Source organism: Silene latifolia, chromosome 6 (assembly GCF_048544455.1).
Source record: "Silene latifolia isolate original U9 population chromosome 6, ASM4854445v1, whole genome shotgun sequence".
In the NCBI taxonomy this organism is placed as follows: domain Eukaryota; kingdom Viridiplantae; phylum Streptophyta; class Magnoliopsida; order Caryophyllales; family Caryophyllaceae; genus Silene; species Silene latifolia.
Genome location: NC_133531.1, coordinates 9,370,884 through 9,513,379, shown reverse-complemented (window position 1 = coordinate 9,513,379; position 142,496 = coordinate 9,370,884). Strand labels below are relative to the sequence as shown.

At 39.9% G+C, this 142,496-nt stretch overlaps 13 protein-coding genes across 16 annotated transcripts in view; 5 read left to right on the top strand and 8 right to left on the bottom strand.

Moving 5' to 3' along the window:
• LOC141586263 (uncharacterized) overlaps positions 1-1,296 on the top strand; it is a 6,731-nt gene extending 5,435 nt beyond the window's left edge. For both annotated transcript variants that reach the window (XM_074407438.1, XM_074407437.1), the window contains exons 2-4: positions 372-477; positions 600-748; positions 853-1,296. In XM_074407438.1, the coding sequence (XP_074263539.1) occupies positions 372-477; positions 600-748; positions 853-948 (351 nt within the window). In that variant the 3' untranslated portion in view covers positions 949-1,296. The remainder of the gene's footprint in view (positions 1-371; positions 478-599; positions 749-852) is intronic.
• A 1,883-nt stretch (positions 1,297-3,179) lies between these two features.
• Positions 3,180-9,526, top strand: LOC141586262 (putative magnesium transporter NIPA4). Its single transcript, XM_074407436.1, has 9 exons — positions 3,180-3,875; positions 5,569-5,625; positions 6,532-6,622; positions 6,712-6,872; positions 7,005-7,132; positions 7,214-7,351; positions 7,888-7,980; positions 8,287-8,392; positions 8,989-9,526. Exons 1-9 carry the CDS (start codon positions 3,716-3,718, stop codon positions 9,081-9,083), a joined length of 1,029 nt encoding a protein of 342 aa, XP_074263537.1. The 5' UTR covers positions 3,180-3,715; the 3' UTR covers positions 9,084-9,526.
• Positions 9,527-32,851: 23,325 nt separating this feature from the next.
• LOC141586261 (histidinol-phosphate aminotransferase, chloroplastic-like) lies at positions 32,852-38,286 on the top strand. Its single transcript, XM_074407435.1, has 10 exons — positions 32,852-33,136; positions 33,299-33,538; positions 34,503-34,586; positions 34,705-34,859; positions 34,989-35,086; positions 35,257-35,365; positions 35,948-36,105; positions 36,472-36,614; positions 36,691-36,831; positions 38,035-38,286. The coding sequence occupies exons 2-10, from the start codon at positions 33,308-33,310 to the stop codon at positions 38,164-38,166; spliced, it is 1,251 nt and encodes a 416-aa protein (XP_074263536.1). The 5' UTR covers positions 32,852-33,136; positions 33,299-33,307; the 3' UTR covers positions 38,167-38,286.
• Positions 38,287-40,860: 2,574 nt separating this feature from the next.
• LOC141586260 (uncharacterized) lies at positions 40,861-47,423 on the bottom strand. The gene is made up of 7 exons (XM_074407434.1): positions 46,898-47,423; positions 44,725-45,462; positions 43,690-44,045; positions 43,191-43,402; positions 42,161-42,417; positions 41,862-42,040; positions 40,861-41,371 (listed from the first exon to the last, which is right to left on the bottom strand). Exons 1-7 carry the CDS (start codon positions 47,157-47,159, stop codon positions 41,288-41,290), a joined length of 2,088 nt encoding a protein of 695 aa, XP_074263535.1. The 5' UTR covers positions 47,160-47,423; the 3' UTR covers positions 40,861-41,287.
• Positions 47,424-52,322: 4,899 nt separating this feature from the next.
• Positions 52,323-53,329, top strand: LOC141586259 (cypmaclein-like). The gene is made up of 3 exons (XM_074407432.1): positions 52,323-52,443; positions 52,673-52,736; positions 52,838-53,329. The coding sequence occupies exons 1-3, from the start codon at positions 52,384-52,386 to the stop codon at positions 53,017-53,019; spliced, it is 306 nt and encodes a 101-aa protein (XP_074263533.1). The 5' UTR covers positions 52,323-52,383; the 3' UTR covers positions 53,020-53,329.
• Positions 53,290-54,726, bottom strand: LOC141586258 (gibberellin-regulated protein 9-like). Its single transcript, XM_074407431.1, has 4 exons — positions 54,618-54,726; positions 54,446-54,496; positions 54,185-54,245; positions 53,290-53,729 (listed from the first exon to the last, which is right to left on the bottom strand). The coding sequence occupies exons 1-4, from the start codon at positions 54,663-54,665 to the stop codon at positions 53,548-53,550; spliced, it is 342 nt and encodes a 113-aa protein (XP_074263532.1). The 5' UTR covers positions 54,666-54,726; the 3' UTR covers positions 53,290-53,547.
• A 21,783-nt stretch (positions 54,727-76,509) lies between these two features.
• Positions 76,510-80,781, top strand: LOC141586256 (NAC domain-containing protein 30-like). 2 transcript variants are annotated; one of them, XM_074407429.1, is made up of 4 exons: positions 76,510-76,871; positions 79,241-79,424; positions 79,877-80,148; positions 80,315-80,781. In XM_074407429.1, exons 2-4 carry the CDS (start codon positions 79,259-79,261, stop codon positions 80,738-80,740), a joined length of 864 nt encoding a protein of 287 aa, XP_074263530.1. In that variant the 5' UTR covers positions 76,510-76,871; positions 79,241-79,258; the 3' UTR covers positions 80,741-80,781. The 2 variants fall into 2 exon arrangements, with proteins under 2 accessions (XP_074263530.1, XP_074263531.1); XM_074407430.1 differs by lacking the exon at positions 76,510-76,871 and having other exon boundaries at positions 79,197-79,424.
• A 674-nt stretch (positions 80,782-81,455) lies between these two features.
• LOC141586255 (calcium-dependent protein kinase 11-like) lies at positions 81,456-86,046 on the bottom strand. The gene is made up of 7 exons (XM_074407428.1): positions 85,167-86,046; positions 83,792-83,935; positions 83,537-83,689; positions 83,307-83,422; positions 82,783-82,950; positions 82,479-82,703; positions 81,456-81,951 (listed from the first exon to the last, which is right to left on the bottom strand). Exons 1-7 carry the CDS (start codon positions 85,750-85,752, stop codon positions 81,808-81,810), a joined length of 1,536 nt encoding a protein of 511 aa, XP_074263529.1. The 5' UTR covers positions 85,753-86,046; the 3' UTR covers positions 81,456-81,807.
• Positions 86,047-87,280: 1,234 nt separating this feature from the next.
• On the bottom strand, positions 87,281-92,686 carry LOC141586254 (KRR1 small subunit processome component). The gene is made up of 12 exons (XM_074407427.1): positions 92,415-92,686; positions 92,051-92,127; positions 90,864-90,974; positions 90,667-90,735; positions 89,824-89,880; positions 89,684-89,722; positions 89,483-89,587; positions 89,162-89,244; positions 88,971-89,052; positions 88,392-88,535; positions 88,217-88,291; positions 87,281-87,995 (listed from the first exon to the last, which is right to left on the bottom strand). The coding sequence occupies exons 1-12, from the start codon at positions 92,614-92,616 to the stop codon at positions 87,879-87,881; spliced, it is 1,161 nt and encodes a 386-aa protein (XP_074263528.1). The 5' UTR covers positions 92,617-92,686; the 3' UTR covers positions 87,281-87,878.
• Positions 92,687-106,857: 14,171 nt separating this feature from the next.
• On the bottom strand, positions 106,858-108,111 carry LOC141587497 (putative F-box protein At3g23260). The gene has a single exon (XM_074408978.1). It carries the CDS (start codon positions 108,109-108,111, stop codon positions 106,858-106,860), a length of 1,254 nt encoding a protein of 417 aa, XP_074265079.1.
• Positions 108,112-109,436: 1,325 nt separating this feature from the next.
• LOC141658562 (putative F-box/kelch-repeat protein At3g17280) lies at positions 109,437-111,492 on the bottom strand. Its single transcript, XM_074465492.1, has 2 exons — positions 111,397-111,492; positions 109,437-110,749 (listed from the first exon to the last, which is right to left on the bottom strand). The coding sequence occupies exon 2, from the start codon at positions 110,738-110,740 to the stop codon at positions 109,478-109,480; it is 1,263 nt and encodes a 420-aa protein (XP_074321593.1). The 5' UTR covers positions 110,741-110,749; positions 111,397-111,492; the 3' UTR covers positions 109,437-109,477.
• Positions 111,493-112,985: 1,493 nt separating this feature from the next.
• On the bottom strand, positions 112,986-114,239 carry LOC141587496 (F-box/LRR-repeat/kelch-repeat protein At2g27520-like). The gene is made up of 2 exons (XM_074408977.1): positions 113,909-114,239; positions 112,986-113,848 (listed from the first exon to the last, which is right to left on the bottom strand). Exons 1-2 carry the CDS (start codon positions 114,237-114,239, stop codon positions 112,986-112,988), a joined length of 1,194 nt encoding a protein of 397 aa, XP_074265078.1.
• A 21,180-nt stretch (positions 114,240-135,419) lies between these two features.
• Positions 135,420-137,751, bottom strand: LOC141658561 (putative F-box protein At1g53370). 2 transcript variants are annotated; one of them, XM_074465491.1, is made up of 2 exons: positions 137,106-137,751; positions 135,420-136,798 (listed from the first exon to the last, which is right to left on the bottom strand). In XM_074465491.1, the coding sequence occupies exon 2, from the start codon at positions 136,775-136,777 to the stop codon at positions 135,458-135,460; it is 1,320 nt and encodes a 439-aa protein (XP_074321592.1). In that variant the 5' UTR covers positions 136,778-136,798; positions 137,106-137,751; the 3' UTR covers positions 135,420-135,457. The 2 variants fall into 2 exon arrangements, with proteins under 2 accessions (XP_074321592.1, XP_074321591.1); XM_074465490.1 differs by having other exon boundaries at positions 135,420-136,787; positions 137,106-137,747.
• Positions 137,752-142,496: the final 4,745 nt, after the last annotated feature.

Here is a 142,496-nt window from a genome sequence, read left to right as displayed (position 1 = left end):
ACCATCCCTCACTCCTGTTTTCCGCATCGTGTCCCTTATTTCTAACATCTCAACATACAACTCATTCCTACCAAAAGAACACTAGGTTACAGCTCTTGTATTTCTGTGACCACTTGCAGTTCTCACTTGTTTGACAATATTTTCCTATTAAATTCCTATTGTTTTTTTGTCCGCATATCGTTTGACCGAGGTTGCAGATTTGTTATCCCCTTTCTCTAGGAAGGAGACCTGTTTAGTGCTTATGGGAATTTATGGCATTCTTTCATGTCTTTCTGTGGTTAAACATATATCTCCTGCGATTTCTTCTAAAACTCCTTCAATGCCTCAGTCCTATTAGTTGCTGCTAAAGTTTCCGATCTTCTCATCTGCAGGAGCCTTGGTTAATTGGCCTGTTGGGATTCCATGTTCTCTTTTTGCTGACAGCTATCCTTTCTAGAAGACATGTAAACTTTCAGATGTGTTTATTCCTTCTTGCATGTGGGTTCCCTTCTATCTTATTTAATTTTCTTTCCCGAAATTCAGTATTGTGAAAATTTGTATGACAATCACCATTCTTCATAAAAAGTCTGCTATACGAGTAATACCCCATTATGTTGCAGTGTCAGGTGTATATCTCGCTGAAAGAATCAACCGGTTTCTGGGTAACAACTGGGAAAGCTTTGCAACTCAGAATTATTTTGATCCACTCGGACTTTTCTTCTCTGTGTTATGGTCTGGTCCACTTCTCATTATTGCAATGCTGATCTTGGTTAGTGTTGATACGATTTTAGTTTCTTTCTTGATTCAACATTCATATATTTTGATGATAAAAACATTCACATAATAATACCGTTTCTTCTTCTACTACTACAGGTCAACTCGCTCTTCTCCTTGTGTCATTTGATTGTTCGTTGGAAAAGGGCTGAGCTCAGGCATCGTGCACGGCTATCTGACAAGAAGACGGAATGAGTTTACACCATTAAATCAATTAAAGACTCTTTAAAGTGCCGATGCCCATTTCAAGATACATGGTATGTACCAAGAGGTCTTTATATTTGGAAGCTCTGTTCAGTTCAGCAACATTTTGTTTTTCGCAAGAAGGCAAATTAGATCAAATACGGAGTAGCTGATTAGGGGCATTCTTACGATTCCTCTTCTACCTGTAGTTTGTTAGCCAAATGGGGAATCCATACGCGTCTTTGTTATGCACTATTGTATACATTTCTCTTTTGTAGTGACAATTGATAGTTGGGAGTCGAGACTTGATGCGGAGTTCTTAACAATGTTCATTGCTCCTAGTTTGAATGAGTTCTTAAACACCCTTGATCTTTGTGACAAGCATGACTACCAGTGCTCGGCGGGATCATCTAGATAGCATTCCTCTATAGTGAAGTGATTGGACCTTTTATATGCACCAGCCACCAAGTCAAGTTAACTTGGGAGTTAGCCGCTTAAAAGTCCGAAATAGGTGAGTTTACTGAAGTTCATGGGATACTTCATGCTAAATAGTCCTAGAGGTGGCCACGGGTCAGTTTCGGACCATGTTCACCCAAGCTCTAACCCTGAGCCGGTCGTGGCAAGGCGGGTAGTCTGGGCTATCTCACGAGTCACACACTCATACCTAACTTTGAACTGCCAAATGTTCATTGGAAGCCATTAAGGTCATTGCTGATAATTTCAATCGGCTTTAACGTCATATTATTATAGTGTAATTGCCTAGCGATCTTTTCAATCTACGATGTCGAGTATGTAAAATTAAATAAATTGACATAAACATGATCAACGTTCACGTCTTAAGATGATTCCGATAATGTCATGTGAATATGTGATTCTTTCACGAATACACGTGAGACATAAAAAGTTCTGACACGCTTAAAATTTTATTAGTATATATTTTAAAATAAAATAAAATACTTTTATGCAAATTATTTTTAAGATCATTTGAAAATTTGCTCTATTATTGATTATCAGTTTATCAAATATTCACACTTCGCATGTGTTTGACCTAACTTGTAAAAGTTTTTGAAATTTAAAACATTTTTTGGCCACACATTTTTGCCTATAAAAATAGAATCAACAATTTGATGCTTCTAATTTGAAAAACACTTTTAGAAAATTAAGTTTAAAAAACAAAAACTCATTTTTGAGAAGTGAAGCCAAAATGGGTATGTCATATTCCTATTTAAGTTGTCCAAACATTAGTATAAAATTGTTTTACATAAATACACGACTTTTTGTCATGGTCAATAGTTTACGCTTTTTCTTTTCCAGGTGTTTCAGTCAATAGTTTATGTTTCTGTTTTGGAATGTTATAACCTTTACTTATCTTTTAATAATAATATTAAAAACAATACCCTTTTCTGATCTTTGTGTATAAAACATATGTAAACATCCTCTATTTAGTAAATGAATAGGTGTATTCTCAATTACTCTAAACTATAATCTGTTAATTAAAATATAAATAAAATTTATATAAAACTATTAATTACTAAATGTTTTATTAATTAATACTATTATTTGAAAATGATTTAAATCGCTATTATTTCTTTCGTGACAAAAAAATTAAGAGAAAATAAAAATTGAAATCATTAGTTTTGTGGTACAGAAAATATTTTGTTTAAAATATATTTCAGCACTTTACTCAATTCTCTTGATTAATTGTCAATTACAATTTGTTTCTCAAAACAAAATACTGACGAGAAATATGAACAATTAATGAAATATCACTATTACATAATAAATTTATTAAAAATAAAACTCTATATATTGTGCATTTATTGCACATGAACTAAACTAGTTTTTCATTAACACTACTGGGCTCGCTGGGAATGAGAGTAATTATTAAGAGAGTAATAGAGCTAAAATGAACTAAAAATGGAGGGAAGAGATGAGAATGAGAGATATAAATGGATAGAAATGGGAAAATATAGTGTAATAGTTCCTCCATTAGGGGGAGTAATTGTTACCTACCTCCCCCTCAAGTAATTATTACTCAATGGAGAAACTATTACACTATATTTCCCCATTTCTATCCATTTCTATCTCTCATCCTCATCCCTTCCCTCCATTTTTTAGTTCATTTTAGCTCTATTACTCCCTTAATAATTACTTCCCTTCCAAGCGAGTAATATTATGATATTGTGTAAACCGTTTTTCTAATCAAATCTGCAAAACAAAAACTATGATTCCACTGAAAATTTAAGTTTTACCTTTTTAGGAATTAAAATTAAAAAAATAAAAGTCAGATTAAAAAAGCAAAGTGGACTTTGAAACAATTGATGTCGAAATCACACTGAATTACTGAACCTTGAATCTTGATCCCGAAATGTCATAATCTCATACACAATAATCGACACCCAAAAAAACCCTTTTTCCCTCTTTTCTCTTCTGCAACTGTAAATAATTTTACTCAATACTTTCATTTCTATTTATCTTATTAATCTACCTCTGATTTCTCTCTGCAATTCTTCTCTCATCTGTCGGTGTTCTTGTCATTTAGATCTCAATCTTTTACCCCAAAGATTCTACCTTTTTACCATTTTCAATCCAAATTCTTGAATTTCAACTAATTATTAACAGTTTGAATCGAAAAATGTGGGTTACTGAAGAACCCACTTTGTGAAATTGCAGTAAAAATGGTGGAAATGGGTTGGAAATACAAGTTTTTACTACCCAGTTAAAAAAAAGTTTTGATCTTTGGTTTAAATTTGGTAAAAAGTAACAATATTGTTGAGATATGCAAGATTCAGGGGTAAATCCGGGTTTTTACCATGGAATGTCATCTGATAATATAAAGGGTTTGGTATTGGCATTGTCTTCTAGTTTTTTCATTGGGGCAAGTTTCATTGTCAAGAAAAAAGGGCTTAAGAAGGCTGGTTCTACTGGTTATAGAGCAGGTATATATTGCTTTATGTTTTATGCATGTCATTAGGTATATATTGCTTTATGTAAGCGAGGATCGGATGTATGCAGCCTTACCCTTGTGCTAGCAACACAAAGAGACTGTTTCGGAATGACAATTTGAGATAAGTTACATTTAGCTAAGTTGAAGATTGATATTGTGTCCCAATTCATGTGGTTTGGATTGTACATTGGAGCTAAGTTACATTGAGCTGTCTGTGTTTGTTAACTTATTTTTGTGGGATTTAGTTATTCATTAGGGTTTGAAGTGTGATTTTGCTTGTAAAGCCTGCCCTTCTCTGTACTTTCCATTATTTTGTACTACCTCGGATTCTTTGAAAATGCTCCATTTGTATTTTGCTTAAGGATTAAGGTTGTGGGTCTTACCAACAAAAACATGCTCAATTGGTTTCATCTTGTGTCATTCAGAAACAACCTTTTTTGTTAGCAACATTTGAGTAAGGTTGTGTACATCCGACCCCTCCACCATGCAATTTGCGGGAGCCCTTGAGGCGTTGGGGTATGTTGTTGTTGTGTATATATTGGTTTCATGGTTAAATATACGGAGTATATAGTAAGATGCTAAGATCATAGGATGGGTGAGTATCTTGTAAAAGAATGTCACTTTGGGTTTCATGGTGAAATATATGATATTAAGATTTTGCTTTTCTCTTTAGAAGTCTGGTATGTAGGTTGGTAAGTAGAAGGAGTTACTTGGAAAAACTGGAACAAGAGGAGTTAAGGGTAAAAACTAAAAACTGGGGGTTAGAGTCAAGAACTCAAGATTATCAGTGTTCTGCCTTTTGCCCGGCGATTAGATCACCGAGTTCAATGAAAGCCTTCCTTTTGATTCACTATGGGCTTTTTTCACGTAGGAGGCGCCATACAAAAGAAATCAAATGACTCATAGAACCTCTACAGTTATTATCTGTGATGCTGGCTCTTTCTACGAGTAAAATCTATTCTGTGACTGACTGTACGGGGTACAGTACATTGTGCAATATGTGGTGTTGTTGGAACTCCATTTTTAGATATTGTTGCTTGATTGTATTTCTTGAGGTCGATGTTGCAGATAAGTTCCTGTCCCTGTGCCATGTTATGGCTTTTAGCCTTTTCTTGTTGCCTACTATGCTTTGTCATGTACCTAATTAGGTGTTAATCCTTAGTGCCTATGGACACTGTCGTCCATGATTGTCTGCTTGATTGGAGGATGATATTAAATTGATGTTATTGAGTGGATGGGAATAATACAAGTTGACTGGATGCCATTAAGGTAGAGCTGTAGAGATGGAAACTTAATGCTGAGTTACAGTTTGATTAATTTACTTACTCCTTGGTTACTTGGGTGAACCATTCATTATACCCCAAAGACTTGCTAGAGTTTATGTTTGATTGTAATTACAATTCCATGTTTCTCCGAATATGATCAAATCGTAAAACTAGCCATTATTTTCCTTTGGGATCTTATCCATACAGATGAACCTTTACCCAAACTGAGGTGCTTTTTCTGAATGTTCGAAATTCAACTTGAGTTTGTTTAAAAAAGACACCACTATACCAGTTTTTTTTTCTTTGTTTTTTTTGGTTTTAAGCAATAAGCAGTCTTTTATGTTTTTAACATGCTACTTTCACATATGCTTTCTACATTTACATATGTCCTGATTCCTGATATCCTAATCATGGTTGCAGGTTCCGGAGGCTACTCCTATTTGTACGAACCACTATGGTGGATTGGCATGATAACGAGTGAGTAAACCTACTCTCCTTAGTGGTTGCGTACGTACATGTTCCAAGTATAGGTTGCTGGATACACCTGTCTATTGTAGGTGTATTGCAATTAAGCTCCCACAACTTGATGGATACTTTGTCATAGCTTTCCCTTCTCCCAGCATCTACTTGTCCAGTAACTTGGTGTAGATACTGAAGATACAGAAAATTAAACACGACTAAGACCTTGAAATAAATGTTACCTTGTTGATGTTCCCTGTTTGTCTGATTTCTGCTTGTTTTATTTCAATTGCTGTGAGTAGTCTGATTGCGCTTGTTTTATTTCAATTGCTGCCCATTTATTTTGTTTTACTCATCCTCTTCAGAACTAAATGATCATGTTTTTATTTTGTGGATCCCAAAATTTTCACTTTCTATACTTGGTAAGTTGAAAGTTAAAAACTGTAACATTCTCATATTACCCTCAAACAACACAAGTAATGAAAGGTGTCAAAGGATGATAACATTTATATAGTCGAAGGACATTCAGGTTCTTTCCTTGTATTCTTGAGATCAGCAATATCGAAAAGTGATCAATCTTATAATAAACCTGGTTTAGTACAAGTTACAAGCTAATACAAGTTAACTTATTGTAACTGATGACTGTATGTAATGATGGTAAAAGAAAGAGTCTGGTAATGATATAGAGGAAAGAGCGTCCTTGTAATTTTCTTGATTGGGCTAGCCCTAAAAGGGATTCTTCCCTTACCACACCATTTCCTGCTTTATTTTTCTCATTCCCTTTGCTGTATTCCAATATTCTGTTATGCATTTTAATGGCAGTCCATTTAGCAACATGTGTGTTTTTCATTCTAATTTGGTAGAATTTAACTAGGAATTTGCTCTACTATTCGAAAGGCCTAATATCAATGAATTTCTCTGCAGTGTTTGTTGGCGAAATCGCCAATTTCGCTGCTTACGCCTTTGCACCAGCTATTTTGGTAACGCCTCTTGGTGCAGTTAGTATCATCGTTAGGCAAGTAGTGTGAATTTAGTGTTCTGCTTGGTTCATTTGGAGTTATTATTGTTTTCAGTCAATTAAAGTGTTGGTTGTATTTATTTCAGTGCGACCCTTGCTCATGTAATTCTGAGAGAAAGGCTGCATATTTTTGGGATTCTTGGCTGTATATTGTGTGTCGTGGGCTCAATAACAATTGTTCTACATGCACCTCAAGAACGGCAAATTGAATCGGTTGCAGAAGTATGGGATCTTGCCACGGAACCAGGTTTATTTTCCTGTATCTTGTGCTGTTGATCATAAATTATGATGCTAATATGAGCTTGGGCGAATTCACGTGAAAGCCTTCTAGATTTTATTTAGTGCATGATGAAAGTATTGTGTTTTTGGCACTTGGCAGGGTTTCTCCTTTATGCAGTTTTGGTGCTGATATTAGCTTCTATTCTCATTGTACATTTTGCTCCAAACTATGGGCAGACGCATGTGATGGTTTACATTGGAATTTGCTCGCTTGTGGGATCTTTGTCGGTATGTAGGCCGCATACTTCAATATTTGGAATTATTCACCATTTATGTTTTGTAATAGATCTTCATATATTGGCGCAACAGGTGATGGGTGTTAAAGCGCTTGGAATTGCTTTGAAGCTCACATTCTCTGGTATGAACCAGTTGGCATACCCTCAAACATGGGGATTTGCAATATTTGTGGTGTCTTGTATTCTAACACAAATAAATTATCTAAACAAGGTAAGCTGTCTATCTTCGATCAAGCATGCATCAGTAATATTAAATATGGATCTCCACCATCTTTCTTAACTGAACTTACTTGGTTGGGTGCTTATATCTTGCGGGCTCACTTGGATTGAGGGTAGTAATTGTTGATATTCTTGGTGTTAGCTGTCATACAAAAAATCTAAAATAAGGGAAGGGACGGTAGTACGTGAAAAATGAAGGGGCGGTGAAATGAGGATGTGCGAGGTCGAGAGCGAAGTCCGGGAACTATTACTCCCATATGGGTAATGCGTAACCCTGGCAATGCCCTAGGGGGCAGGTAGGTAAGGATGTCCGCCATGTCCTTTATGGGGTAGCTATTAGGCTAATGTTACATAAATCAAAAGCCTAACTACTTAACTGGATCTCTTCACTCCATTTCAATGAATTAGACGTGGAGGAAAAAGTTGAATGGGGATATTCATTTGAAAGAGGGAGTATATTGCTTTTATCTATCATTTGACCCGGATTTTGGGATCTAAGAAGTTTATGCTTTTATCTTCCATGTGTAGGCTCTGGATACTTTCAACACAGCTGTGGTATCACCAATATACTACGTGATGTTTACATCGTTTACCATCGTGGCTAGTGTAATTATGTTTAAGGTAATATATTCACTTGCTTGTAGGTAATGCTTTGGAACAATGTTTGAGTGGTATTCTGTTAGATATCAACTACAAGAACAATGTCTTGAGCCTTAGTCGCATAATAACTTAGGGTCTGCTAAGTGCAATCATGAATATCATCTGAAACCCGTCTATGAGCAGTAAAATAATTTACCACAAAAAGTTTAGAAAAAACAATAAAACATTGTGAACTCTTCAACATATTGTCAAAAATTGTCCGGTATTTAGGAAGCTTAAGTTTTTGGACTGTTTTTTTGACAAAGCAGGATCTTTTTGGTTGTGCAGGACTGGGCTGGACAAAACGGAAGCCAGATTGTTACGGAAATGTGCGGATTTGTAACCATCTTGGCTGGGACATTTCTTCTTCATAAAACAAAGGACTTGAGTGAAAGTATACCTCTGTTCTCTCACATGTTTTCCACTTTCGATAAATCGTTTATTTGAATTTTGTAGTCTGTGTTCTTTACTGATGCTTCCAATCCCGATGGAGCCTAAGAGTCACTATACTTGGTTCTGTTTTATGATGGAACAAAGCAAGATGGCTCAATAAACTGGATGCACTTCTTTTGATTCTATAGTCGTAGTCATTCTCGAAACTTTATACAATGTTCGTTATGGGTCATCTAGATTCAACCCTGTAAAATGTGCCATTTGCAGCACCCCTGAAGGCACTAGAGTATGACAAACTGTTATTTCAGACGGGCCTTTTTCATCTGAAATTAAGACGGAGAAAATGTCTTCATTTTGTAATTGAAAAGTGACCATTTCATGACAAAATGTTGCAGCTAAAGTTACAACTAAAATTGTTCATGACATTTTATTGTAAACGGGTTACATTTTCTCCGTCTTAATTTCAGACCGAAAAAGCCCGTCTTAAGAAAGACTTGCTGAGTATATCAAAAAATGGTCACTTTTTATCAAAAAATGGTCACAAATTGTTATTACTGTTGTTGATGTTTTCTCTTCTAATCCTTTTTTATTCTTCAGGCTCGTCAATCGCACTGTCATCACGAAGCTCCAAGCACCTAAACTCCGATGTTTTTGATCCCGAGAGTGTACCTCTCAAAAGCCAAGAAAATTAGGAAGGACATCATAAGACTTCATGCTTGATTCTCAAATCTCAAGGTATAATTTTTAAGGGTTGGCACATTGTCTTCAAATCGAAACAGAACCATCTTTAGGATTCATGCTGATACGAGCTGCTCGTTTGATGCGCACACCAACCGTCCTGATGACATTATGTCTATACAATGTGGTTGATCTTCAAATTAAACCACTTGTAAAAAAAAACCTCTTCATGATTTTAAGAGGTTTTTATAGAGATGTTAAATGCTGTGTAGATATTTATTTGATTAAGATTGCTCATGTTCTGTTTACACTCGAGGTCGTTTCGAAATCTTGTGTAAAGATGCATGTGCATCAGATCATGATATTCATTCTTCTTAATCAGCTCATTAGTCAAACTCTTGGAACACAAAAGGAGAAGCATTATCCTGAAAATCTCAAATTTCCAATTTTTATTTTATTTTCGGGTGTCTGATATGGTAGTATAATCAAGGGAAGCGGGATTCAAACTTGCGACCTATAATGTTCATGGTTGAACTCATTTATACGGAAGTTTGGTCCGAGCAGGACGCGTCTGTGTGCTTACTACATAACCTGGTTTTAAACCTTGAGTGATTAATTTCTGATTATAGACAGAAGGGGAATATATTATCTAGTATCCTAATGATATTATTTCAATTCCTTTTCGATAATTATCTTTAAATAGTAAAGAATATATACTACCATACATACAATTTAAAAGGGTACGAGTCGAGTGTATTTTATATAACACATTTCTTCAAACAATACTCTTTTAAGCTAAAATTCCATGGAAAAAGAAAATGACAATCTTAGTCCAAGAAATAGTTGTTCACTTTCAGAAGAGAGTTGTTTGTTGAAGAGATCAACAATGGCGAAACTTGCGCAAGAGGAGAAGATGGATAGATTATGGGAGGAGTTAAACATCTGCGAAAAACATCGCGAAAGTAGTTCAAAGATGATAAATTTGCAAGGCTGCTCAAAGAGAAGTGATGATCAAATGGTGGAATCTAAATGTTTGTCTACAAATGTAAAAGATGTTGAAAAAATACTAAAGAGCAACAAGAAAACCAGTTTGGTAGTGTTTATGAAGGTTCTTAAAAAGTTCTTTGATCTTCAACAATTTGCAAAGAAAAAGTCTAGGTGATTAATCATAAATCATGTTTATGTTTTTTGTAATCTGCGACTAAAATTACCTTTTTTATGTATAGACAAATATTTTCACAATACATTTACTGAAATAAATCGTATAGTTTGACGTATTCTATAGATCTTTTAACGTTACTATCGTGATAATTATCGTTATTCTAGGCTTTTTAGGCTTTAGCGTCTTTAAAAACACTTTGTTTAAGTCGGGAACTTTAGTGATTCATGGATAAATAGCTTCGTAATTGCAAGATTACATTAGGGAATTTACTAATGGATAAATTTAATTTGCTTGCACAATTGTAAGAGACGTTATTGACGATTCAATAAGCAAAAGTAATTTGAGCTAACATATCTATATCTATATCTATCTATATAATATAATAAAACACAAACCATAAACATGTTTTTTCCCGCCTAAACACTCACTCTCATACTAAATATCCCTTTGTTAACAAAATGGCCCAATATAATCTTTTATTTGATTTAAACTAATTTAATTACACGACTAATACGGACTATTACTATAACATGGCCAATCATTCTAACAAAAATAAACCTCAAATTAATGTTGTGCTAATTTCTACAATTTATATACTCCGTATTAAACACCTTAGCTTGGAACTGAATAAAAATTCAAGTTAATATTGACTACATGAACATTGAATAATATTTTAAATTAATATTTTTCTGCCTTTATTTTTCCATTTTTCTATCAAATTAAATGATTAAATAAGGGAATGACATGGTTAACCTAACTGTACATGACTTTATTTTCTATTTTAACTTATATTTTTGTAAAGACAATTAAAAACTTGACGTAGAGGTACAATTTGGTCTTACGTTCGAAATTATCAATACAATATGATACATGAGTGTAAATATAGTGGCTTATGAGTGTTTGAGGCAGAGGTACGAGGCAAAGAGATGAAAGACATATATGTGAGCATGGTTAACGGTGAGCTATTTTGAATCAGGCAAATGAGTCAACTAGGTCGGCTCAGGTCTGACGGAATTATTTCAGGTTTCTAAGAATTCATCAGGTCAGATTGAGTGGGTTCAGGTTGTAGCGGATTCATGTCACTTTCGGGTATATTATTATCAAGACATTCAGGAATATTGGTCATTATTGTGCTCAATAAATCTCAGATTACGGGTCAAGTTTGGGTCTCGATTTGGGGTGTCTGTTCGGGTACGAGTCGAGTTATTTGGTCATGCCTAAGTATAATTGTTTCAAAAGATTTTGATGGGGCATATTCTGCACCCGCTGACCAGGTCAACATATTGAGCAAGGTCAAAGATATCCACAAGCAAGTCAACGACTTAGACAGCCTAAACGACGCACCCTGTCGGCCTGTCTCTTGGGTCCCGGCCGGGGCAACTAGCCAGCCGGGGCACACATCCGCGAACTCATATCCAAGACCCCTCGGCGGCGAGTCAACAGGGCCCGCCGGCCTGCCATGGGTCCCCCGGCCGAGGGTAGATCAGTCTTTCCACCTGCTAGCCACTTGGCCACTTGGCCACTACGTGACAAAAGGTGAAAGTCTATAAATACTCCTCAACCCTCATTGAGGAAAGGATCCACAATTTAACCTAAGAATCACTATTCATCTGGTAATATCTTCCTTATCTCTCTACAAAATATACTTCACCAAGTAACACATAACTTAATCCTTTAAGTTTGCTGACTTGAGCGTCGGAGTGAGTTCGCTCGGTCCAAAGTCGAGCCCTCAGTTTGTTCATTGTTTAAGGAGACCGAGAGGAGGATTCAACCAAGGACGTCATTCTACAAGCACGGGTGGTAACAAATAACTGCTCTGGAATTACACCCGGAACAATTGGCGCCGTCTGTGGGGAAAAGATACTAGAAGCTAATCACATTCATTCCCAAACAAAAAAAAACTCAAAACAAAAACCCACCCAAAAAGCTAAGAAGATGTCGAAACAACAAGAGGTATTCGTGACTGACGAAACCGAATTCTACCAAGATGATACCGTCCACAATTCTGGAGTTGCGCAGCCCTCCACCGGCCGGGTAATCCAACCGGAGTATGGGATGCCAATAATACCAGATACGCCGCTGCCCGCCGACCAGGTCACCATCATGGGACATATGGTTGATGCAGCTAAGCTGAAGCTACTCCTGGACCTAATTGGTAGCACGCCGGCTCACACTGTCACACCGTGGGAGGACAGCGTCGCCGCAGCACCAACGAGGCCTACCTCAGAGGAGTGAAAGAAGTCCGACTCGTCAGAGTCGGAGAAGAAGCCCGACTCACCAGAGTCGGAGGAGAAGCCCTTCCCGCTACGAGGAGAGGAGCCGGACTAGGAATGCGAGGAGCCGATCGCCGCGTGTCGTTCGACACGTGGTCAGACAGCCCCTCAGTGCCTACGTCCTTGAAATCACCGTGCCAACCAAGCTAAAGTTGCCGGCGCTCACATACAAAGGGGATAGCGACCCCACCGACCATGCCGAGGCTTTTGAGTCGTACATGTCGGTGTGGGAACAACCCGATGAAGTCTGATGCCGAGTCTTCCCAACGACCTTGCATGGGATGGCTCAAAGTTGGTACAAGGGGCTGCCCGACGGCTCGGTATACTGTTACGCCGACCTAAGGGACGCCTTTTAGCCCAAGACTCTTACGAATAAGAGAAGGGCCGTGGAGACATCGGATCTCCCGACTATCGACGGGGGGGGCGAGTCTCTACGAAGCTATGTGAAGAGGTTCGATACCAAGGTTCAGCGATTCGAGAGCCGAATCCCGAGCCGGGCGGCCTTGCGGCGATGAAAGGCCTCCCAAGGGGAGACTTAAAAAACGAGCTCATCAAGTGCGGAGGCCTGGGCTTAGACACCGCTAGGAAGATGGCCGACCAAGCCATCAAGGTGGAAGACTATCACAAGACCTGGGTAGGCCACAACGAGGCTGGGCACTCAGAGAAGAAGAGCCACCGGGAGGACAACCCGGATGAAAGACGCCGTGACAATAATAGGTCACGATCTGACAAGTCTGCCAGGAGACAGAACTCGGCGGGCGCCGGGGGGAGTTCTGGACCGTACTACCAAAAGCGGTATAATGATCACACCCCCCTGGTTGTATCTGCCGCCGAGGTCTTCGCCCTGAGCAATAATGAGGGACAGAAGTGGGAAAGGCCCCCCAAGCCGAAGGGGGACGGTGACACGAGCCAGTACTGTGAGTACCACGGCCACACCGGTCACCTTACTGACAACTGTCGGCATCTAAAGAATGCCATCGAAGATCTGATCCGGAAGGGGAGCCTCGGCAAATATGTCGCCAAAGGCCAAAAGACTGATGCCGGCGGCTCGAATAAGAAATCCGTCTTTGAACGGACAGGAGTAATCCATGTTGTCATCGGGGGCAACGAGAACGGTGGGTCCGCTCATGGGCACAAACGGCACCTGAACGAGCTGTATCAGGCCATCAACTTTGTGCCCAAAATAGCGGTCCCCGCTTCCAACATCCCCGACATGACTATTGGAAAGAAGGACTACGAGGGGTCATCGCCCCTCAAAGCGACCCACTTGTAGTCCACCTGGACATATCCAACCACCTGGTCAAGAGGTGCCTGATTGACACAGGCGCCTACACAAACATCATGTTCAGGGAGTGCTTTCTCAACCTCGGTCTGAAGGTTGAGGACCTGAGCCCCTGCACCAATCCGTTGTACAGTTTTTCCGGGGCCGACCTGGTACCCCTGGGGTCAATCAGGCTGCCAGTGATGTTCGGCGAGGGGAATGCGGCTAAAAACGTCCTGTCTGAGTTCGTGGTCATCGACGGCTCGTCCGCCTACAGCATTCTCATAGGCCGAGTCACTCTGAGCGAGGCCGATGCAGTAATGTCCATCCGGGCCCTGACACTGATGTATGTTTCGGACCGGGGGGAAGCGCATAAGCTCGTCTCCAAGGACGAGAAGGACGAGGTGGTCAACACCCAGATATCCGCCAGAGGGTGCAACATGCAATCCCTCAAAGTGGCAAAGAAGTCAGAGAAGGGGAAGAGCCCATCCTTACAGCAGGAGGGCGACCCGATGAATACCAACGTCGGCATGGTTGAAGGAACCCCGACCGACCAAGAAGTAGAGGCGGCAATCACTGACACGACCCGAAAACACGACACGAACCCGACACGAAGTTAGCGGGTTAGGGTCGAGACGTTGCGACCCATTTAAGTAATTGGGTTGACACAAAACGACACGAAACTTAAATGGGTCGGGTTAGGGTTGATGTCTTTTGACACGAACCCGACACGAATAACCCATTTATTTAAAATTGTCATAATATATTTGGCTTGAGTCAATAATTCAACAAAACAACTAACAATTAGCATTTTCATATATCATTTTGTGGGATAATAGCGTTATAAAACGTAGTTTATTGTATTATTTTATTGTGTTAAACGGGTTAAGCGGGTTAAAATGACCTGCTTAAAGATAAATGGGTTAAACAGGTCGGGTTGGGTTATAGAAAAATTAAATGGGTCGGGTCAGGGTTGAGACAAATGACCCATTTATATAATTGGGTCGGGTTAGGGTTGGGGTAGTAGTGACCCGTTTAATATTGACCCGAAGACGAACACGACACGACCCGACCTGTTTGCCAGGTCTACCAAGAAGAGCCGCATCCCGGCGTATGGGAAGTACATACTGACGGGTCCCCCACGGCGAACAGCTCAGGAACCGGCATCCTTATCACCAGCCCAAACGGGGACGTGTTTGAGCACGCCTTGAAATTTACCTTCTCGACCTCAAACAACGAATCCGAATACGAGGCGGTGATAAATGGAGTCGAGTTAGCTAGGGCTGCCGGGGCGGAGCATGTCGTGGTGAAAACATGCTCACTATTGGTGGCCAACCAAATCAGAGGAGAGTATGAGGCTCGAGACGACGGGATGGTAAGATACCTGGAAAGGGTAAAAGCTGACACCGCCAAATTAGAGTCCTTCCAGATACAGTGCATTCCCAGGTCCGACGCTCTCTCAAGACACACCGGCTGACAAACATGGAGGGTGTGCCTTTGATGAGCCATTAGGACACTGACAATCTCGGAAAAAACTTTGTATAGCGGCGGAGGTGCCCAAGACAACTGTGGGCACCCCGACGCATGTTTATATCTAATGAAGAATCGTCCAAGTTTTCCATCAAAGTGTTCATTTCCCCCCATAGTCACTATCAAGAAGCGACGCCACGGCGATCACCCCAAGAAGCGACGCCACGGCGTCACCCCAAGAAGCAGACGCCACGGCAGTCACCCCAAGAGGTAGACGCTGCGGCAGTCACTCCAAGAGGTAGACGCCACGACAGTCACTATCAAGAAGCAGACGCCACGGCAGTCACCCCAAGAAGTAGACGCCACGGCAGTCACCCCAAGAGGTAGACGCCGCGGCGATCACTCCAAGAGGTAGACGCCACGGCAGCGATCACTATCGTAGCGCGACGTCACGGCGGTCACTACCAAATAGCGATTGATACTCGAAAGCGATCAACATGCCTTAGAAACGTTAAACACGGTTGAGATACGCACTCTAAACGCTCGGCCAGCCGAGGCGGAAACAAAAGAAGCGCTCAATTAATAACGTAAGAAGACAACTCGGACGAAGACAAGAAAAGACCTCGGCCAAGCCGGAGGCAAAATAAGCAAACTCTTATTAAAAATGATAACAGGTTACAAGTAAGGAGAATACAGACGACGGCCGTCCCCATAAGGATAAGCCGAACACAACCTACCAAAGTCTTTACAAAAAACACAAGGAAAGGAAAAGCCAAAGGTTACAGACATGTCAATGAAGCGCCAAAAGATGGCGGGGAGGCAAGGCTTAATAATTGGCCCCGAACACTAAAGCTATCCGAGATGCTTGGTGAGTCCGGTGACGACCGCCCGTCCCCTATGCTTGTTGTTTGCCCTCCATCGGCGGCGGCAAGATCATCTTCGGTGGCGACCCCAGGAGGAAAGCTCGTCATTCTCACACGCCTTTAGCCTCTCAGCCTCCTCTTCGGCCTCCTTCACCTTTGCATCGTAGGCCGCCTTGGCCTCAGCTATCTGAGCCGCCTTCGCCGCCTCCGCCTTCTCCGCAGCCGCTTTTTCCGCAAAGATCGGCCATCTCATCCGTCAGCCGGTCAAATTCTTGCCACGGGAAGGAGCCTTCGAGGACGAGCTTCTTGATTGCCTCCCCCGGTCGCTTCCTCGGCCTGGTCCCGGAATTGGGCGCACATGTTAGGGATGAGCTCAGTTTGAAGCATCTCAATATCTTTCTCCTTTTGGGCAAGGATAGCCCTCGTGCCCCTATGTGCCTCCGACTGGGACAAGTACAGATCTTTTCATTCTTCCCTCTTGGCAACCACGGCGTCGTAACCACCCTTATACCTGTCCCGCTTCTCCAGCAGCTTGGCAGCGGTGGCATCAGCAGCCTCAACTTTGGCCCTCTCGGCCAATAGCAGCTTCTCAGCTTCCTCCACACGCTTTCGTGAAGCAAGGAGGTCCAGCTTAGCCTTCCCAGCTTCCCCCTTTGCAGCGGAAAGATCAAGCTTAAGCCGTTCGATCAATGGCCCAGCTTGGGCCATGGCCTTTTCTTGCTCCATAATGTGGGAGCCGGCTAGTTGAGTCCACTTCGCCAGCCTCTTGTATATTCTTGTACCCTCTGCCACAAGCTCGGCGGGGGGAACCTTCTGGAGTAAGGAGTCAACGGTGACATTTCTATCACCCGCCTTCTCAGGCTGCTTCTCTAATTGCCGCTCAGTGAGAAAGGCGGCAGCCGACGGCGGATCTACAAAAAATTCACACAGCGCATTCATGTCAACATTCATTGACACATCAGAGAGTCTGTCATCGGAAATGCATAATGAACCAGCTAAGTCTGAACCACAGGTTAGGTCCGTACCAGTCTGGACCTTCTTAGATGGAGGACCGGGTGAATCGTTCTTTTCCCCGGCAACGGTATAAGCCGATAGTTGCTCTTTTCTCTTCTTTGGAGGAGGAGGGCCCTTCGCAACGGTCACCACCTCCTCGGTGATATCGACGACCTCCACATGCTCCTTATGAACCGTTGGGGTTGAAGAGGGAGTTGGGATTGACGCCGACGCCGACCTGGACGCTGCCTTTGGTTTTCTCTTCGGCATGCCTCCGAGAACCCGTGCTTGGGCCACCGCCGGATCCAGTGCCTTCAGCTGCTTGTCCATGAGTTCGTTGGGAGCCAGTCTACGATCACGGGCGTCAGCCTGAGGATGCCGCTGAACGACCTTCCCGTCCTTATCAAGCCCTAACCTCTTCAAAGTCCTCTCAGACAGATCCTGGCCAAACCGGTCTGCAAGAAACCAGACAAGAGTTACATGAAAGAAGTAAAACGAAGCTCTAAAAACAGGAGCATAACAGGCAAAGATGGGCCTCACACCGACCCTACTCACCCTGGTTGAGGGCCGGTATGAGGCCGACGCGGCAAAGCAGCTCATCCTGAAGAATAATCGAGTCGGGGGCACCCATCCCTTCTCGATCAAACAAGCAGATCGCCCGCTTCTCATCCGCATTAAGAGGGACCTTGCTGGCGTCCATCTTAAGCTTTTTCCGGGTGACCCATTTGTCATGCTCCGCCTTAGTCTCGCACCGCAAATTAACTTGGTGCTGGAAGGACCGGGGCATCGGGTAGTCATCCGGCACCTCAACGTACACCCACCGATCTTTCCAGTCCTTGCAGGAAGAAAGCTTATCAACGAAGATGTAGCCCGGCTCCATCTGCACGCTGTACCACCCCACTTTACCGGGGGCCGATGGCCGAAGATGATGAAACCGGCGGAATAAGTTAACTGTAGGGACCTCCCCCTTAAAGAGACAGAGCCACACGAAGCCAACTATCGTCCTAATGGCCAACGGATGCAGTTGAGCCACAGCGACGTTCATAGCTTTGATGATGGCCGTAACGTATTCATTCAAAGGAAACCGGAGCCCATACTCCAGGTGCCTGATATATACGCCGATATGACCCGGGGGAGGGCAGCAGACCGCCTGACCCTCCTCAGGGATAACAATTTTGTACCCCTCACCGAGGGAGAAATGGCCCTCGAAAAGAGTTCCACCGGAACAATTGGCGAATTTATTGGTCCAGGCACGATCAAGACCAGTCATGCAGGCCTCGCCTTGATCCATGACGTACTGCCTCCCCTCATTAGGATGAGCCCTCTCAGCGTCATCACCGTCATCATCAACATCATCATCATCCTCCCAATCCTCCAAAGCCTTTGGATCGACTTCGGGAGAAGGAGACCTAGGGCCCCCAGACCTTATCGGGATGGCGTCTAGTATCTCCTCCTCATCAAGACGCGACGGGGAACCCCCCGGCGCACGGTTACTAGGACCGGCATCAGCAGAAGACATGTTTACAACAAAACTTACAAGTTAAAAAGTTGAGAAAAATTTGTTTGTTTACCTTGAAGAAAAGCACTAGCCGAAGTAACGACTCTGAAGATTAGAAGAGAAAGAAGCCCTTGAAAGTTTAGAGAGAAGAAAATTTTAGAGAAAATGAAATTGGTGGCCAATTTCAGGGACTAACTGCCCTATTTATAGGGGAAAGCCCATGAAGAAGGACCAATCAGGGCACAGCCCATGAAACGTCAGCCAATCAGCGAACAGACACGTGTCAGACATGCAACCACAGAATGTCAATTGTTGCAACAGTTGAACGTCAATCAATGTAACAGTGACCAAGCGTCTTCAACACGCCCCTTCATATCTCTCTGCCTATTCATCTTCCTCAACAAATTCCTAAGTATCTGTTCTCCGCCGGCCACATGATCAACCAAGCTAGGTAGCACCGGCCGGGGGCAATCAAAAACAACCGGCACTCTCAACCCTGGTCTCGGCCAACGTCACTCTCTTTTCCACATCGGATGCCCTTTACACATCCATGTGGAGGGGGGATATGGTACGGCCTAAGCAGAACCAAGCCGAGGTAGAAGAAGCCGGGGCAGAAAAATTTGTCTTACGCAGAATATACGCTCAACATACATCGGAGCCCATACCACGGCATAGACTACGCTGGGGGCAAATTGATGGGGCATATTCTGCACCCGCTGACCAGGTCAACATATTGAGCAAGGTCAAAGATATCCACAAGTAAGTCAACGACTTAGACAGCCTAACCGACGCACCCTGTCGGCCTGTCTCTTGGGTCCCGGCCGGGGCAACTAGCCAGCCGGGGCACACATCCGCGAACTCATATCCAAGACCCCTCGGCGGCGAGTCAACAGGGCCCGCCGGCCTGCCATGGGTCCCCCGGCCGAGGGTAGATCAGTCTTTCCACCTGCTAGCCACTTGGCCACTTGGCCACTACGTGACAAAAGGTGAAAGTCTATAAATACTCCTCAACCCTCATTGAGGAAAGGATCCACAATTTAACCTAAGAATCACTATTCATCTGGTAATATCTTCCTTATCTCTCTACAAAATATACTTCACCAAGTAACACATAACTTAATCATTTAAGTTTGCTGACTTGAGCGTCGGAGTGAGTTCGCTCGGTCCAAAGTCGAGCCCTCAGTTTGTTCATTGTTTCAGGAGACCGAGAGGAGGATTTAACCAAGGACGTCATTCTACAAGCACGGGTGGTAACAAATAACTGCTCTGGAATTACACCCGGAACAGATCTAAATATTGAGATTATTACACCGATTAAATAACATTTTTTTTACTATAGACGAATGATTGTCGTAGCAATATAAATTTTTGTTTTTTGTTTTTTTGGCTATTACTGTTCTTTAATACTCCTCATTGATTATTAAATGAAAGTTTTTCAAACAATTTAGACCATTTGTGTAAAACGTTGTACATCAAATAACTATGATATTGTACAATCGAATTAATACAATGTTGTCTCAATAAAGTTTTAGAAGCTTATTTATATATATGTTCATTTATACGTCCGTGCAATTTTGCACGAGTTTAAGCTAGTGTTTGTAATAATGTTTTAGACTCATTTAAAAAAAAATTAGGATACTAGAATTTTTTCAATAATATCTGATGGGGCATATTCTGCACCGCTGACCAAGTCAACATATTGAACAAGGTCAAAGATATCCACAGCAAGTCAACAACTCAGACTGCTTAGCCGATGCAGCCCATCGGCCTGTTAGCCTGGGTCTCGGCGTGACAACCTGCCAGCCGGGACACATACCCGCGTACTCATATCCAAGACCCCTCGGCGGTGAGTCAACATGGCCCGCCGGCCTGCCATAGGTCCCCCGGCCGAGGGGTAGATCAGTCTTTCCACCTGCTAGCCACTTGGCCACTTGGCCACTACGTGACAAAAGATGAAAGCCTATAAATACTCCTCAACCTTCATTGAGGAAAGGATCCCACAACTTAACCTAAATACACTATTCATCTGGTAATATCTTCCTTATCTCTCTACAATACATATCTAGCCAAGTGACACAACTTAGTCCTTTAAGTTTACTGACTTGGGCGTCGGAGTGAGTACGCTTGGCACAAAGCCAAGCCCTCAGTTCGTTCATTATTGCAGGAGAGGCCGAGAGGAACGATAAAGGCAAGAAGGATTCAACTCAAGACATTATTCTACAAGCCACGGGTGGTAACGATACTTGCTCTGGAATTACACCCGGAACAATTGGCGCCGTCTGTGGGGAAAGACACTAGAAGCTAGTCACATTCATTCCCCAAAAAAAAAAAAAAAAAAAAAAAAAAAAAAAAAACAAAAACCCACCAAAAAAGCTAAGAAAATGTCGAAACAACAAGACGCAGTCGTGACCGACGAAACCGCATTCTACCAAGATGATACTTTCAACAATTAAGTCGTGCGGCCCTCCACCGGCGGAGTAATCCAACCGTAGTTCGGGATGCCAATAATACCCGACACGCCGCCGCCAGCCAACCAGTCACCATCATGGGACATGTGGTTGACGTAACAAAACCGAAAATGCTCCCGGACCTAATCGATGTCGCCCGCTCACACTGTCACGCCGACAAGAGCGGCGGAAACCGTCCAGGAGACCAGGGCCCAAAACGTGACTCCGAGAAATTTGAACGGAGCACTAGGAGAAGCCGACCCAGTCAAGACGCCGGGGGAGCCCAAAGTGGGCGCGTTAGACCTAAGTCCTTCCCGCACTCATGGGAGGACAGCGTCCCCGCAACACGAACGAGGCTTACCCCAGAGGAGCCAGAGGAGTCCGACTCAGCAGAGTTGGAGGAGAAGTCCGAGTCGAAGAAGGAGTCCTTCCCGCTACGAGGGGGGAGCCGGATTAGGAATGCGAGGAGCCGATCGCCGCGTGTCGTTCGGCACGTGGTCGACACCCCTCGCGCCTACGTCCTAGAAGTCCAGGTGCCAACTAAGCTCAAGTTGCCACCTCTATCATACAAGGAGATAGCGATCCACCGACCACGCCGAGGCTTTCGAGTCTTACATGTCGGTATGGGAGCAGCCCGATGAGGTCTGGTGCCGAGTTTTCCCAACAACTCTGCATGGAATGGCTCAAAGTTGGTACAAGGGGCTTCCCGACGGCTCGGTATACTATTACGCCGACCTAAGGGACGCCTTTCTAGCACAGTACGCTTGCAACAAGAGAAGGGCCGTGGAGACATCGGACCTCCTAACTATTAAACAGGAGGGAGGCGAGTCTCTACGAAGCTATGTGAAGAGGTTCGACGGAAAGGTCCAGCAGATTCGAGAAATCAATCCCGAATCGGCGGGCCTTGCGCGATGAAGGGCCTCCCAAGGGGAGATTTAAAAAATGAGCTCATCAAGTGCGGAGGCCTGGGCTTGGACGCCGCCAGAAAGTTGGCCGACCAAGCCATCAAGGTAGAAGACTATCACAAGACCTGGGTAGGCCCCAGCGAGGCCGAGCACTCAGAAAAGAAGAGCGCGGGAGGACAACCCGGATGAAAGACGCCGTGACAACAACAGGTCACGGTCCGATGAAAGACGCCGTGAGAATAATAGGTCACGGTCGACAAGACCGCTGGAAACAAAGCTCGGCGGATGCCGGGGAGCTCGAACGTACTACAAAAACGGTACGATGATCACACCCCCTAGTCGTATCGGCCGCCGAGGTCTTCGCTTTGAGCAAGAACGAGGGCCGAAATGGGAAAGACCCCTAGGCCGAGGAGTGACGGTGACACGAGCCAAGATCGTGAGTACCACGGCCACACCGGACACTTAACCAACGATTGCCGACACCTGAAGGATGCCATTGAAGAGCTGATCCGGAAGGGGAGCCTCGGCAAATATGTTGCCGAGGCCAAAACCGGATGTCGGCGGATCAAATAGCAAGCCCGTTTCTGAGCGAGTAGGAGTAGTCAATGTCGTCATCAGGGACAACGAGAGCGGTGGGTCCGCTCATGGGCACAAACGACACCTGGATGAACCTCATCAGGCCAACACAGCCACCCCCGCTCCCAACATCCCCGATATGACCATCGGACAGGAGGACTACGAAGGAGTCATCGCTCTTCATAGCGACCCACTTACAGTCCGCCTGGACATAGCCAACCACTCGGTGAAGAGGTGCCCGATTGACACAGGGCGCCTACACGAACGTTATGTACGACAGAGAATGCTTTCTCGGCCTCGGCCCGAGGGTTGAAGATTTGAGCCCCGCACCAACCCATTGTACAGCTTTTTCCGGGCTTCGGTGCCTGTACCCCGGGGTCAGTCAGATTGCCGGTGAGGTTCGGCGAGGGAAGTGCAGCCAAGAATGTTATATCTGAATTCGTAGTCATCGACGGCACATCTGCCTACGACGTTCTCATAGGTCGGGTCACCTTGAGCGAAATCGACGCTGTGATATCCATCCGGGCCCTGACATTGATATATGTCTCGGACCGGGGGGAGGCGCATAAGCTCGTCTCGAAGAACGAGGAGGATCCCGGTTTATGGGAGGTTTACGCTAATGGCCCCTCCACGACGAATAGCTCGAAGGCCGACATCGTTATTATCAGCCCAAACGGAGACGTGTTTGAGCACGCCTTGAAGCTTACCTCATTGGCCTCAAACAATGAATCCAAGTACGAGGCGGTGATAACCGGAGTTGAGCTAGCTAAAACCGCCGGGGCAGAGCGTATCATGGTGAAGACAGATTTACTCTTAGTGACCAACCAGATCCGAGGAGAGTGCGAAGCCCAGGACTACGAGACGATAAGGTATCTAGTAAGGGTGAGAGCTGTCGCTACAGAACTAAAATCCTTCCTGGATCTGATACACCCCGGATCCGAAACGACCGGACCATCGGCATGGTCGAAGGAGCAGAGACCGAGGAGGTAGAGATTGATCCGGGCCGCACCATAACCGTCGGTGTCAACCTGGAACCAAAATTCAGAGCCGGCCTCCTGGACCTGCTGAGGAAGAATAAAGATGTTTTCGCATACTCAGCGGCCGAAATGCCAGGTGTGAGTCGGGAGGTGATTGTTCACAAGCTGAACGTACTCTCCACCGCTCGCCCAGTCAAGCAGAGAATGAGGAACTCCTCGGCCGAGAAGGACGAGGCCATCAAAGCCGAAGTAGATAAATTACTAGCGGCGGGTTTCATCGTGCCTTGTACTTACCCTGAATGGTTAGCCAATGTTGTAATGGTGAAGAAGTCATCGGGGGCATGGAGAATGTGTGTAGACTTTACCAACCTTAATAAAGCATGCCCCAAAGATTGTTATCCCTTGCCTCGAATAGATAGTTTAATCGACGCCACAGCGGGCTACACCATGCTGAGCCTGCTGGACGCCTTCTCGGGGTATCACCAAGTGTTTATGGCCGAGGAAGACATGCCTAAATGCGCATTTATCACCGCCAACGGCACATACATGTACAAAATGATGCCGTTTGGTTTGAAGAACGCCGGAGCAACGTACACGCGGCTGGTGGACAAAGTGTTCCAAAACCAAAAAGGACGAAACATTGAGGCTTACGTCGACGATGCTATTGTAAAAAGCAAGTCCGACAGCGAGCATCTGGCCGATTTACACGAGACATTTTGTTCACTAAGGAAATACAAGATGAAGCTCAACCCAATGAAATGCAACTTCGGTGTCCGGGCAGGTAAATTTCTAGGTGTACTTGTCAGCGCCAGAGGCATAGATGCCAATCCGGACAAAGTCCAAGCAATCCTAGACCTGCCGGAACCAAGGAATCGAAAAGAGGTTATGATGCTGACCGGGAGAATGGCGGCTCTCGCCCGTTTTATCTCTCGGTCAGCCGACAAGAGCACCCCATTCTTCAAAGTGTTGAAAGGAAATAAAGACTTCAGCTGGGGGGAGGAACAGAGCACGGCTTTCAAGCAACTGAAAGCTCATCTTCAGACTCTCCCAACTCTGTCCAGGCCGATACTGGGGGAGACGCTATACCTATACATAGCAGTTACCTCGGCCACGGTCAGCGCCGTGATCATCAGGGAAGAAGACAAACAGCAACACCCAATCTACTTTGTCAGCCATACGCTGTTGCCCGCCGAGAGAAATTACCCACTGATCGAAAAAGCAGCCTTCGCCGTCGTCGTTGCCACAAGGAAGTTAAAACCCTACTTCGACGCACACCCCGTGACGGTCCTAACCGATCAGCCGTTGGAGAAAGCTTTGGAAAAATTCGAACAATCCGGCAGGCTCATCAAATGGGCAGTGGAACTCTCTGGTTTCGGCATTCAGTACAAACCAAGGCCTTCGATAAAGGGGCAAGCACTTGCAGATTTCCTGGCCGAATGCACATATCAGGAAGAGCCAAACCCAGGCATATGGGAGGTCTACACCGACGGCTCCTCCACGACGAACAGCTCAGGAGCCGGCATCCTTATCATCAGCCCAAACGGGGACGAGTTTGAGTACGCCTTGAAATTCACCTTCTCGGCCTCGAACAATGAATCCGAATACGAGGCGGTGATAACCGGAGTCGAGCTAGCTAGGGCTGCCGGAGCAGAACACATTGTGTTGAAGACAGACTCGCTATTGGTTACCAACCAAATCAGAGGGGAGTATGAGGCTCGGGACGACGGAATGGTAAGGTACCTAGAAAGGGTAAAAGCCGACATAGCAAAGTTGAAATCTTTCCAAATCCAGTGCGTTCTCAGATCCGAGAACAACCGGGCCGACGCTCTCTCCAAGCTGGCCAGCTCAACCATCAAGAATGTCAGCCGAACCGTGCTGGTAGATATCAGGAATGCGAAAAGCATCACTGAGACCGTCGACATGGTGGGTAACATAGAGACCGAGACAACGTGGATGACTCCGATAATGAAATACAAACTTACAGGTGAATTGCCGGAGGGCCGCAATCCCTCGGCCAAAATAAAAGGATCGCCGCCGTGTACTTGGTGTTCGAAGGGGAACCGCTACGTAAGATCCGTAATAAGACCACTCTTGAAGTGTGTCGGCCGGCCACCGACGCAGAATCGAGCATGACAGAGATTCACGAAGGCATCCGTGGACATCACATGGGGGCAAGAACACTAGCCCACAAAGCTCTCCGAGCCGGCTACTTCGGCCCACCATGCTTCAAGATTCCGAACAAAGACCAAGAAATGCACGAATCGGATGCATGCCCCGGTGATACACGCTCCCTCCAGGGACCTACAACCGGTGCTTAGTCCCCTTCCTTTCGCACGCTGGGGATGGACATGCTAAGGCCGTTCCCGACAGCCCTCGGAGGAAGGAAGTTCTTAATCGTCGCCGTTGACTACTTCACCAAATGGGTTGAAGCCGTAGCGATACCAGCGAAGACCACAAAGAGCCGTCGAAAGGTAATGGGAAAATGTTATAACTCGCTTTGGATTACCCCAAGTTATGGTATTTGACCACGGCCGAGAGTTTTGGAGCGACCTGATAATGAACTGGTTAGAAGAGCTTGACATCAAGTTTGCGTATCCTCCGTCTGCCACCCACAGAGCAACGGGCAGGCGGAGGCAGCCAACAAAACAATCCTCAACGGTTTGAAGAAGACAGTTGAAGACCTTAAGGGAAGATGGGCCGATGAACTACCCGGCGTCCTGTGGTCCCTTCGGACGACGGAGAAAGAAGCAACGGGGTACACCCCCTTCCACCTAGTCTACGGTTCCGAAGCAGTCCTACCAATTGAAGCAGCGGTACCAACATTCAGAACGGCCACCTTTAACCCAGTTGAAAACGAGGAGGGCCTAAGAGCCTCCCTAGACCTGGTCGAAGAAAGCCGAGATACGGCACGCCTCAACTTGGCCGTATATAAAAACCGGATGAAGAGAGCCTACAACCGAAGAGTCCACAAAAGGGACTTAAAAATGGGAGACCTAGTCCTAAGGAAGTCGGCTGCCACCAACAAAGGAAATATTCATGGTAAACTGACGGCAAACTGGGAGGGTCCCTACAAAGTGGTCGAAGAAATGAGGCCGGGTACATACCGGCTGACAGACATGGGAGGTGTGCCTTTGATGAGCCATTGGAACACCGATAACTTGAGAAAATACTTTGTATAGCGGTGGAGGTGTCCAAACCCATTGTGGACACCCCAACGCACGATCATAACAAACAAATAAATCGCCCAAGTTTTCCATCACAGTGTTTATCCCCTCCACAAATTGCCACCAGGCAGGAACTCAAAGAGAAGAATTGCTATCGAAGCCGCAACCCCGATTACCTCGGCCAAAGCCGAGAGCGACGGGGAACACGCCGGTCGATACGCTAAAAAAGAAACGTATACTCAGTGCAATTGAGACGCCAATCTAGCGGTCAATATGCCTACACAGTTACGAACGCTATCGCAGCCGCAACCCCGATTACCTCGGTCAAAGCCGAGAGCGACGGGGAACACGCCGGTCGATACGCTAAAAAAGAAACGTATACTCAGTGCAATTGAGACGCCAATCTAGCGGTCAATATGCCTACACGATTCTAACGCTATCCCACCCGCAACCCCGATTACCTCGGTCAAAGCCGAGAGCGACGGGGAACACGCCGGTCGATACGCTAAAAAAAAGAAACGTATACTCAGTGCAATTGAGACGCCAATCTAGCGGTCAATATGCCTACACAGTTACGAACGCTATCGCAGCCGCAACCCCGATTACCTCGGTCAAAGCCGAGAGCGACGGGGAACACGCCGGTCGATACGCTAAAAAAGAAACGTATACTCAGTGCAATTGAGACGCCAATCTAGCGGTCAATATGCCTACACAGTTACGAACGCTAAAGACGTTAAACACAGTTGAGACATGCATTCAAACTGCCTCGGTCATGCCGAGTGTAAAAACGAAGGCACTCAATTAATAACGCAAAAAGACAAACGAGGAATTGTGATCGAAGCCCCGGCCAAGCCAAAGGCCGATAAGATAACTTTATTAAAGATGATTGCAAGGAGAGTACAAACGACGGCCGTCCCCATAAGGATAGCCTAAACTCTACCTACCAAAGCTTTACAAAAAGCGAAGAAACAAAAAAGCAAAAGGTTACAGACTTGGGATTTGAAGCGCCAAAAGGATGGCATGGAGAGAAGGCTCAATAATTGGCCCCCGAACAGCTAAAGCTATCCGAGACGCCGGGTGAGTCTGGTGACGACCGCCCGTCTCCCTATGCCCGTTCTTTGCCCCCGTCGATGGCAGCAGATCTTCGGTGGCCGCTTTGAGGAAGGCCGAACATTTTCAAGCAACTTGACCTCTCACCCTCCTTCACTTTCGCATCATAGGCCGCCTTGGCCTCGCCTTCTCTGAGCCGCCTTGCCTCCGCCTCTGTGCGCCGCCGCCTCCGCAAAGACATCGCCATCTCGTCTAGAAGCTGTTCAAACTTATCCCACAGGAAAGAGCCCTTGGGGACGAGTCTCCTTATTGCCTCCCTGGCCGCCTCCTCGGCTTGGTCCCGGAATTGGGCGCACATTTTAGGGAGAAGAACATCTTGAAGCATTTCAATATCCTTCTCCTTTTGAGCAAGGGCGACTGCGCGTCCCCGAGCGCCTCGGCCTGGTTGTGGAACAGATCCTTCCACTTTTCTCCCTTGGCGACCACGGCGTCATAAGCATCCTTGTACTGTCCCGCTCCCCCATCATTTTGGCGGTGGCGGCATCGCTTCCTCCACTTTGGCCCTCTCGGCCCCTAGCGACTTCTTAAATTCCTCCACGCGCGCCGGCCGGCAAGAAAGAGATCCGATTTAGCCTTCGCGGCTTCCCCCCTTGCGGCAGAGAGATCAAGTTTAAGCTTAGCGATCAGTGGCGCAGCTTGGCCCATGGTCTTCTCCTGCTCCAAGATGTAGGAGCCGGCTTGTTGGGTCCACTTGGCCATCCTCTTATATAATTTCACACCCTCTGCCACAAGCTCGGAGGGAGGAATCTTCTGAACCGAGGAGTCAACGACGACATTTCTGTCACCCGCCTTCTCAATAGCCTTCTCAGGCTGCTTCCCTAATTGCCGTTCAGTGAGAACGGCGGCCGCCGAAGGAGGATCTACAAAAAATTTACAAAGAGCATCCATGTCACCATGCATTGACACATCAGAAAGCCGGTCATCTGGGATGTCCAACGAACCAGCTAAATCCGAACCACAAGTTAGATCCGTACCAGTCTGGACCCTCTTCGTTCGAGGGCCGGCTGAGTCAGTCTTCTCCCCGGCAGCGATGGAAGCAGACGGAGGATCTTTTCTCTTCTTCGGAGAAAAGGCCTTAGCAACGGTCACCGCCCCATCGGCCGATTTCGATGACCTCCACAGCTCTGAACCACCGGGTCGAAGAGGGAGCCGCACGACGCGCCGCCAACCTCGGACGCCGCCTTCTTTGTTCTCTTTGGCACGCCCCGAGGACCCTTGCCTGGGCGCCGCCGGATCCGGCGACTTCACCGCTTATCCATGAGCTCGTTGGGAGACGGTCTCACGATCACGCAAGTCGGCCGTAGGATCTTTGTCAAATACCTTCCCTTCCTTGTCAAGCCCTAACCTCTCCAAGTCCCTCTCAGACAGATCCTGACCAAACCGATCTGCAAGAAATCAAACAAAAGTTACATAAAAGAAGTAAAACAAGCTCCAGAAACAGGAATATAGCAAGCAAAGGTGGGCCTCACACCGACCCCACTCACCCTGGTTGAGGGCCGGTATGAGGCCGACGCGGCAAAGCATCTCGTCTTGAAGAATGATCTGAGTTGGGGGCAGCCATCCTTTCTCAGCGTCGAACAAATGCATCGCCCGCTTCTCATCCGCGGTAAGGGGGACCAACGAAGCGTCGATCTTAACCTTACCCCGGGAGATACATTTCTCGTATTCTTCCCGGGTCTCACACCGGAAGTGAACAGGGCTCTGGAAAGACCGAGGCAATGGGTAGTCCTCCGGCACTTGAACGTACACCCATCGCCGTTGCCAGTCTTTGCAAGAAGTAAGCTTGTTCACGGAGATATAGCCAGGCTCCGTCTGCACGCTGTACCACCCCACTTTGCCGGCAATCGACGGCCGTAAATGATGAAGGCGGCGGAATAAGTTGACTGTCGGGATCTCCCCCCTAAAAAGACAGAGCCACACAAAGCCAACTATCGTCCTCATGGCCAGCGGATGTAGTTGGGCCACAGCGACGTTCATGGCTTTGATGATGGCCGCGACATATTTATTTAGAGGAAACCGCAGCCCGTACTCCAGGTGCCTGATATACACGCCGGTGTGACCCGGGGGAGGGCAACAGACCACCTGACCCTTCTTAGGGATAACAATCTTGTACCCCTCACCGAGGGAGAAATGGTCTCCGAAAAATGTCTCGCCGGAACAACTGGCGAACTTATGGGACCAATCACGGTCAAGACCAGTCGTGCAGGGCTCGCCATGATCCGGGATAGACAGCCTCCCACCATCAGAAGGAGTCCTCTCATCCTCATCCTCCCTTTCCTCCAAAATTGGTGGATCGACTACGGGAGAAGGAGACCTAGGGCCCCCAAACCTTATCGGGACGGCGTCTAGTATCCCCTCCCCATCAAGACGCGACGGGGAACCCTCCGGCGCAGAAGTGCTAGTTCCGGCGTCGTGAAAGACATAATAGCAATAATTATTTAACAAAATAAAAAGTGAAGAAATTTGTCTGTTTACCTTGAAGAAAAACACTCGCCGGAGTAACAACTCTGAAAATTAGAAGACAAGGAAGCCCTTGAGAGTTTAGAGAGAAGAAAAATTTTGGAGAATGAAATTGGTGGCCAATTTCACGGAATAATCGCCCCTATTTATAGGGAAAAGCCCATAAAGAAGGACCAATCGTGAACACCCGCCCATGAAGCATCGTCCAATCAGCGTGCAGACACGTGTCGGACATGCAACCACGGGATGTCAATCGTTGCAACAGTTAGACGTCAATCAATGCAACAGTGACCAAGCGTCTTCAACACGCCCATTCATATCTCTCCGCCTATTCACCTCCCTCAACAAATTCCCAAGCATCTGTTCTCCGCCGCCACTCGATCAACCAAGCTAGGTAGCGCCGGCGGGGCAATCAAAAACAACCTAAGCACTCTCAACCCTGGTCTCGGCCAAATCACTTTCTTTTCCACATCGGATGCCCTTTACGCATCCATGTGGAGGGGGATATGGTACGGCCTAGGATAGACCAGCCGAGGAAAAAGAAGCCGCCGCAGAAGAAGCCGTCTGAGAACATTTGTTACAAATTACTTGCGCAGAATATACGCTCGGGCGTACATCGGGCCCATACCACGGCATAGACTACGGCGGGGGCAAATTGATGGGGCATATTCTCACCACCGTGACCAAGTCAACATATTGAACAAGGTCAAAGATATCCACAAGAAGTCAACAACTCGGGCGCTTAGCCGATGCGACCCGTATCGGCTGTTAGCTTTGGGTCTCGGCGTGACAACTTGCCAGGGACACACATACCCGCGTACTCATATCCAAGACCCCTCGGCGGTGAGTCAACATGGCCCGCCGGCCTGCCATAGGTCCCCCGGCCGAGGGGTAGATCAGTCTTTCCACCTGCTAGCCACTTGGCCACTACGTGACAAAAGGTGAAAGCCTATAAATACTCCTCAACCTTCATTGAGGAAAGGATCCCACAACTTAACCTAAATACACTATTCATCTGGTAATATCTTCCTTATCTCTCTACAATACATATCTAGCCAAGTGACACAACTTAGTCCTTTAAGTTTACTGACTTGAGCGTCGGAGTGAGTACGCTTGGCACAAAGCCAAGCCCTCAGTTCGTTCATTATTGCAGGAGAGGCCGAGAGGAACGATAAAGGCAAGAAGGATTCAACTCGAGACATTATTCTACAAGCCACGGGTGGTAACGATACTTGCTCTGGAATTACACCCGGAACAATATCATTTCTAGCAGGCTTACCGGATTCGCTTGGAACCGCGAATTGTTGAATTCTATCACAAATACACATAAAACAGATTATGTAAGACCATTCACAAATCGGTATGGGCGCATTCATAACGAATCTGGTAATCATGATTTCTAGAATACAATGTGTAAAAATCGGCTCATTTTACTATAATAGCTTGTCAAACTACGGGCCGGTAATTTTCTTGATTGATAAGATATATACACTAATATACTCCATATATAATCAACAACAATTGGTCTCCCTTGTGACGGGTTACCATTTGTGACGGATATTTTGTGAGATAAAATGGTAACAAAATGGGTTAGTGGAGAAAGGGGACCACATGAATAGTGTTGCAGAGAGAGAAAAAGTGGGTACATTGTGAGGTAAAATGGTATCCGTCTTCAGCTTGTGACGGATATGTCATGTCTTCAATGAGAATTTGTGAATCAACAAATAGATACATTTTTCCAATAATGACATTATTTAGTACTCGTAGTTGTTTTTACCGGATACTAGATTTTTTTTATAGATGGTAATTTTACGATATAAAATACGACAAGTAATCAAAATACCAAAAATGCCAATCTAGCAGTCTAGCACCCATAAGAGAGGATGTGTTAATTTATAGACAACTTTATTGTCTGATTTCTTATATTAGTAAAACACTAGAAATACAAGAAAAAAACGATGAGAAACATTTAAAATCAAGTGAAAACTAATTCTTCCTTACTCTCACCTTGATATACATAAATCACTGTCCAATCACAAACCGAAACAACAAATATGTTTTAATTTCTAATTATAAATAATGTATTTGACCCGTCTTCGACTTAAAATAAATAGTGTACGGTCTTAAATAAAAATTAGTGATCATTTATTCACCAAAAAAAACTACACATAAATCATATGCATCATTTTCACACACATAAATCATATGCATCATTTTCACACAAATTGGGGTCATATATGTAAATTTTGATGTGGCATATCTCCGGCCCATAAGATTTATCTATATATTCCAATTAATTGTGCTTGAAAATTTGCGATGGTCCTTTGTAGTCAAGGGCATCTACGACAAACATGAAGCACACTTGTCTAAAAAAAAAAACAAAAAAAAAACATGAAGCACAAATTCATAAACCAACCCAGCAACTTGATTTACTCTTTCCCGTTAATTCTACTCCATCTATTCCAATAAATAGTTACGTTATTTTATAAACCGAACAATAAGCAAATATAAGCAATTGACTGAAATAACAGAAGTATACATACATTATCATTGTTTTATTTGGATGTTTGCGTTTTAGTCATACTTTCATGGAAATATATTCATTTCACGATTAAAACATCTTAAAATAACAGCTTATTTAAAAGCGAGTTACATTTTTACTTTCACAGAATTGTTACTCGGTATCTTATTTAATCCGTTTTTAAGTGTAATACAATTATACCGTGTTAGCTTTTTGTTTGTGCGTTGAAAATGGCATCTTTTGAATTGCAACTACAATTAAAAAAACTTAAAAATCTCACTTGAGATTATTCCAACACTTGAATCTTTCACCCTTTTAAGTCTGTAAGAGCCAAAACTTCTTCAGGGTTTAGGGTTTCATTCATTCATTCATTCCTCATCCACCCAGGTAATTCCCCTTTCACTTAATTATAATCATAATTATGTTAAATTAATCAGCTTTTAGTATCTTTAATAACATGTTACCATTACTCGTTTGCCCCCGCTGAAATTTTCCGCACTTAACTGTAAATTCTGGTTCCGCCGCTGATTATTGTTAATGTGAAAACAGACAGGATTAATGGGTGTGATTGATTTGTGTAACACTTCATCATCTTCATGCATAATTAAGTCAAGTATTTGTAAACCAAGTTGTGGGTTTGAAGTGAATCACAGAAGGGTTGTTGCTATGGCTTCTACATTGCCTGTTAAACAATTGAATGTGGAAACTCAACAAAAAGTGTCTGGTGATTCTTTTATTAGACCCCATCTCAGGAAATTGTCTCCTTACCAACCCATTTTGCCCTTTGAGGTAATTTATCCAAAGATTGTATCTTTATTGTATTTTATTTTATTTTATTAAGTATTTAATTGTTTCAAATTGGTGTTTTGATTTGAGTTGATAAGGTAGTTATTGTTGTGGTGTTTTGTTAGTTGTTGTGGATTCTAATTGTGACTCATTGAGTTGGATATTAGTCGAGTTTCAATGTGGGGATTGGGTTGTTCTCATCAACAACGTTACCCCAGTGCCTCTAAGGACTCCCGCAAATTGTGAGATAAGGGGGGATGGGTGTACCAGCCTTACCCTTGTGCTAGCAATACATTGAGGTTGTTTCGGTGTGACCCAAGATGAATATTGTGTTCAGAATTGCTTTGAATGACTGATACCACATTGAGAGAAGTGTATCTAGTTTAGTGAACCATTTTGTTTTACTCCATTATAATCTAGAACCTAAGAATGACGAGTCTTTGATTCCACTGGAGTTTGGAACAATGGGTTGTTTTCATATGGTCAAGAATTATTTCGGAGTGACAAAACTGATATAGTGTATGATGTTACTATTGAAGATTAGGTAGCTGAAAGTTTCAATCTTGTTTCATCGTGCAATAGTTCTGCATTGTGGTTTAGCATGAACCATCGGTCTGATGAATATGAGTGTGATTTGAGAACGGTGTAATGAATTTGAGGATATATATATGTTTGTAGTTTCATTGTGGAGATTGGGTCAAGGTTATGTGAATTATTGAGTGGACAAATATGTGTGAGATAGTGTATGAAGCTATCACAGAAAGTTGGGTTGAAGTTTACGACTTAGGTTGCAGAAAATTTCTATCTTTTTTCTTCGCATGTTCTGAATTGTGGTTGAACATACCCCTCACACATGATGAATGTCAGTGTGATTTAAGAGTGGCTAAGATAATTATGTTCACGGGAGCATTGTTGGTGGTTTCGGGTGAAATTGCTACCCCTATTAATTCTTCTTTATTGTGATTAGGTTTTATCAACTCGTCTTGGTAGAAAACCGGAGGATATCATCAAACTGGATGCAAATGAGAATCCATATGGTCCACCTCCAGAGGCAAGTGATAGAAATTTGGAAAGTTGATTGAGTTTGCTGGCTGTCTTGAACTTCTTGTTTCAATGATTAAGTTCGATACTAATTTGTCGTTGTTGACCGCATTTTTCTTTGTTGATAGGTATTTGAAGCTCTAGGGAACATGAAATTTCCTTACATTTATCCTGACCCAGAAAGTCGTAGATTACGTGCTGCTCTTGCAGAAGACTCAGGCCTTGAAGCCGAGTATATTCTTGCGGGATGTGGAGCTGATGAGCTCATTGACTTGATCATGCGGTCAGCGACCATAACCCTTTCTCCTTTAACTGAAGTTTTCAAGCAATTGATTTTCCCTGTCCTCTCTTTCTGCATTTTCTGATGGACTCAATGTGTCTTATCTCTTATTTAAATAATTTTGTAGCTCAGTTGTGTGCTGGAACCTGGTGAGAAAATAGTTGATTGCCCACCAACGTTTACAATGTATGAATTCGATGCTAATGTAAATGGAGCTGTTGTTCTTAAGGGTGAGAACAATTCTTTTGTCATGAGTCAAGATAGACTCATGTCTCATTATTAAGCTTTCATTGTTAAAGTTCAATTATTTTTCGGTTTCGGTTTGTGTTTTTGTTTTTGTTTTTGTTCGGTTTGGTAGATGTTTTGCTGATACACATCTTGTTTACGTTGTACTTTACAGTTCCAAGGAATGCTGATTTTAGCTTGAATGTAGAAAAAATAACAGAGACTGTTGATCTAGAAAAGCCGAAATGCATATTTCTTACTTCTCCAAATAACCCAGATGGGAGGTGAGTGGTAACTGCAGTTATTTTGGAATGTCTTTTTTTTTTTTTTTTTTTGTATATTTGCTGTCTGTCTCTTATTTTGACGTGTTCGTTTTGTGCTGTAGTAAGGCATGTGTATAGGTATCCATTGTGCATTGTTAGGAATTAAGCTAAGAGTAACACTTCCAGTATTGCAATTTGCAAGTCTGCAACAATTATTGACCTGCTGAAATTAAATAAGAAAATTTTAGCGATATTGCTAGCCACTATGCTAGACCATGCTGGTTTCTGCTCTGCATAGACTATATTTTCTTCTAGAGGTATAATGACCTTGGATGAGGTTATATGCATATGACATTGTTCTTAGATATTTAGGGAAAATGTCTGTTAAAAATTTAAGACCTCATCAAGGCATTAAGCATCTAGACTGCTTTCAGAGTTTCAGTATTGCATGTGAGGTGGTGATCTTTTGAAAAAATATCAAAATAAGAAACGTCTTAATAACCGTCTTTAGACAGTTTACTTTCATGCATTTCTATAGATGGCTTTCATAGTAAGATAATTTCACTTGCACTATATTGACCATATACTTGCTTTCCATTGCAGTATAATAAGTGATGGTGATCTATTAAAAATTCTTAATCTTCCAGTACTGGTGATTCTAGATGAAGCATACGTTGAGTTTTCAGGGTTGGAATCTCGAATGAAATGGGTGAAGCAACATGAGAATTTGATTGTTCTTCGAACCTTCAGCAAAAGAGCTGGTATTCTTTGTTTATCTACCTATAAACTCTGTTTTTATTGCTTATCGTTGGACATGTAGAAGTGCAATGGTTATCTGCATGATATTGAATCTCAATTTAAAACTCGATCATAGAATCAATTATGGGGAATTCATCTCAGTTACACCGACACCCCTTAAAACAGTGGTCACGGCAACCTTCAAAACCTTGATAACTCGGTTGTGGTTTAGTGTCACGGCACAGATTCAGTGCCATGGTTTTCAGTGATACTATTTGAGGAAAAACCAGCCCAAAATATTAAATAAATAATCGTAAGCAATGCCGGTACTATGAAACAAAGTTCTGTATATGATTTCATATCTAATAATATATCTCGTATCTAAACAGGTTTAGCTGGCCTTAGAGTGGGATATGGAGCATTTCCTGCTAGCATTATCGAGTACATATGGCGAGCAAAGCAACCGTATAATGTGTCTGTAGCTGCTGAAGTAGCTGCTTGTGCTGCATTGCAGAACCCCACATATCTAGAAGTAAGTTTCCGCGTTACTCTTCCAATTTATTTTTCCATATTTTGTAATTAGGTTGATAAATTTCATCTCCCTACAGAATGTCAAAGATGCTTTGGTGAAGGAACGTGAAAGGCTGTTCAAGCTTTTGGAGGAAGTCCCATTTCTTACACCTTACCCCAGTTACTCTAACTTTATTCTTTGCAAGGTTACTTCTGGACTCGACGCCAAGAAGCTCAAGGTATTGTTTCCTTGATGATTTTACTACTAAATTGTGGCCACTTGTTGCATCTTAATTGTGTTTCTTTGACTGGAAGTTAAGACTGTTTTTAGGATGTGTAGGAGTGTAGCAACATTAGAAACTGAGAGTTCAGTAATTCTTGATCCCGTGTCCCATATTCATTGTCTCCATTTGACTTTGGTGGTCAACCGACTATCAAAGTTTACCATTAGTGTCTCCAAATACGTGTGTATAAATATACTCCGTATAATGTAAGCTAATTTTGATAATATGTGTATAAATATACTCCGTATTATGGAAAAATCGAATGATGCCAATAAATTTGGGATGGAAAGGAAAAATTTCGGACTTTTCTTATTACATGACAATTGACATAAATGTCTCGGTCTTTCTGATACAAACACCCGAACATGGCTGAAGTGTAGAGCTGGCAAGTCTGACCCGATCCGAACCCGAGCAAACCCAACCCGGCCCGACCTAAGAATATGGCAACCCGAAACCGAAACCGACCCGACCTGATGATGACCTGTAATCCGACATGACCCGTAATCGACCCGACGACGACCCGTAACCCGATTTGACCTGATGATCAGTGACCCAAACCCGACCCGACCCGATATTGACCCGACCCGATACTGACCCGATTAAATTGATGAACTGACAATTATTAAGCTTAATATTGATCAAAATGAAAGTGATTTTGTAATTAGATTGTTATGTTTGACTTAATAATTAAGTAATTAAATCAAATAATGCTTAAAAACTAAATTTAATGGTCAAAAATTGAAGTAATGTGATAAAGTAACCGGACCTGATAACGACCCGACCCAAACCCGACACATCATTTGACCACCCGACCCGATAATGACCCGACCCCGACCCGATCCGACCCGAAAGGGGTGGCTGACCCGATATGACCCGACCAGGCTTGACCCAACCCAAGCCCGACCCAACTGACCCGATTGCCACCTCTACTGAAGTGTATGTCATTCATTTTATGACAAACAAGAGGATTTTTTATTTCATAAAAATAGCAGTGCCACGCGCTTTGAGGGACATTGGATACTTGTAAAACGAGTCCAAGTAACAATTTGGTTTTCCCAAAATACCCGAAATTTGTTGAGCCACATAGTGTGGACATTTACATTAGTTGGTAATTTGTTTTGCTCAAAGCACTCATGCCTTGTACATATCTAATACCAGGAGGACCTTGCCAAGATGGGTGTCATGATCCGTCACTACAATAACAAGGAGTTGGGCAGCTATGTTCGCGTATCTGTTGGTAAGCCAGAGCACACCGAAGCTTTGATGAAGTGCCTTACACAAATTTGTTGATTTTCAGTATTTAACATCTCAAGGGGTATACATTATCATACCAACTTTTGCTTCAACTTTCTGCAATATTGATCTTTGTCAAGAACCAAGATAATTATATAATAAACCCATGTTTTCGACTATTTCAATGTGAATTCATGCATGCTTGTCAATTTGTCATTGTTTAACTTGGCATTGGAAGACCATGATTGCCGTAGTTCAGCACTGTTAGCATTGGCACATGAACAGGGCGTTTGGGCAGGTGCTTGACTCGCGCGTGAGCCAGTTGCTGGTTGTCTACTTCTTAAGACAATCTTAGCTTCAAAATCATAAATGTTTCTCTTACTTTGTTAAAGAGCCATAAGAATAGCTCTGATGTTGACAACATTTACAGACTTTTTCAGCCAAATATTTAGTCTAAAATACACTAACGCGTCGAATATATTCACATTCTTGTTTTGATTGTCTACTGATGTCGACTTTAACCGATAATATTTTAACGGTATACATTCGTTAACTTCCACCAAAAAAAAAAAAAAAAAAAATCTGAAAATGGCTATTTTGAATTTCTAGTGAATCAAACTTAATAATTTGCTTTTTGGCCGAAGAGTGCTTAGCCTATTGGCTATTTTGAATTTCTAGTATCTTGACAATTGAATCCCTTTTCCTCATATATTGTACTGGTCTTACGTCTTGATACATGAATCAAACGTAATAATTCACTTTTTTGACAAAATGCAAACATAACCAATTTAATTGTGACTAAGCTAAATTTGGGTTAATATTTATTTTAACTTGTAAGTTTCAACCATTAAAAAAAGTATATTCTTGATACTCAAGGCAACTTTTTTTTTTAGGTTATTTACCTGTCATATTTGCTGCAATAACACACCAAATTAACCTAAACTTGTAGAATAATTAAATGTCATTTTCTTTGGTAGAACTCACTTTTCTGCCCTAATTAGCAAAATACCATTGCGTGACTTAACCATTTTACCTTTCTTCATAATGTTCTTCATCTTCACGTCTGTTTTTTCACTAATTACAGCAAAATGAGTAGTTTACACTGCAAAGCTACACCATTATCAGTCCTTTTCATTTTTTCTTAGCTTTTTTTGGCCGGTGTCGCAATCCGATATAAACTATAAACTCGTTCTAATATTCTTATTATATGAACCTGAAAAAAAAAAACTATATTTTTTTCCCTGCCATACTGGTAGATGAAAATGGCAAATATTCTGCTAACTTGTTTCGCACCATCAATGTCATCATGTCATGATAGATTAGCAAATGAGCTGGTTTCGTCTGTAGCGAGTGACCTGCACCGGCTTCAGAAGTTTCTAGAAGAGAGTCCTCCGACTCTTCGTTGGTGTAGTGAGGCCATGCTTGTAGTAAAGAAGGCTCACTGTCATTTCCTCGTTTATTTCGAGAGGACTAAAGACTGCAGTCCATGGGAAGGTTCGACTGTGGTTGATGACTATATGAGTGTGTCTTTGGATCTTTTGGATTTGTGCAATTTGCTTAAGTCTGCTCTTTCAGGCTTAGACAGACGAAGGATGATGGTTGATTTCATGGTTAAGACGGTCAAAGACGCTTCAGTCACGACAACCATTGCAAGTAAGATTGAACTCGAGAAAAATGAGACAGAGAAGAGTAACAATGTTTTCAAGTTCAGGAAATGGAGAGAAATGTTTTATCTTAATAATAAAGGGACCGTCTCCAAAGTGAAGATGAAAAGTCCGTTTGTTATTTTCAGTACAATGTCGACAATTTCATTGTTCGTGTTTTGTTGTATTCTGCGTCCAATTCCAATCAAAATTCATGAGAAATTCTACAACATATTCCAAAACAGGAACTTATTATCTGTGCGAACAGGAAAGTCCGTTTTGCACGAGAAGGAGATGATTGAGAATGCGTTGGCTGGATTCACAGCTGAGTTAAAGGCGGTTAAGGCTGGTGAAGATGAAGGAAAACTGACAGAGCGGTTGGACGAGCTGAAGAACCGGTCTGCTGATTTGAAACAAGGAATAGAGTTGCTTGAATCTGTTATCAATGAGTTGTTTGAAGATGTTATTAAGGGAAGGAAAAAAGTGATTGACTTGATCACCACAAATAAATGAATAATCACAGTTAAATATAATTGCTAGCATTACATTATATTGTATGGTTGTTTAAGGAAAGAGTTAAAACTTCTTAAGACATCAATAATCTATAGTTGATATTTATTTTGTTGACGTTTATCGATCATATTAATGAATGAACAATTGTAATTAATCTTACTGATCTCAAAACATACTTCCTTCGTCCAGATCATTTGTTTATTTAATTCTTTTGACTGTCGTTTTCTGTTAGGATGGTATACAAATTTGAACCATGAAAAAAAATAATGCTTCGGTAGTGTTCCGGCCAATATACACTTAATTTGCCTTGTAAAGTGGTACCGGTCTGGTTCAAACCCGCTAAAAACCGGACCTAAAGGGTTCCGGTCCGGTCCCCCTCTAACCGGTCCAGTCCACGGTCTTCCGGCCCGGTCTGGGTCCCCCTCTAACCGATCCGGTCCACAATCTGGGGTTTGATGGTTAGCCGGTCCACAGGTTCATCCGGCCTGGTCGAGTTTTGGACCGGTGAACATCCGTAACTGGAGGATCCAGTACTTAACACGCACAAGAGGGGTAAAGATGATGTATCGAACTCTATAGATATAAAAATTGTATATAAACTAGAAATACATACTCTTATAGATACCAATCAAAATTTTTGTTTTAAAATACATATGGAGGCGGTTTATCAAGATTAATGTAACAATTACATCAGTATTGAATGATAGACTTATCGAGGCATCAAACTAAATGAATTGTAATCAAATTGATGATACAAATGAGGAATCAATTCCCATCATGGCTGTTAAGAGGCCAAAAACAGGCCAAAGTGTCATGCTCCATCCTATTGCTACTTTGGATTTCAAATGAATTGTGTAGTCAGCTTTGCCTTCGCGATGAAAATTTCCGGTGTGTCGTGTGTTGTACCAGCATCCTGAACCTATATGGATCTTGTGGCGGGTTCCCAAGAACAGGGAGGCATGGCCAAACATAAATACAAAAGAGAGCGTAAAACTCTGTGCAGTGCATAATACTCCCTTCTCCTACTCTGCAGCAACCTGTGCAATGTTGCGTTGTTCATCGGTCCTATGACGAAACAATTTGGCAATTTGTCTCCGCTCACAGTCCTGCAAATCATATAAGCAACAACATTTAATATTCAAGGACATTCACCAACCTTTTTTAGGGAGATATTCACCTTGGTACTCCAATGTACAAATTCCATTGTGGTGACATGACGTAAAATATAATCTAACCATAATTTTGTCTAATTATGAATTATGAAATGAAAAGATTTAATTAAACTAGTTTTCGGAAAATTTATGTGAGAAATTCACCTCAACATTTCATATAATGTTCTAATTTTTTCTGTTCATTATGCATGGATATCTCATATTACCAAATGAAGTATAGTTACACGTGAACTCGCTAAAGTGAAAAGTTTCTCAAATCCCCGGTGATGAAAGAGTAGGTCAGATTACGTAGTGAAAAATGAGTCCTATTTTTGCAATTAGGAAGCAAAAATGGAATTAGGCTAAGACTCCTGCCCACCAAAATGATATTTTTGTGTGTGTATGGTTCATGTTGCATATAAAGCTCTCTAACAAAATCTCTCACCTTGAACATGTGTAGGTAGAACGGCTTGCTAGGGTTTTTCTTGCTCAACTTCTGGTACGTATATGCAAAGCTTAATTGATCCCTAGGGGTGAAACGATCCACCTCATTGAACCACAAACAGGAGAACAGGTTCGACATAGGAGTGTGCGCCCTTATGATCAACGACCCTTCTGGTACATCTGTTAGTAAATTTAACTCAGATCGTTAGTTCACAATAGAAAGATGTAGATCCATATCCCCATGTTTCTTGAAACAAGTTACAAAAAAGAAGAAAGATGCATAGCAGCAGAGGAACATACTGCTGGGAAGTAATTTATTAGGATCAGAAGCGTTGAATCTTTTTAGTCCATCAGCCAGATAGAACTGAAACTGCTGGTCTATCATAGTGTGGTTGAATTTTTTAAGCTTTTTGTTCCGCTCAACTTCTTCCCAAACACAGTGACGGTCATAGTGATTTGATATTGCATATTCATAGCCTTTCCGCCATAAGAAGTTTTCCAACAACAAAAGAGGATCATGTTGGAGGCGCAATTTGCTATCCAACCAGATCGAATACCTAGCATAAAATAAAAAGGTTACTGGAATGCAATATCAGAAATATTAAGCATGTTCATAGCAAATCAGAACAAACTTGTGAATATGAGGTGTTGAGTGCCTACAAAAGTACGGAGTATTTGCTATATCAGTCTCAATGCTTACCACTAGGCAGCAAATGATTTGACATCTAGATCGGAAAAAATGCCCTTAAATTTGCTATAGCCGACTAATATACTTAATATTATTACTGGTGAAGAAAACTTGTAATCCATAGACTAGGTCCTCCAATGTTCCACAAAATGAAAGAACAGTTTCCTTTATTAGCACAATGCCAAACCAACCTTTATTCCCAACACATTGATTTACTAAAGGTTCCCCGATAGTCTCCACTCTCCACCATGTCATACAGAACTCAAACATCACAAATGAACTGTCAATCTTTGATGATCTGTAATAGTTGGTCGAAGGCTCAACACATAATTCTTTATGTAGTGTAGTTTTGATACAGCAACTTTCAGCTTGCCTGAAGGGTTATAAATCTATAATACATTCACCAACTACAAAGACAAATACACTAGCTAATGCCCAAGTTTACGAGTACTATGAAACTTCTGCCAAATTGGTCAAATCATGGGTTCTTCATCTGACATACCATCCACAATTTGTAAGCTCAATTTACATGTTAGCTCGAGGTTTTACTGTACAATTATGTGTAATTAGCAAACACCTAAAAAGAACTACTTAAGCAATATATAAATTTCTAACTTCAGAATTCACTAAACACAATCTTACCTCGCTGCTGGAAAAAGACGATGAGACAGAAGTTTTGGTATTTTTCCCACCCTTCTCATGTCTGTAAAAGGGAGATTTTTCACCACAACCACCTTCCACAAACCAATGTATCCCATTCTGTCAGGCTTTTGGCCTTCTGAGGATAGAGTTTGCAAAGTGCTCTCATCCATGAACATCGCAAAGCAAACATTTTTCCTTGACAAACGACTAACCTGAAATAAAAGTAACTAAGTAAGCTCCTATTCCGCCCTTGTTTTAAGAACTAACAGATGTGAACAAGTGTAGAAACAGGGTGCCTGAAATTGTATTTTACAATTTATAAAAGCACGCCACATCCCCATTCTGTTGATAACAGTAATGAATAAGGGACACAACTCATGGAACACAGAGTTTGGCAAAGTCAGTTGACCAAACAACAAATTCGATAAACCATAGATAATAAATGTGCAAGCTGACCAATGATTAACACAAAAAACTACACACAAAAGACCTCTCATACCGCTTTTGTGAAAGGAGATCTCAAGCGATCAGAGTTTCCAAAGATGCAGGAAATAACAGCAATATGGCATTTGCTAATATATCGGTAATCATCTTCAGCCAAATCAAATCCTGTGCCAGAATACTCTTTGGAACCCTTGACAAATCCACAATTTATCTTCTGATCACGTGCAATGAATGAATCTTCTCTTTCTCTTAAGCTCTGATGCCCAGCAAACCTAGGTTCCCAATGATCTACGCCGTCAGGTTTTTCTTCTTTTTGAGTATACAACAACGAAAACCTTGCAAATTTTCTACTTTCCAGAGGCTCGACTAGCTGGACAGTAGAGTTCAGTAATTTCATCTCACAATTCGAAGCTGGAGAAAAATAAATTTAGAATTATGGCCTTCGTCACATAAACTCCATACACTGTTTCCTAAGTTGCAATAAAATGAGTAGAGTTACTTTCAGGGTTGAAAACTTGCAATGCAACAATTGTACATTAGAAAATTTAATCATACATTTTTATTTTTGATGCTATGGTTATTGTCACTCCCAGAAAACTACGCCGTTAATAGGGAATATCAATCATACATAAGATTTTTTATTATTGAATATCAATCATAACATTACACATTTTGTAATTTGTTCAAAACTTATGCCTTTTCAAAGCATTTTCTCTAAGCCTCCTACCAAACGCAGTTTTACAAAAATAAAAGACATCGTTTGGAGATTATCAATCATAGATAGTCTTTTCCTGCTATCAAAAGTCAGTGTAGGGCAAAAATAGGATCTTCCATGATTCCCTGAAAATGTCTGTTATTTGCCAAAACTAACTTTTGAAATAAAGTTCGGAAGAAATGTTACGATTTACGAAAATGTAGGAGTTTGAAAAAAAAAAACACTTCAAAGGTAACAAGTTTTGAACATATGTATTAAAAGGTATAACTTTTACTCCTTTGTTTTTTTTCCTAGAATTTTTCCTCCCCTTATCTAGTTCTCTACTGTCCCTTTCGAAAGTCATTCGATCAGTATAGACTGTAAAAAGAAACTTACAGCTGTGATGTTTTCTGTGTTTCTTTGGCGGCTTTCCAGGGCTAGTTTTTAAATGTTCATCAGCAGTAATAGCATCTTTAGCTTTCCCACTCTTATCAGAATGCGATTTGGTAGAATTATCTTGTGACGAGCTGTGGTCAGCAAGAGTACGACCTTCCCGAACATCAGCCTGATGGTCCTTAGAGTGGGATTTGAGCAGTTCCGAATGCACCTCATTAAGTTTACTGTCATCATAATCATCTATATGTACATCATGTAAATCAATTCCATCATCATATTCATCATCATTATCATTCTCTTCATTTTCCACATCCAGTTTATTGTCATCCAAAACAAGATTTACACCCTCAGTATCTGCACCCATCTGACTAGCATTCTTCAATGAAGCCTCATATTTCTCTTCATACACTTTAAGCTCGTTACGTCCTGCTTCATTGTATAATCCATGATGATCAGAGCCCCTCTGCACATTGTTGCTTGGCTTCTTTGGAGGACTTTTCAAATCAATAGGGACTTGATCCTTTCGAGATCCACCCTCACTAACAGTATTAGTTGTATCCATCTCATCTTCATTATAATCTTCATCTCTTCTCCTGTCATCCCGATCCCAATATCTTGAATCACGGCCATGAAGGGTAGAGCCATGGCCAAACTTGACCTCTTGAGTCTTAAACCTTGTCACATTCGCTAGAAAATCATCCTTGAAAGCCTCATCTTGAACACCAGTTGTATCATCGACTGCGGACAATCTACTATGAGTCACAAATTCATACATGCTGAAGCAGCTACATACAACTAGACTTCAAAGAAACCATATAAATTTATGTGTTTTGCCTTTTATTTTTATATTTTGGGTAGAGAAGAAGCGGGAGTCTTCAAGCTTTGGATCCAATAAGTAACACATTTGCAACAAAATAACAAGGCAACCTCTTCAGATTTTACGTTAACTTGCCCATAAAATTGACCAATCCAAGTTGTAGTAAGCGACAACGAGTTTAGCTAAACCTCATAACATGACATTACAAACCTTAACATCAGACGGAAAACAATAAATCAGTGGGTATCATGCCTACATCTTATATTCTTATTAGATCTTTGATCAATGAAATACCTTTGCTACTCTTAGGCTATGTTTGGATTGAATGATTTGGACGGAAAAGAAAGGGAGGGAGAGTAGGGAATTTAAATTCCTTTGTTTGGATAGCAAATAAGGGTGGAGGGAAATGGAGGGGGAGAGATTTGGAGGGATCCAATTTCCCTCCTTCAAGCCTAATTAAAATCTCTCCACAATAGGCAAGATTTGGAGGGAAATTGTATCCAAACACCCACATCTCATTCCCTCTCCCCTTCCCTCCCCTCCCTTTCCCTTCCCTCTTTCCCCCTCCCCTTCCTTTCCCTCCTATTTTAGTATCCAAACACACCCTTAGTTTTTCTAAGATGTAGGAGTATTAAGCTTAAGATACACCAAGGAATTCTCCTCAAAAATCATTGATTCATCCGCCCTACACCTAAGCTTATGAATCAAACTCTACCAAACACAACTACACAAAGTAAGTACCTAACGGCCTGATTAGGTACTATCAATCGTGACAATTTGGTCTATGTCTAGTAAATTTTGCATAAAACCAGGTCATATATTGACGAACTTGGCTACAAGTATCCATCCTCCACAGGTTGGATTTCGTCTATGAACAAACTATATTCCCATGATCCCATCTATGATTCTGTCATTCACCAAAACATGTGCCAACTTAAAAACGCCAATCTTTCTTATAACACTGAGTCACTAATCCATCCTCCCCAGGCAAATTGCAAATTTTAATTTCATTAACTTCGTTAAAACGAAAACCATCTCACAAAATACTCTCAGTTCAACGATTGACCAATCGAGTTCGTAAAATCGTAACCAATCCTAATCACATATGCTAGTGAAAGCTCCCTACTCAACAACCTACGTTCGAAACTCGACAGCATCAACAACAAAACTAGAGGGCGAAATACATTCTCCCAAGCAAATCATAATCCATGATCAAATTTCAGAAAAACACTAAAACACATTGAATTCACCAAATCAAACATCAAATACCAAAACACTATCAGTTCAACGATTAACTTATTGATGTCGCAGCGAAACATTACAACAATCTAATTCAATAACAACAATAAAAACTACCTGAGTGATCAGAAGTAGAAAAGTAAAGAAAAGCGAGAGCAGAAGCAGCGAACACGAAACAAACAAAAGTGATAGCGGAACCAATCGAGATCCTCCGATTCTTCAATCTACGGTGATTATACGACTTCTTATAGTGGTGCGAAGCTCCTTTAATGGCGATCGCGACATGTTCGCCGCCGTTCGCGGCGGAGCTAGTACTAGCACCGCCGCCATTGATGAACAAGCTAGTGTTACTACAATTGGACTGTCTATACTGCGCCATTTATGCATTGTTCAGCTACTTATTACTGCTACTGCTATTTTGCGCCATGATTGTTTGAAGCTGAATTGAGAAGTTTGATTGAGATTTGAATTTGATTTTGATTTTGAGATTTAGGTAGGGTTTTGTAAATTAGGGTTCATGTTTGAATTGATTTGAGATTTGAGATGATTTGGGGAATAGTGTGAAGGATTTGAAGGAGGGAAGATGTGGGTAACTGAAAGCAAGAAGAGGGGTGAAATTATTTGTTTGGGTTTTTTTGTCAAACACAACCTTTAAAAAATTTTTTTTTCCAAACACGACCTTTAAAAAAAAAGTTTGTGAAACACAACCTTTAATAAATTTTTTTTTGTTAAACACGACATTTTTGCAGAGTTTGAACAACACTGCGATGGGGTGACTTTGAGTCGATGTTTGAGATAGCAAACGGGGTCGGTTTGAGGTGTTTTTAGACTCGTTGGAAAGGTGGGAGTACAAGCTTTCCCGACATTATCAATACGGCGGTGATAGGTGGCCTTATGCGGGGTTTATTAGTGTGTAAAGTAAGGTTGGTCAAGGAGTGAATTGGTGTTTTTACGATTTGTTTCTCCCAATTCACTCTTTGACCAACCTTACTTTACATACCAATAGACCCCACATAAACTCACCTGTCACCGCCGTATTGGTAACCATTGGAAAGCTTGTACTTCCGCCTTTACAAAGAGTCTAAGAACACCTCAAATGGAACTCGTTTGTACCTCAAATATCGACTTAAAGTCACCCTATTGCAAGTGGTTAAACTCGGGCCAAAATGTCGTGTTTTACAAAAAAAAAATTATTAAAGGTTGTGTTTTACAAACTTTTTTTTTAAAGGTGGTGTTTCGAAAAAAAAAGTTTTTTAAAGGTTGTGTTTGACAAAAAAATTATTGCAAGTTTTATTATTTTATGGATAATTTTGTACTTATATTAATATTAATTAATTAATGGGTAAAGGTAAAATCCTTACATTTGAAAACTACTACGGAAAATTAAATATATTTGGAGTATAAATTTTAGGTAAAAAGATATGATCAAGAGTCGAGATTGATGTAGGCGAGTTTTAAACTTGATTAAATAGCAATAGAAGGACTTTAAGAACTTTTATCCACATAGATAACATTTTTTATATAAAGTTCTTAAATAGAGAATATAAAAGAAATAATTGGTCTTTCACAATTTTCAAAGTATGTTTATTGGTTACCAAATTCCATGTATGGAGAAACCAAGTTCTTATTTTAGAACTCAGTTATTAAAATTAAGAGCAAACCCATAGTTGCAATAGAAGAACTTTTTAATTTAGGTTCTTGTTGACAAACCAATAACATGAACCACTATTGCTATTGCTCTAAGGTTAGATATATCTTAACGATATTTTTCTATGGTAAGAAACTTAGAATCCATGATGATGTTACCGATATAAAATCTAGGTTTTACCATATTATAATGGTGCAATTTGCTTTTATTTACCGGTATTTTTCCATGGTACCCTTGTGGTTTGTCAATTTGTCCATGGTACCCCTCTTTTTAAGAATGTATCTGCAGTACCCCGAGGTTCATTATTTGTGCCTAGTGTGCCACTGCCGTTACTGTTTCCGTTAGTAGTTTACAATTGGGCAGGAAAAACTATTCCTAATGACTCTTAGGCCCTGTTCTTTTGGATTGAAACTTATCTGATCTGAACTGAACTAAACTTATAGGATCTCGAATCGAATCAACTTATTGGATCCGAATCGAATCAACTTATAGGATCTCGAATCAATCGAACTTATAGGATCTGAATCGAACTTATAGGATCTCGAATCGAATCGAACTTATAGGATCTCAAGTGAACTTAAATTAAGTGAGGTATACGATCTCGAATCGAACTTATATGATCTCGAATCGAATCGAATCAACTTATAGGATCTCGAATCGAACTTATAAGATCTCGAATCGAACTTATAGGATTCGAATCGAATCGAATCAACTTATAGGATCTGAAGTGAACTTATATTAAGTGACTTTAAGTCCAAAAGAACAGAGCCTTATACTTCTAATTAATCTCCTTTATCCTTCCTTATCACAAACACATTAGACCAAAAACCCTAAAGAACCATAAAGCTTTCTGTGTACTCTTTTTTTTTTTCACCTTCAACAAAGTTTCTCCTTAATTCATTCATATCTAACAAAATTTCTCCTTAATTTATCTTCATCGTTTTGATTGTAAGCAAATTAATCTCTTCCTTATTTTTTTTTTTGAAGGAATCTCTTCCTTATTGTTGATTATTCATCAAAGGTTATCTTCATAAAAAAAATACGATTTTTTTCCGAAATAGATTATCAATTTTTTCATCAAACCAAAATTAACATGATATTCTATTTCTATATGCTTAATAGTGGTTTGATGATTGTAATTTTCCTTAAACATGCATTGATTTTTCCTGTTTTAATTAGGGTTTTAGTGACATGAACTTTGAATGGACTTGTTCAATGGAGGTGTTGAATGTGTATTACTATAGTGAAAAAAAGATGATGAGTAACTGTTGGATGAGAAAATGGTATATTGCAAACCTCAAGGGCATTTGGTGTAAACTCCATTTTTTAATAAAGTTGTTAGAAAACAAAATTTCCCGCCAAAAAAAGTTATTGGCCTTAATCTAACTCCGTTAGTCTTAATTTAACGCCCATAACTCAACAAGGGTACCATTGGCACAAACAATGAACCTAAAAGGTATAATACATACATTCTTAAAAAGAAGGATACCATGAACAAAGTGACATAAACCACCGGGGTACCATGGAAAAAATCCGTTTATTTACCTTATCGATCAAAAGCAGTAGGATTTTGTTCCTTACGGTATGTTACTAAAATTTAGTTGAGCTAAATAGGTCTCTTGGAGTAGTCGTGTTTTCATGTCTTGACCGATTGTTGTTTGATAACTACCGTTGCTATTTGGAATAATTGACATGTCAAAGATAAGATCTTTGTTTTATACATTCTCCAGCTATTTGCCTAGAGTATGTTCTTGGTTCTTTGCTCGCATCATAGCCGCCGACGTGAATCAACTTGCCATTAAACTCCCAATATGAGACAAAGAAACGAATAATAAAAACAAATAAATTGATTTGAACTTAACTGATCGAAAATGTAGTTACTACTTAGTAGTTAACTAGTGTAGATCTCCGTGCTACAGCACGGTATTTTTTGGTTTTGTTTTATAAAGAGACATTCTGATTAAGTTAATTGCATAAATTAACTTTACCTTTATTAGGGTCCGTTTGGATACAATTTTAGGAGGGAAGGGGAGGGGAGGGGGAGTGAGGGGAGGTGAAGGGAGGGGAGAGAAGGGAGGGCAAATGGGATGTGGATGTTTGGATAACAAAAATTATGAAGGGAAATGGAATGGGAGGAAGGAGAGAGATGAAGAATGGATGGAGGATTGAAGGATGCTAGTGATATAATTAGAGTCCAAATAATGTTTTCTTTCCAAATCTTGCCACCATTGGAAAGATTATAGTTTGTTCTATAGGAGAGAAGATAAGTCCTCTCATTTCTCTCCCCCTCCATTTCCTTTCTCCCATATTTTTTATCCAAACAAAGTAAATTAAATCCCTCCCTTTCCCTCTCTTCCCCTTCTCTCCAATTCCTTCAATCCAAACGGACCCAATGTTATAATCTTACTAAGAGGTACAAAATGAAAGTTTATTTATTTTTGTCTTAAACCATTTTTATATTACTTTACTATAAAAATTAACTCTATAATGCTATATCATTGCATGAAACTAATTTATGACATTAAATTACAATTAAGTGATGTAAAAATGTAATCTAATTAAAACGCATATAAACCTTATAAAAAATACAGATAAAAATAGTATAACAGGCATTTAAAAAGACCATTAATTAATAAGTAGACTAAAATATTTTTTATTAGAATTGTTACGTCCTTTAAAATATACACCATATTTAGAGTGTAACTGATAAAGAATAATATAAGAAACAGATTTACGTAATTTTAAGGTGTAAGTGATGACAATAATTATGTTAAAGACTGCATAAGAAGTAGGTTTGCGTAATTTTAGAGTGTAACTGATAAAGAATAATATTTATGAAAATAGAAATGACTGCTTAATAAATTATGGATTTTAATGAAAAAGTCATAAATATGAATTTTAATTAAAAAATTAGAGTTTAATTATAAGAATATATTAATTGAAAAGATAATAATGTAATGGAAAAAAAATACTTATTACCTTATTTAGCTAGATGCTTTTTGGAGGGAAAACTAAGAGAATTTTTATTCTCTTAGTAGTAGGGGGGATTGGTTCGAGTTAACAAGTTTATGAGATAACTAAAATATTTATCTGTAGAAGAATGATGGGCTTGTGCCAAAATCGGTAATTCAAATATCGATGAGGTCTTGCCCTAGTTCGGCTAGTTGTGCAGACCGAAGGTTGTGTCTTGTGTACGATAAAGGTACCATGTTGACATGTTCTGATGTTCATATACTTACTAATGATCTGTTTGAGCCTTTTATTGGTTCGATTAGCTAGTAAGTCATTGAGGCGTGACAATAATGATCATGCTTACGGAGTACCTGTTAACATTAAAATCGCACTTGTGGCATCTGTTGATGTGTTAAAGGATTAATGGTGCTAGGGTTGGTCAAAAGTGTGGGTCGACCCGGCCCGACCCGCACTATATTAGGGCCGATTCCGGGTCCTCAAATCTCAAGCCCAACCCGGACCTGCCCTAAACCCGCCTCACAGGTCACCTTTAACCTGGCCCAACCCCTATACCGGGCTGGGTTCTGCCTGCCCTCTGACCCGGCCCGGACCCGGCCGACCCGCACCATTGACCAGCCCTAAATGATGCTATAAATTACTTGTAAACAGAATCGGAGTGGTTAATATGAGTCTTTGATCAAGCTTCGACTATTTTAGGCCAAAACTGACACAAAATGAAATTTTCTTTTATCAAAAGATGGTAATTAAACCATAATAATAGGAAGAAACACACCATATTTAAGACATTAATTAACTAACATTAGCCTAAAAGAGGGATAGACAGCAAAACTTTGATATTCTATTCTTGGATGGTAAAGTAAATTTACCATCTAAGACAGTGAATTCCCTTGAATCTAGGACAGGTTCTTAGCTTATAAAACTCCTGTGCTTGATTCTGTACCTTTCAAGGATTCCTGATTTATTATTTTTATAGCTAAACAAAATGTCTAGCATCAATCGAATCCTTCTTCTCGCTATCTTTTGCCTTGTCGTCTCCCATGAGGTACGTGTTTCTGATTGTAGTGTTCCATGATACTGGTAATCAATTTTTACGGCTATCTAGAAATTTATCAGGGCCATTTTTAGATATTGCTCGACTCATACATGTTTTTACTGTAACGTGAATTGAACCCAGGTCATGAGTACCACCTCTCATGACTTTACCAGCTAAGCTAGCTGACATCTGTCTGAATAATGTGGTGTTTTCATCGGTGTATTGTATGTAACTACAGTTGGAAGTCTGCATCGCAAAGCCTGCACACGGGGTTCATGGTGCATTTATGGGGGCAAAAATAAGTAAGAAAACCTTTGCATAAACAGTTAAACTGTGATCGATTTTGCGATGAAAAATTTCCTGTACATAATAAAATGAGCCTTCAATATTATGTATGATACAGATTGCAAGGAAAAGTGTTTCAGGAGATGCGAGTTGGCATCAAGATACAGAAGGTGTTTCCGTGCTTGCAGTACCTGCTGCGAGCGCTGCAACTGCGTACCTCCAGGTACTTCAGGGAATGCTGCAGCCTGTCCTTGCTGGGCCAACATGACCACCACCGGCGGTAGGAAGAAGTGCCCTTGAAGCCCATCTCGTGTTTGAGACTTCCGCTTTATATTAAACTCCGGGAAATTAGAGTGAGGGGTGGATTGATGAATTTTGAGACATTGTTTACATTTATTAATTCTTCAATTCTGTTTGCTTAATGTCTCGGAAACTCTGCAACTTCCGTCTCCTTTTGTCATAAGAAATTAAAATGTACTCGTAATACAAAAATACATTTATTGCGGTAGCACAGTCAGTTCATTGAGCCATCATAATCCAGAAACATATGAAATTAAAATGTACTCGTAATACAAAAATATATGTTTATTCATATACAACTCGAGAAAAATACAGAGGACTTAAGATTCAATACATTTATTCATAATTTAAAAAAAAAAAAAAAAAAAACAGAGTTCATTTAATATTATGTTTTTAAATGAACATGAAATAAAATAGTAGATCCAAATTTAAACATATGCATAGTAGATACAGGAAGCAATGAGTAGTATTGCTTTCTTTCCCTACAAGGCTAGGGAAAGACATAATCGCCCTCGTCGGACAGGTGATTTAAGGGCATTTAGGACGATTTCCATGGGTCCGGAGGCGGGCGTAGCAAGGGCAGGCAAAGTGATTACCAGAAGTACCAGGAGGAACACAGTTGCATCTTGAACAGCAACTGTTGCATGCCCTGCTGCATACTTTCTTCCTTGATGTTTTGCTACATCTCATATTACATGCATAACTGCAATCTAGATTTCCATCCAAATCGCACGTTAATTAGTCGATTAATGACATTATTGTCGCTTGTTTCGTGACATTACTTAATTTTGTTATCGTCCACTTCCTTTTTGTTAATAATTAATAATTTTACTGGGCCTGCTTAGGCAGTTTCTGCATAATGATTTGGAGTCAACTAACTGGTAATTTGATGTCATTAATGCAAGATAAGTTTTTTTTTTTTTTTTTTTTTTTTTAATGCAAGATAAGTTAAGTAGCATACTTTATGAAAGAAAGTCAAGGAGACGTATATTTGCAAGTGTCAGACTCGACTATCTATTACCAAGAAATCAATGTTCTGGTTTCCGGCCTAGAATTAAGTTACATTCGGTTTCAATTGTTCATGCTCCTTTTAAGGCCGGGTGGTGCAACACGGGTACATGCAAAAATATGAAGTGTCGAAGCAATATATAGAACAATGTCTTACTTATTTTGCGAGGATGATATCCCTTGTAATAAAGAGCTGCATCGTCATTCTCTCCATGCACCTAATAATAAGAAACTTGTATTGATTAATTGAGCTCATAGTAATTAAACTTCTGAAATATCACATTGAAACGTAGAGAATACTCCCTACGTGTCAATCATTTATTTACCTTTTTGATTAAAATATTCCTCACAAATAAAAAAAGGTATATAAATGATTGGAACAGAGGAAGTATAAAATTAAAGCTGATATTGTACTAACCTTGGTAACAGAATTTGCAGCATTTCCTGCAGATAAAGCCTCATAGAAGGCCTATAAAAGAAATGTTTAGAAAATTAAGAGTAATATTCAGTTCGGTTTTTCTAACGTGTGACCTTTACAAATTAAAAACGCATTCCGTATAAACTTGTAACTAAATGTAATTACTATGTACCTGCATGAAGATGAGCATGAAGATGAATAGCCCAACAAACTTCTTCATTGTATCTTTGTATAGTTGATAAGAAAGTATTTATGATTTTCGATGATGATAATATAATGAGAGCCATGAGGTTTATATAGACCAGCCTCAAGCCTAACTTGCAAGACAAAAATGATTTTTTAATTTATTTTTATCATTTTTTTATTAGTTTTCATCTTCATTAAAAAAAATCGGTCTGGTCATAATATTTCTTATGGACGATTAAGAAACCCAAAGATATGCAGCATCAGTTAGGAGGTTGGAGACTTGGGAAACAGAAAAAGTTGTTAAGGGTAGAGGGAGACCAAAACAGATATGGCTGAGAGCGATAGAGCACGATATGAGATTTCTCAGGGGTTGATGAGGGAATGGTGACGGAGAGGGCACAATGGAGGGAAATGATACATGTGGATTTTTAGTATTTGACGTTATTTGAAATATTTAATGTTTTTATTTAATTTTTAAAAATGTATTTGTTCTTTTCGGATTTATTACACTTTTTGACCAACAACTTTCTTATATATTAATACTTTGTTCACTTTTAAGGTACTCCAGACCCTTAAGTTTTACTTCGATTTTCAAAATCGTTTTAATCTTTATTCTCGATTTAAATTCTAAATTTTTATAAAAGAAATTCGAACCCCCTCGAGATTGGTTGTAGAGACTTTGATGTCTGCTGCAACTTTGTCTCGAAACTTGCTACTAAACTTGACCCTTGGAGAATAGAGATGAAGAGCGAAAATTGTCCCACCAAGCGTGCTAATTTGTAAATCATAAAAATTCGTACCTACAATAATAAATAAAGATGTAAGAAAATAATATGAAAAACAAGAGTTTTATTTTATTATCGAAAGATTGTGAGTTACAACTTCCGTAGATCTCTTGATTCCATCCTAAGGTCTAGGGTTTTGATAGTACTACGAGAGTCTTATCGATTTAATCTCGTAGGGAGATGATGGGGTCGTATTAGGACTTAATCCATCTATGCTCCCCTCTAACCCTAAAGATAAGGTCTGTATTTATAGTCTAGTAGCTTAGAGGGCAAGACATAAATTAAATATTCTACACCATTTTTTTTTTATAATTATCTCCTAATACTAAAAATATCATATATTAAATAGATGCTAAAATATAAAATTTTAGTATCTACACAAGTCTTGCCATATAATTGTTGTCACATCAAATGATGATTCGAGAATTCAGGTTAACTAACCACACAATCTCTAATCATCATAAAACTAACTCTTTGTCGATGTTGTTATCATCTCTGTTGGCAAAATCATATGAAACAAATATAACAAAACAAAAAATTCACAAATACAATACAAATGATTGATATGGTATATTAAAGTTATAGATATGGTATATTAAAGTTGGCTGTGACTACTTGTGAGTGATAAAGGCACTCATTTCTTATACAAGTGGTTAGAGGTTCGATTTCTGACTCTTGCGAATGAAAAAGCAACTTGAGAGGTGTCAACCCATTAAATTGCCTTCAGTACTCCAAAGGAAATTGTCCTGACCATTGTTTTCAGAATCCCATTTCAATCCTATGATTCTATGATTTTACGATCCAAAAATGTTTGTCCGATCCCGGATTCTACGATTCTATCATGTTTGTAGAATCTTACGATCCTATTTATTTGAAATTTTCTAGAGGTAGGATCATAATACGATTCTATATCTTACGATCCTACGATCCGACTCCATAGTAAACATATTAAAATAAATTTTTAAATAACGACATCGTAAAATCCAAATTTCATGTCATTTGTAGAAACATGTTCATGAAATGATACTAAACTCATTAATTATCAATATTTTGGGTATAAATAAGTGTTTTGATCTTCAACTATATATTTTTACCAAATAAAAAACACGAGTTTTTGCCACATGCGGCTGCCGGTGGACCTATGATATGCGACGTCCACCGGCGGGATTTCCATTTTCAACGATTAATTAAAAAAAAAAAAAAAAAAATCATCGTGAGTTTGTTTCTTTTAACAAAGAGTTCCATTGAATTGGTGGTGCTCATGAAGATGAAATGATAGGGTCATGTGGTACGTGCCGCATGATTAACAAAGTTCTGTTATTAGTTTGATAAGCACCTACATCAATGGTGTTTTTTTATTTATTTGTTTAGAGATCGAAAAGAAAATGGCGTCTTCAAAGATCGAATATGACGGATGTTTTTCCCGTTCAATTATTTTTGTCAAGTTCGAAAAATTGCGACGTTTTTGACCACGAAATTTTAACGAGTTCGAAAAGATCGACGTTCTCGTTTCGTTTAAATTATGACGGGTCCGAAAAACTACGACATTCCCGTCCGACAATTTACAGGTTCGAAAAGAATGACGTTCCTGTAAATTCCAAGATCGAAAATTGAAGATCATCGGATTTTTCTTCTTTCCTAATCTAGCAAACCCATGGAAATTTTGACAAATTACCATGGGTTTGAGGGGGGATGTTAGGGGAATATTACGGTAATATTATCGTAATCGAAATAATATCACTATTAGAATAATTATATTATATTGCGATATTAGTTGATACGATTTAGATCTCGTGAGTACTATAAATGTCGAGTCAATGTAATCATTCGAGATACGAACGATTATCAATAATACTACGTTTCCTCTATGCTCTCCCCTCTCTTCGATTTCTAATAGATCCGATTTTACCTATTCGATCCTACCCTCACTATCGATTCAAAATAGAATCTCGATCCTGACAACATTGATCTCGGCTGTTGGTAGGGAATACTCCTAATTAACACCAAAAAGTATTGATATGATACACACAAAATGTCCCAACAAAGGAAACTCCGGCCCACGCATTCTGGCAATGCCGTCTTCTACTGTTGCTATCTTCACAGCTTGATATACGAGTATAAATATATAAATGTATAATACGAAGTGTCACTCACATACACTTGTGACCTATGTTACTCTGACTCGGCTTGAAGGGTCGGACACGGGTGCGTATCCAAGTGTCGGACACGGCTATTTTATGAAAAATTGTCAAGTTTTTGGTCTAAAATCAAGTGTCCAAGTGTCATACCAATGTCCAAGGATCGAGTGTCGGACACGGGTACGTGAGCTCATATGAAGTGTCGAAGTAACATAGCTTGTGACTTATAGTCTATAGATGTAAAAGTATCAATCTATCATCATAGATCAACTAAATTATTATACTATCTACACTAGGGGTGCTAACGAGCCGAGCCGAGCCCGAGCTTGGCCTTGCTCGGCTTGTGCTCAAGAACCAAAACTCGAGCTCGAGCTTGTAAAAAATGTGCTCGTTATAAAGCTTGCGAGCTTTAACGCGAGTTCGAGCCAAACTCGAGCCCAAATCGAGCCTATATAAAACTGTTTATTTTTTTTATTTTTTTTCTTTCGATATTTTCAATAATAAGGGTCAAGGGTTATATGTAAAAATATTTGGCAAATCAGCGAGACATTTGATATATGTGATACAAAAATATAATTATGATAAAATATTTTTATAAAATATCAATAATATCTTATGTAATCACACAAATTCGAGCTGCTCGCGAGCTTTTCGAGTCGAGCCAGCCTTTGCTCGGCTTGACTCGTTAAGCTCTCGAGCCGAGTCCGAGCTTTGACCGAGCCGATCTTGAATAGCTCGCGAGCTGTCTCGTCTCATTAACACCCCTAATCTACACTAAATTATTATACTATCATCCTTAAACACTAAAGGTCGATAAGTTTAGTTAGATTTTGAATTTTGTAAAGGTTATCTTACCCTATTTCATTACTGTTATTACAGTATTAAAGTTTACGAATTTTATTTTATCGTTTGAATTTTCAAATCCTAAATTCGCTATTTGGGTTAAAAATAATTACTCCGTATCATCATATTATTACAATTACGGAGTATAAAAAAGATGTAAAATTATGAAGGGAGGGTATGAAACAAAAAACAACGTTGTCTTTATCAAAGTGGGGCAAAATATAATTATGCATGGCAATGCAAATTGCAAGCTGTATGGTTGGCAATTCAGTAAGTTCCATCCGTGGAATCAGATATACGACATTAGTTGTCGTTGCGTCGGACCAAATATGTTTCACTATCTTTGTCGTAATAAGGATAATGTTAAAATCTTTAATTATTTTGAGCCTTCATTTCAGTAGCTTTTTACTCTTGGTAAGTCAATGTGTAAAAATTCATAGTTACAGTATGAATTACGATCAATATTGTGTCAAAATCTTAAAACTAGTAATTCTCCATAGCATTCCTAACTGGATCGATACGTAATACTCCCTCTGTCCCGGTCATTTGTTGTCCTTTTCCATATTGGGGTGTCTCAGTGAGTTGTTGTCCTTTCTATTTTAAGAATGAACTTGATGAACAATTTGATCATTTACCCTCAATTTCTTCCACTTGTCATTTGGTAATTGACCCCTTCCTCTTTTCTTGGTCTTTGTGCCAAATCCAAAGGACAACAATTGACCGGGACGGAGGGAGTACTATATAGTTACGCTATTTCATCGTTCCTCCATCCATATCAAACTTCGTGATAGATGAATCATGTCAATTAAAATCTTAAAGCTATGTTTAAGGCTCAGCTATTATATCTATATCCTATTAAGCCCCTCACTCGAATACATTGAGCTTGAAGAGTGGTTAGTGCACAGACTTCCTCAAATCATATGCTGAAATTCCACTTTGTGAGATATTGGAGGCTGCCAGGATACCATGACAGAAACCATCATTACCAAAAGCTTAAACTGATGGTTAGAGTCTCATGATGATTTTTATACTCTAACACTCTCCCTAGACGAATGCTAATTGGGTTTGAAGTGTGGATGTAACTGCTGGCCTCCCAATATATATACATAGTGCTTAATATTTTACTTTAGAAATGTTTGAAACTGAACTATTATATTTATATCATATTACTCCAAACAGATGAGACAAGTTAATTGTCATTTTCAGCTTAGATATTCTACTCATTTCAAACTTAAAAAAGTCGTTCTAAGAAAGACCGACCATTTTAAAAATTACAATCGAAAATTAAACATTATTGTTGTCGTTATTGTTATATCTACCAAGTCTACAACACTTTACAGGCTAGAGCTCTTTTGCCATTAATGTGTGATGGTGTGATTGCATGTATATTGTTTCATGTGACTAGTGAATGCGTCAACTTCTAAACGTTCACGTGAATTCCCGCTCCTCTCGTTTTTTCGTCCACGCTACTTGAAAGCTACATTTATTTTTGTGGAACTAGCTTTCATTATTGAGTAATAATTCACATAATCCAAATGATGAATTTACATTGGGGTAAAACGTAAAATGGCCTGGTTGGAAAATATATAAAACGGGTAATGGGTTACTAAAGTTAAACTACTTCTTTCATTTGATTCTGATCTTCCTACTTAACTTTTAAACGTCAAAGTTTTAAAATTTTAACCTTAAGTATATAGGAAAATCTTAAAAGTTATAACCGCAAGTATAATTCCAAAATATTTACATAAGCAGCTAGATAATTTTTCAGGAAATTATAATTTAAAAAAAAAAAGATGATGAAATATGCTTATAAATCACAAATATTACAGAGTATTAACATATTAATATTTATATACAAAGTGTAATATAATAGGAGTAATAAAGAAGATATTTATTTTAGTATTTTAAATTACTAATATGATTAAAAACTCATTTTATATAACTTTCATATCATTTTATAAACAAATACTTATTCAAATAACTCAATTTTTATAATTATTTCATTATAAGTGCAGTAAATATTTTTGGAAATTGTTTATTTTTGATTTCAACCATGGAAAAAGGCATTTTAATTTTTTTTATTCGTATTCTAACCTTACTCGCTTCGTAACCTATTAACTTATACTCCCCTCTGTTCTGAATAATTCTCCCCATTTAAGGGTGGCACGCGAATTAAGGGTGTTTGAATTAAATAAGCTAAAGTATTGTGCTAGGGTGAGGTAATTGGACAGAGGGAAGGTATTGTGGTGTGGTGATTAAAATAAGTATTGTTATGAGATAAGGTGATTAAAATAGATAAATATGGGTATTGTGGGTATTGTTGTGAGATGAGATGATTAAAATAAGTATAAAATTTTACTAAAAAGGGAAATGGGAGAGTATTGTGAATAGATGAATAAGAAAAAGGGGGAGAGTTAACCGGTGATCTGATCTACTCGATCCGTTTAATAGGTCCTACCTGGCCCAGTAGTACCATAAGCATAAATTCCTTAACAATTGAATAAAACAAACGATCCTGGTCTAGTGATATGGGCCAGTCTAAATAAGAATAGAAAATCGACCTAATATCCAATGAACGCGGTATAATAGTTGGGCCCTATCAATAGCCCAAGGATTATAGTGCAAACAATTAAACGTTACCAACTTTTCCTTGCTCTATCAATTCATTCAATTGGAGGACTACTACAAAGCGCAAGTACGAGACGGTATCGAGAAGGTTATAATGTAATGGTGAATTTAACGGTAAAAATTTGAAATTTTAAAGGGACTTTTCTGTTTTTTTGGACTGAAATGCATTTAATCTGAACTGAACTAAATTTATAGGATCTGAACTGAACTTATGAGATCTTAATTGAACTGAACTGAACTTATAGGATCTAAACTGAACTTGGAGGATCTGAATTGAACTTACACGATCCGAATTTAAATTAACTTAATTAACTTAAATTAATTTAACTTAATTGTTATTATTATTATTATTATTATTATTTTTTTTTTTTTTTTTTTTTATAGAAGGATGCGCGCAGCTTTCATTAAAAGATTCATAAAAGTTTACATGAAATTGGTGGGGAGCCGAGAGACAATCTGGGCTCCCACACCCTTAGCAACAGCAAAGCTAAGTCTAGTAAAAATGTAAGCGGCCACCCGAGCCCCGCATCCCGAGATACCGAGAATTTCGGATCCGCTGAGCAAGGCAACAAGATCCGAACCCGGCTCCCAAGTGAAGAGAAGGAGAAAGGAAGGAAACCATAACCCACTATCGCGCACAAATCCCCATACTTAGCACACTTTCACCGAAAGCAAAGATCGGGCGACAACCCGCCCTACACAAAATCGCAACCCAGTCCGAGTCAAAGGTGAAGAACCCGCCAGTCGACGCACACATCACGCCCCCGTCCCAAGAATAAAGCAATAAATCCGCAGGACGAAGAGAGCCACCATGCCCATCAACCAAACCGATATCAACCTCCTTTCCCGCAGTAATACCGGATCTATAGCAGATGTCGAAAAGAGTGTCCCGGACAAGGTTATGCCGATGTTTAACGCCCACAAGATGCAAGACAAGAAACAGCGTGGTCCCTAAAAACATCCCGGCAAAGAAAAACCCGAGAGCAAGCGGGACAGGGCCTAGATACTGTGAATAATCTAACACCCAGACGATACCCCAAAGACACTACGGTATGTCCTCCGTTCATAGTCCGCCCCAACCCCGAGATAGGAACCGCACGTAACCAATCGGGAGTGAGAACCTGCCGAGATCGCCATAAAGCAAGTCAAGGCGAGGTGTCAAAGAGAAAATGTAGACTCTAAGGCAAAGAAGAAACCGTCGTGAAATAAATGTCCGCGCTTTCTTCATAAGTTTGGGGACAAAGCAATTTCACTGGGGTGACCTAAAATATCGAACCCGTAGTCGCAGAAACACCTCCGCGCATCATCAAAAGCGGGGCCTAGCTACAATACCGGAAGAAGTAGGAGTTTAGCTCGCAAACCAAAGATGCGCGGACGCAATAAAAGCATAAAATAAAACATCTCCCGCCGCATAGACACCAAGACCACCAAGATGAAAAGGGAAAGTAGCAAGGCGCCACCGCCAATCCCCAAAACCCGCCCGACGCGATGACAATCGTTCCAAGCCGGAACGAAGAGCGGCATCAAAAGGAAGATGGACAGACCCAAAAACACAAGGGGAGCAAGTACGAAGGGAGAAGTATAGCTTAGAAATACCAAGATCAAGCTCGAAGAAGAAGCAACTCACATTGCGGGTCCTCAATCCTCGCAACCAAGTCCATTAGCTCAATGGTCTTAGTTACTCTCGTCGCCACAATCTCACCGCTAAAACCAGGACAAGTCTTGTGTCCTCCCAAAATCGTAACACCGCGCAATGGCCGAGAAATAGAAGTGGGGAAAACCCCAGGAAGCCGACTCCGTGGATCCTCAACAGGCCAAAAGACCTCCGTCTTGGAGACATTAAGATGTAAACCAAAACGAGGGCCATCCAACATAATCAAGTCCAAAACCTTCCCCACCTCCAAAGTATCACCCACGATGGTGCCATCATCTAAGTACCAAGCCTGCAAAGTGAGGTCAAAAGTGTCCCGGATCTTGCAAACCAAGGGATGCAAAACCAACGCGAAAAGCAAAGGCCCCAACGGATCACCCTGCTGAACACCCTGACAAGACCACAAACAGTGCTCCCCATAAAAAAGGCGGGCCGGGCTGGAATAACAAAACTCCACCCAACGGGAGAGAGCCGGGCAACGACGGCGAACCTCCTGAAGCATGGTCGAACGGTCAACAAGGTTGAACGCATTCTGGAAATCAACCAAAGAAAGATAAAAGCCCCTCCTGAGTCCCCCGAGCCTCAATGAGCCGGTTCAAGGCATGCAAGATAGCCTCTCCTCCACCGGACACACCCACCCCAAACTGAAGTCCATCAAAATAAGAAGATAAAGAAGGACCAACCATAAAAGCACCAACCTTAGAGACAAGTCGTCTCCAGACCGTGCAACAAAGAATAGGACGAACCCCACCACCCGGTTTAACAAGTGGCGTGAGAGGGGCGCTGGCAATGTACTCACCTAGAGGAAGAGGACACCGGCCCTCAAGAAAAAGATTAACCACTCTAGTAATAGAAGTGATAAAATCATCAGAGATAGCCACAGCAGCGCCACTCAAACAGTCCATAAGGTGCTGAGCACGAAAACCATCCCGCCCACAAGATGTACCGCGTGGGAAGCTCAATCATATCCAAAACCACAAGAAGAGGCAACCGGAGGATGATGATCCCCAGGCAAAGGAGGCAAAGAAGGAGGCGGGGCGACAGGATGCTTTTCACGCAAGGCCACAAGAGTGGCATCGGAGTAAGGGGCAATACGATGAAGAAAGCACTCGCACAAAGAAGCAGATATAATGACCATCACAAATCTTCTTCCGACATTGCCGAAGGTTAAGCTCGCTCAAATCAAGATCCTCCTCCACAAGAAAGGAAGGGGAACCTCATCCAAAGTCGCCCGCACGAGCCGCAAACCGCCACCAGGCACACCCCAAGCAAGAATAGCACTGCAATACTCTCTTCCGGCGCGACGTCGACAAATGTCCTACACTCAAGATTACTCCTCGGGGAAAAGGTCTTAAGTATACAAAGGGGCAACACAATCAAACGAATCCGCAGAGAGGTCACCGGAGAGCCACCCACATCGTCCAAAGCCCCTTTTAAAACCCGAGCAAACCCAAGACGACACTTAGGAGGGATAGATTTCACAGTGCGCAAACCCAACGAAAGCAAACGATCAAGCAAAGAGATAGTCCAACCAACTGGCTCAACCCCAACATCAGACGAGATAACCGATGGAGATGGAACAAAAGGCCGAGGAATACCATAAATAAAAAAGCGGACATGGCCATCACCACAATTCGGAGGATCCACAATGTAACCATCCTCACTATGCCGACATTTAGTAGTAAAAGGATGAGTGGTAAGACACTCCCCACATAACCGGACCCCCATCCGCCGCAAAGTAGTCTCAAAGATTAGAAAAAAACCGTCAAACTATCGAAAAGAGTTTGACGTGTAAGTGCCATAGCTTCACCACGACAATGTCGATCCTTAAAGTGCCGTAGGAGGGAGGCTTTAACGAGGCCCTTTCCACTACCATCACGACACCCATGAAGACCAACGAAAGGGCAGTGATATCGAACCAAAGCAGGCATGGCGCGAAAGATGCAAAGCTATCGAAATGCTAGCAACCCACACGCATACCCACAACACAAGATCAACCGAAACAACACAAGCCTATGAAAAGCGTGCGAACAGAATAAAATAAAGAACAAAACCAAGCAGGAGAGGTATAAATGCAAGTCAACTCTGCAAAAGAACGTGCAGAGTAGCAGTACACTTACCTAACCATGTGCATGGAAAAGGAAACAACCCACGTACCAAACAATCCTAAAACAAAACTTGCAGCAGCCAAGCACCACACAGTAATTGCAGATTCCGGCAGCAAAACCCAAGGAAAGCAGGTCGCAGAGGAGGCAGGCAACCAGCACCTCGAGTAGCAAAAGAATGCAACCAACCCAAAAACAAAGAAAAATTAGAAACGAAGCAAACCCGAGAAACAAAACAAACCCGATCGCGAAATTCCCACAAACACGACCAACCGCAGAACCACCAACAAAACCCACCTCGGCCGGACGCGAGGTCCGAAGGTCGTCGTGAAGGGGTGTTAGGCAACGCGACCCACCGCAGAACCACCAACAAAACCCATCTCGAAAACGAAAACCCCACAAAAGACAACACCCGTCGCAGATCTTAAACAGCAACCACACAGAAACCCAACAAAAGACCACCCCACACCGGCGCCGTGCGGTCTGAAGGACGACCTGGGGGGGTTGCGATGGCGAAACAAATGATGAAAAAAACCCGCAGGGTAAAGCCCTACGAGAAAACCCACACGCAAACCCGTAACGAGACCCAGAAACCCCACACCGGGACCCAGACAACCGTGTTGATGGCCGGCGCCGTGCGGTCCAAAGGACGACCCGTGGTGGCTGGTTATGGCGAAAAGTGGAAGTAAAACCCGTAGGGTAATGCCCTACCAGAAAACCCACAAGCAAACCCACAACGAGACAACCTCACACCAAACACCGGGAACCTGACAGTCGTGTTGATGGCCGGCGTGAGACAGGGGCAACCGAGCCGGAGACGAAAGGAAGCAATGACGTTAGTAGGGATGGCAGCAGTCGTTCAAAAAATCGCCCTCCCTCACACTCTCTCTCTATTATTATTATTATTATTATTATTATTATTATTATTATTATTATTATTATTATTATTATTATTATTATTATTATTATTGTTCTTGTTCTTGTTCTTGTTCTGGTTGTTATTTTTATTTTTATTATTATTATTTTTATAAAACCGCAACTTTTATTATTATTAATATTATTATTATTGTTATTATAAAAATAAACGCAAACTTTTATTGAGATTAAACTATTTATTTTACAAGAAATTAGTGGTCAACCAAGAGAGAACACCGATAAAAAAAATATAGTCTAAAACACAAGGTAAAATAATAACATTTTTTCGCTTTATATACATTAGTTTGTTCATACATTATACCACAGTTACACTACGATAAAAAATAATGAGAAGAGTGATATTTTTTTTAAAATAATAATATATACATGTATCGAATAATTAATAATGTCAAATGTTTTTGCGTCGGTTTTTAAAAATAATACTCGTATATAGCTTTTCTAAACTGAATTTATAGGATCTGAACTGAACTGAACTTATAGAATCTGAACTGAACTAAACTTATAAAATCTGAACTAAACTTATAGGATCTAAACTGAACTGAACTTAAAGGATCTGAACTGAACTGAACTTATTAGATCTGAACTGAGCTTATAGGATCTAAACTGAACTGAACTAAACTTACAGGATCTGGAGTGAACTTAAATAAAGTGACTTTAAGTCCAAAAGAACAGGGCCTAAAGGTTGAAGATTCTCTAAGAGTAATTTTGTGAAGTTTATGGTCTGAGGTAATGAGATTATACCTTCTAGACTTTGAGTCAGCCCCTTTCGGGTGACTTACTTGGTATACGTGATTTGCAGACTATTATGTTTACCCGGGAATTTATCTAATGCGCACAAAAAATAGCTGCTGCGGGCCCCCTTATCCTCTAAAAAATATAAAAGATTATGAATAACAAATTTTACGATCATTTTTTTTTATATATATATCGGACTTGTATTTTATTTTATCTAAAAAAACTCACACACATGTAATTTCGCCTGATTTGAAGCATGTTCTGTGGATGCTACAATAGGTCATAAAATCGAATTCTAAGGTCAATAGGTCATCTCCTTGTATTATACTTCACACTGTAATTATATTGTCCTGCTATTTACACAACCCAAAAAGGTATCAAATATTAGTCTCAATGTATTCATTGATCTAACGAACTTTGCATGGCATAATTATATGACTCATATCACTTAACATTTTGTTTGAGTCGGTTTTTGATTGTATCAAATAAAACCAACCTGATAAACAGGTCACAGGTTCAAATCTCATTTAATCGTTCTTCATGGAATTTCAGTCATCAGCTTAATCTTCTGATCGAATTAGTTTTCGAACAATAATCTCTCTAAAAGAAACTAATATTAAGGTTCATTATCTTAGGGAGAAAACCTTCTAGAAGTTTGTTAGTTGTTATATCATGAACATAATTAAAATAATGATGGTAATTGGTTATGATGGATAAGATTGAAAATGTTATACAAATACAATAATGAATGTTTGTCTCTTGAATAAAGTAGTAGAAGGAATCTTATATAAGTTGTGTAGAAGGGAAGCAGCACCATATTAGTCCTTTTATGAGTCCCACTCTTCACAAACCGCCCAAATTAACACCCACTACCCTTAGTTTACACTACTAGTATATCTTTGTAAGCCCTAACTTGTGAAGCCGACCTTATTTCCGTCTAGAGTTACGATCTGTTAAAGTTTATTTCATCAAAAGAATTTGATTCATATTTCGCAATTACTATTTAATAATCGAAGATTTTTAGACCGAATATCTCAACAAGATGATTAATTAATTTGAAAAAAAAATTACAATTCCCATAACTAAGTTGGTAACTAGCTAGGAGTTACGGAAAATCATTTTTTTTTTTGCTAAACAAAGGGCACAACTTCACACAACATAGAAAACTAAATAATGCATGATAATAAGTGAAAACATTTCATAAAATTAAAATGAGGAGTCGAATTTTCATAGTCAAAAGTAATTTTTAGAGCTCAAATTCTGAATCCCTGGCCATAAAAAAGTAACCTTTTTATACTGAAACCTCTTTTTTAATTGCGTAACCTTACAAAAAAGATAATCCATAATATCATTTACGAAGTACCCGTACCATTTTTTGCATAACATACTAATTACATTCATTTTCACTTGTCCGGGGTGATAGCGAGCCGAGTCAATCGAGCTTGAATTTAGCCCTGCTCGGATGCTCACGAAACAAAACTCGAGCTCGTCCGATCTCGAGTTCACACAAGCTTGCAAAAATTGAGCTCATTATCATGCTCGTGAGCTTTAATAACACGAGTTCGAGCACAATTCGATTCCATATATAATTTTTAAGTTATTTTTTCCATTTGATATATTTTCAGAAGCATAAATCCGAGGTTATACATAAAATTACATTTGATATTATTATACAAAGATATAATCATGATAAATATTTTTATAAAATAAGAGCAAGATATTATCTTATCACACATCTTCGAGTCGCTCGCTAATTTAACTTTTCGAGCCGAGCCAACGGTTGCTCGGCTTTACTTGTTAAGTTATCGAGCCGAGCTTCAACCGAGCTTTGACCGAGCCGAACTCAAGCTACTTACGAGGTGTCTCATCTTATTATCACCCCTATAACTTGTAACCAAAATAGTACGAATACAAGCGAATTAATGAACGTAAAAGCATCATGAAATTTATTGCACATATATTTCGTCATAGACTTGTACTTAACTACTTAAGCCATTGAATCAATATCATACTCCAAAGTCCACAAACATAATCTTTACCAATTCATGATCTCCGGACAATGAATGATACATTTACATTATTAATTTCTTCTAAGCAACTTTCATCAAAATTTGCCCTTTCGGGTGTGGAAGAATCATAACTTCATTAATAAAAAATTTACAAAATTACTACTTTGGGTTTAAGGAAATATTTCTTACTTTGCTGCGTCTAACAATTTAAAAATGATTGTAAAGTCATCTACTATGTATTAAAGACTTTGACTATGTTCCTTTCGACTGATAGGGAGCTGAATTGAAAACTGAATGAAGATGAGTTAAATTGAATTGAATAGAGTGAGTTGAACCAAATTGAATAGAGTTGAGCTAAACTGAATGTAGCTAAAGTATGAGTTAATTACTTAATTTGTGAAGAGATGAGTTGAATTGAACTGAATGAAGTTGAACTGAGCTGAACTGAACAGAACTGAGCGGAACTGAAATTAGTTAAAATTAAGCCAGAAAAAACAGGGTCTCATGCCTTGTTGAGCAATTAGCTGATTAATTTCAGCATAAATACATTACATAAGTAGATTATAAATGACCGATTAATTAAAATTAATAAATTGTTAGTTTTGTTAACAAAATCGAGGAAATTTTTCTATTTTAAAATATATTAGGGGTGTTACGAACTTGAGACAATTATTTGCTATACCTTCTTCTTAACTACTAAGCTAACACATCTTCTGTAAACCACAATTAATTTTGTCTTCATTATTACAATAATACTTGTAATTCATTAATACAATTATCCTTATAACAATCTTTCGCAAGATCCTATGGAAACCTTTTAACACGCAACAAATATAGGACAATGATGTACAATTTCTTCTTCTCTCTAGGACCATATTTTGGCCGTATATTGTCGTGTCGTAAAGTCCTTAATTACTTTCAATTAATAACATTATTTTTGCTTTCATCCTCTTTAATTAACTGTACTTTTTAGTATGCTCCGGTAAGTATGAACCAAATTGGACCTACTTAATTTAATTAATATAATTTAATAAAAGTACCTTAATTCCCTTTCGTACACCAACTTATTGGTGGATATGAAAGATTATGGGACTATTGGTAAGGTTAGTAGAATCAAATCTAAGGAGTCAATTTAATATAGTTAGTGTCTTATGTTCACTATTAAATTTAAGTGTGCTGAATGGAGCTAAACAATATGTATGTTAAATAGAGCTAAATTTAAGTGTGTTGAATGAAGCTAAACTGAACAGAAGTGAGTTAAAGCGAGCTAAACTGAACTTTGAGGAGCGATTGTACTGAAGTGAACTGAACTGAACTAGACGTCTAGACTTAATGAAACTGAACTAAACTAAAGTAAGCAAAAGTAAGCGAAAAGCATGTAAGCTAAAATTTATTTCAAAACAATTCGTGTACTGAATAGTTTTGACCTGACTTGAACGAATGATTGAGCTGAACCGAACTGAAATGAGTTAAAGTAAACTGAACTAAACTTAATAGAGCTAAATTGTACTAAAGTGAACTAAACTGTGCTAATATCTTTTTTTTTTTTTTTTTTTTTACTCTATGGAGCTGAACTAAACTAAAATGAGCTAAAGCATGTGAACTAAATTTAAGCTGAAAATAACTCGATTTATAAACCATCATATTATACTGTTTATCTTATAATAATTTAATCATGAAGAGATTGTCCAAAATAGGAAATTTGTTTCAACACATGCATGTATTCTAGACTTCAAAATTCTCATCTCGAGCTTTGTGTTTTTGGATTGAAACTTTTCTAAACTATAGTGAACCAAACTTATACTTCCTCTATTCTCATATGATGTACCCATTTTATTAAAATATTCCACTCATATATTCAACAAATGGGTACATCATTTAAAAACAGAGGAAGTATTATGAAACCTGAATTAGATTGAACTGTATTTATAAGACAAAATCTCAGATGAACTGATTGAACTTAGAGGACATAACTAAATTGAAATGAACGTACATACATGATCTAAACTAATTTTTATTTATAGGACTTAGACTGAACTAAAATGAAATTAAGTCGAAAAGGACGTGGCCATATGTTTATTAGAGAATTATTAATCATTAATTAGTAATTCGTATAATGGAAAGTAATTTGGGCGGTAAATTAAGGAAGATTATGATATGATTAACCCGAGGACTATTTTCGTGGTTTATCACATCGATCATTATAATATAAGTTGGACCACTTCGGTGCTTGTTTGATTATTGTGTTGGAGCTTGGAAGGATAAGTTCACTATAACAACCGTAATCACCTTCATTTTATGTGCTTGCTCTTTCTTACATTATAGGATTACTAAATTTGATATTATAAACACAATTTAGCTTCCATATATGAGGTTTTGGAGGTGTTCGTTAAACAGCGAATTGGTAAATTTTCAGCATATTGAAGACCTTTAATAGTTTAGTATGTTTGATTTACCAATCTACTAATTTGCATGTTTAGTAAAAGGCATGTTGAAATAGTAATAAATTTAGCTCAATCTACTGTTTTCGATATGTTGCTCCCCCCTCCAACATATTCACATTAGTAGATTGTGAAAAATGAATTTGTCAACCATTTACACATAGGTACAACAATGTATTCATCTAAACGCGCTAATTACTAAACAGTTCTACTAAATCTGCTAATTGAAATGTACTAGTCAAGCCTGTCAATCCAATCTGTCATTTATAAGCTGCTTGATCAATCCACAAATAGGATTATACATCAAGTTGTATATGAGCATGGTACAACTAAGGTAAAACAAATCGAGCTTATGTGTATTTTTTCTGAGTTTATTCAAAATTATATTTTTATTATGTAAATGGATAAAATCAGATACTTTCTAATAAAGCTCGTATTCTTTAAAATAGAACCGTACAACTGGTGGTATAATACATGAATTGTGATCAATTTGCTTCTATTAATATTAATCTGCTGAGTACCAAACATGGCCTTTGAACATATTTTAGTTGAGTAGTGTTATGTAAAGTCGATCTTTTTGGGTGAAAATCGGGGTGTCTACGATCAACAATAATGAGTATAATTCTCTCACCGTAGATACTCTCCAAAAAGATAAATAGTTGTCAAGAGGTTTACCTCATTCTCATAGGCGGGAATTGAATCCTAACATCATGCATGATTAAGGGTCAGTTGAGCATTCTAATAGGAATAATTATAATAGTTGGGCCTCAACCATCACCTTAAGGTGATGGTTGAGGCTCAACTATTATAATTATTCCTATTATATCTTGTAGCACGTACAATAAAATACAAAAAATTCAAATTAGAATATTTTTATCGTGTTAGGAATCGAGTAAAGTTAGGAAATAACAACACCCAAAAGAGTTTATCCGATCTAATTAAAATGAATGAAAGGCCTCCACAAGTTTAGTGACAAGCCGGCCAATGCAAAAAGTGAGACAAATGAAATTGTTGTCATATCTTGAATTTGACAAAAATGAAAGAAGGGAGCAATAATCTGAACAATAGATATTGTCAATGATAACCATATTAGCATTGAGCAACACTAATTACTATTCTTCACACTACCTACATACACTTGCACAAAATTAAATGATTTATCATAATCAAACTCGTACCCTTATAACGGAAAGTGCGTTTGAATGCAAGAGTCATTCTCATGTTTAATTTGCGGCTCTCATTATTCCTATCAACAATACGTATTTAACATAAATGATGATTTCTCCGTTCATTTCAGTTATTTGTTTACCTTTGATTTTGACATAAAGATCAACGAAAGAGAAGGGAGACCAATTATTTGATAACATTATAATAAGTGGACCAAATAGAGTATAAATAATCAAATTATTCATTAAACAATTGACTGAAACGGAGGAGTACTTCATATCATGGGACTCCATATTGTCTTTAGGGATAATGTTAGGGCATTATCAAGCAATTTATCGAGACACTTATTTTATTGATAGTAATGATTTTTTCCTATTAATGAATTAATTCCTTTAACAATTTTAAGTTTTTATCGTAGTAGTGCGATTTCATATTAACATATTATCCGTATATTGTAAGTGTCTTATAAGAGACTTATTCAACTTTGCACCGTATAGAATATGTTGCAGTTGATTTGAAAGTTCTGATATCATTAAATCCCCATTTAATTTTTTTTTGATGACGAGGGGGTTGAATCTCCCGTGCCCATGCATTCCCGCACCACCACATGAACCATGTAAGCCACCCCTTCGGAGGCTGCAGTGGTCAAGTGATCATCGCCCCAGCTGGTAGTCGAACCCGCGCCTCTCAACTCCTGCATTTCTACAAGTTTCAAGGTTTAACCCGGCTACCACTAGTCTAACACCACTTGGTTAAATTCCCATTAAGTTGTATGATCTACATTATGGTTTTTCCAAATTTTTGATGTTATCAACCGTCTTAAAAGATACTAACTGTCGTATAAGTGCCATAATGCTACTTATTCTTCACAAATTTAGTAGGTTGCATATTATGGTTTTTCTCTCATTATGGAATATCTATATTTGGCAAGTGGTTCTAAAATTAGAATGAGCAAGGAATAATATTTAGGGAATGATATGATTCTTTGCAATTTGCAACAACAATGCATACGTGATTGATTGATATTGCTAGGAAATGATTATTATGCGTCAGAAAAATGAATTATTACTCTGAAACTTGTACGAGAAAGAATTACATAGGCCAAATTATAAGTATAGTAGATCATGATATACGATCATAACGTAATAGACTAGTTTTGTTAAACGTAAAAGGGGGCAATTTCGCAAAAGCCATGAACAATGGAGAATAATAATGAGGTTTTATTTATTAGATATGGCTTCTATAAGACTCGTATGAGGTCATATTTACAAGGATGAGAAAAATAATGATAATGAGAAACGCATAAAATGTAATTTTGGACTTAATTTCAGTTCATTTTTTAGTTAGTTACTCTAATTTGTTTAGTTTAGTCCAGCTTCATTCCGTTCAGTTCAACTCATCTTTTTCCAAATTAATTTTTACTCCAATTGATTCGATCGCTTTAGTTCCATTCGATTTCGTTCGATTCGACTTTATTAAGTTTAGTTCAGTTCAACTCATTTCAACCGAAAAAAGCAGAGGGGCAATATATACGTCATCATATACCTTCACTAGTAAAAAATGGAATTATTATGGCCATGTTCTTTTGGACTGAAACTTATAGGATCTGAACTGAACTGAACTTATAAGATCTGAATCGAATCGAATCGAACTTATAGGATCTCGAATCGAACTTATAGGATCCGAACTTAATCGAACTTATAGGATCGAACTTAATCGAAATTATAGGATCCGAACTAAACTTATAGGATCCAATCGAATCGAATCGAACTTATAGGATCTCGAATGGACTTAAATTAAGTGAGTATAGGATCTCGAATCGAATCGAATCGAACTTATAGGATCTCGAATCGAACTTATAGGATCTCGAATCGAATCGAAATTATAGGATCTCGAATCGAATCGAACTTATATGATCCGAATCGAACTTATAGGATCTCGAATCGAATCGAATCGAACTTATAGGATCTGAAGTTAACTTAAATTAAGTGACTTCAAGTCCAAAAGAACAGGGCCTATATCTCAAAAATACGACGACGGTTGATGAAGTCAGAATTTGTTGTTAGAAGGCAAAAATTATACTCCCTCTATCCCGATTAATAGTTATCTATTGCTTTTGGCACAAAGATTATGGAATGAGAGATGAGTGAATTTGGACCACACAAAACTCATGATCCACATGGTACACATGGAAGATGCCGACAAAAGATAACTAAATAAGGAAATAGATAATTATCCACTAATACACCCTAAAATGAAAATAAATAACTATTAACCGAGATTATATATTAAAAGGAAAATCACTAAAAAATACAGAACACCAAGAAAAACAAATTAAAAATTTTAGTGTAAAATTATGATCCGACCTCTTTAATTCAATGATTTAGTGTTAAATATTCCACAAAGTTAATATTTTAAATCTTGACCCTTTATCATTAACTTCAAGATACTCCCTCCCATCCAGACCAAATGTTACAGTTGCTTTATCACACTTGTCGAGGCACGTTTTGTAACGTGCATATCTTTAGTTACACATTATTAAAAATTATAAAAATTTGATATTCTTATAGCATCCATGACGATAAATCAAACAAGATCTCATATGACTATATTTTGTCTTATAGATTAAGAATAATATCAAAAATTCCCTACAATCATAAATAGTGCCAAAAAGCAACTGTAACCTTTGGTCTGGACGGGAGAGAGTATGTCACCGACTACCGGTTTTATCAATGATTAGTTACATGATGTGGACAGTTTGGGGATGTAATTCTGACATGTCCTCCACATGGCAATGGTGGAGGATGACACTTCGGCAAAGGGCGGCGCACCAAACAGACTAATTACAGTTGGAACTTGCATATATGGTTGGACACACCATTACTTTTCTCACCAAAAATAAACTTTTATTAATAACCTTAATTATCCATAATTATGTGTGCTTAAACTATTTGATTGAGTGAAAGTTAACACAAAATCTCATTATAGACGGCACATATCCGTCTATAACTAAAGAAGGGTCAAATACAATACCACATTCTTAATAGGACAAGCAACAAGTAGGGTGGTGGGGTAAAAAATATCACCACTTTCAAGCTATTTAACCCGTCTTTAGCTATAGACGGATATATCCGTTTATAGCAAGACTAGCTGGAGAGTTAATCCATGAAGGTTTACTAAACTCTTTCAATTTAACTCGAACATTTTACTAAAAAATGCAAAGAGAAGTAGGAGATTTTGTGGGTATATGAAAAATGTTAAATTTTACTTTTAAGGAAAAAGAAAATCATTTGCGCTTTATTACAGTTTTACAGAGTATATTAATTGATCCAAATCTAAACTAAATCAAATAAAAAAAAAATTATAAGGAAAGGAGATAGTACAACCCTCGAAAATACCACGTTCAGTACCACCATACTCACATTAGATTATTTTATTAATATATGACTAGTTTAGACTCCGTGTAATAAATGCACGGTATATAGAGTTAGTTTTTTTTTTTTTTTTTTTTTTTTTTTTTTTTAAAATAAATGACTTATATGATAATGATATTTTTTTAATTGTTCATATTTCTCGTCATTGTATTTTTCTTTGAGGAAAAAAAGTTCTAACTGGCAATCAATCAAGAACATTGAGTAATGTGGTGAAATGTATGTTAAACAAAATATTTTTTATACCACAAAGCTAATGTAATTATCTTTATTTCTTTTGTCACGAAATATTAGCGATTTACAGTTTTATTTTTTACTTAGTATGGGTCAAGTCATTCCCAAATAATAGTATCAATAAAAGATTTAGCAATTTATAGTTTTATATAAATTTTATTTATATTTTAATTAAGAGATTATAATTTAGAGTTTAGTAAAAATAATATAATTTGAGAAAAAGATTAATTTTAATGAAATAAAATATAACTGTTAGTTTCCTTACTTAGTAAATAGACTTAATTGTTTATCTTCCTTATTTGAGAAGATGCTTTTTAGAAGGAAAAATTTTAGACCCACCTATTCTTTTAGTAGATAGGGGATTATGTTACATGTGAATGTGGCGGTAGTGAAACTTGTTACCCTCCACTAAAATAGCACCTTTCTTTAATTTTTTTTTTGTGCAAACGGGAGCTACTAGGATGATTTTAACACTGACGAAGTTCAAACTCGGGTCATGACATGAATAACACTACTTTTTATGACTTTACCGGTTAAACTAGTTGACATCTATACTTTTCTTTATTAATTATTCGCTCTGTCCCAGTCAATTGTTATCTTTTGTCCATTTTTGTAAGGGGAATTTCAAACATATATAATAATTGATTGGGACGAAGGAGTAATAGACTAGAGGTTATTTGTTTAATTAATTGACTAGAGGTTAAGATAACATAAGATAGTGATGTATGAGGGATTGAGAGTGCATATAAGGAGAAGTGAAGGGAAGAATAGAGACACAAAATGAGGGTGGTCTAAAAAAGTTGGTTTTGAAGCCGTCCAAAATTATAACCATTCTCTCTTTAATTTAATTTGATTTGATCCAATTTGCCACCCCCATGCGCAATTCATAACCCTTTTAATCCTTTCTTCAATTCTTCACATATATATACACATATCTCATTGCCTTTCTTCATTTACTTATTAACTTGTGCTAAACCATCTTATATAATTATATACACTATTCAATCGACCTATTATTCGAACATAATTAAGACCTATCTATAATTCTATATACATTTAGTTCGATTCTCTATATACTACATTCAATTATAACGTGGAGGAACAACATTTAATTTCTTGAAGACGATTCATTTTCAGGTGAGTAATATTTATTCTTCATACGACGTTGTTATTGACTTAGATTTCAAATTTTATGGTTTCTTTTGCTTGATTATATATCTTGAATAACTATTTAGCTAAAAATAGCTTAATCATGGCAACAATTCGGAGCTATCATAGAATGCTTATGATGTTAGCTAGAGTAATTTTTTTTTTTTTTTTAATATAGTAATTAGTCAATATTGCTTCTTTTCGTTTATACGGAAATTTATTAATGTTTTGCGTGTTTTTTGTGTGTGTAAAGTAAGCTCACAAAACAACATATACGCAACTGAATAACTCAAGATGTTACAACTAAAGTCAAAAAATTTATAGACGTTTAATTAAATATTTTTTTAAATATTAACATTAAGGTTATTAATGTGTTTCTAATGTATATCCTTATGACACACGTTAAAAAAATAATAATAATAATCTACTCCCTCTGTCTCGGTCATTTGTTGTCATTTTTCATTTTGAGGGTGTCTCAGTCAATTGTTGTCCTTTCCATTTTAAGAATGAACTTGATGAACAATTTGATCATTCACACTTAATTCCACTTGTCATTTAGTCATTGATCATTTTCTCTTTCCTTGGTCTTTGTGCCAAAAGTCCAAAACAAAAGGACAACAATTGACCTGGACGGAGGATGTCGATTTAGTTAAACCGTCAAACTGGTAAAATAGAAAATCTAGAAGAAGGATGGATGACCAACCAAATTAGTGAACCTCGTTTCGCTCTTGGATTGGTGCATTGCATTTGTCAAGGAAGATTACAGTGTCCCACGGGTTGACATTTGACGTTGACTTTTATACTCCCTCCGTACCACATCAAAGGTAACGTAGGGAAAAGTGGAGTATTTAAGAAAAAGTGGAAAAAGTAAGGGTAAAGAGGGAAAAAATAGGTGGGGTATATAATTGTGGGTTTAATTGTGGGTTGATAGGTGGGGTATGCAATGACATTTTGTGTAAATATCAAATAGTTATAAGGATAACTTGTTAATGTTGTGGGCCAAATAAGAAATGTTACCTTTGGTATGGTACGTCCATTTATAGTAAGTGTTACCTTTGGTCTGGTACGGAGGGAGTAGGTTTTCTAAGTCATAATTTCATTTTTGTTAATTTTTTTTTTTTTAAAAAAAATGACCATATTCTGTACAAGGAACAAAGAATTATAGTCAGTAAAAGTATTTTTTCCAATTCACCATCTTTCCGAGATATTTGGTTTGGAAGAAATTTACGGCTCTTTGAAATCGTAGGCAAAGTTATGTACTAGTGATTAGTGACCATTTAAAATATTTTTTTCACAAAGAAAGGTACTGCTTAGAAAATTTATTATTAGCTCAAGTTACAAATGTGAAAATACCTCCTATACCACTAGAAGAACATTAGAACATACAAGTATTACTGATTTACTGTACATAGATGTAAATATGTAATGGGATTTTAAACTTCCTAGGAAGTGTAAAACCATGATGTTGTTTGGTTGCCAAAATCATGGGAAATAGAACTTCCCACATGAATCTACTTCCTCCATTATTAAGAAAGTCACTCACTAAGCCTCCCCTTGGTCATTGGAACTTCCCACATGAATTAACTTCCCACATGCAAACCAAACACTTTTTGGGAATTCACATGAATTGGAAATTCATGTGAACTTGAAGTTCCCGGGAACTTTAATTCCCTTATGTCAACCAAACAAGTCCAAAGGATAATTATATACTCGTATAATTACTCTATTTTTTTTTTTTACCAATTTCATTTTACATTTGTGGTCATTTATTTGTATTTTAATTTGTTGTGTGTTTTTTTTTCTATTAATGAATCACTTATTAAAGTATAATAGGGCCTACGAGTACATATTATTGATAAACCAATACGGACTATTTAGTATTGATCATGTTTATATTTTTGTGTCAAAAACAAAAGATAATTAAGTTAACAGTATGTAAAAGTTAATTGATAGCCAAGCTATATAAACGGATTTACGGAGTATGTATTATTTTCTATTTCTTATTGCTCCAAACCTTTTTTAAAAGTATGGCTTATGCAATATGCATGTAGTGCACTCTACTCAAAAGACAAGGACAACGTGCATCTTTTGTGCCTTACGAAAGTTCATATTTTCTACCGTATGTTTGCAATTTTCCCTAATATTACCATGAAAACTTGAAACTTGAAACTTGAAAGTGATCAAGATATTTATAGTAACTTACCCTCTTCTTGTTTGGTGGGGTCTCAAATTTGGGTCCATAATTAGCTCCATACTTTTGATAATCAATTATTAGGTAAATCTGATATACCACGTCATCGTACACTCTACATTTTTCCCTTCGATCTAACAAAAATATTATATGGATTAATTTTCAGGAAATCGAGTAATTACAAATGGATCATATGGACGAGTCATGTGTACCACCCGGGTTCAGGTTTCATCCCACAGAAGAAGAGCTAGTAGGTTACTACCTTAAGAGAAAGATCAACTCCCTCAACTTTGACCTTGATGTTATTGTTGACCTTGATCTCTACCGTATGGAACCATGGCACTTCCAAGGTACACAAACATCTTTTATTATCGCCAGGTTCGACTTGCACCCGCTTTTTTCAACCCGAGTACCCGAATAATAAAAGAGGAGAGGGTACTCTTTTATAATCGGGTACCATATGGAACCATGGATAATAATTATACAGAGTAATACCCGATAATTTCTGAATTTGGTAAAAAAGCGTAATACCCAAATTTAGTCGAGTAATTAACCTGAGTAAATAATACAGAGTAATACCCGATAATTTCTGAATTTGGTAAAAAAAATGTAAATAATACATCTCCAAAGTTCCCATTAATTTCTGAATTCGATACCACTCTGTATTATTTACATTTTTTTTACCAAATTCAGAAATTAATGGGAACTTTGGAGATGTATCATTAATTAGGGCGTAGATTATTGGTGGTATCGAGTTTCAGTAAGTAACCCTCGGATATTGGACTCTGGTTGGTATGTGCAGAAAAATGTAAGCAGGGATATACAGAGGAAAATGAATGGTACTTCTTCAGTCACAAAGACAGGAAATACCCAACAGGAAGTCGGACTAACCGAGCTACTGCAGCCGGATTTTGGAAGGCTACTGGCAGAGACAAAGCTGTGTTATCCAAGAACTTGATAATTGGGATGAGGAAGACTCTTGTCTATTACAAAGGCCGAGCTCCTAACGGCCGGAAATCCGATTGGATCATGCATGAATACCGTCTTCAAACTACTGATCATTCGCTTCCTCAGGCAAGTTTAGTTCATTTTCTTGTCAGTCGCAAACATGACACGAAATAATCCGACCTGAATTGGTTTTCATACGAATACACCGATAAGAAACACCCCCGGCCACAAAATTACTAACCCGACTCAACGAAATGCGCTTAACATTAACATATCTGACTAAATGTTACAGGAAGAAGGTTGGGTGGTATGCAGAGCATTCAAGAAACCAAGTCCGAGTCACAAGCAAAGATTCGAGTCATGGAATCACCATTATAACAACTATTTCGTAAGAAATAACAGCACCAATAATCACATGATCTGTTCAACATCACAACCAGACTTAGCAAGTCCTTCAGAAGTTACTGATTCTACAAATTACTTCCATCCTCAACATCTTGGGCAACAGTTCCGCAATTTCGAGCAGGAGTTCACGTCTAACCGGGTTAATCTCATCGACAGTCACCTAATGGATCTTCCTCGGTTAGACGATAGTCCTTCTCTTTCGACAAGTATTGCCGCAGAACAGGCATTCGATCTACAGATTGGTGTATTGAGTAATGAGGACCATGATTATGATCAGCTTAGTAGCTTCCTTGGGTCTTTTCCCAACTTATAACAAAAAAAGTATACTTTTTTATATATATAACAGAAGTTTCCTAACATCATCGTTTCCCCAGTACCACAAGGGCTCCCGCTAAAGTTTCCTAACACAGAAAAAAATCGCTGATGACAAATAGGGTTATGTTATGTACTGACGGTATACAGAGCTTCTTTCGGAAAATGGAAGTTCTTATTTTATGGCTAATGAAGATGCAAATTATCTCCATCTGCCATTTTATTTCTTCACATGATTTGTTTATACTAAGCTATATAGTGATCACATTGATCACATTGTAAACTTATTGTTTTTATTTACTTCTAATGTTAAAGCAGAGTTTGTGAGCTAAACCTTAGGTTTGTAAAAAATATGATCAAAAACTCGATACTCTGGTTATAAACCACGAGGCCACGAGGTAGGTTTAGATTTCATCCCAAATTATTCAACAATCAATTCAGTACCAGCCAAGTTAGCCAACCCCTTTATTCTCTGGGTACAAATAAGGCCTAACCTTGATAATTATGTGCATAAAATCTCTGTAATAAAACGGGTATGGTAAACGGGTTAAAATTACTCCCTCCGTCTCAATCATTTGTTTAGCTTTGATTAAAATACCTCCACAATAAACATAAAAGGTGAACAACGGATGAGACGGAAAGAGTACACGATTACAGCATAAACAGATAGGCCCTATATAATTGATTAATCCAAACTAAGTAATGAGGCACTCGAATCGCAAATCAAGAACAGGTACATAGGTAATTAGGTACGAATATCCATACATACAACTAATATTAGCGGTATTATCACTCTTAAATGGATCACACTGTATTCATATTAGCCTTCTGAAAATCCGTCATATCATCGACATAAAAGTAGAACAATTAGTACCTTCCTCACAATATGGAACAATGTCCATCTCAAAAAATATATCAGCCTCGTTCTTTAAACAGGGGAACGAGTTTTTGGCTTCAGTCGTCTAATAATCAAACGAGATCCTTAAAAATTGAAAACCAGAAAAATTGGACATATAAATTCTCCAATGTAAAGCAGTAGAGAAAGGGAAGGTTACGTAGATCAGCCGTTCAGGAGCTGGAGGCTGGTGAAGTATCTTTGACCCCCAAAGCTTCGGCCAAGTTGAAATTCAAATTACCCCTCATTGTTCTTGTGCCATCTCCTCCGTCGCCTTTCATCATTGCTGAAAACTCGTGAAAGTCTATACGCCCATCCTATTTATTTCAATTTACTTACCATCAGTCACAAATTATAAGCAAAATTCGATAAATTATACTCTAGTTTCTCAAGATTGAGGTTTTTAATATACATGCAAATATGCAATCAATCTCCCCCAATAAGAACTCTTATAATCATAGATGAAATCTCTCAATCCTACCATCACACATCAACGACGCTCAAGGAATACTAATCATAATCGGGATTGAAAAATAGAACATAAGTCGATGACGAACAAGTAATCTGAAGATAGGAAAAACAGGAAATGACAAACAATTAATTGTTTCTTATCCGGATTCAGTTCATGGGCAAGCTTATTTAATCAGCACTCCGCAGGAAATGGCTTATCAGAGGCGGATGCTTGTTGAACGGGGGTCCTACGACTTAAAATTTTCGTGCTTATGTAGTTCTATTGTGTTCCATCAGACAATACAATACTCTGGCAGATGGGAGCCTCATTTAGACCAACAGTCAGACCAGAGTAACGGAATTATGTGAAGGATTTAAGACGTAGAAGACATACATTATCCAAGTCGATTTCCTTAATTGTATCATCCAGATGACCCTCACCAAGACCAAATTCTTTGCAGGACTGTTGAAGTTCGTCAATGGTTATGTAACCACTGCCATCTTTGTCGAAATATTTGAAGGCTGCTATTAAGTTCTCCTCCCTCTCCATCTTATTCATGTGAAGGGTAGCAGCAAGAAATTCACCATAGTCAATAGTTCCATTGTTGTCAATATCAGCCTACAAGAACCAAACAATGTTAACACACCGACGGCTAAATATCCAATAACAATCTCAAGCCTGAATTTAAACAACTTACAGCCTCCATAAGAGATCTAATGTCAGCCTCCGTCATTTCAGATCCCACCTTCTTAAGACCGACTTTGAGTTCTTCAAAGGTTATTGTTCCACTATTGTCTGTGTCTATCATCTTGAACAATTCTTTTAAACCACCAATCTCCTCTTCTGAGAGGCTTTCAGCAATAACCTGTAGAAATTCATAGCATTAAATATCAACTGTGTGAAATAGAAAAAGATATCATAGAGAACATGAGCGTGGGTAAACATTTTGTTCCGAGTGCTGGAGAAGAAATCAAAGAAATTATTAGATACATTGTCTCCTGATTATCCTGAAACAAAAACTTCCCCAACAGAAAGATTGCATAACCCTGTCAACATAATATGTAGCTAAAATATCCTCTATGATGTAAACACTCTGACTATATACGAATGAAACAACAATCATTCGTCTAGATATAATTGATTTGCACACATTATGTGTAAAAACTTCCAGAAAAGATACCATAACAATCTGAACAGAGAAGTGCTAGGTACGGTACATACACGTAAAGCCATCTTTTTAACTTTGTTCATGGCTGAAAACTGTTTCAGACGTGAAATAACAGCAGAATCCAAAGGCTTATCGGGTGCAACAGTGTCATCAACAATCCACGGGTGACCTACAAAAGACAAAACTCGGAAATTTTACACTCACGATAGCTAAATTAAAAGAAGATATGTAAATAAATAATAAAGTAATAAAGCATCGTGGTTTATATGGATAACTATCTTACATAAAACTTCATAAGCTGTTAACCGTCTCGTTGGGTCTCTATCAAGCATTTTGCGGATTAAATCCTTAGCGCTATCTGAGATACTAGGCCATGGTTCAGAGTCAAAGTCTAACTTGCCATGCAAAATTTGTCTGAAGATTCCTGCTTCAGTTTCTGCAGAGGTGTATGAAAACAATTAACACAACTTTAACAGATAGAAAGAAATCGGATCAAAATATATAAGTGAAACTATGAAACTGTTGTATAAAGAATTACCTGCCCAAAACGGAGGAACTCCACTAAGTAGGATGTAAAGGATAACGCCAGCGCTCCATACATCAATTTCAGGCCCATACCGCTTGCACAATACCTCAGGTGCAACATAGTAGGGGCTCCCAACTACGTCACTAAAATACTGCCCTGCAAACCAGAGAAACATGTACATTAACATCTATAGCAATGTCTCTAGTTGTCATACTCTTCAATGTACACAATCATTCCTAGTCTCCAATGTGCTAAACATGCCAGAGACCCAAGGATCAAAATCTACCCTACACATGAACAATTACATAGACATGCCAATAAAACGATCACACGAAAAACAGCAAACATGAAAAAAGGTCCGGTTTTCAGGCTATTACACATCCCGGGTTTACCTAATGCTCAGCTGATAAAAACATAACGAGTACAACAAAGCAAGAAAAATGCCACACATAACATCCATCTCAATCATTTCTGGTCTCCAATGTGCTCAACATGCCCAAGACCAACTCTCAAAATCTACCCTACACATTAACTATCACATAGACATGCCAATACAAAATCACACAAAGAATGGCAAAACAAGAAAAAAGGTCCAGTTTGCAGGCTATTACATATGTCGGGTTTTTCAAAACATGCCCAAGGCCAAGGCTCAAATTCTACCCTGCGTATTAACAATCACATAGACACCCCGATAAATAGATCACAATAACAACACGAAAAAAGTCAATTTGCAGGCTATCGCACATGCCGGGTATTAGTAAAACATACCCAAGGCCAACCAAGCTCAAAATCTAGCTTGCACATTAACAATCACATAAAGAACAACAAAACAAGAAAAGAAATCCGCTTTGCAAGCTATTACATATGCGGGGGTTTACTACAACATGCCCAAAGCCAAGACTCAAAACAAGAAAAAAGTTCCAGTTTGCAGGTTATCGCATATGCCGGGTTACCCAATGCACCAGGCTTATAAAACACAGCAAGTCCAAAACAACAACAAAAGAATTCCAATTACCAGGCTATCACGTATACTAGAATTTATCAAATGCGCAACTGACAATAATACAACCAACAGCTAGTCTTGCTTGTGACGGGATTTAGCCCGTCACAAGTTTGTGACCTCTCACAAAAAGGGAGAGGGGACAAGGTGGGGCACCCCCCATTTGCTTCCCACTCACCTCTCAATGGGCATTTTGTGAAAGGAAACGGTAAAAAAAAGGCAAGAATGGCCACAGACCAGGCATAAAAACACACAGCAAGTCCATAACAATAAAAAAAAGTTCTAGTTTGCAGGCTATCACGTATATACGGGGTACCAGATACCAAATGCGCAACTAACAATACGAAACAAAACCCGAAAAAATACCAAGAAATGTGCACTACTCACCAGGCTTATAAAACACAGAAAGACCAAAATCAGTAGTCTTCAAAAGTGCATCTTCATCAGAAGAATCAAACAAAAAATTCTCAGGTTTAAGATCTCTATGCATAACACCAAGAGAATGACAAGCTTGTACAACACCAACAATCGTTTTAATCAATTCAACCGCTTTCCGTTCACTATAATGTCCTTTCGCAACAATCCTATCAAATAATTCACCACCACCACACAATTCCATAACTATATGAACAAAAACACCATCTTCATACGTTCCTTTGATTCTTACAACATTTTTATGCTCGCTTAAATGATGCATTATTTGAATTTCTCTCCATACATCTTCATAATCTTCTTTACATATTAATTTCCTTTTTGGTATTGATTTACATGCATATACTCCTCCACTTACTTTTTCTGTGCATAAATATGTTGTACCAAATTGACCTTGACCTAATTTTTTCCCAATCATGTAATTATCCCTTAAACGCTGCGTTTCGTATGGTAATACTGATATACTTGGTTTTGTCGTTGCTGCTGATGATGTCATTAGTTTCTTCACAGCTGGTTTGTTTTCTGGTGATGATGATGTCATCTTTTTAATGGAGGAATGATTAAAAATTGAATTTTTTTATGTGGGTATTGTTATTTTGTGGAAATTTTTATGTGGGTATGATTGTTTTTGTGAATTGTGGAATGGGTAGTTGATGAATTTTTCTGGGTGTTTGAATTTGTTAGACTGGTAGGTAGCAATTTCATGGAAATGAGGAGAATGTAAGAAATTCTGGGTTTTTTGTTTTTTGGATGGAGATTGAGGAGAGTTTATAAAGATATTTGTCTAACTTGTCAACGTAATTAAGGAAAGAGATTTCTGCGTTTTATTCTGGTTAGTTGTGTGTGAGACGGTCATATCTGTTTTAATGATAACATCGTTTCAAATATTATTATTGGGTGATTTTGCTAATATTTATACAGCTAGCTGCCTTTATCATATCGTACTTATTTAGATAATGATAAGATCGATTCAAATAATATCACTTGATGATTTTGCTAATATTCAGACAACTAGCTGCCTTTTATCATATGGTACTTATTTAGATTTGTTTTATCATAATTATGGATATAACAGTCTTAAACAAACATTTGTGTTTTTTTAGGATTTTTTTAACTAGTTATCGGATAAGATAGTCTTATAAAGTTTACTTTCTCCGTTATTTAGTTGCATTACAATAGGGAGGAGGAGGGATTCGAAGCTGAGAGTCACCTATTACTCTATTAGTCATAATACCTGTTAGGAGATTACCGTATATTTCCTATTCCATATTATTCTTATTTCCTTATACCGAACTATCTCAAGATACACATCTATGATAATATGAGATTATATTTTTGTATACAAAGAAACCGTCTCACCCTCTAAGTACATAATTCTACAAGATGTTAGTAGTAGTTTTGGAGTAATAGTTTAGTTTAGTTTAATGTTATAATTTTTGGAATGTTTGGAGGAGACATGGAGATCATGGGAGCAGAGAAAGAATCTAGGGTACAATTCTTCTGAAAAGATGTGTGTGTATTAAACGTGTGGATTGGTTGGAGGCAACTACTACTTCTTGTTTCTCTAAAGTCTATAGTCCAAAGTCATCCATCAAACGACGGTGGATAATGACTCGATTACACTTCAAGTACTTGTTTCCACGTAAGTAACAAGGTAGCGCGTAAGACTAGTAGATTGACCCAAAACTCCCAAAATGACTCGAATTTCGCATCATTTTACAAGAGAACTCGAGTTATAATAGGTGGAAAAAAAGGAACACGTATCTGATAATAGATGAGTGACATCTCAATTCAAATACGTAATATTACCATTTTATGAATTATAGGAGATTTAATTTAAAATATACGGAGTGTTCTGTATTTAACGAAGGATTAAAGAATATTAAGGTGTTTTCAAATAATAGAAGGCACATTTGTCATCGGGTTACAACTCCATGCGACTCAAAACCAAAAGAATATGTCTCAAGGCATGTTTATTGTTCAATCATGGTCTTAGATAGTAACTAATTATCCAATTTCGGATCATTTGAAGCCGAAAAAAAAACAAAGAACTATGAGAAAGTCGATGATTGAACAGAATAATAAGGTTAAACTCTTACTAATCCATGAAAATTCCACAATTTTATTAGGATTTTCCACACAAATTGAAACAAAATGGAGGCAACAAATTTCAGTATTTCGTAGGAATTGCAAATTTGCAATACATGATCACAAATTCTCACAATGGACAATTTTTCGTCACAATATAAACTTGTGACCGTCATAAGCAAGACTTATTGCATTAACATTGACACTTCATTTAAGAAGGATTGTCAAATGTCAACCATACAACTCAAGACTCAACGCAGTTCCCATGTAAATTCCAAGTCAAACTTAAGACCACCAAACACCGTTTGTTCCACGGCAGACAACTCTTTGAGACTAACTTTTCACAATTTGAACTACCCTCAAAGCCACCTACAACATGCATGTTACATTGACCACGATATATATCGGTCAACGCCCAAAAAAAAATCTTTAATCCTCGTAATCTACCGATGGCTAACATGAAGTAGCTACGGACGAAAACTTCCAAACACGGACGAGGACGATGGAAACAACACCATTGAGTATTTGACCTAATTGAAGATTCATGCAATGATCGAGTAAACCTTGGTCGTTTAGAAGTCAAGATTTAGAGCGCTTGTGCTTCTTCTTTGAAGGCGCTTCAGTATTATTAGCAATGTAGTCCTGAGGATCCACGTTCTTTAAGCTTTTCTTCTGCCCTAGGTCTTTTACCTTCTCCTGTAGGAGGCGGTAGCAAAATGACCGTCAAAGAAATGCTTCATGAAATATCCGCAGAATCAAAGTAGTTTACATTTATGTTGCTCGGACTCTTCAAGATTACCTCTCGGCTCTCGTACTCAGACATGGGTAGGACACCCAGACACTTCATTTAAGACCAAAAACATGATGTTTGCGCAGAATCAAAGTAGTATACGTATAAAAGTGAGGAGATAGGGTACCTTCAAAGACTTTGCTATAGCATTGACATCACCTTTATCATTATTTGCTTTGTTAACATTTTGTATCACAGGCTCCTGCAATGCAGAGCGAAGGTTAAACATCTAGCAAGGCATTGAATCAGTAAAACATAACAAAAAATGTTCGGTAACAATCTGGATTCTAGAAGAGGCAGACCTCAGGGGGAATAAAAGCAGAGTCTCGTTTTCTTTTGCTTTCAGCTGTTTTCTCAGCTTGCTTCTCTTGTTTCTCTTGCCATACCTTTGCTGACTTCTTCTGCTCACTCAAGAAGTACTCCCCGGATTCCAGTTGTTGATCAATCTAGAGCACCACCATCGTTGAATGCAATCAAAAGCACATAAGCGAGGCAAGCAAAGAAAAAAATGTCTTGGAGGAATCATTATAGCCAAGAGCAAAGCGTCAGACGCCTAGTTGAACGCTATGTACAGATACAAATCATACAATTGCGTGATGAATGAAACAATACAATGTCAACGCAGCATAATAGTTATAGCTGTCATTTACACGGAGGAGATGCAGGTTTAAATCCAAAGGCAGGCTTTTTTACGCGTGTTTCTCAATGTGTTTTCACTTTTCATGAACAAAGTTTTCATCCCCACAACTCAGAATACATTATCACCGTTTTTTTTAATGTGTTTTCCTTTTCGCGGTGATGCCGAAAATTGTAAAGGGAACTTGGGAAACTTCAAACGCTCCACTGGATCGACTAGAATGCCTATAAAACGCGGTACTCACCTTGCTAGGTTGCTGAGGAGGCGGGAATGGTGTATATGGTTTCTTCTCCTTAGCCTTGGCTTTCTTTGTCTTAACATTCTTCCTGAAATTTTGGAGGAATAAAAACAATAAATCTGCTGACAAGATAAACAAATGATGTGCATGGAAAAGAAAAATCAGAGCTTTTACATAGAGAAGTCGAAATATCATACTTTTTATATTTCGGCAGAAATCTATCCCAATTCTCATTAGCAAGATTAGGGTCCTTCGCAAGTTCTCTCTTTATCATGAGGATCTAGCAGCAGCATTTGAGAATATGATCAGCAGCAGATCTTGTACTTTGTATTGACCACAACCCGTAATTTTGGCAAATGACAGGTACAAAGAGAAAATGGAAAAAGCTGGTAAGAAGAAAAAAGCTAGGTTTTGGCACGATAAATAACACACCAAAGCAGAGAAGCAGAACCTAGTACATAAATATCTTGTTATATGATACTAGATCACAAAATCACATAAATAATACGGAGTAATACCTTAATGTGATAAACAGGATGCATCTTATTCTGAATGCAATCTTCTACTATTCTTCTGACTTGTTTTAAACCTTTAAACGATCCCATTGCAGAAACAGTGTTACCCTGGATACATAAGGTAGGAGACGGACATAACGCACTTGTTAGTCAAATACTTTGTAAGCGAATGAAAATTGCCTTCAGCAGAAGCAGGATACGCACCTGAACGAGGATGTAGCAGCCTGTCAAAATCTCAAGAGCCTGCATCAATTACCAAAAAAAATGGTGAATCCAAGAATAAGTGTACACCCTGATCTTAAACCTCATGCTTTCTCCTCACTTATATTTGACATCTCTCAAACCTTCAAGGTAGAATTATTTGGACCTAGAAGATGTTGCCGCCGTTTGACAAAGCGTGCCTGCAGTCCACAAAATGAACAAATCAAGCTTCCTAAATTACCGGGGTCCAAATCCTACACTCACATGTAGTTCAGTTGATGCAAAGAGAGCTCAAAGATGATGCAAAAAGCAGGCACATGGTTATGATTTAAGAACTGCTTTGCACCACTCTTGCATTCATGCAAAAATTATAAAGACGACTTCAGAGTTCAGATTGCTTAGTTAGTACTTAGTATTGCAGTCTATTGAATACGGAGTAATAATTACACCGAGAGCAACATTATGACTTCAAATCAAACTGAGTAAAACTGATGACGATAGAAGAAGTCCGAATCTAACTGATATCCCTCTTAGCATGCCATGCCAGATTGATTAGGCACCTAGTAGTTTAAGCTTTAAAGTATGGACTTGCTTTTATTTGCATTTTTATTTACTTAATTGATGAACCCGCCTTTTAAGCTAGAAATTGTGAAGCGATTAAATGCCTGAGTATACTAATTATCAGCAATAAACCATTACGAATCTCCAATTAGATTTCCCGTCTAATATTATGAACATTGGACAGCAATGTTTAATGGAAGTCCAATAAACATGAAAGCAATGGCTGAAGCCTGAAAGCCAGTGTTTTTTAGGGTTAAAACTTAAAAGAGTACTCCACTGGATTTGGGTGGGCCATACGATGGTGTGAAAGACCGTGTTGATCGCATCTGGATGAACAGAAACTAAAAAGAAAGGCCATCCACCCTACAAAGACGCTTTGCAATTCTAATTGATGTACCATGGAGAGCCAATAGAAATCCACATACCTTATTTCTGACTAGATTCCCGATTGTAATAATGTCACATTGCATTTCATCATCCAGGATCTTGATTGCCTGTTAAGATCAGGTTAAGCCAATGCTTACTTATCAAACAAAGGACACTGATAAGCTTTTGGGGGAGTACCGTCACAGATAGTTAAACGCAACTAACTCGAAGAAGAGGAAGAACTAATGAACTATACCTGAGCAGCAGGAACACTTCTGGACAGAAGTTTAATGAGGTCCCTGGCTTTTACCACAATGTACGGATCTCTGGTCTTCCGAGTTGTTGAAACTGTCATTGTTCCTTCAACCTTATAATCCACAGCAAAATACACTTCAAACTAATAGTTTCACCAGCCTGATAAATTATAACAGCAGAAAATGTCGAACCTAAAAAAAGTTCACGAGTACTACTGACAATTCCAAACTAATTACAAGACGTTTTATAAATCAGAAATTAAGCAAAATGTACACATAGTATTAGTTTTCTGGTGCCTTGGAACCCGATGTCCATGAACCTACCTCCCCACTATATACATTTGGTGGATCAAAATCTATATACACCAATCTGTAACAACAACAAATCGACAATTCTCTGACTTGTACTACAAAAAAAAAGTAAGATTGATGCACACGATCCTGAAGCAAATTTCAACTACTCGAATTGAAAGAAAAGAAAAGACAGCTAGGTAGCATTACAACTCAAACGGAATTCACGACTTTCATAAACAAAAAGAAAAAAAAAACACTGCAACATCCTGAACATACCATTTTACTATGTCAAATAAGGCTCCAGATACACTAACATTGTTCAACCATGATGATCGAGGAGGGGGGAATTTGGAACAATTAGTCGGTTGTGAGGCAGCTTTACACTAATACTCTGTATTGTGGTGTAAAACCAGTCACCATATTGATTTACAAGACAAACAATGTCTTAAAAACACATTACAAAAAACCTGTTCTACACACATTCTTGTGCAACGCGGCCTTAAACAGAAATTTGTGAGATGTCGAAGAAACGCTAACATTGTCCACAATTAGAGATTTTAGCAGTAGCAATGTCTTTGTTCAATTTTTTTGTTTAAACTTAACGGGACAAAGGGTAATGGTATAAAGTAACTCGAAAAAATATTTGAAAATTTTAACTAACTTGGAAATTTGCATCCATACAAAAACTCCATCACTTACTTGATAGTCAGACGAGCCATATAACACAAATTCTCAAATAAAACCGTACTACAATCGCCTCATTTAAAGTTATAAACTACCCAATTCGGTACATAAACTAATAATTCGACTGTAGGCGTACAACGGTCTCACACAAGACGTACTCTGATAATTAATAATATAAATTCCGTAGTTATTAGGGCGAAAACATACGTACCAAATTGAGGTCACACGAAATACCATGCTCACGTAGCGCAGATTTCACCATTGGCCAAACATCTTGCAAATACTTCTCTAACAATCACACAAAACAACAATTACAATAACAGAACAAAAAAGCCCGCAATAATATTGGCCAAACATCTTGCAAATACTTCTCTAACAATCACACAAAACAACAATTACAAAAACAGAACAAAAAAGCCCGCAATAATTATTGTATAAGACCGTCTTAATTATTAAAGTAAACAATTGTTTAACCAATTAAAAGACCGTCTCACACTGTAAGATGCTCTTATGCAATAATTTGAGAAGCAATTCAATTCCAATTGAAAAAACCCTAGAAATTAGCGAAAATGTACCTATATATTTAGGGAAAAGGGTGGAAAATGAGCTAACGTCAAGCATTCCAGATTCATTCCAAGAAGGATCAAATTTGTCGAGTTTCCAATGATCAATGTTAGGATCATCCCAAGGTTTGTCTTTGTCATGTTTACCCTTGTGTTTTGGTTTCTGGTTTGAGAATTCGTCGCCATTGTTCAGGTGTTTTTCTGTTGCCGCCATTGTTGATGAGGTGAACTGAAGGTTTGTTTGCTGGAAAATGAAGAGAATGATCTAGAAAGAGTAGGGGGTAAAGTAGGAAAATAGGAATATATATCGTGGGAAAGAAGAATCTAGAGGTAGACTAGCATAGTAGCATAGAAGTAAGTGGGCCCGGCTCACGTTAAATTTTGACCCGCCAACAAGCGATTTTGCGAGTTTAAGACGGGTTAGTGTGCCGGCCCTTTATAATTTTCTTAAAGGAAAATGAAAGAGCGCCACCGGGTGATACCTAATTTGGGCGTCACCCTCTTATATGGGGTGAGTGAGGACTCCATCAATTAAGAATGGTTGTGAGAGGGTGACACCCAATTTGAGCGTCACCCGGTGACGCCCTATCACTATCCTTCTTAAAATACCTTATTCGCGAATCAAGCCTAGTTATTTGGCAGGCGGAATGGACCGATTTAATGAACGGAACGACCCATGAACAGTTCTACTTTGTAATTTGTGTTCTAGTAGTCTTAGATAGACCTGAAAAATCAACACGACCCAATTGACCCGACACGAAATGGTTGACCCGAAATCGACCCGAGCTACCGCACCAGAATGACACCCGAAACCCGAATTTTCCCAACCTGAACCCGACCCGTTGACCCAATTTGCCAGCTGAAACTCTTAGATATGGATGTCAGTTTGATGTCAATTTCACATGCATTCAACCCGATTTTAATGTGATTCACTTGACCTTTAAATACGGATGAAAATCCCGACTTAAATGAATCACAAAGATAAACTTTAATAAATATTTTTTTTTTGAGGGAATCTTTAATAAATATTAATACAAAACAACTAATCATAATATCATTTCATCGGTAAGAATAAGATTTATTGTACACCATAAAGAAAATATGAGTAAATGTCGAAATTATTTTACCGCTAAAATTACAATTATACAGGCCTTATAATAAAAATTTGAACAAGGTCTCCGAAATCTCAGGGACGACCCTGATGAGAAGACTTGGAGTCTTCGTCTTTATCGACTTTTTCATATGCTTGCAAGAATTCATACATTCTATTAATAAGATCATAATCAGTAGCATCGCAATCTAACTTCAATGTGTCTAATATCCATTTTCTCTTGTGACTAAAATTCTCCATTCTCATGATTCTAATAGGAGACACAAAACTTCTAACATGAGGTGTCATATACTCTATAATGCTCGACACCTCTTCAACCCCGTCCTCGTCCTCATCCTCGTCCAATTTAATCCCCTTGACCGTGAAGCCAGTACATCCCATATCGTGGACAAATACTTTAGTTGGAGAGTTCATGATGCCAAATAAATGGCCATTCTCTAAGGTACCGATAAGCTCAACATCATCACAAAATGGTGGGATTGAAAAATGATACCGTTTTATCCATATGCCCTTGGTTTTGTCTTCCAACACCCACAGTTTGTCATTAAGTACATATCCTACAGTATCACCCATGCTTATAAGGCTATCCTGTAAATAACATGGATCATTACCACGCGTCCAACGAACAAGATCGAATACTGGAGGGCCAGGAATAACATGAAATTTTTCGGAAACAAAATCAAAGAAATGTAAATGTAAATTAGACTCGTCCATCCAAAACGGATTCCCTTGACATTGAGTATGCTGATCAAGATCAAGAAACAACAAATTGTCGGGAACACTTTGTATTTCCCTCCAAATGTTGGAACCAAGTGTGCAAACCTCGGCCACGTTTAAGCTACAAAACTTTTGTAAGTCTCCCACCTTAAGAATCTTATATTATTTGATGGACGGTGAATAACCAAAGATGAAACATTGAAAAAGCCATCTTGTCAATTTGGAATCACGAGGAATTAGAATTTCTTCTGCTATATGGGGATTGAAAATACGAAAGCAACACGATTGACTTGAATAGGCACACATCAAACCTCCACTTGATTGAAATGTAGCCCATATTTCTTTTTCATAGCAGCCGAATGAGTACTCAAATATCTTAGAGATACTAAGCTGACCCCCTGATTGTTCCGCAAAATAGCATTCGTTTTTTGACCGTAATCTGGGAAGTGCATTTAAAAGGTAGCCATGTGGTTTCTCAAGTGCACGACTTAAATGTAAATCTATAAACTTTGGGTCTGTCAGAAGGTTGTACCAAAACTTACTCGAACGCCTCAATTGTATGATTGAGTTGAACGGTAGCATCAGTGCAATGTTTTGTAGTAGTTCACATGGAAGGCGATCAAAATACCCTTCAACCATCTTGTTTGTCGAGCGTGACTGAGCAAATTCGGCTGATCATAACATTATGTACACAAGAAACTTAGTTAGACATTATCGTATCCAGAAATATCGAGGTCTTAATAACAACAAACTCAAAATTATTCCGTACATTTGTGTTCAGAATAACAAAAATCAACGCAAGTGAACCAGCTTCCTAACTAGTTTGTGCCAGGTATTGTCTCAATCTCAATCGTTTGTTTACTTTTTATGAAATATTACTCACAAAGAACTATGTAACAATTAAATAAAAGCATAACACTGGGGTTTATCAAAATTAGACTACCTTCATCTTAATTGCGAGTTTTGACCAATATTTTCTCACAATATGAGTACAATACAAAAGTTTAATTAAAAATCATGTACGAAAGTTTGAATGTACCTTGGCTTGGGCTTCTCTGTTGAACGGCAGCTATGAAGGGGCTAGGTTTCTCTCAAAGATCACCTCGCAACGATTTATGTCTTTATAGACCCTCTTATACAAGTATTTATGTAAACTTGCCCTAATGCTTAAAAAGTTGGGACGTTACGCGGAGTAATTGTATGTAGTTCTTAGGTTTTCGTTCAGATCTACGCTAAACTTACGGATTGGTTAGATTTTTATGTGTATTCGGATTTGTTTTAATTCCGGGTTTTAAAACGTCGTCAACGTTTTATAACGAATCGTCGACGTTTTTAAATAAAAAGACGAACTTACCCTTAACCCCTCTCTCCCTCTAATCTCTCTATCACTCTTCCCCTTGAAACCCAGCATCACCACCTCCCTTTAAACCAAAATCCAATTAATCTCTTCAAAAAAAATAAAAAAAAAAATCCAATTAATTAATATAATCAACCAACAATTCAGCTAATGAGTTTTATACACTGAGAATTCCATCTGGGCAGTTCATATTCACAACAAACAATTCAATTAAAATAGTAGCTGTTAAAAAGTTAATGGGTCGGAATCGATTTCGGCACTGCCTTGGCGACTTAAATGGTGCTGGTGTGAACTGATGAGGTGCGAGAATGGAGGTGAGTTCTGGACTCGAAATTCGGTTCCGACTTGGGCTCGTGTTCGCTGCAATTGCTGGCCTGTCGGAGCATAAAAGTATCGGGTTTAATTGTCGATGACGGTGTCGTTGTTGTTAGCCATTGCTATTGTAAGTTGTTGCTGTGGGGTAGTTGGAACGTTGAAGATCAACGTTTGAAGTTGGCATGAACGTTGATCTTCAATGTCATGGATGGTGAGGGACGTTAAATAGCAACGTCGGGCTTGGAGGCTGATGTAGATTGTTCGCGTCTGGGTTGGAAGGTGACGTTGAATGTTCACGTCGGGGTTGGAAGGTGACGTTGAATGTTCACGTCGGGGTTGAAGGCCAGGTGACGTTGAAAGTCATCGGCCGGGGTGGGTTGGGACGTGGCCATTCATTGTCTGAACAAGGGTGAGACAATGAGTCTCAACATCCTGTGGGGAAGGGGACGATGACTGTTCATGTCGGGTATGGGCTGGGACGTTGGGTTTCAACGTCCGTCCATGGCTCGGGCAATTTAATTTCATTTTTGCCGTTAATTTTGTATTTTAATGAATAATTTATATATTTTTGTTGTTCTAAAAGTTTATTTTTATTTATCTAATGTTTTAATATCGTTAATGTAGATGACGAATGATTTGTCGTTCGATGATTCGTTTTTTGACATTAAATTTGATTAACAAAGTCTTGAATTTTTTTTTTTAAGTTTGTTGTTTGGGAGGATTTGATAGAGAGAGAGAGAGCAAGGGTAGTGATGGTCTTTTAATTTGGTATTCTCAATTTGGGTCGTTGTAAATTGTTACGGAGTAACTTGGTTTTCTCTCTATTAGTCAAACAAGAAAATCAGAGACTCACATTATATGAGAAAATGATAAAAGTTCATTATGAAAAAATATGACAATTGCGAAATGTTAACATTTTATCATAAAATTGTTATAATTTATCCATCTTAATTTTAACAATTCAACTTCTAAAATGAGAATTTGCGGGGTGGTTTGTGTATTTTAAAACCTACTCAGTTAGGGTTACGGACAGTGGCGGAGTTAGGATTTGAACTTAGAGGAGGCGAAAGACTAATTTCATAAGGTACATTCGAAAAAAATTCGGAAATTTAACTAAAAACTTCGAAAATTTCATCCGCCGGGGGGAGGGGCGACCGCCTCTGCTAGCCCCCCACTAGCTCCACCACTGGTTACGGACCAGGCAGTGTCCGAACATGAGACCGTGCTAGTACTGCTAGGCCAGCCAGTGTCGTGCACTCGTGCCAGATTCTTCAGTCCAACCCTAGATTATTTGTTTCAAAAGAACATATCTGTGACTGTGGTTATTATATCTAGTACGTAGAACCTTCATTTCAATATTTTCGGTCTACCTGCATAATTTGAGAAAACTATTCTCATGGCCTCCTTACATTTATACCGTCTTTATATGACCTCAGCTCGATAATAAACAAATGCCAAATTTGGATATTCATTTCTACAGATATACGCATAATAAAAAGGAAAATCCTTAGAAAAAAAATTTATACCAAATAACTACATATCATCAGTAAGAATAAGATTTATTGTATACCATAAGAAAATATGGATATATATGTTGATATTGTTTAACCACTCAAATTACAATAATATGCTGGGCTCATAATAAAATTTTGAATAGGGTTCCCGAAATCTCAGGGACGGCCCTGTTGGATAGACTTTGAGTCTTCATATTTATCATTTTTTTTATATGCCTGCAAGAATTCATACATTCTGTTGACAAGATCATCTTTAGTAGCATCATAATGTTGGAACTATGCCCCAGAGCAATCGTTATGAAACGTTTTTGAACAAATTTCATACAGTGTAATTATTAATGGAGATTAATAATTAGATGGCTTTTTCTTATTATCTTATTAAGGTATTAATACGATGATAAATCCTTGATTAAACTGGTATACTTGACATCATAATGGAGATTATGATAATGAGAGTCGAGTATTATAAAGTTTAGTCTAAAAGTGTTCTTGGTCGATGGATCATCAGAACGGGACAATGATAATCCGGATAGACCAATATATTGATAACGGTACTCATAGGATGAGTATTAATGGATCTCATTCATTAAGTTATAATATAGATAATGCATATGGAGATATGATTATTGAAAGTGATCAACAGTGAGATTTCTCAAATGGTTATTATTACCTATGCACTGTCAATGTGGAAATTCTCTTAAGGAATAGTTGTATATTTTATCCTTTGACCTGAGATCATCATTGTAGTTAATAGACTACTTATTGTACTTAGATACCGGACACCTAGTGTGTAAAAATGCTAGTTGAATGGTCATTGGGTATAATTAAGTACCTATGTAATTAGTGGTGAGTCAAGATGGAATCCGTCAGCTCAAGGTAATGAGTTTGAACTCTATGTTGTCATTAATCTTATTGGTCATATCAAAAACCTTGGCCAGGGTAGACGAATGATTTAAGAAAGGAGTTTCTTAAAGTCATTTCCGACCAATAATGATAGACATGTAACATAGTGGTCGTCTAGTGGGGTTTGACAGTCAAAACATACCTGTTCCGGGTGTAATTCCAGAGCAGATATTTGTTACCACTCGTAGCTCGCAGAATGATGTCCTTGCTTGAATCCTCCTTGCGGTCTCCTGAAACGATGAACAAACTGAGGGCTCGGCTTTGGCCGAGCGTACTCACTCCGACGCTCAAGTCAGTAAACTTAGAGAGAAGTTGTTGTAACTTGGCTAAGAGTGTAGTGTAGAGAGATAAGGAAGATATTACCAGATGAATAGTGGTTATTAGGTTAATTTGTGGATCCTTTCCTCAATGAAGGTTGAGGAGTATTTATAGACTTTTACCTTTTGTCACGTAGTGGCCAAGTGGCTAGCAGGTGAAAAGACCGTTTCACCCTCGGCCGATGGACCCATGGCAAGCCGACCGAGGGGTCTTGGATATGAGTACGCGGATATGTGTCCCGGCTGGCTAGTTGTCCGGCCGAGACCCGGTGTGACAGCCGATGGGCTCCATCGGCTAGACCGCCTAAGTCGTTGACTTTCTTTGTGGATACCCTTGACCTTGCTCAATATGTTGACTTGGTCGTCGGTGCGAATATGCCCCATCAATTTGCCCCCAGCGTAGTCTATGCCGTGGTATGGGCTCCGATGTATGTTGAGCGTATATTCTGCGTAAGTATTTTTGCAAAATTTCTGGTATCGGCTTCTTCCGATGCATCGGCGTGGTTCTTGTTAGGCCGTACTATATCCCCCCTCCACATGTATGCGTAAAGGGTATCCGATGTGGGAAAGAATGTGACGCCGGCCGAGACCAGGGTGAGAGTCTTGGTTATTTTGATTGTCCCGGCCCGGTGCTTCCCGGCTTGGTCGATCATGTGGCCGGCGGAGAGCGGTACCTAGGAATTTGTTGAGGAGATGAACAGGGCGAAGAGATGTGAACGGGCGTGTTGAATACGCTTGTCACCGTAGCATTGATTGACATTTAATTTGCAACGATTGACATTCCGTGGTTGCATGTCCGACACGTGTCCGTTCATTTGATTGGTTGACGCTTCATGGGTCATTGTGCCCTGATTGGTCCTTCTTTGTGGGCTTTTCCCTATAAATAGGCGCTTATTTTCTCACGTGATTTTGGCAACCAAATTCATTTTCTCAAATTTTTCCTCCAAGATCTTCATCTCTCTAAACTTTCAAGGGTTTCCATTTCTTCTAATCTTCAGAGTTTTTGATCCGGCGAGTGTACTTCTTCAAGGTAATCAAACAAATTTTCTTTTATTTCGTTAGTAATTGTTGCGAACATGTCTTCTGTTGATGCTGGACCTAGTAAACCTGCGTCGGGGGGCCCTAGGTCTCCTTCTCCTGAAGTTGATCCTCAAATTTTGGAGGAATGGGAGGATGGCGATTCCTATGGTGATTTTGGTGATGATTTCGGTGATGAAGTGGAAAGGCCTCGTCCTAATGAAGGGAGCGAAGATGCGTCTGGATCACGGCGACGCCTGTAAGGTCCGTCTTGACCGTGCTTGGACTCATAAGCTCGCCGATTGTTCAAAGAGAAATTTTTCGAGGGCCATTTTTTCTTCGGTAGGGGATACAAAATTGTTATCCCTGAGGAGGGTCAGGCCGTCTGTTGCCCTCCACCGGGCCACACCGGCGTGTATATGCGGCATTTGGAGTACGGGCTCCGGTTTCCGCTGAATGGGTACGTTATGGCCATTATTAGAGCCATGAACGTTGCCGTTGCACAACTGCACCCGTTGGCTATGAGGACCATAATCGGCTTTGTCTGGCTCTGTCTCTTCAAGGGAGAGGCCCCAACGGTGAATTTATTCCGCCGGCTTCACCATCTCAAACCATTCTCTGGCCGCGTCGGATGGTACAGTGTGCAGATGGAGCCGGGTTATGTCTCTGTCGACAAACTTTCTTCTTGCAAGGATCGCAAGGCGGTGGGTGTACGTTAAGGTGCTTGGATGACTATCCGCGCCTACTCTTTCCAAAGACCGAGTTAACTTGCGGTGTGAGACTCAGGCGGAGCACGATAGATGGGTTTCCCGGAAGAAGCTCAAAATGGATGCCAGCAGTGTCTATCTCAAGGAGGATGAGAGGCTGGCAATGAGGCTCTTTGAGGTGGACAAGAGTGGGGTGCCGAAAAGATGGATTCCCCCGACGCAGATCATCCTTCAGGATGAGCCGCTCTGCCATGTCGGCCTCATACCGGCCCTAGCACAGGGTGAGTGGGGTCGGTGTGAGGCCCATCGCCGCTCTTAATGCTCTTGTTCCTCGAATTTCGATTTATTTCCTCTACTTAACTCTTACTTTGTTTCTTTCGCAGACCACTTTGGAACGGACTTGTCTGAGGATATTCTCCGGAGAATGGGGCTGCACAAAGACGGGACCGTTCTTGACTTGCATCCCAAGGCTCTAGCCCACGACCGTAGGAAGTCGCCGAGTGATCTTATGGAACAACGGCTGAAGGGCCTGAGCGTGGAGGAGGCTCAGGCGAAGGTTGTTAGCGGCGTAGTGCGTCGGACGCGGAAAACAATGTATTCGGCGGCGAAGGCATCGACGCTGGTTCCACCTCCTATCCCCCCCCTTAAGAAGGTGGAGATTGTTGATATTCCCGATGAGGGGGACTCTGATGCGGAGGGATCTCCCCTCATTCGTAAGAGGAAAGAGACAGCCTCTACCGCTGGCAAGGAAGTGCCTCCTCCGGCCAAGAAGGCCAAGCATGGTACCTATCTATCCTGTGGCTCAAATTTAGCCAGGCTTTCTGATATGTCGATCGCGCCGATATCGATGTTTTTATTAAATTTTTGCGAGACCAACCGCGTCGGCTTTTGCTCTCGTTAGGCGGCGGTGGAGGGTCTTCTGCGCAGGTTGGTGATCAAGGCGCCACCGTCAACCCTTCATCCCGAAGGCTTCCTTCTCCCGGCCCGGTGGTGGTCAAATTGTTACCACCGTCCCTTCATCCCAGAAGGCTTCCGTCTCCCAGCTTATAGAGGAAGGCACGAAGCTAATTAGGGAGCTGGCAAGGTGGAACGTGGTTACCGGTGCTCGTCTCATGGAGCAGGAGAAGGCCGTGGCTCGAGCTGTTTATGAGCGTAATGCCACTAAGCAGGTGGCTGCGTCGGCGAAGCTGGATCTCCTCAATGAGCGGAAGCTTAGGGGAGATGCTGAGAAGGCGCTCTTGGCTGAGAGAAAACTCAGGGAGGACGCTGAAAAGGAGGTCCTTGCTGAGAGAGCCAAGGCCGAGGCTGCGGCAGCCGAAGCTGCGGCAGCCGAAGCTGCTGGAGAAGTGTAACCTTGTTCAGGGGCGTGCCGACCTCTATCTCCAGCAGAGGAACGAATCCAAGGGCCTGTTTAAGGCCCAGGCGGAGGTGATTCGGGGCAAAGAGGCCATCATCAAGCAGAAGGAGGAGGACATTGAGATGCTCCAAACCGTCATGCTCCCCAACCTGTGCGCTGAATTCCGGGACTTGGCCGAAGGAGCTGCTAGGGAAGTGATCGGGGAGCTTTTCCCTCTTGATGGTTCCTTTCCGTGGGGCAAATTTGACGAGCTGCTTGACGACAAGCTCGAGGCTAAGGAGAAAGCCGTGGCGGAGAAGGCCAAGGAGGCTGTGAGAGCGAAGATGGAGAAGGAGGCGGCCGCGGAGAAAGCTGCTCTTGCTGAGAAGGCTAAGGCGGCCAAGGAGGAAGCTGAGAGAATGAGGGAGGCTGATGACGCCGAGGCCAAGGCTGAGGCTGCTAGGAAAGCTGCTGGGTTGCCTATTGAAGAAGATGCGGCTACCGCTACTGATGGTAAGCAGCACCAGGCAGAGGTTGCTTGATGAGAACAAGTTCACAGCAGATCTGCTTCAGCTCCTCACACACCATCATGTGCTGCTTGATGAGAACAAGTTTACAGCATATCTGTTTTAGCTGTTCGGGGGCCGATCATTAATCCCTTCCTCCCCGCCATCTTTTGGTGCTTCAAATGACATAATTGTAGCTTTTGCTTTTCTCCTTGTATTTTGTACCACTTTGGTAGGTTGTGTTTTGGTTTATCCCAGTGGGGACGGCTGTCATCTCCATTCTTTTCGCCTGTAAGCTGTTATTATTAATAAGAGTTCGTTTCTTTTGCCTTCGGCATGGCCGAGGTCTTTACCTTATTTCTTTTGAGCGTCTCAACGGTATTTAGTGTTTCCACTTTGCCTCTGGCTTGGCCGAGGTCTTTTCTCGTTTTTGTCTGAGTTGCCCTCTTACGTTATTAATTGAGCGTCTCTTTTTGTTTCCGCCTTGGCTTGGCCGAGGCAGTTTAGAGTGTGTATCTCAACTGTTTTTAACGCTTTTAAGGCATTTTGATTTGTTTATCAACCGTGCCGGCCGCGACTGTCGCGGCATCTGCTTTCTGATGGAGACCGCCGCTCTTGTCGGTACGACAGTATGAGTCGGCGTCTGTTACCGGATAGCGTGTTACGCGGCGTCTACCACTTGGGTGACTGCCACAGCGCTACATTTCTTCATGGAGACCACCGCTCTTGTCTATGACAAAGTGGCGGCGTCTGTTCTGGATAGCGTGTTACGCGGCGTCTACCACTTTAAGTGATCTGCCGAAGCGTCTACTATTTGGGGTGATTCGCCACGCGCTACATTTCTTCATGGAGACCACCGCTCTTGTCTATGACAAAGTGTGGTCAGCGTCTGTTCTGGATAGCGTGTTACGCGGCGTCTACCACTTTAAGTGACTGCCGAAGCGTCTACTATTTGGGGTGACTGCCACAGCGCTACATTTCTTCATGGAGACCACCGCTCTTGTCTATGACAGTGTGAGCTGGCGTCTGTTCCTGGATAGCGTGTTACGCGGCGTCTACCACTTTAAGTGACTGCCGAAGCGTCTACTATTTGGGGTGACTGCCACAGCGCTACATTTCTTCATGGAGACCACCGCTCTTGTCCAATTGACAGTGTGAGCTGGCGTCTGTTTCTTCATAACGACCGCCGCTCTTGTCCAATTGACAGTGTGAGTCGGCGTCGGTTTCTTCATAACGACCGCCGCTCTTGTCCAATTGACAGTGTGAGTCGGCGTCGGTTTCTTCATAACGACCGCCGCTCTTGTCCAATTGACAGTGTGAGTCGGCGTCGGTTTCTTCATAACGACTGCCGCTCTTGTCGAATCGACAGTGTGAGTCGGCGTCGGCCTCTTTCTTCATGACGACTGCCGCTCTTGTCGAATCGACAGTGTGAGTCGGCGTCGGCTTCTTTCTTCATGACGACTGCCGCTCTTGTCGAATCGACAGTGTGAGTCGGCGTCGGCCTCTTTCTTCATGACGACTGCCGCTCTTGTCGAATCGACAGTGTGAGTCGGCGTCGGCCTCTTTCTTCATGCTAGTGACTTATGGGGAAAATGGACATCTTCATGGAAGACTTGGTCGACTTTACATTAGATATAAACATGCGTCGGGGTGCCCACAACTGTTTTGGACACCTCCGCCGCTATACAAGGTCTACCAGTTTCCTAATGCCTCACTAGAGGCACTCCTCCCCCGTCAGCCGTCGGTTGCATCCATGAGGTCGCCCTCCCGCTTTGAGCTCTTCGATGGCGTTCTTCAGATGCCGGCAGTTGTCAGTGAGGTGGCCGGTGCTACCGTGGTACTCGCAGTACTGGCTCGGGTCACCGTCTCCTTTTGGCTTGGGAGGCCGTTCCCACTTCTGGCCCTCGCCTCCTCGCTCGGGCGAAGACCTCGGCGGCCGATGCGACCAGAGGGGTTTTGTCATGGTAATGCCTTTGGTAAAACATTCCCGAACTCCCCCCGGCGCCCGTCGAGTCCTGTTTCTTGGCAGATCTATCTGACCGTGACCTGTTATTGTCACGGCGTTTCTCATCGGACCGTGACCTGTTATTGTCACGGCGTCTCTCATCCGGGCTGTCATCCCGGCGGCTTTTCTTTTCTGAGGGCTCGGCCTCGCCGGGGCCTACCCGGTCTTGTGGTAATCTTCTACCTTGATGGCCTGGTCGGCCATCTTCCTCGCGGCGTCTAGGCCCCGGCCCCGTGCTTGATGAGCTCGTCTTTTAAGTTTCCCTTTGGGAGGCCCTTCATTAGTCGAAGCCGCCGCCGGGGTTGATCTCCCGAATCTGCGTGTACCGCCGTCGAACCTTTTCACATAGCTTCGTAGAGACTCGCCCTCCTCCTGTTTGATAGTTAGGAGGTCCGATGTCTCCACGGCCTTCCTCTTGTTGCAAGAGTACCGGGCTAAGAAGGCGTCCTTTAGGTCGGCGAAACAAGATACCGAACCGTCGGGAAGCCCCTTGTACCAACTCGAGCCATCCCATGCGAGTCGTCGGGAAGACCGACACTGACCTCATCGGGCTGCTCCCATACCGACATGTAAGACTCAAAGGCCTCGACGTGGTCGGTTGGGTCACTTGTCTCCTTTGTGCGTGAACGCCGCAACTTCAGCTTAGGCGGCACGGCGATGTCAAGGACATAATCACCGAGGGCCGCTTGACCACGTGTCGGATGATACGCGGCGACCGACTCCTCGCATTCCTAGTCCGGCTTCTCTCCTCGTAGCGGGAAGGACTCCTTCTCCGACTTGGACTTCTTCTCCGACTCTCCCGAGCCCGGGCCACCGGTTCCCCGGGTGTGCCTCGTCGGTGTTGCGGCGACGCCGTCCTCTCCCGAGTGCGAGAAGGACTTATGTTTACCACGACCACTTTGGGCTCCTCGGCGTCTTGATAGGATCTGCTTCTCCCGAGTGCTCCGTTCAAGTTTCTTGAGTCACGTTAAGGCCCCGGTCTCCCGGACGGCTTCCGCCGCTCGTGTCGGCGTGCTGTGTGAGCCGGTGTACTCCCACCAGGTCCAGGAGTGTCTTCAGTTTTGCTACGTCAACCACCTGTCCCATGATGGTGACCTGGTTGGCGGGCGGCGGTGTGTCCGGTATTATCGGCATTCCGAATTCCGGTTGGACTACCCCGCCGGTGGAGGGTTGCACTACTCCAGAATGGTGAAATGTATCATCTTGGTAGAATGTGGCTTCGTCGGTTGCGACTACTTGTTGTTTCGACATCTTCTCAGCTTTTTGGGTGGGTTTTTTTTTTTGGTGTTTTTGTTTTTGTTGTTTGGGAATGAATGTGACTAGCTTCTAGTGTCTTCCCCACAGACGGCGCCAATTGTTCCGGGTGTAATTCCAGAGCAGATATTTGTTACCACTCGTAGCTCGCAGAATGATGTCCTTGCTTGAATCCTCCTTGCGGTCTCCTGAAACGATGAACAAACTGAGGGCTCGGCTTTGGCCGAGCGTACTCACTCCGACGCTCAAGTCAGTAAACTTAGAGAGAAGTTGTTGTAACTTGGCTAAGAGTGTAGTGTAGAGAGATAAAGAAGATATTACCAGATGAATAGTGGTTATTAGGTTAATTTGTGGATCCTTTCCTCAATGAAGGTTGAGGAGTATTTATAGACTTTTACCTTTTGTCACGTAGTGGCCAAGTGGCCAAGTGGCTAGCAGGTGAAAAGACCGTTTCACCCTCGGCCGATGGACCCATGGCAAGCCGACCGAGGGGTCTTGGATATGAGTACGCGGATATGTGTCCCGGCTGGCTAGTTGTCTGGCCGAGACCCCAGGTGACAGGCCGATGGGCTCCATCGGCTAGACTGTCTAAGTCGTTGACTTTGCTGTGGATACCCTTGACCTTGCTCAATATGTTGACTTGGTCAGCGGTGCAGAATATGCCCCATCAATACCCTAGGATGATCCGGAGTTGGAACGACGGAGGGAAATAAATACAGTATCCTTTACCAGGTTCGAGTATAGTGAATATTGGTATTATTCACGCTATCCGGTCGTCGGGGAGTGTTGTTAGACGCCAACCTCGATTAATAGTTAATGAGATTAATTATTACCGGTTTAGTGATGAACCTATGTGGTCACACACTTACGGTGGATATTTAACGTTTACGGTTATTTAATTTATTATGAGATAATTAATTAAATAATCTCGACGACATATTTTTATATTGTCCGCTAACACGGAAATATAGTTAATATCGGAAAGACGTTTGTAAGAGAGACGGATCGAAATGAATTGATGATCTAGGCCACGTACGTTATGCATGCAAATCAAAGGCAAAGTTTGATTTTGTATGTCAACGTGCCTTTTCCCTGAGCAATCCTTAATTGTTAAGGATGTGACTCACGCAATTCATTTCTTGTTGGCCAAGGATCCTTTGCCTATAAATTGTGCTTTGGCCGTGAGGTTTTTAACAACGAAAAACAAGAAGTTTATAAAACCTTCATTCTCTCATACATACTTATTATAGAGAGAGTGTTTCTCTATATCCGAGGTCGTCTCAAGGGTTGAGAACGTTAGTCTATCTACCGGTGTGGATACACTAGAGACTCCGTATTTTCGGGGTTAGACCAATTTATTGTCTACACATGAAGTATGTGTCCCTTTACCCAGTTTTTACAAGTTTTTAAATGCACAGTCCGGGAGGGCCGCGTTTACATCTTCCGTGCTACTACATGTAATGTACCGCGGTCCCTTCACATAATCCAACTTCAATGTGTCTAATACCGATTTTTCCTTGTGATTTAACTTGTTTCCCATTTTCATGATTCTAACCGGAGACACTAAACTTCTAACATGAGGTGTCATATACTTTATGTTGCTCGACGGCTCTTCGACCACGTCTTCATCAAACTTTATGTCTGTGATCCTGAAGCCAGTACATCCCATATCGTCGACAAATACTTTGGTTTTACAGTCCACGAAACCAAATAAATGGCCATTCTCTAAAGTACCGGTAAGTTCAGCATAATCGCAAAATAATGGCAGAATTGAAAAATCGTACCTGTTTATCCATATGCCCTTGGTTTTGTCTTCCAACACCCACAATCTTTCATTATATACATATCCTACCGTCTCACCCATGCTTATAAGGCTATTCTTGAAAAATACACATGGTTCATTATCATCCGTCCAATGACCAAGATCGAGTTTTGAAGGGCCAGGAATAACATGAAATTTTTCGGAAACAAAATCAAAGAAATGTAAATCGGACTCCATCCAGAACGGATTCCCTTGACATTCAGTATGCTGACCAAAATACAAAGTGGTAGGAACACTTTGTAATTCCCTCCAAATGTCGGAACCAAGTGTACAAACCTCAACCACGGTTAAGTGACGATACTCGTTTTCTTCCTTCTTATGTAAGTCTCCCACCTTAAGAATCTTATATTCCTTGATGGACGGTGAATAACCAAAGAAGAAACATCTAAAGCGCGATCTTGTATATTTGGGATCACGAGGAATTTGAACTTCCTCAGCTATATGGGGATTGAAAATACGAAAGCAACCTGAATAACTCGAATAGGCACACATCAAACCTCCGCTTGATTGAAAAGTCTTGTATTCTCCGTCTTCATAGTAGTCGAATAAGTAGTCAAATATCTTAGAGGCACTAGGCTGATCCCCTGATTGTTCCACAAAATAGCATGAGTTTTTCACTGGCCAATATTTGGGATTTCTTGTAAAAAGATAGCCAGGTGGTTTCTCAACTGCACGACTTAAATGTAAATCTTCAAACTTCGGATTTGTCACAAAGTTGTACCAAAACTTACTCAAGCACCTCAGTTGTATGATTAAGCTGAACGGTAGCATAAGTGCAATGTTCTGCAGGATTTCATATGGAAGCCGATCAAAATACCCTTCAATCATGTTGTTCGTCTTGCGTATCTGAGCAAATACGGCTGATCATATATAACATTATGTACAAGAGACTTAGTTTAGACAGTGTCGTAGCCAGAAATATCGATGTCTTAATAAAACCAAATTCAAAATTATTCGGGCCAAGAACCTTTATTCTAAAATTTTGAGCTCTTATAAATTAAACTCGAGAATGTTTCAAAATGCTTACGCCTCCACTCTTTACTTAGTAGCTACGCTTCTGAAGTTAGCCATATGCATCACCGATGGTATAATACTTGGCCGGATGGTTAAATATACACAATATTACCCTATTTTACAAACAAACTATTTCCCGATGATCCATGATATAATTTGTCTTCAGAATAACAAAAATCAACGCAGGTGACAGGTATTATCTCAGTTTCAATGTTTATTTACTTTTAATTAAATATCGGTCACAAAAAACTAACAATGAAACAAAAGCATAACACTGGGTTTATCAAAATTAGACTACCTTCATCTTAATTGCGAGTTTTGACCAATATTTTCTCACAATATACGGATTAAAATACGACCAATATTTTCTCACAATATACGAGTACAATACAAAAGTCTACAAGATCATGTACGAAAGTTTGAATATGTACCTTGGCTTGGGCTTCTCTGTTGAACGGCAGCTATTAAGGGGCCAGGGCGCACGTCGGTTTCTCTAAAAGATCACCTCGCAAGGATTTATGTCTTTATAGACGGTTTTACACAAGTATTTATGTAAACTTGCCCTAATGCTTAAAATGTTGGGACGTTACGCGGAGTAATTGTTGTTCTTAGGTTTTGGTTCAGATCTACGCTAAACTTGCGGATTGGTTAGGTAATTGTTGGATCCTATCCTCTTTTGTGTATTCAGGTTTGTTTTAATTTGGTATTCTCAATTTGGGTCGTTGTAAATTGTAACCTGGTTTTCTCTCTATTAGTCAACCAAAAAAACAATCACAGACTCACATTATATGAGAAAATGGATATATGTTTACAGATATATATGCATAACAAATAGCAAAGTTCTTTGAAAATTATTTATACGAAATAATTAATGGATAGTGGTGACGCCCAAATTGAGTGTCACCCTCTCACAACAATTCTTAATTGATGAGGTCCTCACTCACCCCATGTGAGAGCGTGGCGCCCAAATTGGGTGTCACCCAGTGACGCCCTTTCATTTTCCATAATTATATATCAAGAATAAAATTTATTATATACCATAAGAAAACATGGATATATGTTGATGATATTGTTTAACCACTAAAATTACAATAATATGCTGGGGGTCATAATAAAATTTTGAACAGGGCCTCCGAAATCTCAAGAATGGCCTTGTTGAGAAGGCTTTGAGTCTTCACCTTTAGCAACATTTTTTATATTCTTGCAAGAATTCATACATTCTGTTGAAAAGCTCAACTTCAGTAGCATCACAATCTAACTTCAATGTGTCTAATACCCATTTTCTCTTATGACTACTAAACTTGTTTCCCATGTTCATGATTCTAACCGGAGACACAAAACTTCTAACATGAGGTGTCATATACTCTATGTGTCTCGGCTGCTCTTCGACCCCATCCTCGTCAACCTCTATGTCCGTGATCCTGAAGCCATTACATCCCATATCATCGACAAATACTTTGGTTTCACCGTCCACGAAGCCAAATAAATGACCATTCTCTAAGGTACCGGTAATCTCAGCAAGATCGCAAAATAATGGCATGATTGAAAAATCGTACTTGTTTATCCATATGCCCTTGATTTTATCTTCCAACACCCATAGTCTGTTATTATATACATATCCTACTGTGTCACCCATGCTTATAAGGCTATCCATGAAATATACACAGGGATCATTATCATCCGTCCAATCAGCATTATCGAGTTTTGGAGGGCTAGGAGGCCCAGGAATAACATGAAATTTCTCGGAAACAAAATCAAAGAAATGTAAGAAATCGTCCGAGTCCATCCAAAACGGATTCCCTTGACAATTAGTATGTCGACAAAAATTCAAAGTGGCAGGAACACTTTGTAATTCCCTCCAAATGTTGGAACCAAGTGTGCAAACCTCAGCCACGGTTAAGTGACCATATAGGCCGTCTTCATCCTTCTTGTGTATGTCTCCAACCTTAAGGATCTTATATTCTTTGATGGATGGTGAATAACCAAAGATGAAACTTCCAAAGCGAGATCTTGTATATTTGGAATCACGAGGAATTTGAACTTCCTCTGCTATATCAGGATTGAAAATACGAAAGCAACATGAATAACTCGAATAGGCACACATCAAACCTCCACTTGATTGAAAAGTTTCGTATTCTTCACGTTCATAGCAGTCGAATGAGTACTCAAATATCTTAGAGGTACTAAGCTGATCCTCTAATTGTTCCACAAAATAGCATGGGTTTTTCTCTGGTGGCCATAATTTCGGAAGTGTAGTAAAAAGATAGCCAGGTGGTTTCTCAAGTGCACGACTTAAATGTAAATCTACAAACTTCGGATTTGTCAGAAGGTTGTACCAAAACTTACTCAAGCACCTCAGTTGTATGATTGAGCTGAACCGTAGCATCAGTGCAATGTTCTGCAGGATTTCATATGGAAGCCGATCAAAATACCCTTCAACCATGTTGTTCGTCTGATCATATATAACATTATGTACAAGAGACTTAGTTAGACAGTGTCGTAGCCAGAAATATCGATGTCTTAGTAACATTATGATATACTCTTGTTACGAAATAACAAGAGTATGTCCCCGAGCCTCAAGTTATTTGTGAAAATCGATATGTATACTAATATATGAGCAAAAACATAAGTCTGATAGGGTAAGATGGTGTTAAATATACCCAATTACCCTATTTTATGAAGAAACTATTTCCGGATGATCCATGATAATAATTTGTGTTCAGAATAACAAAAATCAACGCGTGCCAGGTATTGTTGTAGTCTCAATCGTTTGTTTACTTTTGATTAAATATCGCTCACAAAGAACGAGTAACAATTAAACTAACAGTTAAGATCACCTGTCCCATTTTTATGTCTCATTTTGTGTCCCACTACCTTAAGATCTTGACACCTCACAAAAAAAAATGGTAATAATATATATCAAAGGCCTTATGTGTCAATAGGAGAACGAATGGGACAGAGGATCCGCACGGTTAAACGAAAGCATAACACTGGGTTTATCAAAATTAGACTACCTGCGAGTTTTGACCAATATTTTCCCACAATATACAGAGTACAATACGAAAGTATACAAGATCATGTACGAAAGTTTGAATGTACCTTGGCTTGGGATTCTCTGTTGAACGGCAGCTATTAAGAGGCCAGGGCGGACGTCGGTTTCTCTCAAAGATCACCTCGCAACCATTTATGTCTTTATAGACGGTTTTACACAAGTATTTATGTAAACTTGCCCTAATGCTTAAAATGTTGGGACGTTACGCGGAATAATTGTTGTTCTTAGGTTTTAGTTCAGATCTACGCTAAACTTGCGGATTGGTTAGTTAGATAATTGTTGGATCCTTTCCTCTTTTGTGTATTCAGGTTTGTTTTAATTTGGTATTTGGATCGTTGTAAATTGTAACCTGGTTTTATCTCTATTAGTTAACCAAAAAACAAACACAGACTCACATTATATGAGAAAATGATAAATTTCATTATGAAAATATATGCCAATTGCGAAATGCTAACATTTTATAATAAAATTGATATATTTATCCATCTTAATTTTAAACGAATTCAACTTTCTAAAATGAGAATTCGCGTGCTTTGGACCAACCTGCTACACATCGTCGAAAAATTACTAAATATCGTCGACAATCTGTAATGACTTTTCTAATTTACCTCTCACTCTAAACCCTCCCCATATATTAACCTTTTTTTTCAAGAAGGACATTTCCATCACCACCGCTTCAATTCCGCCACCAAATTTAAGGAAACTACGACCAACTAATCAAACTAGTTTACTTTTTTTATAATTTGTAATTAGTTAGTAGATTTAGGTGGTTTAGAACAAAATCGTTATCGTTAGAACGGATTAACGATTATCGATTAACGCGCCCAAAATTTAATCTAAATAGAAACATTGTTTTTCGTCGAAACAAAAAAATTCTTCGTCCATGCGAAAAAAAATTCCGTCTGGACGAAAATTTTCTTTGTCCAGACGCTTTTTTGACATATTTTTTTAAAAAAGAAATTAATAATTTCCGTCTTAGATTAGTTTTTGGTGGGGGATCGATAATCGCTAATCTGTTCTACTCTAATCCGTTCATCAAATCATAAAGTTCAAATGTAAATTAAAACGTAAACATACCTCTTGAACACCGTTACTAACTTGGTCGTTGTTACCGTAATTAATCGATATGATTAAAACCGTTTTAATCGAAAATTACGTAAATTAAATTACGATTTTTCCCGAAAAACTGTCTTTTTTTTGTTTTAGAAAGATTTTAGGGGGAGAGACAAGAGGGGGAATCAACGGGGGACAATGTTGAAAAGACGTGTTAATAGTCAACGATAATTAGTAAAAGTAACGACGATATTTAACACGACCTTTCAATTACCTGTATTTTAAGTTTAGGTCATAGCAATACTAGTTAGACAGTTACTCACTTAGGGTTACGGACCAGGCACGGTCCGAACATGAGACTGCGCTGGGCCAGCTAGTGTCGTGCCAGATTCTTCAGTTCAAGCCCAGCCCACCGAGTAGTGGGCCGGACTGGACCACCTTCGCTTCTTATTTGACACCCCACCCTCACTATTCATCGGTAAGAATAAGATTTATTGTATACCATAAGAAAATATGGATATATATGTTGATATTGTTTAACCACTGAAATTAGAATAAAATTTTGAACAGGGTCCCCGAAATCTCAAGGATGGCCTTGTTGAGAAGGCTTGGAGTCTTGGCCTTTATGCAAGAATTCATACATTCTGTTGAAAAGCTCAACTTGAGTAGCATCATAATCTAACTTCAATGTGTCTAATACCCATTTTCTCTTATGACTACTAAACTTGTTTTCCATGTTCATGATTCGAACCGGAGACACAAAACTTCTAACATGAGGTGTCAAATACTCTATGCGTCTCGGCTGCTCTTCGACCCCATCCTCGTCAAACTCTATCTCCATGATCCTGAAGCCATTACATCCCATATCGTCGACAAATACTTTGGTTTTAAAGTCCACGAAGCCAAATAAATGGCCATTCTCTAAAGTACCGGCAAGCTCAGCATAATCACGCAATGGCGGGATTGAAAAATGATACCGGTTTATCCATATGCCCTTGGTTTTGTCTTCCAATATCCATAGTCTGTTATTTTGTACATATCCTACCGTGTCACCCATGCTTATAAGGCTTCTCTTGACATATTCATTCGTCCAATTAACAGGATCGAGTTTTGAAGGGCCAGGAATAACATGAAATTTCTCGGAAACAAAATCAAAGAAATGTAAGAAATCGTCCGAGTCCATCCAAAACGGATTCCCTTGACAATTAGTATGCCGACAAAAATTCAAAGTGGCAGGAACACTTTGTAATTCCCTCCAAATGTTGGAACCAAGTGTGCAAACCTCAGCCACGGTTAAGTGACCATATAGGCCGTCTTCATCCTTCTTGTGTATGTTTCCAACCTTAAGGATCTTATATTCTTTGATGGATGGTGAATAACCAAAGATGAAACTTCCAAAGCGAGATCTTGTATATTTGGAATCACGAGGAATTTGAACTTCCTCTCCTATATCGGGATTGAAAATACGAAAGCTACACGAATAACTAGATTAGGCACACATCAAACCTCCACTTGATTGAAAAGTCTTGTATTCTTTGTGTTCATAGCAGTCGAATAAGTACTCAAATATCTTAGAGGTACTAAGCTGATCCCCTGATTGTTCCACAAAATAGCATGAGTTTTTCTCTGGCCAATATTTGGGAATTCTTGTAAAAAGATTGCCAGCTGGTTTCTCAAGTGCACGACTTAAATGTAAATCTACAAACTTCGGGTGTGTCACAAGGTTGTACCAAAACTTACTCGAGTACCTTAGTTGTATGATTGAGTTGAATGGTAGCATCAGTGCAATGTTCTGCAGGATTTCATATGGAAGCCGATCAAAATACCCTTCAACCATCTTGTTCATCGAGCGTGTCTGAGCAAATTCCGCTGATCATAACATTATGTACAAGAGACTTAGTTAGACAGTGTCGTGGCCAAAAATATCGAGGTCTTAATAACAACAGGCTCAAAAATATTCCGGCCAATAACCTTTATTCTAAAATTTTGAGCTCTTATAAATTAAACTCGACAATGTTTCAACATGCTTACGGCTCAACTCTCTACTTAGTAGCTACGCTTCTGAAGTTAGCCATAGCCCATATGCATCACCTATGGTACAATACTTGGATCATAAACACGTATGAGTTCGGACATTAATTACGCAAGAAATCTTGATCTTTACTGTTATTGTTGGTCAATTATTGCCTCTTTTAATCCAAAGGAGGAGGATGAATCAATTAGGACCAATTCCGAAATCAATTCAGAGCAGAATGGAGAGAGTTTTATTAATGTGTGAGGAGTTTTCAGATTACAGATTCACACGATATGATAAACATAACTGCTAGATAGAGTTTAGTCCCGCATAGTCGACTAACAGATACGATTCAAGGTACAAACCCAACATTATGAAATAACAAGAGTATGTACCCGAGCCTCGAGTTATTTGAGAAAATCAGTATACTAATATATGATCAACCAATCGTTGGTTGGCGCAGTGGTAGCATGGGGCTACGCTTAGTAGGGAGGTCTGCGGATCGATCTCCCACAACTGCGATTGGGAGGGGTTTAAATACCGTAATCCTTGGACACGCCCCGAAATCCGGATTAGTCGGCCCAATGTGGTTCGGATTACCGGATGGTTTAGACCAAAAAAAAATATATGATCAAAAACATAAGTCTGATAGGGTAAGATGGTGTTAAATATAAGCATTATTGCCCTATGTTAGGAAGAAACTATTTCCCGATGATCCATGACATAATTTGTGTTCAGAATAACAAAAATTAACGCAGGTGAACCAGCTTCGTCCTAACTAGTTTGTGCCAGGTATTGTCGTAGTTTCAATAGTTTGTTTACTTTTGATTGAATACCGCTCACAAAAAAACTAAAAATTGAACATACAAAAGCATAACACTAATTAATGACAGAAGTTAACAACTGGGTTTATCAATCTTAGACTCCATTCATCTCAATTTCAAGTTTCGACCAATATTTTCTCACAATATACAGAGTAAAATTTCTGTACAATACGAAAGTCTGATAAAAAGTTCATATACGAAAGTTTGAATGTACCTTGGCTTGGGCTTCTTTGTTGAACGGCAGCAATGACACAGGGGGCGCAAGTGCAAAGACTTATCTTTATATACTTTTACACAAGTATTTATGTAAACGTGCCCTAATGCTCAAAAGTCATGACCTTACGCGAAGTGATAATTCTTAAGTTTTGGTTCAGATCCGTAAGAATTAGGAGTTTGATCAACTTGCTGATTGTTTAGGTTTTGTTGGATCCGTTTCTCTTTTATGAATTCGGGTATGTTTTAATTTGGTACTAGTTTTACTCCCGTGCAAAAAAATGCACAGATCGATTTTAAAACTATGACTAGTTTCGTGGCCCGTGAATTTCACGGGATATTTTATTTTTAGTGTGATGTTTTTAGTGTTTATAGTAATTGAGACTTTATAAAATATCAAATCACATAATAAGATTACGTCATGAATAATTCATGATAGATTGTTAGTAGAACTAAATGTGTTACTAATCTTTCTATGATTTTATTCCAATTAAGATAAATGTATTAAGATGTTAGATTATTAACTAATTTATTTCTTTTTTAGTGCAAGTTCCATTGGTATGAAGTTTTGATCTTATTTTTCAACTTCATCGTATGTATTTGCTTTGTTCTCATTTAGGGCCTACCAAGATTTATGTACATCTCTAAGAATTCATAAGTTAATAACGATAATATTGTATAAAACAAATTCTACTGTTTTGTTGGTTTATTCGCACTAATTAACGAGTTACTTTTTTATAGGGACAATTCATTGGAGAAAGAAGACTATATGAAGAGTAAAATATTAGGATTGCTTAAAGAACTATATATAAAAACTAAGTGTAAGATTGACGACATCAACGTAAATGAGTAATAGTTTATTGGACATAACAACAACAATACTGTAACACCCTCATATACCAAGGAGCCTTAACAAGATCTTCCCTAGCATATAAAGGCATTACCATCTCGGTTGCCCGAGGAAAGCAATCATCAAAAGTCGATAAAAGAACATTTATAATTTATTACAAGGTTAACCAAAACTACTAATACAAAAGATACAACTCAAAACCACTATGTGAACTATACTGTCGTGACCCGTGATTCCGTGAAAGACTCATCCCGCCAAGACTCTAGCCACCAACCAAAACATCACCTGCTAAGACTGACTGCTCACCATAATGGATCACGGCAGACACAACAGAAGCAAACAAGGAAACAACCACACAAGGTCAGTAACTGAGGACAGACACAACATCAACAGCCAACATACTACAGACGCAACCAAGCACACACACAAGCTACAACTACTCCAACCAATCACCGTCATCGACTGTCCACTGGACCAGCCCTGCCAGTGGGGGACCGCAGCCGTACCCACCAAATTCCCACTCATCATACCGAGCGATAACCCTAAGTTTCCTTAATGTGCACATCCCCTCCTGTGGCGGTTTCCACAGAGGGCGAACCAAGGGCGTGAAGCCACTCCCGCAAGTGACTCCACTCAGCCAGGGACGCGCCCTGAATATCACAGACAACCAACAATCACAATCAATGTATCACGACAACGACAGACACAAAAGCACAGCACCCGCCAACTATCACAATCCGACAGCCATACTGATATAACAACAACCAAACCACAACACAAGACACTCTAGACAACCAACAGTACTGAGTAGGCGAACCTACTTTTAGCCAATCGCAGCGATTCCTCGTTCAATCACATGACATCAACCGAGCAAGCAAAACACCTATACAGACAGTACAATCATCCATCACAACCACCACAACCGTAACTTAAAACGACAACGACGAAGATGATGACGATGACATACCTACGCATAGCTCTCCGGCATTAGGACCGCTACCTGACTCAAGCAACCTATACCCAAGGCACAAGCATCCTCAAAGGCTCCAAGGGGAGGAATTATGGTGAAGGAAATGAGAAAAGGCGACATCTAGGTTTGGAGGAAGGAGACGGAAATGATTTGCGATCTATCAAAACACGATTATAAACCCTCGCTGTAAAGACGCTACTCGATCGAGTAACTAACTTACTCGATCGAGTGGCCCCTACTCGATCGAGCCTCATCTCTACTCGATCGAGTGCCTTCGACTAGATCGAGTACCACACACCCAACGCCTACCAAGACACAAGGTATCTCTCGTAAGGCTTCCCAAAGGCCAAGACATGTCACTAAGGTCGGTCAACGTCAGTCAACGGGTCCTTAAAAGGGCGGGTATTACAAATACTCAATAATAATACTCAATATACTCTCTATAATCAAATAAATTAAATAAATCTATAAAATACTATTAAAAGGCATCCTAAAAAATGTCAACTAGAGAAAGCCACGTAGGATGTAGAAAAGCCACATAGACATTCACATTGCCACCTATACCATTTAATTTTATTCCACATGTCATTTTTAGATTGGTTAATATTAATTAGTTTTAATTTATATTGCTTACTTGATTAATGACAATTGACAATATAACATTGACTTATAAAATTAACATTTTAATTGAATGTTTTGTAATAAAACATGTTAATGAATTGATTAAAGTTTTTGATAGTTTTTTTTAAAATTTATTTTCATATGATGAAATATTGGTTGAAAATATTGTATATTTGTTTTTTGGTAAAAAGTTAAACTTAACTTTCCTGAAAATGTACTACTTAAAATTTACACCTACATCTATTTATTTAAGATCGTTATACAAAACCTATTAATTAAAAATAAAATAATTGTGAAGGTTAATAATATTATTAAAATTAAGGTATGACATTTTATTTCAACCACTATTTAAGATCAATAATAATAATAATAGTAATTTTCATTAAAAAAATTTCCTATTTGTTTTACCTCTTGAGCTCCTCACTAATAAATTATCTTATTTAATAATACTCATAACTCAAAAATAAATGAAAAGGCAAATTAAAAGATGGAAATCAATAGTTTATAATGGCTATTAAACCTACAATAGTTTCCATTCACTAATCCTCCATTTAATAACTATTACTCATGAACTTCTAAATTACAAACTATATTTCATGGTTGACTTAAAAAATTCCAAAAAAAAAAAGATGTAAGTTACCAAAATTCACATCAAAATTTCTTAATTTACAATTAAAATTCTCATTTTACAATAAAAAAAATGTTATTGAATCGATTAACATTTTTCATAGTAATATAGCTCATAAAAGTTATACATTTATTTATTTATTTAAAATTACACAAACTTGAAAAGAAAAACAAATGTGTAGCTTTTAATAATATTCTTAAACATAAAATTATGACATTTTATATTCAACCATTATTTAAGTTCAACCCGCGATAATTTTCACATAAGTCCAATGATTTTCTTAAAGGCATCGTCTAATTCCCTAACCTAGCCTAACAGTTACTCCATTTAACTTTCATACTAATTTTGCAATAATTCCTACCACCATAAAGATTATATAAAGCAACCCATTATATAAAACCCTTTGAATGCATTTGTTTTTTTTCTAATTAATATTTATGTCATTTAAAGTTTGTGAACACGAATTTTAGTGTACATCATTTAACTTCCAAATTAGCATTATTTAGCCTCTCCTATTTAAGATTGTCTCATTTGTTTTCCTCCAAAACAATCATTTGGGGGTGGTAAAAATTTGCATTATTTTATTTAACTTGAATTTGGAATGACGAATTACTAATTTGTGTATTGTTTTTTGTTGTACTTTTGTTTTGTAGGCGGTACGAAAGGAAGACCTTGTGGTGAAGTCGTATGGTTAGTGGCTAACTCTTGATGCCATGCACACTCCACAGGTAAATTCACTTTTTATACAACTAACAACTTCAATATTTCAATTTGGTTTTAAAGTTTTCGAATTCGTACATAATCAAATTCTAAAATTTATGAATTTTAATTATATGATGATCAAAATTAAAGAATAGGAATATGTATCAATGATGAAATAAATTCCGATTTCGTTTGATATTCACAAAAAAAAATCAACTATCTAAATTTTTAATTTTCCTAGAGATAACCTGTGATTTTCACGGGTAACAAAACTAGTTGTTCCGAGTATGAATTCCGAATCAAGTTTGTTTTCCACGCTAGCTTTGTCGAATAATGCCTCTTCTAGCCTTGACTGCTCTCCTCGGCCTCTCCTGCAACAATGAGCAAACTGAGGGCTTGGCTTTGTGCCAAGCGTACTCACTCCGACGCTCAAGTCAGTGAACTTATTGTGATTAAGTGGTATGTTGCTTGATGACGTGTATTGTAGAGAGATGAGAGAGATAATACCAATTTAAGGGGTTCTTAGGTTAGATTCTGGATCCTTTCCTCAATGAGGTTTGAGGAGTATTTATAGACTTTCACCTTTTGTCACGTAGTGGCCAAGTGGGCCAAGTGGCATAGCAGGTGGAAAGACCGATCTACCCTCGGCCGAGGGACCTATGGCAGGCCGGCTAGCCTGGGTGACTCCATGCCGAGGGTTCTTGGATATGAGTACGCGGGTATGTGCCCCGGCTGGTAGGTTGCCATGCCGGGACCCATGCTGGCAGGCCGAAAGGCTGCATCGGCTGGGATGTCTAAGTCATTGGCTTGCTGTGGATATCTTTGACCTCGTTCGATATGTTGACTTGGTCAGCGGTGCAGAATATGCCCCATCAATTTGCCCCCAGCGTAGTCTATGCCGTGGTATGGGCTCCGATGTATGCTGAGTGTATATTCTGTGCAAGTGAAATTTTTCTGCCCCGGCTTTTTCTCCCTCGGCTTACTTCTGTACAGGCCGTACCGTATCCCCCCTCCACATGGATGTGTAATGGACATCAAAATGTGGAAGAGAAGGTGTCGCTGGCCGTCGGACCCAAGGTTGAGAGTGCCGGTGTATTTTTGATTGCCCCCGTCCGGTGCTGCCTAGCTTGGTTAGTCGTGTTGCCGGCGGAGAATAGATACTTTAGGAGTTTTGCTGAGGAAGGTGAATAGGCAAAGGGATATGAAGGGGCGTGTTGAAGACGCTTGGTTACTGTTGCTTTGATTGACATTCAACTGTTGCGTCGATTGACATTCCGTGTATGCATGCCTGACATGTGTCTCTTCGTTGATTGGCTGACGCTTCATGGGCTGCGTTTTGATTGGTCCTCCTTTATGGGCCTTTGCCTATAAATACCAGATCTTGAAGTGAAATTGGTTAGTAATTTCATTCATTCTAAAAATTTTCTTCTTTCCAAAATTCCAAGTCTTTCCCTCTCTTCCGATCTTCAGAATTTTTACGTCGGCGTAGCACTTTTCTTCAAGGTAAACCAAAAAACCTTTTCAACTTTTTGTTTTGTTTAAGTAATTGTTGTGAACCATGTCTTCTACTCGACGCGCCTGGTCCCAAGACCCATGCGCGGGGGTTCCCCGTCGTGTTTTGATGAGGAGGAGGCGGTAGCCGCAATTCCGTTAAGGTCGAGGGGCCCTAGGTCTCCTTCCCCGAAGTTGACCCCGAGTTCGGAGCAGGGGGAGGATGATGACGATGATGAGGAAAGGAATCCTTCCGTGCGGAGAGGGCGATCTTGCATCATTACGATGCCCGTACCATCGCCCCCAATCGTGCCGGACCGATGGGCTCGCCACGCTGCTCGCTCAATTTTTCGAAGAGCACTTCTTTTTTGGCAAGGGGTACAACATTGTCATCCCTAGAGAGGATCGGACCGTCTGTTGCCTCCTCCGGTCACATCGGCGTATATATGAGACACCTGGAGTATGGTCTCCGGTTTCCTCTCAATATTTACGTCTCTACCATAATACAGGCGATGAACGTTGCAGTGGCGCAGCTTCACCCGTTTGCCGTTAGGACTATAGTCGGCCGTGTGGTCGTGCCGCTTTGGGGGGTGATCCCAACGCTAAATTTATTCCGCCGGATGCATTTCCTTCGAATGAATGTTCAAGGCGGCCGGGGGTGGTATAGCGTCCAGACTGAGCCAGGCTATCTCACCGTGTCTAAGCTCTCCTCCTGCAAGGGCTGGAAAGATCGGTGGGTGTATGTCGAGGTCCCAGATGATTATTTGTTGCCTCGGTCCTTTGAGCATCGCGTCAACTTGCGGTGCGAGAGCAAAGGGGAGCGTGAGAAGATGATCCCCAAGGGCAAGAACAAGATGGAAGCCGCGAATGTCTATCTTAATGAGGACGAGAAGCAGGCACTGAAGCTTTTCGAGGTCGATGGTGATGGGGCGCCGAAGGTTTGGTTGCCCCCGACGCAAATCATCTTGATGGACGAGCCGCTTTGCTATGTTGGCCTCATACCGGCCCTAGCACAGGGTGAGTGGGGTCGGTGTGAGGCCCATTTCTGCTTAAATGTTTTTCGTTGTTTGTATCTTGACATGTCCCTTTGTCTAAGTTTCACTTCGTTTCTTTTACAGAGCACTTTGGTCCCGCTCTTTCTGAGCAATTCCTCGAGAAGATGGGGCTGGACAAAGACGGGAATGTTACGGAGAAGAATCCGAAGGTCGATGTGAATGACCGCCGTCCGTCGCCTACTGACCTCCTGAAGGGCTTGGACGAGACGGCGGCCCAGGCCAAGGTAGTCGCTTTTGCCTTGCCTCGCCGGTCCGAAAAGCCAAGTCTAAGGCGGCGACGGTGTCAACCTCAGTTCCGCCTCCACCAGAGGTGGAGATCGTTGATATTGTCGATGGAGAGGATTCCGATGCTGAGGGATCTCCGCTTAGGCGTAAGAGGAAAAGATCTACCCAGGCCACCGATGCTTCTGCTTCCGTCGCTCATGTTAATGCCAGCGCCGAGGAAACGGGTCAACCGGCCAAGAAGAGCAAGCCCTCCGGTACAGGTCTAACTTGCGGCTCAGATTTAGCCGGCTCATTAGATATACCTGATGACCGGCTCTCTGGTATGTCCATGAACGTTGACGTGGACTCTTGGTTGAATTTTTTGTAGATCAACCGGCGCAGCCTGTCCCAACTACTGAGCGGCGAGTTGAGAAGAGGCCTATGCAGGCGACGGGAAAAAATGTCGACTCCGTACTCGCGTCGATATCCAACGACCGGCTCATAGCGGAGGGTACAAAGCTGAGCAAGAAGGTTGGGATTTGGTCTGAAATGGCCGGCTCTCGTATTAGGGAGCAAGAAAAGGCTTTGGCCGAGACGGGACCGTTGATAGAGCAGCTGAGGCTCGATGTTGTTGCCGCAAAGGGGGTAGCCGGGAAGGCTAAGCATGACCTCCTTGCCGCACAAGCGCGGGTCGAGGTAATTGAGAAGCTGCTGTCGGCCGAGAAGGCCAAAGTAGAGGCTGCTGATTCTGCCGCCGCCAAGCTGATGGAGGAACGGGACAGGTACAAGGGCGGCTACGACGTTGTTGTCGCCCAAAGGGAGGAGTCGAAAAGGGCGTATCGGCTCCAAGCAGAGTCGCATAGGGAGACTAGTGCTATCCTTGCCCAAAGGGAGAAGGATATTGAGACACTTCAAAGCACGATTCTCCCTCGCATGTGTGCTCAGTATAGGGACCTGACCGAAGAAGCTTTCAGGGAGGTGATAGATGAGGTCTATCCGGATGGCTCCTTTCTGTGGGCAAAATTTGACGAGCTGTTCGACGATAGGCTCGAGGCTTAAGAGAAGGCTGCAGCGGATAAGGCTGCCGAGGATGCGAGGGCCAAGAAGGAGGAGGAGGCGACCGCTGCAAAGGCGGCCCTGGCAGAGAAGGCAGCTGAGGATGCCAAGGCAGCTAAGAAAGCTGCGGTGGATAAGGCAGCTGAGGATGCTAAGGCAGCTAAGAAAGCTGCGGCGGACAAGGCAGCTGAGGATGCCAAGGAAGCTGAGGATGCTAAGGCTGCCCAGATTGCATCTAAGTCGCTCACCGAGGGTAACGCCGCTGATGGCGGTAAGGGCAAGCAGCAACAGGCATAGGGAGACGGGCGGTCGTCCCCAGGCTCACCCGGCGTCTCGGATAGCTTCAGCTATTCGGGGCCAACTATTAAGCCTTTTCTCCCCGCCATCCTTTTGGCGCTTCAAAGAACCAAATCCGTAACCTTTTGCTTTACTTTTCTTTGTATTTTGTAAGACCTTGGTAGGTAGAGTCTTGGCTTATCCCAAAGGGGACGGCCGTCGTCTGTATTTCTCCTTCTTGTAACTTCGTTATCTTTTCCTTAATGAGATTTTGCTTGCTTTGCCTCTGGCTTGGCCGAGGCCTTTTGATTTATTCCTTCACTTGTCCTCTTGCGTTAATTAATTGAGCGCTTTTCGTTTTTACCTTTGGCTTTAGCCGAGGCAGTTAGAATGCGTATCTCAACTGTGTTTAACGTCTTTAAGCTCGGTCTTAATTTGCCGAGAGCGGTTGCGTTAATTAATTGAGCGCTTTTTCGTTTTTACCTTCGGCTTGGCCGAGGCAGTTAGAATGCGTATCTCAACTGTGTTTAACGTCTTTAAGCTCGGTCTTAATTTGCCGAGAGCGGTTGCGTTAATTAATTGAGCGCTTTTTCGTTTTTACCTTCGGCCTGGCCGAGGCGGTTAGAATGCGTATCTCAACTGTGTTTAACGCGTCTTTAAGCTCGGTCTTAATTAGCCGAGGGCGATCGCGTTTCACTCGTCTCTTCCCGGCCATTCACGGGCAACGGAGTTTACGTTTTGACCGCCGTTGAACGTATGTTAGCATATCGGCTCGTCCCCCCGTCACTCCCGTTAAAGGCCGGGATGATCGAGGTTTTGGCTCTGTCTGCTGTGTACATATGTTAGTACGCCTTCTGATTGGGGTGGATTAACACTTTGATAAAAAACTTGGAAGACTCCTCATTTAGATATGAATGTGCATTGGGGTGCCAACAATTGTTTTGGGCAACTCCGCTGTTATACAAAGTATTTTCTGAGATTGTCGGTGTTCCAATGGCTCATTAAAGGTACATCTCCCATGTCCGTCAGCCGGTATGTACCCGGCCTCATCTCTTCAACTACCTTGTAGGGACCCTCCCAGTTGGCCGTCAACTTGCCATGGATGTTTCCTTTGTTGGTGGCAGCCGACTTCCTTAGGACCAGATCTCCTACTTTTAAGTCCCTTTTGTGGACTCTTCGGTTGTAGGCTCTTTTCATTCGGCTCGATATCTTTGCTAAGTTGAGGCGTGCCGTATCTCGGCTTTCTTCGACCAGTCCGTCCAGGGAGGTTCTTAGGCCTTCCTCGTTTTCATCCTGGTTAAAAGTGGCCGTTCGAATGTTGGCACCGTTGCTTCAATCGGCAGGATCGCTTCGGACCCGTAGACTAGGTGAAAAGGACTGTACCCCGTTGCTTCTTTCTCCGTGGTCCGGAGGGACCATAGAACGCCGGGTAGCTCATCGGCCCATCTTCCCTTGAGGTCTTCAACTGTCTTCTTCAAGCCGTTGAGGATTGTTTTATTGGCTGCCTCCGCCTGTCCGTTGCTCTGGGGGTGGCAGACGGAGGAGTATGCGAATTTGATGCCGAGTTCTTCCAACCAGCTCATTATTGTGTCACTCCAAAATTCTCGGCCATGGTCGAACACCATGACTTGGGGTAACCCAAAACGAGTTATGACATTTTCCCAGATCACCTTTCTTACGGCCGCCGCAGTCTTCGCAGGCACTGCTACGGCCTCAACCCATTTGGTGAAGTAGTCGACGGCGACGATTAGGAATTTTCTTCCTCCGGATGCCGTTGGAAATGGCCCTAGTAGATCCATTCCCCACTGTGCAAAGGGAAGGGGATTAAGCACTCATGCGAGTCTCGGGAAGGTGCGTGTATCACCGGAGCGTGCATCCGACGTTGTTGCATTTTCTGGTTTTGTTTCGGAATCCTCAAGCATGGTGGGCCGTATAGCCGGCTCGGAGAGCTTTGTGGGCTAGTGTTCTTGCCCCCATGTGATGACCACGGATGCCTTCGTGTATTTCACAAGATTAGCTCTGCATCGGGCCGGACCGACACATCTTAGGAGTGGCCTTGTCGCGGACCTCCTATATAACTCTCCCAAAACACCAAGTACCTTGCCGCGATCCTCTTTATCTTTTGTGAGAGGTTGCGGTCCTCTCCGTAATTCATTTGACAGTTTATACCCCTTGATCGGAGTCATCCATGTTGTCTCGGTTTCCACGTCGCACACCATGCCGATGGTTTCGTCAATGCTCTTAGCGTTCTCGATGTCTACCAAAGACGGTTGGCTGATATTCTTTATGGTTGAACTGCCGACTTTGAGAGAGCATCGGCCCGATTGTTCTCGGACACTGGGATGTGTCGCATTTTGAATGACTTCAATTTTGAGGTCTCGGCTTTTACCTTTTCCGGTATCTTACCATCCCATCGTCCCGAGCCAGACTCTCCTTCGTATTGGTTAGTCACCAAGAGAGAGTCTGTTTTCAAAATGATGTGTTACGCCCGCGGCTCTGCTAACTCAACTCCTAGGTTATCACGCCTCATATTCGGATTCGTTGTTTGAGGTCGAGAAGGTAAATTTCAAAGCGTACTCGAACTCGTCCCGTTTGGGGCTGATGATAAGGATGCCGGCTCCCGAGCCGTTCGTTGTGGAGGATCCATCGGTATATACCTCCCACATGCCGGGACACGATTCTTCCTGATAAGTGCACTCGGCCAAGAAGTCTGCCAGCGCCTGCCCTTTTATCGAAGGCCTTGGTTTGTATTGGATGCCGAAGCCGATAGCTCCACCGCCCACTTGATAAGTCCGCTGATTGTTCGAATTTTTCCAGTGTTTTCTCCAATGGCTGGTCGGTTAAGACCGTCATGGGATGTGCGTCGAAGTAGGGTTTCAACTTCCTTGCGGCAACAACCACGGCAAAGGCCGTTTTTTCAATCGGCGGGTAGTTTCTCTCGGCAACAGTGTATGGTCCGATAAAGTATATTGGGTGTTGCTTTGCTTGTTTTCTTCTCTCGACGATTACAAGATCGACCGTGGCCGAGGTTACCGCTAAATATAGATATAGCGTTTCCCCCAGGCGTCGGTCAGGCCGGGGTCGGGAGAGTTTGCAGATGGGCCTTCATTGTTTGAAAGCCGTGCTCTGCCTCCTCCCCCAGCAGAAGTCTTTATTCCCTTTTAGCACTTTGAAGAATGGGGTGCTCTTGTCGGCCGACCGAGAGATAAAACGGGCAAGGGCCGCCATCCTCCCGGTCGATTCATAACCTCTTTGCGATTCCTCGGCTCCGGCAGGTCTAGAATTGCTTGGACTTTCTCTGGATTGGCATCAATTCCCCTGGCGCTAACAAGCACGCCGAGGAATTTGCCGCCCGACACCGGTTGCACTTTGTAGGGTTAAGCTTCATCTTGTATTTCCTTAGTGAACAAAATGTCTCGTGTAAATCGGCTAGGTGCCCGCCGTCGGACTTGCTTTTGACAATAGCATCGTCGACGTAAGCCTCAATGTTTCGCCCTTTTTGATTTTGGAACACTTTGTCCACCGATCTTGTGTAAGTCGCGCGGCGTTTTTTTTCAAACCAAACGGCATCATCTTGTACATGTAGGTGCCGTGTATGGTGATGAATGCGCATTTAGGCATGTCTTCTTCTCGCCATGAATACCGATGGTATCCTGAAAAGGCGTCGAGCGTGCTCGGATTGTGTAGCCCGCCCGTTGCGTCTATTAAACTATCTATCCGAGGCAAGGGGTAGCAATCTTTCGGGCATGCTTTATTAAGTTGCGTAAAATCAACACACATCCTCCACCCCCCTGATGACTTTTTAACCATTACAACATTAGCTAGCCATTCAGGGTATGTACAAGGGATGATAAAGCCTGCATCTAACAACTTATCAACCTCGGCCTTGATGGCATCTTCCTTCTCGGCCGAGGAGTTTCTCATCCTCTCGCTTCACAGGGCGAGCGCTGGGAGTACGTTCACTTGTGAACGATGACTTCTCGGCTTACACTGGCATCTCGGCGGAGTACGCAAAGACGTCTTTGTTCCTTCTCGGCCCAGTCTAGGAGATCGGCCCGAATTTTGGTTCCAGGCCGACACCGACGCCACACGGTGCGTCCTGGATCAATCTCTATCTGTTCGGTCTCAACCCCTTCGACCATGGCGACGTGGTTGGTGCTCATCGGTTCGTCCTCCCCGTCTTAAGGATGGGTTCTTCCCTTTTTCCTCTTTCTTTGCCACTTTGAAGGATTGCATGTTGCACCCTCTGGCCGATATTTGGACGTTGACCACCTCGTCTTTTTCGTTCTTTGAGACGAGTTTATGAACCTCCCCGCGGTCCGAGATATACATCAGTGTCAGGGCCCGGATGGACATTACAGCATCGACCTCACTCAGGGTGACACGACCGATGAGAACGTTGTATGCGGATGAGCCGTCGATGACCACGAACTCGGACATCACATTCTTGGCCGCGTCGGACTGGCCGAACATCACTGGTAACTTGATAGACCCAAGGGGGACCAAGCCTGCCCCGGAGAAGCTGTACAATGGGTTGGTGCATGGGCTAAGGTCCGCAATTTTCAGGCCGAGCCCCAGAAAGCACTCCCTGAACATGATGTTCGCGTAAGCACCCGTGTCAATCAGGCATCTCATGACCAGGTGGTTAGCTATGTCTAAGTGGACTACGAGTGGGTCGCTATGTGGGGCGATGATTCCTTCGTAGTCCTCCTTCCCAATAGTTATGTTCGGGATGTTGGAAGCGCGGGCCGCTGTAGTGGGCACGAAGTTGACGGCCCATCTGATCCGTTCAGTGTGCCGTTTGTGTCCGCGAGCGGATCCGCCGTTCGTTTCCCCGATGACAACATGAATTGTCCCTATCCGTTCAAAGACGGATTTTTTATCCGAGCCGCCGGTGTTAGTCTTTTGACCTCCGGCAACATATTTGCCGAGGCTCCCCTTCCGGATCAGCTCTTCAATGGCATTCTTCAAATGCCTAGCCGTTGGTTAAGTGACCGGTGTGGCCGTGGTACTCGCAAAGATGCGGGCTCGTGTCACCGTCCCCCCTAGGTTTGGGGGCCTTTCCCACTTCTCGCCCCTCGTTTCGCTCGGGAGAAGACCTCGGCCGATACGACCAGGGGAGTGTGATCTTTGTACTTCTTATGGTAGTATGGACCTGAACTCCCCCCGGCGTCCGCTGGGTTCTGCTTCCTGGCGGGCTTGTCAAACCGCGACCTATTATTGTCGCGGCGTCCTTCATCTGGTTTGTCCTCCCGGTGGCTCTTTCTTTCTGAGTGTCCGGAATCGCCGTGGCCCACCCAGATTTTGTGATAGTCTTCGACCTTAATGGCCTGATCGGCCAATGCCCCCTGCGGACTCTAGGCCCAGGCCACCGCACTTGATGAGCTCGTTTTTCAAGTCCCCTCTGGGGAGGCCTTTCATCAGTGCGAAGGCCGCTAGTTCGCTGTTCAGCTCCCTGATTTGCTGAACCCTGCCATCGAACCGCTTCACATAGCTTCGGAGTGACTCGCCTCCCTCCTGTCTGATAGTTAGGAGATCCGATGTCTCGACGGCTCTCCTTTTATTGGTAGAGTACTGGGCCAAAAACGCGTCTCTTAGGTCGGAGTAGGAGTATACCGACCCATCGGGTAGCCCCTTGTACCAGCTTTGCGCCATCCCAACCAAGGTCGTTGGGAAAATTCGGCACCAGACCTCGTCAGGTTGCTCCCACATCGACATGTGAGACTCGAAAGCCTCGGTATGGTCGGTTGGGTCGCCCTCCCCTTCGTATGATATAGACGGTAGCTTTAACTTTGGCGGCACCTGGGTCTCTAGGACGTAGGCACTGAGGGGCTGTCTGACCACGTGTCTAATGACACGCGGCGATCGGCTCCTCGCATCCCTGGTCCGGTCCCTCTCCCCGTGGCGGGAAGGGCTTCTTCTCCGAGTCTGGTGAGTCGGACTCCTTCTTCGACTCTGGTGAGTCGGACTCCTTCTCCGACTCTGGTGAGTCGGACTCCTCTCGCTCGTCTGGGGCATGCCTCGTGGGCGTCGCGGCGACATCGTCCTTCCGCGAGTGCGGGAAGGGCTTAGTTCTACCACTGACGCTCTGGGCTCCCCCGGCGTCTTGGTAGGCTCAGCCTCTCTTAGTGCTTCGTTCAGGTTTCTCGGAGTCACCTTTTGGGCCCTAGCTTCCTGGACGGGTCCCGCCGCTCTTGTCGGTGTGACAGTGTGAGCCGGCGTGCTACCCATCAGGTCCAGGAGTTGTTTCAGTTTTGCTGCATCAACCACGCGTCCCATGACGGTGACCTGGTCGGCGGGCAGCGGCGTATCTGGCACTATTGGCATCCCGACTTCCGGTTGAATTATCCGGCCGGTGGAGGGCTGCACAACTCCAGAATTGTGGACGGTGTCATCCGGGTGGAGGGGCTCTTCGGTTACGAACACCTCTTGTTCTTTTGACATCTTCTTAGCTTTTTGGGTGGGTTGTTTTTTTTTTTTTTTGTTTTGTTTTGGGAGTGTCTAGCTTCTAGTATCTAGTCCCCACAGACGGCGCCAATTGTTCCGAGTATGAATTCCGAATCAAGTTTGTTTTCCACGCTAGCTTTGTCGAATAATGCCTCTTCTAGCCTTGACTGCTCTCCTCGGCCTCTCCTGCAACAATGAGCAAACTGAGGGCTTGGCTTTGTGCCAAGCGTACTCACTCCGACGCTCAAGTCAGTGAACTTATTGTGATTAAGTGGTATGTTGCTTGATGACGTGTATTGTAGAGAGATGAGAGAGATAATACCAATTTAAGGGGTTCTTAGGTTAGATTCTGGATCCTTTCCTCAATGAGGTTTGAGGAGTATTTATAGACTTTCACCTTTTGTCACGTAGTGGCCAAGTGGGCCAAGTGGCATAGCAGGTGGAAAGACCGATCTACCCTCGGCCGAGGGACCTATGGCAGGCCGGCTAGCCTGGGTGACTCCATGCCGAGGGTTCTTGGATATGAGTACGCGGGTATGTGCCCCTACCGTAGGTTGCCATGCCGGGACCCATCTTTGCGGCAAAAAAGGCCGCATCGGGCCGGGATGTCTAAGTCATTGGCTTGCTGTGGATATCTTTGACCTCGTTCGATATGTTGACTTGGTCAGCGGTGCAGAATATGCCCCATCACTAGTAATAACATAAAAAGCCAAGATTGAGTAGTTAGTAGAATGACACGTGGCGCGCTACATTTACATTTTAGATCAATTTTTATTTTATATTTAAAAAAAAAAGTAAAAATAGAAAATGAAAAGGCAAAGTAGTAATCAATAGAATAATTATTCATCTTATTTAAACATTTTTATTTACCATGCATTATTTCACTTAATAATCATAATTTAGTGCTAATCTTTTTATATTCTACCGTTATGAAAAAATTTCACCTATAAAAGAAAATAAATTGATAAATATTCTAGCATATTCCTAGCAAAAACAAATTAATGAAAAGTAACATAAAAAGCCTAGATTGAGTAGTTACTAGAATAAAACGTGATGAGCTATATTTACATGTTTGATCAATTTTTTATTTTTTATTTAAAAAAAAGTAAAAATAGAAAATGAAAAGGCAAAGTAGTAATCAATAGACTAATTATTCATCTTATTTACACACATTCATTTATCATACATTATTCCATTTTAATAATCATAATTTAGTGCTAATCTTTTTATATTCTACCGTTATGAAAATATTTCACCTATAAAAGAAAATAAATTGATAAAAATTCTAGCACATTCCTAGCAAAAACAAATTAATGAAAAAGTTTGTTAATTTTCACCTAATTATTTTATTTGATTTATTTTTCAACAATTCCTATATCTTTACTTTGTGGTGTGTAGGAATCAAATGGACAAGAAATGAAGAGATAAGAGAGAAGTAGAAGAAAAGTGGAGAATTCGACAAGCATTTGTATTATATAGTTTGTTTTAGGCATTGTCGAATGTATATAAAGACACTTGAGATCGTCGACAATTGAATATAATGACCAGCGAATGGTGGTCGAACTTTGGTGAAGGAAATCATCAACGACCATCGACGGAAAAAGGTCACATCGACGGATTTTGCCCACAAGAACCTGCCGTAGTAATATAACTTGACTAAATTGTAACTTTAGTTTTTTTAATCTTTTTTCAATAGTGATAGATTGTTTTGTGGATGTTTTTAATATATTCATCATTGTTAATGTGTAATAAATTTATCAAGATTGATATTAACAACAAATTACAAATATGACTAAGGTAAGATAGTGTAAATATAGTATTCTCTATATATTTAATTAAGTTGGTTAGATGGGTAAATCTATATTTTCCTTATGATTTGAATACTAATGAGATGAGATAGGATACATTTAATTTTGTTGTCTTATTGTTGCTTTGATGATAAGATGACAAAAGTACATTCTATATATCGATTTGCGATAATATGTTTATATTAATTCTCTTAGTATAATTACTTACATTTTATCCCAAAATAGCATAATACTAATGTGTAGAATATCTTTTTTACTTTTAATTTTTAACGTGAGAATGGATATTTTATCTATTTATCCACCTTATTTAAATTATTTTTATTTAATTAAACGTTACAATAGTTAAGAGAAAATGAGTGAAGAATATTTTAAGTCTTAAATATCATCATTATTTCCAAACTAAAAAAAAAAGGTATATAAAATATGTTTAATACTACTTATTAGTTTTTTAATTAATACGGAGTATTATCATTTTAATAAAGTTGACTAACAAAAATAACAAATTTGACGTTGAACAAAAATGATACGAAGTATCATTTGGTTACAAAAGTAATGAGAATGAGAATAACAAAATAATACGAGTAGGTTACAATAAAAAAAAAAACTAATCAATGACGTAAAATCGTAAATAACTGAATATCAAGCTACTACAAAAAGTTGTAAAAACAATTTACGCCAACAAATTAATGAAAAGTTAGAGCTCAACTTCTACACTTTCACAATAAGTTATCTCTTATTGAATAAACCACACCTTATCCTTTCAATTTGCCTATCATAATATTGCAATAATTAGAACCTTACACAAATGCTTTGTGTGTCTTTCCATCTTTTCTAACTTTTAATTCTTTCATTAATTTGCCATAAATTCAAATTCATCATCCTCTTTAAAAGCCCAATCTTTTAATTTCATAAAATATGAGTATATTAGTATAAGATATCGTGGAGGGTATCATGTGTCAACTGTATTTTTGTTATTGATTCATAGAAACGACTCATTTTCTTGCTCAGTAAAACATACCTAAAATATGAACGGCTAAAATAATTATAGAGATAGACCACGAATGAAAAATGGAAAAATCATAAAAAAACTAAAAAGGAAAATGCATGAACGATCCTTAAACCGAACCCGTGAATTTCACGGGTCACAAAACTAGTTAAACCATAAAATATAATCCACAACTTAGAAGCTTATGGACAAATGAGCAATAGATTTTAAATAAATATTGTGAATAGAAATGTATTATGGGTTTTATAGCCATCACACAACTATAGACTCCCATATTTTAATTTTAAATTAGATAATTGATTGCTGAGCAACTCAAGAGGTGAATTAAATAAGGAAAAATGTTAATGAAAATTATGGGTATTAAGTAGTATAAAGAAATCTAATCAATTTATTAACATATTATATTACAAAAATTAATTAGATAGGAAGAAATTTTAATTAATTTGGTGGGTGTTAAGTATTATGAAGAGTTTTAATCAATTTATTATAATGTTTAATTAAAAAATGAATTAAATAGGAAAAAGTGTTAATAAAAATGGTGGGTGCATGTTAAGTAATATGAAAAGTTTTAATTTATTAACATGTTTTATTACCAAAATTTCAATTAAAATGTCAGTTTTAATTATAAATTATGACATTTATTAACATGTTTTTATCACAAAAGTTCGATTAAAATGTCAATATTGATTATAAATTATGAAATTTTGATGTAAATTTGTAAGAGTTACATAAATTAAATTAATTTATAGAAAAATTAATTAAATCTATAAAATAAGACAATTAAGTGGCAATGAGTTTTGATGCTCATATTTACGTGGCATTTTTGGATCCTACTTGGCTTTGTCTACGTGGCGTTTATTAGTCATTTTAGGGTAGCCTTTTAATTATATTTTATAGATGATATACTGAGCTTATATGGATATACTTAGACATCATATTTACTTTATCGGCAATTAAACAAAAAAATATAAATTGAAAAAATAAATTGGAGAATTGTACCAACATTGAAATAAATTGAAATGTAGTAATAATGAATTAAATAAATTATCCCAGCACTTAGAGTAGAAAAGTTGATGAAAATTATAATTAATTGGTGCTAAGATCATAGGTAGGCCTCATATTAGAAAATTAAATTTTTATTCCTAAAATAAGGAGCCAATCAGAATTCTTAAAAAGAGTTCTCTTTTATAGTATGTAGACTCTCAATTTGGGTATTTGTAATTTGTGAACTAGTCTACGGCGTTGTTTGGTAAACGGAATATTGGCCAGTTTTTAGTATATTCAACGGTTTTAGCATGTTTGACCAACTAATATGCTAATTTTAGTGTTTGGTAAACATCATATTGAAATAGCATATTTGGGGTCAATATATTGTTTTATACTCCCTCTGTCTCGGTCATTTGTTATCTATTCAGTTCGGCACAAAGACCAAGAAAATGAGAAAAGAAAAAAGAGAAAAAAAATGATAAATAAAGGAGCTATCTCACATGTCCACTTGCCCATATCACATACCCCACTTGTCCACTTGCCTAAATTTACCAAAAGTAGAAATAGATAACAAATGAGTGATACACCCCAAAAAGGAAATAGATAACAATTGACCGGGACGGAGGAAGTAATATGCTGCTTACCCCAGCATAACATATTGGTTAGCATATTGTAAAATAGGAAATTTTTCTCATTTTTACAAAGAAAACTAACAATCTACTAATCGTAATATGTCAATTACCAAATACTCAAATAAATTCTGCTAATTATAATATGCTAGTCAAACTTTCTGATAAAATATGTCATTTATAATCTGCTTATACTGAAATTAATCCGTTGTTTACCAAACATGACCTACATCCTGCGCAATTAATGCGTTATATATTAACTTTTTACTTTTTACCGTATTTGTGCAAAAAAAAATTCATCAAAATACAAAATTTATGTCATTGCCTAAATCTCTTGATTATGTTGAATCAATTTTGTTCTTAAAATCAAAATACAATAATGAGAATTGACAATCTATTTATAAATAATAATCTATCAAAATACAATGATGAGTATAAACAAAAACCTGAAAATTTTAATCTGATAGCGAAACTTTATGATTTCTTGTGTCTTAGCTAGACATGTCAAATTCTAATCTGACTGCGAAACTCGACCCAACCCGGTTATTTTTTCCAGGGTCAAGACCTGGAAATTTTGACCTAGTGACACGTTCGATCCGAATTAAAATGACCCGCTATTTTACGGTCGAAACCCGATCTGAATGGGCCGTAACAAAAAATATGGGAATAAAAAAAATTATGTCAATTTCACGTGCACTCAACCCAATTTACATATATCTCAAAGCTTATTGTGGAGCGCAATAATTGATGTGTTATTAACTCAATTCGTAGTATTTGGCAAGTTCTTTGAAAAATCTCTAGTATTATCAAAGATGTGAAATTAGGCCTTCATTGTTTCGATGAAGTCATAATTAAACATTGCTAACGTGAAGCCACAAGGTTGCTGACTTTATGGCTTCTATTGGACATTTATGTTCAACTCTTTTGAGGTGGTTTGAAAGTCGGTAGCTTCAACTTACCTCACTCATTCGAAAGATTGAGATAGATTGGTCCTAGGCCAGATCAATCTAGTTTTCTTAACCTATAAAAAAAACCAATTTTAATATGATATACTTGACCTTTAAATACGAATGAAAACTCGACTCAAATGAATCACAGAGATAAACTTTGACAAATACTTATACAGAACAACTAATTATAATATTATATCATCGGTAAGAATAAGATTTATTGTATACCATAAGAAAATCTGAATAAATGCCGAAATTGTTTCTACCGCTAAAATTACAATAATAAAATTTTGAACAGGGTTTCCGAAACTTAGGGGACAACCCTTATGAGAACGCTTCGAGTCTTCGTCTTTTGTCATCTTTTTCATATGCTTGCAAGAATTCACACATTCTGTTGATAAGATCATAATCAGTAGCATCGCAATCTAACTTCAATGTGTCTAATATCCATTTTCTCTTGTGACTAAACTTCTCCATTTTCATGATTCTAACGGGAGACACGAAACTTCTAACATGAGGTACCATATATTTCTCGTCTTCGCGCCCCCCCTTCTTATATACGAGCCCCTTCTCGTCCGAGCCCATCTCCATGACCTTGTAGCCAGAACATCCCATATCATAGACAAATGCTTTGGTTGGATAGCCAATTAAGCCAAATAAATGGCCATTCTCTGAGGTACCGGTAAGCTTAAGGGTAGCATAATTATTATTGCACAATCGCGGGATTGAAAAATGATACCGGTTAATCCATATGCCCTTGATTTTGTCTTCCAATACCCATAGTCTGTTATTATGTACATATCCTATAGTTTCACCCATGCTTATAAGGCTATCATTCAAATTTACATATTTATCACGATTATGCTTTACATGAACTAGATCTTCTGGAGGGCCAGGAATAACATGAAATTTTTCGGAAACAAAATCAAAGAAATGTAAATTAGACGTTTCCGTAGACACGTCCATCCAAAACGGATTCCCTTGACATTTAGTATGCAGACCTTTACAAAACAAACTGTCCGGAACATTTTGTATTTCCCTCCAAATGTTGGAACCAAGTGTGCAAACCTCGGCCACCATTAATCTACAAAACCTTTGTTCATCCTTCTTTTGTAGCAGGTCTCCCAGCTTAAGAATCTTATATTTTTTGATGGACGGTGAATAACCAAAGATGAAACATTGAAAACGCCATCTTGTCAATTTGGAATCACGAGGAATTTGAACTTCCTCTGCTATATGGGGATTGAAAATACGAAAGCAACACGATTGACTCCAATAGGCACACATCAAACCTCCACTTGATTGAAATCTATCCCAACCCCATCCTTCAGGTTCAAAGCAGTCGCGTGAGTACTCGAATATCTTAGAGCTACTAACCTGACCCCCGGATTCTTCCACAAAATAACATGCCTTTTTCTCATAACCTCTGATACGCGTATTATTACTAGTTAAAAAGTAGCCAGGTGATTTCTCAAGTGCACGACTTAAATGTAAATCTATAAACTTGGGGTCTGTCAGAAGGTTGTACCAAAACTTACTCGAGTGCCTCAGCTCTATGATTGAGTTGAATGGTAGCATCAGTGCAATGTTGTGCAGAATTTCGCTTGGAAGACGATCAAAATACCCTTCAACCATCTTGTTCATCGATCGTTGTCTGAGCAAATTCTACAAGAGAGTTAGTTAGTTTAACATACGAACATTGCCCTATATTACGAAGAAACTATTTCCCGATGATCCATGATTGTCTCATACTCAATAGTTTAATTACTTTTGATTAAATACCGCTTACAAAGAACTATAAAAATTGAACAAAAGCATAACACCAATTAATGACGGAAAATAACTACGGTTTATCAATCTCATCAGACTCCCTTCATCTCAATTTCGAGTTTCGACCAATATTTTCTAACAATAGACGGAGTACAATATGAAAAATTAATTAAAAAGATAATATACGAAAGATTGAATGTACCTTGGCTTTGGCTTCTCTGTTGAACGGCAGCAATTAACACTTACGGCGCAAGTTGTTTCTCTCAAAGATACCATGCAACGACTTACGGAGTATCTTTATAGACCGTCTTACACGAGAATTTATGTAAACTTGCCCTAATGCTTAAAAGTCCGGATTGGTTAGGTAGGTATATTGTTGGATCCTTTTCTCTTTTGTGAATTCGGGTTTTTTTAATATCCTAGGGTAGCAGAATAAGGAAAAACTTTAAAATTTTCAGCCTAAAATACATTCCTTATTTTGACACAGTTTCCAAAACCGTATATCCGATAGGTTTCCAAAATTGTATCGTATATCCGGTTTTGTACACTCCTAATTATATAGCCTAAGCAAGTCCTCACTGTCCATAATCGCATCTTTTTGTATCGCTGACAAAAAAAATATAAAAATAAAAAAAAAACTTGTAATTGACAATTGCCACCCCACCCTCCCTCATACCAAAAGGTGCTCACCCCTACTCGCACCCCCGTCCCCCGCCAATAGCCACCGTAACCTCCGCCTCTTTTCTCTAACTAGCTATTACTCACCCAACTCAGTTGATAGTCAGATGACCCATATAACACAAATACTCAAATAAAACCGTATTACAATTGCTTCGTTTAAAGTAATAAACTACCCAATTCCATATATAAACTAAAAATTCGACTGCAGGCGTACAACGGTCTCACACAAGACGTACTCTGATAATTAATAATATAAATTCCGTCGTTATAAGGGCGAAAACATACGTACCAGATTAAGATCGCACGAAATACCATGCTCATGTAGCGCAGATTTCACCATTGGCCAAACATCTTGCAAATATTTCTCTAACAATCACACAAAACAACAATTACAATAACAGAACAAAAAAACCGCAATAATTATTGTGTTAGACCGTCTTAATTCTTAAAGTAAACAATTGTTTAACTAATTAAAAGACCGTTTCACACTGTAAGACGCTCTTATGAAATTCCAATTGAAAAAACCCTAGAAAGTAGCGAAAATGTACCTATATATTTAGGGAAAAGGGTGGAAAATGAGCTAACGTCAAGCATTCCAGATTCATTCCAAGAAGGATCAAATTTGTCGAGTTTCCAATGATCAATGTTAGGATCATCCCAAGGTTTGTCTTTGTCATGTTTACCTTTGTGTTTTGGTTTCTGGTTTGAGAATTTGTCGCCATTGTTGAGGTGTTTTTCTGTTGCCGCCATTGATGTGGTGAACTGAAGGTTTGTTTGCTGGAAAATGAAGAGAATAATCTAGAAAGAGTCGGGGGTAAAGTAGGAAAATAGGAATATATATATAGCGTCGGAAAGAAGAATCTAGAGGTAGACTAGTATAGTAGTTAGTGGGCCGGGGTCACGTTAAATTTTTGGCCCATGAACAGGCGATTTAGCTGGTTTAAGAAGGGTTAGTGGGCAGGCCTTTATAATTTTCTTAAAATACCTTGTTCGCACCTACTTATTTGGCAGGCAGAATGGACCGGTTTAATGAACGGAACAACTTATGAATAGTTCTACTTTGTAATTTGTGTTCTAGTAGTCTTAGATAGACCTGAAAAATCAACCCGACCCGATTGACCTGACCCGAAATGGTTGACCCGAGACCTAAAATCGACCCGAGTTACCGCACCAGAAATCCGAATTGGCCCGACCTGAATCGGACCCGTTAACCCGATTTGCCAGCTCCAGTCTTAGATATGGATGTCAGTTTGATGTCAATTTCACGTGAACTCAACCCGATTTTAACGTGATTCACTTGACCTTAAAGAATCACAAAGATAAACTTTAACAAATATTTATACAAAACAACTAATCATAATATCATTTCATCGATAAGAATAAGATTTATTTTATACTATAATAAAAAATAAGTAAATGTCAAAATTGTTTTACTGCTAAAATTACAATTATATGGGCCTTATAATAAAATTTTGAACAAGGTCCCCGAAATCTCAGAGACGACCCTGATGAGAAGACTTGGAGTCTTCGTCTTTATCGACTTTTTCATATGCTTGCAAGAATTCATACATTTTATTGATAAGATCATAATCAGTAGCATCGCAATCTAACTTCAATGTGTCTAATATCCATTTTCTCTTATGACTAAAATTCTCCATTCTCATGATTCTAATAGGAGACACAAAACTTCTAACATGAGGTGTCATATACTCTATAATGCTCGACACCTCTTCAACCCCGTCCCCGTCTTCATCCTCGTCCTCGTCCAATTTAATCCCCTTGACCGTGAAGCCAGTACATCCCATATCGTGGACAAATACTTTCGCTGGAAAGTTCATGATGCCAAATAAATGGCCATTCTCTAAGGTACCGGTAAACTCAGCATAATCACACAATGGTGGGATTGAAAAATGATACCGGTTTATCCATATGCCCTTGGTTTTGTCTTTCAACACCCACAATCTGTCATTATATACATATCCTACTGTGTCACCCATGTTTATAAGGCTATCCTTCATATATACGCGTATATCATGATCATGCGTCACATGAACAAGATCTACTGGAGGGCCAGGAATAACATGAAATTTTTCGGAAACAAAATCAAAGAAATGTAAATTAGACGTTTCCGTAGACACGTCCATCCAAAACGGATTCCCTTGACATTTAGTATGCTGATCAAGATACAACACAATGTCGGGAACACTTTGTATTTCCCTCCTAATGTTGGAACCAAGTGTGCAAACCTCGGCGATGTTATTTAATTCACAAAACTTTGGTTCTCCCTTCTTTTGTATGTCTCCCAGCTTAAGAATCTTATATTTTTTGATGGACGGTGAGTAACTGAAGACGAAACGTAGAAAGCGCCATCTTGTTAATTTGGAATCACGGGGAATTTGAACTTCCTCTGCTACATCAGGATTGAAAATACGAAAGCAACACGATTGACTTGAATAGGCACACATCAAACCTCCACTTGATTGAAATCTAGCCCATCTTTCTTTTTCATAGCAGCCGAATGAGTACTCAAATATCTTCGAGATACTAAGCTGACCCCCTGATTGTTCCGCAAAATAGCATTCGTTTTCATTTAAAAGGTAGCCTGGTGGTTTCTCAAGTGCACGACTTAAATGTAAATCTATAAACTTGGGGTCTGTCAGAAGGTTGTACCAAAACTTACTCGAGTACCTCAGTTGTATGATTGAGTTGAACGATAGCATCAGTGCAATGTTCTGCAAGATTTCATATGGAAGGCGATCAAAGTACCCTTCAACCATCTTGTTCATCTAGCGTTTACAAGAGACTTAGTTAGACAATGTTAGTCAGAAATATTTCGGCCAAGAACCTTTATTCTAAAATTTTGAGCTCTTATAAATTAAACTCGAGAATGTTTCAAAATGCTTACGAGTTACGACCCCAGTCTCTACTTAGTAGCTACGCTTCTGAAGTTAGCCATATGTATCACGTATGGTACAATAGTCGGATCATAAACGTGTGAGTTCGGACATTAATTACGTAAGAAATGATGATCTCTACTGTTATTGTTGGTCAATTACCTATTTTAATACGGAGTACAATGGAGGAGGATGAATCAATTAGGACCAATTCCGAAATCACTCCTAATCTCTATGTTACGAAATAACAAGAGTATATACCCGAGCCTCGAGTTATTTGAGAAAATCAGTACTGACAGGGTAAGATGGTGTTAAATACACTCAATATTGCCCTATTTTACGAAGAAACTATTTCCGGATGATCCATGATATAATTTGTGTTCAGAATAACAAAAATCAACGCGTGCCAGGTATTGTTGTAGTCTCAATCGTTTGTTTACTTTTGATTAAATATCGCTCACAAAGAACTATGTAACAATTAAACAAAAGCATAACACTGGGTTTATCAAAATTAGACTACCTTCATCTTAATTGCAAGTTTTGACCAATATTTTCTCACAATATGAGTACAAACGAAAGTTTAATTAAAAACCATGTACGAAAGTTTGAATGTACCTTGGCTTGGGCTTCTCTGTTGAACGGCAGCTATGAAGGGGCTAGGGCGCACGTTGGTTTCTCTCAAAGATCACCTCGCAACGACTTATATCTTTATAGACCGTCTGGCGTCTTATACAAGTATTTATGTAAACTTGCCCTAATGCTTAAAAAGTTGGGACGTTACGCGGAGTAATTGTATGTAGTTCTTAGGTTTTGCCTTTTGGTTCAGATCTACGCTAAACTTGCGGATTGGTTAGGTAATTGTTGGATCCTTTCCTCTTTTGTGTATTCAGGTTTGTTTTAATTTGGTTTTCTCTCTATTAGTCAACCAAAAAAACAATCACAGACTCACATTATATGAGAAAATGATAAAGTTCATATGAAAATATATGCCAATTGCGAAATGTTAACATTTTATAATAAAATTGATATATTTATCCATCTTAATTTTAAACGAATTCAACTTTCTAAAATGAGAAGTTGCGTGGTGGTTTGGGTATTTCAAAACCAACATGCTAAACGTCGTCGACAAATTACTAAATATGTCGATAATTTGTAATGACTTTTCTAATCTACGCCTCACTCTAAACCCCCCATATATTAACCTTTTTTTCTTCAAGAACGACATTTCCATCAGCACCGCTTCAATTCCGCCACCAAAAAACGACGACCAAGTAATCAAAACTAGTTTACTTTTTTTTATAAGTTGTAATTAGTTAGTAGATTTAGGTGGTCTAGAACAAAATCGTCATTTTTAGAACGGATTAACGATTATCGATTACCGAACCAAAAATTAATCTAAATCGAAACATGTTTTTTTTTTTCGGGCGATTTTTTTTTCATCCAAAAGTAGGTCCAAACGAAGAAATTTTCCGTCGAAACAAAAAAAAATCTTCGTCCAGACGAAAAAAAATATTCCGTTTGGACGAAAATTTCTTTGCTTTTTTGACATGTTTTTTTAAAATATTTTTAATAATTTCCGTCTTAGATTTGTTTTGGGTGGGGGATCGATAATCGCTAATCCGTTCTACTCTAATCCGTTCATCAAATCATAAACTTGAAATGTAAACATATCTCTTGAACATCGTTACTAACTTGATCGTTGTTACCGTCATTAGTCGATATGATTAAAACCGTTTTAGTCGAAAATTACGTAAATTAAATTACGATTTTTCCCGAAAAACCGTCTTTTTTTGTTTTAGAAAGATTTTAGAGGGACGAGGGGGGGGGGTGGTGTGTTATTAATGAGCGACAATGTTGGAAAGATGTGTTAATAATCGACGATAATTAGTAAAAGTATCGTCGATATTTAACACGGCCCTTCAACTACCTGTATTTTAAATTTAAGTTCTGATCGTGCACGGTCCGAACATGAGATATGCTACTGGCCCAATGTTGTCAGGATCGGGATCCTACTTTGG

Excerpts from the sequence above, each read along its gene's own strand:
- LOC141586262 (XM_074407436.1), top strand. The coding sequence starts at position 3,716 with ATGCAAGATTCAGGGGTAAATCCGGGTTTTTACCATGGAATGTCATCT. Across the intron at positions 5,626-6,531 it reads GTGGATTGGCATGATAACGA|TGTTTGTTGGCGAAATCGCC; the intron begins GTGAGTAAACCT and ends ATTTCTCTGCAG. Across the intron at positions 8,393-8,988 it reads AACAAAGGACTTGAGTGAAA|GCTCGTCAATCGCACTGTCA; the intron begins GTATACCTCTGT and ends TTTATTCTTCAG.
- LOC141586261 (XM_074407435.1), top strand. The coding sequence starts at position 33,308 with ATGGGTGTGATTGATTTGTGTAACACTTCATCATCTTCATGCATAATT. Across the intron at positions 33,539-34,502 it reads AACCCATTTTGCCCTTTGAG|GTTTTATCAACTCGTCTTGG; the intron begins GTAATTTATCCA and ends TATTGTGATTAG. Across the intron at positions 35,366-35,947 it reads CCAAATAACCCAGATGGGAG|TATAATAAGTGATGGTGATC; the intron begins GTGAGTGGTAAC and ends TTTCCATTGCAG.
- LOC141586260 (XM_074407434.1), bottom strand. The coding sequence starts at position 47,159 with ATGGCGCAGTATAGACAGTCCAATTGTAGTAACACTAGCTTGTTCATC. Across the intron at positions 43,403-43,689 it reads GATCTCCTTTCACAAAAGCG|GTTAGTCGTTTGTCAAGGAA; the intron begins GTATGAGAGGTC and ends CTTTTATTTCAG. Across the intron at positions 42,041-42,160 it reads TAATAAATTACTTCCCAGCA|ATGTACCAGAAGGGTCGTTG; the intron begins GTATGTTCCTCT and ends ATTTACTAACAG.
- LOC141586259 (XM_074407432.1), top strand. The coding sequence starts at position 52,384 with ATGTCTAGCATCAATCGAATCCTTCTTCTCGCTATCTTTTGCCTTGTC. Across the intron at positions 52,444-52,672 it reads GCCTTGTCGTCTCCCATGAG|TTGGAAGTCTGCATCGCAAA; the intron begins GTACGTGTTTCT and ends ATGTAACTACAG. Across the intron at positions 52,737-52,837 it reads ATTTATGGGGGCAAAAATAA|ATTGCAAGGAAAAGTGTTTC; the intron begins GTAAGAAAACCT and ends TGTATGATACAG.
- LOC141586258 (XM_074407431.1), bottom strand. The coding sequence starts at position 54,665 with ATGAAGAAGTTTGTTGGGCTATTCATCTTCATGCTCATCTTCATGCAG. Across the intron at positions 54,246-54,445 it reads CTGCAAATTCTGTTACCAAG|GTGCATGGAGAGAATGACGA; the intron begins GTTAGTACAATA and ends TCTTATTATTAG. Across the intron at positions 53,730-54,184 it reads ATATCATCCTCGCAAAATAA|ATTGCAGTTATGCATGTAAT; the intron begins GTAAGACATTGT and ends ATGGAAATCTAG.
- LOC141586256 (XM_074407429.1), top strand. The coding sequence starts at position 79,259 with ATGGATCATATGGACGAGTCATGTGTACCACCCGGGTTCAGGTTTCAT. Across the intron at positions 79,425-79,876 it reads GGAACCATGGCACTTCCAAG|AAAAATGTAAGCAGGGATAT; the intron begins GTACACAAACAT and ends TGGTATGTGCAG. Across the intron at positions 80,149-80,314 it reads CTGATCATTCGCTTCCTCAG|GAAGAAGGTTGGGTGGTATG; the intron begins GCAAGTTTAGTT and ends TAAATGTTACAG.
- LOC141586255 (XM_074407428.1), bottom strand. The coding sequence starts at position 85,752 with ATGACATCATCATCACCAGAAAACAAACCAGCTGTGAAGAAACTAATG. Across the intron at positions 83,690-83,791 it reads AGTTCCTCCGTTTTGGGCAG|AAACTGAAGCAGGAATCTTC; the intron begins GTAATTCTTTAT and ends ACACCTCTGCAG. Across the intron at positions 81,952-82,478 it reads AGGAAATCGACTTGGATAAT|GATGGGCGTATAGACTTTCA; the intron begins GTATGTCTTCTA and ends TGAAATAAATAG.
- LOC141586254 (XM_074407427.1), bottom strand. The coding sequence starts at position 92,616 with ATGGCGGCAACAGAAAAACACCTGAACAATGGCGACGAATTCTCAAAC. Across the intron at positions 90,975-92,050 it reads TTTCGTGTGACCTCAATTTG|GTTGAAGGAACAATGACAGT; the intron begins GTACGTATGTTT and ends GTGGATTATAAG. Across the intron at positions 88,292-88,391 it reads CTGCTTTTATTCCCCCTGAG|GAGCCTGTGATACAAAATGT; the intron begins GTCTGCCTCTTC and ends TCTGCATTGCAG.
- LOC141587497 (XM_074408978.1), bottom strand. The coding sequence starts at position 108,111 with ATGATTGAAGGGTATTTTGATCGGCTTCCATATGAAATCCTGCAGAAC.
- LOC141658562 (XM_074465492.1), bottom strand. The coding sequence starts at position 110,740 with ATGGTTGAAGGGTATTTTGATCGGCTTCCATATGAAATCCTGCAGAAC.
- LOC141587496 (XM_074408977.1), bottom strand. The coding sequence starts at position 114,239 with ATGGTTGAAGGGTATTTTGATCGGCTTCCATATGAAATCCTGCAGAAC. Across the intron at positions 113,849-113,908 it reads GACTTTTCAATCAAGTGGAG|GAGAGGAAGTTCAAATTCCT; the intron begins GTTTGATGTGTG and ends ATCCCGATATAG.
- LOC141658561 (XM_074465490.1), bottom strand. The coding sequence starts at position 137,179 with ATGGTATCTTTGAGAGAAACAACTTGCGCCGTAAGTGTTAATTGCTGC. Across the intron at positions 136,788-137,105 it reads ACAGAGAAGCCAAAGCCAAG|ACAACGATCGATGAACAAGA; the intron begins GTACATTCAATC and ends GAATTTGCTCAG.